Source organism: Podarcis liolepis (genome assembly GCF_965112155.1).
Source record: "Podarcis liolepis genome assembly, chromosome: 2".
NCBI lineage: Eukaryota > Metazoa > Chordata > Lepidosauria > Squamata > Lacertidae > Podarcis > Podarcis liolepis.
Window position 1 is genome coordinate 7,429,961 of NC_139555.1, and position 143,350 is coordinate 7,573,310.

The following is a 143,350-nucleotide window of genomic DNA, read 5'->3' on the forward strand; positions in this document are numbered from 1 at the left end:
CTGACCTTTAAAGCCCTAAACGGCCTCGGTCCTGTATACCTGCAGGAGCGTCTCCACTCCCATTGTTCAGCCCGGACACTGAGATCCAGCGCCGAGGGCCTTCTGGCGGTTACCTCATTGCGAGAAGTGAGGTTACAGGGAACCAGACAGAGGGCCTTCTCGGTAGTGGCGCCCGCCCTGTGGAACACCCTCCCTTCAGATGTGAAGGAAATAAGCAGCTATCCTATCTTTAAAAGACATCTGAAGGCGGCCCTGTTTAGGGAAGTTTTTAATATTTAACACTGTACTGCTTTTAACACTTGATTGGGAGCCGCCCAGAGTGGCTGGGGAAACTCAGCCAGATGGGCGGGGTATAAATAATAAATTGTTGTTGTTGTTGTTGTTGTTGTTGTTGTTTATTATAGTTCAGCAACATCTGCAGAGCCAAAAGTTCCCCACCCCTGCTGCAGGCCATGAAATGCACAGCAGCACATGTAAGGAGGTGATTCATTTACCGGTAGTTGTGGGGAGGGGAGAGACCGTTCTGATTCACATCACAAACTGTTTGCAGTTCAATCCTCCACATGTCTACTCAGAAGTAATTCTCTTTTTTTATATGAATTTTTTATTGGTTTTTCACAATTTATATAAACACAAACAATGCACAATACAGACAAACAAACACATAAACAAGCATGTATAATTTCAAATCCTTTTTTCTTAAACCTTACTTCACCGACTTCCCCGTACCTCCCCTTTCTGCATCCCAATTTCCAAATTTGTTTCAGCAAATCCTCCCCCTTGATTTTATCTAATTTTCCCTTATTCTTTTCTTTTACTTAATCTTTTACAGCTGTAGTCCCCTTTTTTCTATAACCTCAACATTTTAGCATTCATTAATTTTACAATATTTCTTAAGATAATTTTTGAATTTCTTCCAATCCTCTTCCGCCGTCTCTTTCCCCTGGTCTCGGATTCTGCCAGTCATTTCAGCCAGTCCCATATAGTCTATCACCTTCATCTGCCATTCTTCCAGAGTGGGTAGATCCTGTGTCTTCCAATACTTTGTGATGAGAATTCTTGCTGCTGTAGTAGCATACATTAAAAAAGTCCTGTCTTTCTTTGGCACCAATTGGCCGACAATGCCCAAGAGAAAGGCTTCTGGTTTCTTGGGGAAAGTACATTTAAGTACCTTTTTCATTTCATTATATATCATTTCCCAGAAAGCCTTAATCTTCGGGCACGTCCACCAAAGGTGATAAAAAGATCCTTCAATTTCTTTACATTTCCAGCACTTATTATCAGGTAAATGGTAGATTTTTGCTAGCTTGACTGGGGTCATGTACCACCTATAAATCATTTTCATAATATTCTCTCTCAAGGCATTACATGCCGTAAATTTTATACCGGTGGTCCACAACTGTTCCCAGTCAGCAAACATAATGTTATGACCAATGTCTTGTGCCCACTTAATCATAGCTGATTTAACTGTTTCATCTTGTGTATTCCATTTCAGCAACAAGTTATACATTCTTGACAGATTCTTAGTATTGGGTTCTAACAGTTCTGTTTCTAATTTTGATTTCTCCGCCTGGAAGCCAATTTTCCTGTCCTGTTTGTAAACCTCCATTATTTGGTAATAATGGAGCCAATCTTGTACTTTAAACTTCAATTTCTCATAACTCTGTAATTTCAGTTTATCCCCCTCTTGTTCCAAAATTTCCCAATATTTTGGCCATTTGGCCTCCATATTGAGCTTTTTCACGGCTTTTGCCTCCATTGGTGACAACCACCTTGGGGTTTTATTTTCCAACAAATCCTTGAATCAAATCCAAACATTATATAATGCTTTCCTGACAATATGATTTTTAAAAGCTTTATGAGCTTTAACCTTGTCATACCATATATAAGCATGCCATCCGAATACATTATTAAAACCTCCCAAGTCCAAGATATCTGTATTCTCAAGAAGTAGCCAGTCTTTCATCCAGCAGAAGGCTGCTGATTCATAGTACAGTTTTAAGTCCGGCAGGGCAAATCCCCCTCTTTCCTTTGCATCAGTTAAAATTTTAAATTTTATTCTGGGTTTTTTGCCCTGCCAGACAAACTTAGAAATATCTTTCTGCCACCTCTTGAAACAATCCATTTTATCCACAATTTGCAATGTTTGGAATAAGAACAACATTCTCGGCAATACATTCATCTTAATAACAACTCAGAAGTAATTCTCACTGGGTTTGGTGTGTGCAGAGAGGCACAGTTGCAATCACATTTGTTGTTATTGTTTAGTCATTTAGTGGTGGCAAACACCATAAACACGTAACATCAAGATATCTTTAAAAACAATAAAATATATAGCCACTAGGATGACCATGGCATCAAAGATGACATTTGTTGTTTAGTCGTTTAGTCGTGTCCGACTCTTCGTGGCCCCATGGACCAGAGCACGCCAGACACTCCTGTCTTCCACTGCCTCCCACAGTTTGGTCAAACGCATGCTGGTAGCTTCGAGAACACTGTCCAACCATCTCGTCCTCTGTCGTCCCCTTCTCCTTGTGCCCTCCATCTTTCCCAACATCAGGGTCTTTTCAAGGGAGTCTTCTCTTCTCATGAGGTGGCCAAAGTACTGGAGCCTCAGCTTCAGGATCTGTCCTTCCAGTGAGCACTCAGGGCTGATTTCCTTCAGAATGGAGAGGTTTGATTTTCTTGCAGTCCATGGGACTCTCAAGTGTCTCCTCCAGGACCATAATTCAAAAGCATCAATTCTTCGGCAATCAGCCTTCTTTATGGTCTAGCTCTCACTTCCATACATCACTACTGGGAAAACCATAGCTTTAACTATATGGACCTTTGCTGGCAAGGTAATGTCTCTGCTTTTTAAGATGCTGTCTAGGTTTGTCATGGCTTTTCTCCCAAGAAGCAGGCATCTTTTAATTTCATGGCTGCTGTCACCATCTGCAGTGATCATGGAGCCCAAGAAAGTAAAATCTCTCACTGCCTCCATTTCTTCCCCTTCTATTTGCCAGGAGCATAGATAAACACAAAAGCAGTTTAGATTATGAATTGTGGGCAGACAAATAAAATCTTTAAAAATGTGTTGTGAAATATAGAATGTACTTCAATGAAATGAGCTATTTAACCTACAGGAGAATGAAAATGTCAAGAATCAGCCACATACTGCTTTATAGGTCCTGTTTTGACAGGGCCCTTGAACACATCAGACTGAGAAGGCTTTCTCAATACTAGTGCCCAAATCATGGGATGCCCTCCCTCCTCAGGTTCAACGACTGCCAACCGTGATGGGTTTCCAGCGCCAGTTAATATTGTCCTTATTCACCCAGGCTTTAGGTTAATTGGTGGGAGGTCAACATGTCTGCCCACTCTAGACTTAACTTGTTTTTTCGTTTGCTGTTTTAAAGTTATATTGTTTTGAATTTGTATCACGTTTGTTATGATGTACCATGCTCTGTGATTATATTTAATTAAGAGCAAGTTATAAATGTCTTAAATAAATAAATAGGTGGCCACCAAGGCCCCTTTTCAGCTCAAAACTCTTATGATAGATATTCGCTAAAACAGAATTACATTTCACTATAAAGTTGTAGAGAAACGAAATTCACAAAATAACACATTGCATTTTCTCCTGCCCCAAAGGCTAGGACCCAAACCAATGGATTGAAGTTACGAGAAAGGAGATTGCGACTAAACATCAGGAAGAACTTTGTGGCAGCAAGTGCTGTTAGTGGACCAGAGAGATGGTGGACTGTACTTCATTGGAGGTTTTTTGAGCAGAGATTGGATGGCCATCTGTCATGTATGATCTAGTTGAGGTACCTGCATGACCCTTCCAACTCTACAACTCTTTGATTCTATTATTCCCTCATGCTGTAGTTATAAATCCCTGGGCACATCCGAAGCATTTTCATTAAATATTTTTACAACATTCTAAACCAGCCATCCCCAAACTCGGCCCAAACTCAGATGTTTTGGGACTACAACTCCCACCATCCCTAGCTAACAGGACCAGTGGTCAGGGATGATGGGAATTGTAGTCCCAAAATATCTGGAGGGCTGAGTTTGGGGGTGCCTGTTCTAAACTGAGCAACCATCATTACTCCCTGCTTAGGATGCAATGGGAAACTATGGTTAGTTGAACTATGGTTTCATCGCAATTCACAGAGAAGAGAAATGGGAAGGTGATGCACACAGAGGTGAAAGGATGATGCATATCTCAGCTTATTGAGTCCAATGGGCTGCATCAATAGGAGTATAGCATCTAGATCAAGGGAAGTAATAGTGCCACTGTATTCTGCTCTGGTCAGACCTCACCTGGAGTACTGTGTCCAGTTCTGGGCACCACAGTTCAAGAAGGACACTGACAAACTGGAACGTGTCCAGAGGAGGGCAACCAAAATGGTCAAAGGCCTGGAAACGATGCCTTATGAGGAACGGCTAAGGGAGCTGGGCATGTTTAGCCTGGAGAAGAGGAGGTTAAGGGGTGATATGATAGCCATGTTCAAATATATAAAAGGATGTCACATAGAGGAGGGAGAAAGGTTGTTTTCTGCTGCTCCAGAGAAGCGGACACGGAGCAATGGAGCCAAACTACAAGAAAGAAGATTCCACCTAAACATCAGGAAGAACTTCCTGACAGTAAGAGCTGTTCGACAGTGGAATTTGCTGCCAAGGAGTGTGGTGGAGTCTCCTACTTTGGAGGTCTTTAAGCAGAGGCTTGACAACCATATGTCAGGAGTGCTCTGATGGTGTTTCCTGCTTGGCAGGGGGTTGGACTCGATGGCCCTTGTGGTCTCTTCCAACTCTATGATTCTATGATTCTAAGATGGGATCACCCAAACTGACTCATTGAGTAATCATGAGAGCACCACCTTCAGAAGGGCAACTCAGCAATTCATCAAGCCAACTAAAAATAGGATTCTGAGTCACCCTTTGTTCATGTTTGTGGCTCAGCAACCTCACACTGGCAAAGGCAATGTTTGTTGCAATTTCACATTCTAAATGGGAATGCACCTCCACCTTCCAGCATTCGTTTCCTGTATATTCCAAATTTTGAGTATAGTCCCAGCCAAGAAGACAGCTAATTAAAGAACAACTGGAACCGGGAGAAAGAAAAATAGACAAAAAAGGAGAAACCACGTTGAACCTGGCTGCCAAATGCTTTGAGAATAAGAGCCAGAATGCCTCCTAAGAAAAGTATGTGATGATGGGACATCAATCCCAGGGTCATTCCTGGGAGAAAAGATGGTGGCTGCCTTCTCCACCACCACCACCTGGAATGCTCCTGGTAAGAATCCATCACCATCACGTAGTACCATTGCATGGGTCATTCTAGCTCTTGTTTTCTTTTCTATTTTTTAAAAAAGATGTTATTCACAATTTCAACATAACAAATTATCAAAACATATCATATTCATTATTTTCCCCTTTCCCCCCCCCTCAAACCCTCCCTCTCCCCCCCCAAGACTTCCCTCAGGTTCTCTCTCTGATTTCTCAGCACATATTATTTTCTGCATGTTATAAAAGTATACACATCCTAACATTATCTATCTACCATATTATCAACTAATAAATTTGTGTGTTTGTTTTAAAACCTGCCAAGGAGTCCAATTCATTTTGTTGTCTTTTTAGATAAATTGTAAAAAGCTCCCATTCTTCCTTAAAGTCACAGTTGTCCTTGTCCTTCAATTTGTATGTCAATTTAGCCAGCTGTGCATAGCTCATCAATTTTTCTTGCCACTGTTCATTCGTTGGGATTTCCTCGTTCTTCCATCCTTGTGCTATCAAGACTCTTGCCGCTGTTGTAGCATACATAAATACCATGTTTTTTGCTCTATAAGACGCACTAAACCATAAGACGCACCTAGTTTTTGGAGGAGGAAAACAAGAAAAAAAATATTCTGAATCCCAGAAGCCAGAACAGCAAGAGGGATCGCTACGCAGTGAAAGCAGCAATCCCTCTTGCTGTTCCGACTTCTGGGACAGCTGCACAGCCTGCGTTCACTCCATAAGACGCACACACATTTCCTCTTACTTTTTAGGAGGGGAAAAGTGCGTCTTATAGAGCGAAAAATACGGTAAGTTCTTTGTTTTTCTTGGCAGGTCTTGTCCTACAATCCCTAACAGAAATGTTTCTGGGGTTTTTTACAAATGTCATTTTAAACATTTTTTTCAGTTCATTATATATAATTTCCCCCCCAAAATTAACTTCTCTACATTCCCACCACATATGATAAAAAATCCCTTCTTTTTCTTTACATTTCCAACATGTATTTGACCCAGTTTTGTACATTTTTGCTATCCGTACTAGCTCTTAGTCCTTAGCCTCCCCCCCCCACCCCAAAGTACTGTGATTTTTGCAAGCCAGCAAAGATTTTAGTGTCTTTGGAGTTGGTTGCCCATCTAACCTGTAACTGTGCCATAAATTCGCCCCAGTTCCATCCAATGGCTTCTGCAAGTAGTGTTGGGAGCAGGGGCAGATTTAGGTTTGATGAGGCCCTAAGCTATTGAAGGTCATGGGGCCCTTTATATGTCCAACTGTCCTTTTCAACAACAAATTGTCACAGTTTTTTTGTGTTGAATATATGCTATATGGTAATTTATGGACCTAATAAGTATCTAAAGCCATTTGCACGTAACCAAATATGTATTTTATCAAAGTAATTGTTGAACTGAAATACAATTAAGAAGTATATTAATAGTGAAATAATTATTAAGCTCTTACTTAAAATGTAGGCACCCTATATATAAGCTAAAGGTAAAGGGGCCCCTGACCATTAGGTCCAGTCATGACTGACTCTGGGGTTGCGGTGCTCATCTGCTTTATTGGCCAAGGGAACCGGTGTACAGCTTCCAGGTTATGTGGCCAGCATGACTAAGCCGCTTCTGTCGAACCAGAGCAGCGCACGGAAACGCCGTTTACCTTCCCGCTGGAGCGGTACCTATTTATCTACTTGCACCGCATGCTTTTGAACTGCTAGGTTGGCAGGAGCTGGGACTGAACAACAGGAGCTCACCCCATCGCGGGGATTCGAACCGCCGACCTTCTGATCGGCAAGCCCTAGGCTCTGTGGTTTAACCCACAGCGCCACCCGCGTCCCTTACCCTATATATAGAAATGAAATGAGCAAACCAGTGATATTCTAGGGAGCAGGCTAGCAGGCAGGGCCCATTACTTACATCATAGGAGCCTACACAACACAAAACACTGTTGCTGTATGTAGGTTTTATTTTATTTGTTTTTTATCTTACATTTTGGAAATGTAGATCCAGGTTTTTCCCCTTTAATTTTTTGGGGGTCCCCAAGAGAGTGGGGCCCTAAGCTATAGCTTGTTTAGCTTATACATAAATCCAGCACTGGCTGGGAGCATCTTGTCTCTGGATCCCTGGAGAGCCCCTGCTAATCGGTATCCTGCAGAACCAGAAGGACCTGATGGTGTGACTGGGCGCCTTCCTGTTCTGCTGGCATAATAATAATAATAATTTATTATTTGTACCCCACCCATCTGGCTGGGTTTCCCCAGCCACTCTGGGCGGCTTCCATAGAAACCAAAAATACATTAAAATATCACAGATTAAAAACTTCCCTAAACAGGGCTGTCTTAAGATGTCTTCTGAATGTCAGGTAGTTGTTTATCGCTTTGACATCTGCTGGGAGGGCGTTCCACAGGGCGGGCACCACTACCGAGAAGGCCCTCTGCCTGGTTCCCTGTAGCTTTGCTTCTCGCAATGAGGAAACCGCCATAGAGTTAAAGGGATGGGGAAAGCTTCGCCAGTCTCATTTCCGATGGGAGCCCAAGCACTAGGGCAGCGCGGTGACAAAGCTCAGCACGGACACGACTGTGGGAGTTTCCACTGAGGTGCATAATGCAAAGGTGCCCTTCCATCCAGAGTATTGGACACTGGTTGCTCACTTGCTGTACATAGTCCACCAGGCATCCTTCAAAGCCACCACGTTCATTGCAGAGAGCCTTTTGCTCGGCGCAGCAGAGCTACTGAGAGAACAGCGGAGCTACTGAGAGAGCCAGTGTGGTGTAGTGGTTAAGAGCGGTAGACTCGTAATCTGGGGAACCGGGTTCGCATCTCCGCTCCTCCACATGCAGCTGCTGGGTGACCTTGGGCCAGTCACACTTCTCTGAAGTCTCTCAGCCCCACTCACCTCACAGAGTGTTTGTTGTGGGAGAGGAAGGGAAAGGAGAATGTTAGCCGCTTTGAGACTCCTTAAAGGGAGTGAAAGGCGGGATATCAAATCCAAAGAATTGGCTATGTTTCCACTTGGTTTGACTAAACATTCTGGAGTGTCTGCTTCCCTTTGTCCATGGAGATCTGCTTATTGAAAGATATCCACGCCTATCTGTGCTTAAACAGTCATTTCTATTACTCGATGAAAGGCTGTGTTGCCAATGGCATCAGCAAATTTGGCTTGCATGCCAAGTCCTCACGTTACCCGAGCCACCAGCACTAGTCCAGAAAAAAGACTGGTGAAATATTCTTGGAGTTGAGTGCTGATTTCATGCTGTTTATTTCAGCTCATGGTAAACAGTGAGTGAGTGCTTTTCCCCAAAACCTCTGGCTATACATGCAGTGGACACTGAGGTTGAGAACGTGATCCGTGCGGGATGCATGTTCGCAGCCCGCAGCGTTCGCAACCCACAGCGGCGCGTCTGCTTGCGCGCGGGTTGGAATTCAGTGTTTCTGCACATGCGCAAAGTGCGATTTAGCGCTTCTGCACATGCACGACCACCAAAACCCGGAAGTAACCTGTTCCGGTACTTCTGGGATTCGGCGGTCCGTAACCCAAAAAAAAGCAACATGAAGGGTCTGTAATCCAACGTATGACTGTACATTATTTACACAATGGGTCCCATGTGACTGGCTGATTCAACTCCCGTCCTGGAGCCTGATTGGACTGTTTCTGCAGGCCAATCAGGTTGCTGATTCACTTCCTCCTGGAGCCTGATTGGACTGCTCCTGCCGGCCAATCAGGTTCCTGATTCACTTCCTCCTGGAGCCGGATTGGGTGGCTCCTGCAGACCAATCAGGCTGCTGCCTTCTAGGATCCTACCTGCCTATTGTTCTAGGATCCAAATTCAGTACATAACAACAGGCATGGCTTTCTCCTTTGCAGGAATGCCTTCCTTAAAGTGGGCAGGTGTGGAACAGGTTGCTTCAACTGGCATAGCTTGCATGGCCACAGCCTACCCCTGCTGCTCTGTTACTATTAAAGGGCCAGGAGTCACTTCCACTTCCACTTCCTGCCCCCGGCCATCCCAGCACTACTATGTGGCAGTGTGTCAATATCAGCCCCACGGGCATCTGATGGGGGAAAGGATTAGGGAGTAGCAAGGTGTTAGAGTTATATGTCCCAGTTGCCCTGTCCAGTACCCTAAAAAGCCACCTGCTGCCCTTAAACATAGTGGATTCTGTCCATCTGCAGGGTTGAAGGACAAGTCCAGTGCCAGTTCCGTCACCTTCTGTGCATGGATTGGGGAGTGGCATAGCTTATCCTTCGTCTTAGCAAAAACTTGTCCTTCATGTCAGACAGCAAGATGGCTTGAGCTGGCCTTTGCACCTATGCCTTTAACAGAAGCCTGAGACGCAGAAAATGGTGGGTGAGCAGGGGGTAAGCATAAACACTGCTTGTGACTGCAGGCTGAGGGCACTTCTAGACGGCCTATTTTGCACGGGTGAGAATCAGTCACTTACCAGCACATTCAGGTTGCAGAAGTATAATTGATTGGGAAGTCTTGTGCAACAAACCTGCTTCCCTCACAGATCAGACTTTTTGCACTAAGGAAATGGGGGGGGGGTTTGCAGTGGAAAGTGTGGAATAACACTTGCTTTGGCACAACATCATCCAACCCCCCACTACAACTTGGAATATATGCTCATGAAGCAGCCATCATCATCTAATCTCCCTGAAAACCAATCAGGATACTTTAAGAACAGGTCACCTGGAAGGGCCTGGAGCTGTTGTTAAAGGCACAACAACAGGAGACAGCGCCCGTGAATAAAGGGTTGGCAACTGTAGCCAACAGTAATTAGAATTTTGCAACCTAGGAACCGCAGAAACTAAAGGAATGTAGCAGGAATGTGTTTGTTTTTTAAACTTCCTTTTAAAGAAGACATTTGGTTTGCATATGGTTGGGTTTTTTGTATCGGTTTTAATCTGCTGATTTAGAATAATGTTTCCTCCTGCTGGTTTATTTTTGTGGGGGGGGGTTGTTTGTTTGTTTTTGTTTCAATGTTTCTCTAACTAGTGTATGGGTAGGCAAACTAAGGCCCAGGGGCCGGATCCAGCCCATTCACCTTCTCAATCCGTCCCACGGACGGTCCGGGAATCAGCATGTTTTTACATGAGTAGAATGTGTCCTTTTATTTAAAATGCATCTCTGGGTTATTTGTGGGGCCTGCCTGGTGTTTTTACATGAGTAGAATTGTGCTTTTATTTAAAATGCATCTCTGGGGTATTTGTGGGGCATAGGAATTGATTTTTTCCCAAAAAATATAGTCCGGTCCCCCACAAGGTCTGAGGGACAGTGGACCGGCCCCCTGCTGAAAAAGTTTGCTGACCCCTGAACTAGTGCTTTAAAACAATTCAACATGTTGTTTGCTGCCTTGAGGTTCTTTTTTTTCAATAACGAAAGGTGGGGGGGGGGATGTTGGTATGTGTGGCGATCACACACAGGGCCCCCGGACGTTTGACGGTCTATTGACCCTGTGCCGCCCTGCGATTGCTTTTTCCGCTGCCACCACCCCGTACACACGGAGTCCAGTCAGTTGTTAACATAAACAAAGAATCAAGTTTATTTTTAAATGCAGGAACAAGCTTATGGTTTCAGTTAGTTTTTCTTGACACATAATCTTAGTTCCTAACAACTTCAAACTGATTGTTCCCAACTATCTATCTGACTCCACCTCACATTTCCTCTCACTCTCTCACAATACATCTCTACCAACCCACACCTAAATCTCCCTCTTCCTTCTTCAACTCCCAAACCTCAACTCTCTACTCAACTCAACTCACTTTCAAAACCTCCCACTCTAATTTTTACTCCCCCCTTGCATTCTCACTGGCCAATCACATCGCACCTATTTTAACCCTTTCCTTATGACCCATCCTAGGAGGCAAACGCCACAGTATGCAGAAACACCGCTTCTTATGCTAGGTTCGTGCAGAAGCTTCCTGAGATCCTAACAAACACACCGGGCATCACCCAACTCCAGTATCCCAGCTTCCCAATTGTCTTGCTCACCCCATTTAGGTTATACTTCCTTGGGAGCAGTGCTCCCATGCCAGCCACATCCTGCCTCTGTTCCAGTTGCTCTGCCAAGTGAGGGGGGTGATGGGACTGGTTGGGTAGAAGGCAGAGCGGTCAACAGTAGGTGGAGCCAGAGTCAATGACAGTCTGAGCTAACTAATTCCAGCTTTCTCCTTGTCATCCTCCCTGCTGAGTTCTGCCAGGGCAACACTGACACTGAGGAGGAAGAAGCTGACAGCCGGGGCCACACCTTGGATTGATTGATTGATTGATTGATTGATTGATTGAATGTAAGAAAGGAGGCAGGCAGGTAGGGGCTGGCTGAGGTTGGTGGGGCCCCCATTTGCCCAAATGGACCGGTTCCCGCAGCCTGCTCCCTGGCAAAACAATTCTGATGGTAGCATGTCTGGTGTTCCTTCTTCTTCTTCTTCTTCTTGATACAATTTATTAATTTTATGATAACCAAAAACAAACAACAACAAAACCCTGCAATCAAATATTTAAACCATGAGTCTTAATTGACTTCCCTCCACTCCCCACCCCCTCCTGGTTCCATTATTTTATATTTGTTTATGCACGGCCATATGATCTTATACTCTTAATAATCCAATTTTAAAACCTTGTTCCTATTGTTACAAAGACTTCTAGAAGTTCAACTAATGTAGAAACCTGTACACAAAGCTTACATAATATGCATTCAACATTTCTCCTTTAAAAAATAATAATCCATGTCCTTTTTCTTTCTTGGATTTCAAATTATTTAATATGTCCTGCATAGTTCAGTATTTTGTTTTGCCAATCTTCTTCTTCTTCTTCTTCTTTGCTGGTGACTTCTTTGTTCTGGAGAGATGGGCTGGTTTTGGCCTGGCATCCATTCTCAAATACAGGAGCCAAGTCTTTCACTCTATAGGGCCATCAAATCCTGTACCTCTCAATATCATAACTTCAATTTTTTTAAACAACAATCATTTTCCACATTCACTTCAGGTCTTTATATGTCTTTTCCCAGGCCTTTTTAATAATTTTACATTGCCACCACATACCTCTAATACTTTTTGCCCTCCCTGTTTCTTCTCTAACACAGTCAAAGCCTCCCAAATCATTTCACACGAGGTAACCTTTTTATCTGTCAAAGCCTCCCAAATCATTTCATATAAGATTCCATTTTTGTCTTGGATCACTCTTACTTTAATTCTATCAAAGGATCATGCCTTAAATGTCTACAGCTCCCATCGAGCATTAGATACAGTTGCAGTGTGGATTCACCGAAGGACCCAGTAAAATTAGCAAAGTTCCTTCGACAACAGGTGCCTGAAATCTGTTGCACCTGCAATCCAAAACACACTTCTTCTTCAAAGAAACTAAAATGGGTCACCCATCATTGGTGGAAGAAGATTGGAAGAAATTTAAAGACTATCTACAGAAATATTGTAAAATTAATGAATGTTAGAATGATGTTGGATAGAAATTAAGTGGTTTTCAGCTGTAATACTATAAGGGAATATGAAAAATGGATTATTAATAGGCAAAAATTTAACGTTACAATATTTTAAGATTAAAGACTAGGATAAACAAAGAGGGTAAGGATTTGCTGAACCAACAAACTGAACTGGAATACAAAAAAGGGAGGTGTGAGGAGGTCTGGGAAATAAGCTAATGAAAAATAAGTAATGGAAAGAATGAGTTGTTTTTAACCATTTTTATTTTGTATTTTTGTATTTTTACTTTGTAATATTTTGAAAATCTTAATAAATATCTTATAAAAAAAAAGAAATGGGTCACCCATCAGTGCTACCACTGATCTGATGTTGATAAATAAGGAGACAGGCATGGGTAGAGCTTGGTAGACGCCCTCAGGAACCAGCTTCCCTTCTATGTGTGAGTAGTGCCATTTTAAAAAATGCTGAGATTTGTCTATTTTTGACTACACAAGTACCTACACACAAACACACACACCAGAGCAAGGGCCTGTTCAGTGGTATGAATGGCCTCATGACTCTAAAAGGTCTCTCAAAACATTTATATTGCCAATCAGAAGGTCGGCAGTGCGAATCCCCATGACGGGGTGAGCTCCCGTTGCTCAGTGCCAGCTCCTGCCAACCTAGCAGTTCATCAAAGTGCAAGTAGATAAATAGGTACCGCTCCGGCAGGAAGGTAAACGTTTCTGTGCACTGCTCTGTTTCACCAGAAGCGGCTTAGTCATGCTGGCCACATGACCCAGAAGCTGTCTGCGGACAAACGCCGGCTCCTTCGGCCTATAGAGCGAGTCGCCCGTGACTGGACTTAGGTTGTTAGGTCGTGGGTTGACATAGCAGCCGGCACAGCGATTTCTTCAAGTAGCTCTTTATTATGGTAAGCTGGAATAGAACTGACTGCGAACAGCTCAGCCGGCCTGTATTTATAGGCAGCCGGCTGTCAACATTGTAACCACAACAGCCCAGAGTTCCCGCCTAAAATAACTGGCGCGGACCTGAGTGAAAACTATCTACAGACCTGAGTGAAAACTATATACAGTATCCCCCTGTTGGCCCAGGGTGAAACTACACTACATAACACCCCTCCCCACCGAGATAAGGCGTTAGTTACAATCGTAATGGTTTCCTTATATACAGCACTACGCGTAATGGTTCAATTAGGCACAAAAGCATATCGGTTACATTTCCCATACTTAGACCAACAGTGATACCTGTCCAACAACATAGTCCTTTAAATGAGTTGGGCGCTTGGAAACTCTGCCAGACCGCCGGGGACTGGTAGCCAAGTCCGGAGGGCCACACAGTTCTCGCTGAGGCTGTGGTGCGACCCTAGGTGGCGTTGGAACCAACTCCCCTGGATCCGCTGCTGTGAGTGGAGCCTCCGCAAGTGGAGTGGTCTGAGTCTGTTCTGAAACGGCTTGGTTCGGCTCCACGCTGGCAGTTTGCGAGGGAGGTGTAGGTGGGGCCTCGCCATCTGTACGTGTCTCTTCTGGAGCCGCAAGCGCAGTTGGGGGCATCTCGGTAGTGTCCAAGTCCCCAACCCTGCGCCTAAGCTGGTCTATGTGCCGTCGCCACAAGCGTCCGTCTTCGAGTGCCACCTGGTACGAGCGAGGTCCAGTGACTCCCACTACTGTGGCTGGCACCCAAGGGATGTCCCCCACATAGTTCCGGGCAAAGACCTGGTTTCCTGGGACAAATGACCGTGGTGCGTTGGCACAGCCTGGGGGTTCAGCCACGGCAAAGTCTGGGTGTAGCCGGTCGAGCGGTGACCTGAGGCGGCGGCCCATAAGTAGTTCAGCAGGACTCCTCCCTGTGGCCGCATGAGGGGTGATGTGTTGCACGAACAAGTATTCGGCGACCCGCTCATGCCAGTCTCCCCGGTCCACGCGCGCCAGTGCCTCTTTTGTCGAGCGCACCATTCTTTCCGCTTGCCCGTTGCTGGATGGATGAAAGGGTGCCGTTAGGGCATGGCGGATGCCCAGTCCCAAAAGATACCGCTCAAACGTGCCTGACGTGAACTGCGGTCCGTTGTCAGAGACAAGGACATCAGGACACCCATGCGTTGCAAACAGGCCTCGCAGCACCCGGATGACAGCTTCGGTAGTGGTGGAGGGCATCAGGGCGACCTCCAGCCATTTGGAATAGGCGTCCACCACTACCATAAAGGTCCGGCCGTGAAAGGGGCCAGCCAGATCGATGTGCACCCTCGACCAGGGTGTCTTTGGCGTCTCCCAGGTGTGTCCCTTAGCTGCCGGTGGTGCAGGCCTCGACTCCTGGCACGCTTGACAGGCGGACACCCAGGCCGTGATGGCATCGTCCATATTAGGCCACCAGACGTAACACCGAGCCAACGCCTTCATTTTGACAATTCCCGGGTGGCCAACGTGCAGAGCCTCCAGGACGCGCTGACGGAGTCCCTGGGGAATCACGACGCGGTCTCCCCACAGCAGACAGCCGCGATGAGCTGAGAGTTCATGTTGTCTGGTTGCGAAGGGCTGGAACTCCGATGCAAAGGGCCCTTGTGGCCACCCCCTCCACACCCAGTTGAGCACCCGGCTGATGGTGCGATCCTGGGCAGATGCGGAGGCCACAGTGGCAGCCGATACAGGCGCTGCCGGAAGATCCTCAATCAGAAGGAGCGATGAAGCTGGAGCCGGGTCTTCCACAAATGCTGGAAGAGGGCAACGGCTGAGGGCGTCGGCATGGCCCATCGATTTCCCCGGGCGATGGATGAGCCGGTAGTGGTAGGCAGCCAGGAAAACAGTCCATCGCAGCATGCGTGGTGAGAGGACCGGTGGAGTTGGACGATCACCGGCGAGGAGGCCCAGGAGTGGCTTGTGGTCAGTGATGAGGTCAAAAGTCCTGCCATAGAGGTATTCATGGAACCTCTTCACTCCAGCCACAAGTGCCAATGCCTCCTTGTCGAGCTGGCTGTAATTCCATTCCGTCGGAGATAGTGTCCTGGAAAAGTAGGCGAGCGGTGCTTCTCTTCCATCTGGAAAACGGTGACTAAGGACAGCACCGATGCCAAAAGGTGAGGCGTCGCAGGCAAGGACCAGCGGCCTGGATTCACTGTACTGTACCAGCACACTGTCTGAAGAAAGGAGAGCCTTGACCGCGTTGAAGGCCGCCGTCTCCCGATGACCCCAGGCCCAAGGCGTCTTAGTGCTAAGGAGTCGGTGAAGAGGCTCAGCCACTGTGGCTTTGTGGGGCAGGAACATGTTATAAAAGTTCAGCAGCCCCAGGAATGCCTGCAACTCCGTTTTGTTCTTTGGAGTGGGGGCCTGCTGGATAGCGCGGATCTTGGATGTGGTTGGATGAAGACCGGAGGCATCGATAAGATAGCCCAGGAACTCTACCTGTGGAACAGCGATCTGGCACTTCTCCCTCTTTACCTTGAGCCCGGCCTCCTGGAACCTGGTCAGCACGGCACGGAGGCGCTCGAACAGCTGCTGGTGTGAGTCTGCAGACACCAAGACGTCATCAAAATATGGTACCACGCCCGGAAGCCCTTGCAGGAGACGCTCCATAAGGCTTTGGAAGATGCCAGGAGCCACACTCACCCCGAACTGCAACCGGCGGCAACGGAATGCCCCCCGGTGGGTGACGATCGTCTGGGCTTCAGCAGTGGCATCATCGACTGGCAGTTGTTGATAGGCTTGGGCAAGGTCCAGCTTAGCGAAGACCTTACCCTCACCCAGGGAATGCAGCAGGTGTTGGACAACAGGAACCGGATAAGCGTGCTGCTGAAGTGCCTTGTTGATCGTGCACTTGTAGTCAGCGCAGATTCTCACCGACCCATCTGGCTTGACAGGCGTGACGATGGGGGTTTCCCACTTTGCGTGGTCAACCGGCTCCAAAACTCCTTGGGCGATCAGTTTGTCCAGTTGTTCGTCCACCTTAGCCTTGAGAGCAAAGGGAACCCGGCGTGGCTTTAGCTTGATGGGGGCGACTTGTGGATCAAGGCTAAAGGAGATGGGCGTACCTGTATATTGGCCCAAGGTGCCGTCAGAAACCTCGGCAAAGTCTTTGACCAGACCCTCAGTCTCTGCGTTAGAGATGCAGTTGATGCCGGTGACTTCCAGGCCGAGGGCATCAAACCAGTCTAGCCCTAGGAGGCTTGGCCGCTGACCTTCGACCACCACCAACCGGAGCAGGCCCGAAAAATCCTTGAAGGCGATCCGGAACCGGCCAACGCCTACCACGGGAATGTCGTTTCCCTGGTAGTCTCTCAGGTGTACGCGGTGAGAGTCGAGTTGCCTTTTGGACACTCTGGGTACCAGTCTTTTGATGGTGCTCCATGACACGATGGACAGGGCAGACCCGGTGTCGATCTCCATGTCACATGGAGCTCCTTCAATGAGCACCGTGACGTTCAGCTTGCGTCGCGTAGGCGAGTCGGTTTGGCCAATCGTGGTTCCAGACGGGCAGCGGCAGTTGGTGAGAGCGAAACAACTTTCCTTGGCAGACTGGAGTGAAGACTTGGACTTGCGAGTCGATGAAGGGGGGGTGTCAGACGGAGCCGATCGGCAGACCTTAGCGATGTGGCCCCTTCTGGAACACTTCCTACAGATGGCGTCTCTGAATCGACACTTGGCACGGGAATGGTTGCCTCCGCAGCCAGCACATTCCGGTTGGCCCTTGGACTTCTGTTGGAACTTCCTGCGCTCCCGCTTTGTCTGGTGCACGTCATCGTCTTCACTGGAGGATGCCTCCTCACTGCTGGCCTCTTCATGATGCACCGGAACTGGCTCCCTAGCAAGACGCGGGCTGCTGGACTTGCGGATCTCCTGGGCGGAGCGTTCAGCAGCTTCTGAGGCCACAGCCTCCTCAATGGTTTTCTGTAGCGTGAGGTCTGGCTTGGCTAGGAGACGCCGTTGCAGATGGATGTCCCGGACCCCGCAGACGATTCGATCCATCAGGGCATCGTCTAAGTCTCGGAACTCACAGTGCATTGCAGCCTGTCGCAGGGCGGTGGTGTAGTTGTTGATTGACTCCCCCTCTGCCTGGTTCCGGTGGTAGAACGCATGGCGGGCAGCAATCTTGGACGGCTTTGGTGCGTAGTGGTTGCGGAGCTTCTCTTGGATCGTGTCCCATGGTGTTGCCTGGACTGCTTCAGGCGCAACCAACGCTCGGGCCGTCTCAAACACCTCAGGCCCACAGAGGCTGAGGAATAGGCCCCGCTTCCGATCCTTTGATACTGCTGTCAGCTCGTTGGCTTGGAGGTAGCAGTCGAACCGAGCGAGGTAGGAGTCCCATGATTCAGAGGCTGGCGCAAACGGCGATAGAGGCACAAGTGAAGCCATGATTCCGATGCCGGCGTGAAGGGCGATGGATGGAACACAGTGCTCTAGCCAGAACAGTCAGCTCTGAATTGGTTCTGCCCAGTGATTTCGCTCAGTGATTTCACTCTGTGATTCAGCTCAGTGATTCAGCTCAGTTCAGAGGCTGGCCGCATCTGGCTGTGCTCTGATGTCCATCTATCCCATCCTCGTCGCCAGTGTTAGGTCGTGGGTTGACATAGCAGCCGGCACAGCGATTTCTTCAAGTAGCTCTTTATTATGGTAAGCTGGAATAGAACTGACTGCGAACAGCTCAGCCGGCCTGTATTTATAGGCAGCCAGCTGTCAACATTGTAACCACAACAGCCCAGAGTTCCCGCCTAAAATAACTGGCGCGGACCTGAGTGAAAACTATCTACAGACCTGAGTGAAAACTATATACAGTATCCCCCTGTTGGCCCAGGGTGAAACTACACTACATAACACCGGTCAGGGGTCCCTTTACCTCTACTGCTTATTTTCAAGAGGTTGCAATTGTAGGTTTCAAATCCTTGGTTCCACGTGCTCCATTTCTGCATTAAACACATAATAATAATAATAATAATAATAATAATAATAATAATAATAATAATTTATTTATATCCCGCCCTCCCCATCCAAAGCAGGGCTCAGAGCGGCTAACAACAATAAAAGTAACACAGCATTCTAAAATCAACTCATTCTAAAATTAATTCAGAAACAAATTAATGGCAACCATTGGGCTAGAGTTCTATGAGGATTACCAAAGGAGGAGGTCAGACTGTGCCTCGGCCACACCTCAAGAGGTGGGATATACGGGTAAATATTTTAGTCAGTAAACAAAAAGGATATCTTTACTTAAAACTCATGATGTGAAAACCAAAATTAAGATCAAGCCAAGCCACATAAGGCAGCAGAACCCAGCCCAGAGGGAGGAAATGGGTGGAGAATCTCTCACAAACACTGATCCTCTTCAAAGATTGTGGGCTGGGAGATTTGCCATGACAGCTGGGTCACCAGTCTAGACGGGGAACCAGTCACAAAGACGTAGAAGGAACTGGATGGTGATGGTGGGAAATGTTCTCCTTGCTTGTCTTCTCCTGCTCTGGAAGGCAGGACTCAAACCAATGGCTTCAAGCTACATGAAAGGACATTTCGACTTAACACTTGGAAAAACTTTCTGACAGCAAGAGCTGTTTGGCAGTGGAATAAGAGGTTTTGGATTCTCCTTCCTTGGTTTTTTATTATTATTATCTTTTATTTCCAAAACCGAAAAAAGAAAAATTACAAACATCAAATTCAATATCCATATTCATTTTCTAACTTAAAGCTATGACATAATTAACTACCATATTTTTCACTCTATAAGACGCACCAGACCACAAGACGCATCTAGTTTTTGGAGGAGGAAAACATGAAAAAAATATTCTGAATCTCAGAAGCCAGAACAGCAAGAGGGATCACTGTGCAGTGAAAGCAGCAATCCCTCTTGCTGTTCTGGCTTCTGGGATAGCTGCACAGCCTGCATTCGCTCCATAAGATGCACACACATTTCCCCTTACTTTTTAGGAGGGGAAAAGTGAGTCTTATAGAGCAAAAAATATGGTAAATTAAAATATACCTAATTACTCTAAATTTCTAATACAACACAGTTAGAAATTTTATATTAAAGCTTTTGTATTATAAATAATATTTCAAATTCCCCTATACCCTCCCCCGTTCCCCTTCACCCATGTGTGATCTTATTTTATTTTATTTTTACTTCTTCCGTCTTGTTGTGTTGTTATAATTTAATCATTGTTCAGCTGATTCTTTTATTATTTCATTGCTTACCCCTGCACGTTTTACACATTATCTATTAATATTCCAGTTACAGAACCATATTTTTTCATATACTGTATTCCTTCACTCCCTCCCACTCTTTAATTATTCTTTGATTTGAATGGCCTCTAATAGTTTCTCTCATTTTTGCCATTTCCACAAACTCACAGAGTTTACTTTGCCATTCTAATAATGATGTATTTTCTCCCCCTTGGGGGCTTTTAAGCAGAGGTTGGATGGACATCTGTCATGGATGCTTTAGCTGAGATTCCTGCATTGCTGGCAGTTGGACTAGATGACCCTTGGGTCCCTTCCAGCTCTATGATGCTGTTACTCTATGCTTGCAGAAGGCGCTCTATATTTTCACACTTTCCCTTCACTCCAGTAACAGCTGCTTCTTGTCTACAAACATCCACACCAGGTCCAGTACTTTTGTTGTTGTTTAGTCGTGTCCGACTCTTCGTGACCCCATGGACCAGAGCACGCCAGGCACTCCTGTCTTCCACTGCCTCCCGCAGTTTGGTCAAACTCATGCTGGTAGCTTCGAGAACACTGTCCAACCATCTCGTCCTCCGTCGTCCCCTTCTCCTTGTGCCCGCCATCTTTCCCAACATCAGGATCTTTTCCAGGGAGTCTTCTCTTCTCATGAGGTGGCCAAAGTATTGGAGCCTCAGCTTCAGGATCTATCCTTCCAGTGAGCACTCAGGGCTGATTTCCTTCAGAAGAGATAGGTTTGATCTTCTTGTAGTCCATGGGACTCTCAAGAGTCTCCTCCAGCACCAGAATTCAAAAGCATCCATTCTTCGGCGATCAGCTTTCTTTATGGTCCAGCTCTCACTTCCATACATCTCTACTGGGAAAACCATAGCTTTTACTATACGGACCTTTGATGTCTCTACTTTTAAAGATGCTGTCCAGTACTTAAAAGGTCTCTAATGCCATTCAGATTTGCACAGAAGGGGAATCTGCCATTTCAGGGCCAGGCCCATATGACTGATATATGCAAAGGTGGTTTCCCCCAACGCTTACGATTCCATATCTGATTCACAGTCAGCCGGCCTCTGCAGAGCTTTTTACAGCAACCCAACGAATTATTCTTAGACACTGAGAAGCAATAATGAGTGGCTAGGCAACCTTTTCTGTTTGGCTGCCATGGGGCTGGTGATCATCCATTCACCCTTTTCCAGAGCCAGTTTGAGCTGCCTATGGATAGGTAGCAAGATACAGAGTTGGCGTTTGTTCTGTCGTTTCCTGGTCTCACCATTTAGTGGTTCAACACAGTGCCTCACAACGTTGTGTCTGCAGCTATGCAAATCTGCGCAGACACTTCTTGAAAACTCAAAACGGTTTTTTTAAAAAAATGGTTTTGATCTGACGTTTTCAGCAGTGTACAGTTCTGAAAAGGTTGTGGTGAAGTCTAACTGGCGGCAAGCATGCTTCTCCTTTATCTCCACTGTCTCCTTTATTGGTTTTGGTTCCTCTCCCGTCTCACTGCATCACGTGGAGTGCTCACAATTTGAATCATGTGTCTGAGTAAGCTCTATTAGATCATTACAGGAACCACAAACCCTCTTGTTGGAGTTTTGAAACAAAGCAGCTTTTTTTGGGGGGGGGAGACTGTAAGCTTTCATGGATTCGGGCCCATTTCATCAGGTGTGTTATCTATCATTTGACCACGAGGTCTATCTAGTCCAGCCCCCTGGAATGCAGGAATCTTTTGCCCGACGCGGGTCTTGAACTCTGAGTCTCATGCTCTACGAGATCCCAACTAAAGAAGAATGGCAACTTAAAGAAGGTGGAATATGCACAGCTTGCAGACCTAACATACAGAACAAGAGAACAAGAAGAACATACATTTAAAGAAGACTGGAAAATGTTCATTGAATATATGGGGGTGGGAACTGTGTGCACATGAAAACGTAGGCAGCATTAAGAAAAATTCAACAGTGCAAACAAGTTTTGTAGGACGTAATAATGGAACACTGAATGGTTTCCTTTATGTAAAATATGCACGGATTTATGATATGCAAAATGAACCATGGAAAGAGAAGAAGGGAAGTCATTGACATTTTTTTGAAAAATCATTTTTATTGATTTTCCAATAAAAACAGCCAATCAACATATCCACATCATAATCCAATCAAAAACAAGAAATTAAAATTTAAAAAGACCAAATTGTAATCCAAATTGTATTTATTAATTTTTTGGGGCTCCCTATAGTCCCTAATCTTCTAAAGTGTAAAACAAAAAATTATATATATATACACAGTGCTTTTTTCCGGGGGAACACAGGGGTACGCGCACCCCTAAACATTTTGTGAATCTAAGTTTGGCCTCATTGAGGGGCAGTATTTCAACATGAGGAGGAAAATGAGAGTGCCCCTAAATATTTTTTTATATAAAGAGTCTCATGCTCTACGGATGATGGAGCCTGCTTCTTCTCAACCTCACTCAGCAATGAAGCGGGACCGAAGTGTGCCCAATGCCTGCTGCTTCCTGCCTTGCCAGGGGTTGGACTAGATGACCCCTGCGGCTCCCTCCCAACTTGGCGCTTCCGGGCGCTAGGACCCAACGTGCGAGGCGCCCGGCTGGGGGCGCGCCGGCCCTAGGACCCAGCGGCAGCGCCGCTCCGAGATACACCTGTGCCTGGGGCGGCGGAGTTTCCCGCTGGCTCGCCCGGGGTCGGCGGCAGGTGAGAAGTCCGGCGGGCGGGACCCGCCTCCTCCGGGCTCCACCTGCGCCAGAGCGGAGGCTGCCCCGCAGTCGCGGCCAGAGAGCGCGCCGACCTCCGCGCCGAGGTGGTCCCGGGCGAGGTGAGTCTCGCAGCCTCTCCGCCTTTGTGCTTCGGACTCCGGGAACCCACTTCTTCTGGGACTGGGGAGCCGCTGGGCTGGGCTCCTTCCTTGGCCAGGTGGGGGCAGGCGCGCGCGTCCCCCCCCCCCATCCTTGGTGGCTTTCCCGTTTGAGGAGGAAGCGCATTTGGGGACAGGGTCCCGTGGGGTGGATGCTGAAGGCGTGGGGGGGGGCTTCTCCCTGGAGTTGGGGTGAATTCGTGGCTATCCCCCCCAAAAAAGATTTTTTTTTTTTGCTTCAACTTGTGATACAAATAGACATTAGAAGGCTTTAATATTTTCCCTCTTTTTGCAAATCTCGTTTTAACCCCTGGCGCTCCAAATACAGAGGAGGGGCTTTATTTTTGTGTTTGTGTCCCGCTAAACTATTGCCTTGGGAAAGTTGTCGGGGGGGCGGGTATGGTTGGGTTGCGTTGGAGGCGAGTTGAGAGATGGGACCAAGCTACTTCAGATGTCCTCTTTCTGCGGCTTCTTCCTCCTGCCTGTCTTCTCCCTCCCATCCCTCCCTCCTCAAACTATCCTGAACAAATGGAAAGCGGGTTTTGCCACTGGGAGTAAATCACCTTACTATCCATTCACTTGTCAGTTCCTTCCAGCCCTTTCCACTGAAGGTCATGTGGCGTCGAATATTGCGCGCGGACTGACTTGAAGGAGGGGTGGCTTCTTATGGTGACACAGTCATCGCACTCGGGTCTCTGGTTCACAGGTCCGACAGGTTTTGAACCAATACCGAAACCTGCAAAACTTGCTTGATCGGGGCAGAGAGCGGGGATTGCTCCTGCGGATGTGGGTGCGAGTGTGCGCCACAGGAAGCGGCACTTTTCTCAAATCTCCTTCGACTCTGCCTAAAAGCAGACTCTGGTCTGCGTCTCTGATTTTGAAATGCTGCATTAACATCATTCACACGTGCACCCAAATAACCCCCTGCGAGGTTCAAATGCTCATTTAGCATTGAAAATTTAGGCATGACAGCTTTTTGGAGTGTGTCAGCTTTGGGAAGGCTTGCAAGGTGCCCTGTATGTTGCAATGATGATCCCCATTCCATTGCATGCAACTTTATAGACCAGGAGTAGCCAAAGTCGTTCATTTCCACTGTTGTTGTTGTTGTTGTTGTTGTTTAGTCGTGTCTGACTCTTTGTGACCCCATGGACCAGAGCACGCCAGGCACTCCTGTCTTCCACTGCCTCCCACAGTTTGGTCAAACTCATGCTGGTAGCTTCAAGAACACTGTCCCACCATCTCGTCCTCTGTCGTCCCCTTCTCCTTGTGCCCTCCATCTTTCCCAACATCAGGGTCTTTTCAAGGGAGTCTTCTCTTCTCATGAGGTGGCCAAAGTATCGGAGCCTCAGCTTCAGGATCTGTCCTTCCAGTGAGCGCTCAGGGCTGATTTCCTTCAGAACAGATAGGTTTGATCTTCTTGCAGTCCATGGGACTCTCAAGAGTCTCCTCCAGCACCATAATTCAAAAGCGTCAATTCTTCGGCGACCAGCCTTCTTTATGGTTGTTGGTCTCCAACTCCCATCAACCTTGGCTATTGGCCCTGCTGGCTGATGCAGCTGACTGGAATTGGAGATGCAGCAATGCTCTAAACTCCACCTGCAGTTGTTGTTGTAGTTGTTGTCAGTGGCGCAGCGTGGGGGTGCAGGGGGGGCCAGCCGCACCGGGCGCAACATCTGGGGGGGGGGCGCTCGCAGCTGTCTGCCCCTACCTCAAGTGCTAAAATCCACGGGTTAGGGGGCGCAAATTACTTGCCTTGCCCCAGGTGCTGACAACCCACGCTACGCCACTGGTTGTTGTTACTTCTATTACTAAAGAGAGAACGGGGAAAAGCAAATCTCAGAATGGACTTTCTCCAGAGGTGGTGGACTCTCCTTCCTTGGAGGTTTTCAAGCAGAGGTTTTTAAGAACTCTGTTTTGGATGCTTTAGTTGAGACTTCTGCATTGCAGGGAGTTGGACTGGTTTACTCTTGTGGTCCCTTCCAATTCTGTGGTTCTAACTGTAGTGAAAAGAGTATGTTCAACAATGTATATAGTAAGGGAGGTTGTATTATCCAGTATTGCAAGGGGGGGTGAGAGATGTTTGTTGGAGACTACCTAGTCCATGAGTAGGCAAACTGGGGCTGGATCCGGCCCAATCGCCTTCTAAATCCAGCCCACGGACGGTCCAGGAATCAGTGTGTTTTTACAGTGTGTTTGGCTGAGAGAAGCCAAGTTACAGGGAACCAGGCAGAGGGCCTTCTCAGTAGTGGCGCCTTCCCTGTGGAACACCCTCCCACCAGATGTCAAAGAGAACAACAACTACCAGGCTTTTAGAAGACATCTGAAGGCAGCCCTGTTTCGGGAAGCTTTTAATGTTTGATGTATTATAGTATTTTAATATTCTTTTGGAAGCCGCCCAGAGTGGCCGGGGAAGCCCAGCCAGATGGGCAGGGTATAAATAAATTATTATTATTATTATTATTATTATTATTATTATTATTATTATTATTATTATTATTAGAATGTGTCCTTTTATTTAAAATGCATCTCTGGGTTATTTGTGGGGTCTGCCTGCTGTTTTTACATGAGTAGAATGTGTGCTTTTATTAAAATGCATTTCTGGGTTATTTGTGGGGCATAGGAATTTGTTCATATTTATTTTTTTTCAAAATATAGTCCAGCCCCCCACAAGGTCTGAGGGACAGTGGACCAGCCCATGGCTGAAAAAGTTTGCTGACCCCTGAGAGTGGGTTGATAATGTAGGCAACAGTTTAATCAGGGACATCTGTGTCCACAGCTTAGATTTTCAGTACAGTTTAGTTGCTTTGGACAATTTAGCACAAATGTCTAGGGAAGTTATTGTATCCATTTGAAAGATTGGATTGGCAGACACCACAATCCCACCACCACCAAACAACAAAAATAAAACTACAATTAGGGAAAGATTAGTTGCTGCAGTCATGCCACTGATGTTTCTCTTTTGAGATGCGACTTGCCCAGTCAACCCAAACCCCTGTCATCAGTTGGGACCATTTGCAATCCCACTTTTTTTCCCCCTGTGAAAAGTATGCCCATGTCAAGAGAATGATTCAACATGTGCTCAGATCGTGGGTCATTTTTTGTCTGCAACGCAGGGCAGCACTCACAAGATGGCAAAAGTGACAGTGATTACACTCATCTTCTGATGAGGAAAAAAATCTCGGTTGTCCAGTTTCTCTGCCGACAACCTGACATGCAAAGTTGGCACCTATGCATGTATGCACTGAGTCTGCAATCAGATTACACCACTACATTACTGACCTTCCCCAACCTAGTGCCCTTTAGATGTTCTGCACTACAACTCCCATCAGCTTCAGCCACTGTGGACCAAAGATTAAAGATGATGGGAGTTGTAGCCCCATGACCTGTGGAGGGCCACAGCCTATACTTGACTTTCTTTTTTTAAAAAAAATGCAAACAAAAATTGCTTAGGGGGACAATGGCACCACAATATGTCTTCAGTAAGCAATGCATTGTAAAGCTGCATTGATTTTCATTTCCTCCCCCTCCCCCTTCCCCCTCCCCAACTTTGCCTAAAGGTAGGTGAGCTGCTGCCGCTCAGCTGAGCATTAGATGTTTTCCCTTCCAGCCAGCCTCATCTCAAGCATTTTTTCTGGAAACACTGAGTATCATTACCTCCATCACACTGTAAGAACCGATGGGCTTCCATCGTTCTAGCAGATTTATTTACGTGTATGCAGATGTTGGGACGCGGGTGGCGCTGTGGGTTAAGCCACAGAGCCTAGAGCTTGCCGATCAGAAGGTTGGTGGTTCGAATCCCCGCGATGGGGTGAGCTCGGTCCCTGCTCCTGCCAACCTAGCAGTTCGAAACCATGTCAAAGTGCAAGTAGATAAATAGGTACCGCTCCGGCGGGAAGGTAAACGGCGCTTTCGTGCACTGCTCTGGTTCGCCAGAAGCGGCTTAGTCATGCTGGCCACATGACCCGGAAGCTGTACGCCGGCTCCCTCGGCCAGTAAAGCAAGATGAGCGCCACAACCCCAGAGTCGGTCATGACTGGACCTAATGGTCAGGGGTCCCTTTACCTTTACCTTTATGCAGATGTTGCAGGTGGATGGGGCGGGAAGAGAAGTCTGTGGGTAATATGATGTGCAGCTACCGCAAATGAAAAGCAGTCAATCAAAACTCATTGTTACACTGTTGTCTGGAGGTCAACATAAGGTTGTGGGGCAAGACTTCAGTCATCCAGAGCCCCACTCAGTAGTATGAGCAAGAGGGCTCCAAATGTTGGAGGATTATCACAATTTGAAGTAATGCACATTGCCATCTAAGGTGTTCACCCAGCCACCCATCAACACCATTCAGTCCAGAGTCTAAAATAGCAAAACTGAATAGCATAATTGCATGTGTTACAGGGGCTTTGTGGGGGGGGGGTCAAACTTACATTTCCAGAAATGCTGCAATTCCTCAATGAGCAGATGAAATTCCAGAATTCTACACTGTACTTGGGGGAAAGATCCATTGAGTTCAATGGGACTTGCTTCTGAGTAAATGTGCATAGGATCAGGCTCCACACTGGGTTTTTTTAATGCAGCAGTGATCTTGTCGAAGGCCAGTGCACACCTTTTATACAGGTGGTGCAGTTGTTGTGAGAGTAAACCATTTTTATTTTATTTTTTAAAGGATTACCTCGTGCTCTTTTCCCTCAGATGGAGGGAAAGTGGGGGATTTAAAGTACAATCCTGTGCCCATCTGCTCTGTGGTAAATCCTGTCAGATGGAGTTTATTCTCAGGAAAGCGCCTATAAAGATTGCATCTTTAAAGTCTAGTTCAAATGAAGGGTTAACCTCTGTGCCAGCTAGACAGCCCTGCATGGAAAGGTTAGCAGCTGCTTGAAAGATAACAGCCTTTCTTGCCACAGAGTTAACTGATGCAAGACTAAACTTGCTAGATCGCTTACCTTTTCTTTAAAAAAAAAATATTGGCTGATAGTTAGCAGTAACTCAAGGAGACAGCAGTGTGAACACCAAGAAACATTTGAAAGCATCATCACCTGTGGGCTTCACCGTGGTTTTCATCTTAAATAGAAATATGTGTGATTTCAAGTGGGGACTATTAGTGGGAGGGGGGTTCCAGAATCCCCGAGACGGGCTGAGCTCCTGTTGTTCGGTCCCTGCTCCTGCCCACCTAGCAGTTTGAAAGCACGTCAAGTGCAAGTAGATAAATAGGTACCACTCCGGCGGGAAGGTAAACGGCATTTCCGTGCACTGCTCTGGTTCGCCAGAGCATGCTGGCCACATGACCCGAAAGCTGTACACCGGCTCCCTCGGCCAATAAAGCGAGATGAGCACCGCAACCCCAGAGTCATCTGCGACTGGACCTAACGGTCAGGGATCCCCTTACCTTTACCTTTACTCTTTTTTAAAACAAAGTAAAGGGGTTGAGGAGGATTAACTGCGCAGGTGCACAGAAGATCTCTCTCCAGGTGCCCCTTTTATTGCACATTCCTGAAGATTTGTGCTCATGACGGTGTCAGGGCAGTTTCACCCAATCCCACCCATTTGCAATACTATTTGCACCTGCAAAAGTTTTGAGGGCAATCCTGCTGCCTCATTTCCAATCAGTGAATGTCTGGTAACTTCCTGCTCCAGCTCCGTAAACTTTTCATACCACAAGCGTTCCAGGGTGATGGTGAAAGTGCCCTGCTTTTGTGGCACTGTAGCCTCTCTGGAAAACAATAATGTACCGGCTCTGGGGAAGCATTTCAGAACAACTTATAAGCCAGAATAAAGGTAAAGGGACCACCAGTCACGAACGACTCTGGGGTTGCAGACCTGGGTGGAGTTCTGCCAGTTGACAGTTCCTAGCTCTGAGCTAGATGGATCAACGGTCTTGCTTGGTTGAGGGCAACTTTATAGGATCATTTGTGCAGAACAGTCTGCATCATTCACTGTTATTAAGCATTAGTAAAGGTAAAGGGACCCCTGACCATTAGGTCCAGTCCTGGCCGACTCGGGGGTTGCGGTGCTCATCTTGATTTATTGGCCAAGGGAGCCGGCGTACAGCTTCCAGGTCAATTGGCCAGCATGACTAAGCCGCTTCTGGCGAACCAGAACACCACACTGAAACGCCGTTTACCTTCCCGCCAGAGTGGTACCTATTGATCTACTTGCACTTTGACGTGCTTTCAAACTGCTAGGTGGGCAGGAGCAGGGACCGAGCAACGGGAGCTCACCCCGTCGCAGGGATTTGAACTGCCGACCTTCTGATCGGCAAGCCCTAGGCTCTGTGGTTTAACCCACAGCGCCGCCCGTGTCCCTTATATGGAATAAAGCAGAATAAAGCCCCATTAACACACATACCAAGAATACATTGCAGAGAATGGCAGACAAGGAGATTTCTTTATCCTCTTCCCTTGTCATAGTAACTCTGAGGGCTGAACTGAGTTGTGGGTGGTAGTATTATATTGCTGCTCCAGATGCTCTGTTTACTGAGCACTCATCCTGATTTGCTTTTGGAAAGCTTACACAGAGATTATATCTGAACTTCATTGAGCATTCACTTTCATTCATTTGCTGGGCAATTATATGACAACGATCATTAATCTTGATTTATTTTGCATTGTGTTTACACATTGTACCCTGACAGTTCGCTCCACACTTTTAAACATGCATTTTCCCATTGCTTTCCTGATCCCAACCACAAAAAGTCTGTTTCTTCCCCACCCCCCAAGTGGATTAGTTGCCCTATGTTGACAGTGTGCTTTAATTCACTTTAATGGTGCAAACCTAAATTTCCCAGAATGCGCTTGAATTCCTCCCACAAAATACTGACAGTCTGGATGGAGGCGGAACCTGCTCCCCACCTCATCCCTTCCCACTGGAGTAAACTGGATCAATTGCCTCTTCTAGCATTCCATCAAAAAGGCTTCTTTGTCTGAGACACGGCTGTTAATGTGCTCTGTCATATTTTGCAAGGCCTATTTCACAAGTAGCAAACCTAAGCCTACAATTATATCATCTGTTAATGATGGAGTGCTTTGAAGTGAAAGTAGCTTGCAGCCAAGTGTTTCGGCCCCAGGAACAATTTTCTCCTGGCATCCCGAATGCGTTTCAAAGAGGAGCGCCTGATTACTTTATAGATTTCAGATTCCTGAAAGGCATGATTCTTGTGAGCCAGTGTGATGTAACTGGCAGTGGTTATCCAGATTTCCTATGGTCAAGGAAACTTGTTTATGTCAATTTGACCGCTGTGTTGCTGCATTTTGTAGAAGATTCTGGGATGTTCTCTGTTCACAAGAGTGCCAGGCATTCTGACCAGTGGTGGAGGAACCTTCTCCGGCACCCGGGGCGGGGTAGCCCATACGGACTGCGCATGTGTGGCAGCCCATATGGACTGCACATGTGTGGCAACCATACAGGATGCCGCACATGCGCACTCTGTATGGGCTGCCGCTTGTGCGTGGCAGCCATATGGGCTGCCGTTTGCACGGCGTCCATGCAGACTGCGCATGTGTGGCATTCCATACAGACTGCGCGCCCTCGGCCGCTCTACAGCTGGGGGGAGGCAGGGGCCATCTTGTTACCCTCCCCCTAGAGTGGCACCCAGGGCGGCCCGCCCCCTCCACCCCCCACTTCGTACGCCACTGACTGTGTCTCACTGTCAACCCAAATGCAATGAGAGAGTGCCTTAGAACGTATCAGGCATGTCACTGCAGCTGGCAATGCTTGTCTACAGTTATGGATCTTATAAGTCACAGGGGTCCTATGAATGCAGTCCTATAACAATCTGTATAGGAGTGGAGACATACCCTGCAAGTCTCCCAGAAAAAAAGGACATATTGTTTTTTATCATGAGAGAACGGCAGCCATTTTTGTTGCTCTGATATCGCGTGAATTCACAGCATGACCCCCCACACCCGAAAAGATCTTGCCCAGTGCCCAGCAATGCGAAATCATGCGAGATCATGGCAAACAAAATGGCTGCCATGCTCTGGTGAGAAAAACAAGAGGTGGCCTCCCAGATTTTGACTTCAAAGTGTTGGCAGGTCTGTGGGGAGTTTGTGCATGTTTGCTCAGAAGTAAGACCCAGTATGTTCAATGGGAATCGTTCCAGGTAAGCGTGCATATTTAGGATTGCAGGTTGAGGCAAAAGTGGGAGGAAGAAAGCCTGGAACACTTGTGATATGAAAAATTACTGGATTTTACCAGGAAGGTAGAGGCCATGCGCCTATTGCATATATCTGCCCCAAAACATTTGTAGGAGCAAATGGTAGTGAAAGCAGGAACACGTATAACTGCCCTGATAGTATCATGAGCACAAATCATGATGAATGCTTAATAGAAAGGGCAACTGGAGGAGGCTGTGCTTTTTCCCATCCTTTAATCTTTCTGCCACAAGCCACAGTTTGCAGCATGCATTCTCCTCCCAGAACCCAGTTCCCCCCGAAGAGTTGGCACATCTAGAGGGAAAGGCATCTGTAGTGCTTGCAGCCAAAGGATTACAAGTGCCCCTTGATTTCTCAAAACGATACCCTGGGTGTGCTGTATTGGAGACCTTATCTCAAAGCGGCTATCTGCTGTGCCATTGCAGAAGCATAGCGGCAGCCTCGGGTCTTGGCTGGCTATGCAGCAGGTGGATTTCTTGGTTTTTACACTGAGTTAAAATCCAGAATGCAATTGGACAGTGTTGGCTTCTGAAATTCTCAGATTTCATCTTTTAGGCAAATAAGCCCTTTTGCCTTCACGCTCGAAAGGAACTTGACAGATGTGGCTACAATTGTGCCTCTCTTCACTCCATATACACACATGGATGCCAGTCCCCAGGGCCTTTATTATTATTTTTACTCCCAGTGTTTTCTTGGTGACAGAAAGATGCTCTTGAATACCAGAGAAGGCTCATTGGAGCAGTTAATAAGGGTGTAAGTAGAGGCACAGGTGATCTGTGATCAGGAGCTACTCCCTGTTTTTTGTGTGTCTGATTAGGAGAGAGTTATTAACCCACCCTCCCCACAACCATTATAATATAATATAAATCTCACACCCTAACTCTAACTGTTCTTTGCCCCATGGCAGACATCCCTAAACTCGGCCCTCCAGCTGTTTTGGGACTTCATCCCATCATCCCTAGCTAACAGGACCAGTGGTCCAGGACGATGGGAATTGTAGTCCCTAAACAGCTGGAGGGCCGAGTTTTGGGGTGCCTGCCCCATGACAAGAAGGCTGATGGAAGCCAGCTGAGGAACCTTCAGTGCTCATTCCAGAGCATGTTGATGGCATTCCATCTTTCTCATTGTATGGAAATTTTGTGGACTTTCCTTCCTATCAATTGCTCATCCAGGAGATGCCAGCGGCTATGATTGCAAGATTAGGGCAGGAATAGAGGCAGCTTCTAGGCAGGATTCTAGGTACAGTAGTACCTCGGGTTACAGACGCTTCAGGTTACAGACTCTGCTAACCCAGAAATAGTACCTCAGGTTAAGAACTTTGCTTCAGGATGAGAACAGAAATCATGCGGCGGCAGCAGGAGGCTCTATTAGCTAAAGTGGTACCTCAGGTTAAGAACAGTTTCAGGTTAAGAACGGACCTCCAGTACTTATTAAGTTCTTAACCCGAGGTACCACTGTACCACTGTACTAAGGTGTGTGTTTTCTCTAGGACTGTTAGTGAAAGTGTGTTGAAACAGTGTGTTGAAACAGCATTGACGTGCTAGTGTATAGGAGTCCCCTTGTTCCCTAATTAAGTCTCCTACCCTCAGGGGCACTGTCTCGGGATGAGTGTTGAGGTAAGGGTCCATGGGGTCACGAAGAGTCGGACACGACTAAATGACTAAACAACAACAACAACCACTATATTGTAATCCAGGCCGTAATCCAGATTCCTATGGTTATCTCAGGTGTGGGGGAGCTGGTCTCCAACTCCTATCAGCATCAGCAAGCATCACCAATGGCCAGGGATGGTGCAAGTTTTAGTTCAGCAACTCCTGGGTTATCTCCTCGTTACTGGTGGGATATCTGAAGCCTGGCGCTCTCCCTGCATACAAATTTGCTTTGGTGGTGATGTTCTTTTCCATACAACGTGTTTGGCATAAAAATGCCAGCCAGACCCCCTCCCCGACTCGCTAGATTAGTCCTTTCCCGGGACAATCCGATAAATACATATTTTTTAACAAAACCTGTTACTGATTTCCTGTCTGCAAATTAAGCCTCCTCCTGGAAGCACCTTGAGAGAGAAGCAACTTGCCTGAGATCAGATTGTGGCTGAGCGACATTTGAACTTCCTGCTTCAGTTAAAAGCAAGCAGTTTAGTGGGTTTAATCTGTTGTGTGGCTTGGTCCCAACTTGTTTAAGCAACTGCTGCTTCCACCATCTACTTCAGCCGGTAGTATATTATGAGTGGTCACATGGTGGTGTTGCCTTGAGACTCCTCAAGTCTGTGAATCACTTTCTGTTTCCTAGAGCCTTTTGGCACCTGCAGACATGGCTGGTGCTGAATGTGAGGGAGGTGGCTGCTCTTGCACAGTTTTCTGTTTCTCAAGTAGCAGCTGCCATGATTTATAGGCTCCAGTTTAAATTATCTGTTTGCTGTAGCAACCAGTACTGTTTTACAAGTACTACGCCTGGCTTGCTTTGTATTATTTATTTATCACTTTAGTCATAAAAATGACTCACACACAGTACAGTGGTACCTCGGGTTACATACACTTCAGGTTACAGACTCTGCTAACCCAGAAATAGTGCTTCAGGTTAAGAACTTTGCTTCAGGATGAGAACAGAAATCGTGCTCCGGCGGTGCAGCGGCAGCGGGAGGCCCCATTAGCTAAAGTGGTGCTTCAGGTTAAGAACAGTTTCAGGTTAAGTACGAACCTCCGGAACGAATTAAGTACTTAACCCGAGGTACCACTGTAAAGGGAAAGGGACCCCTGACCGTTAGGACAAGTCGCGGATGACTCTGGGGTTGCGGCGCTCATCTCACTTTACTGGCCAAGGGAGCCGGCATACAGCTTCCGGGTCATGGGGCCAGCATGACTAAGCCGCTTCTGGTGAACCAGAGCAGCGCATGGAAACGCTGTTTACCTTCCCGCCAGAGCAGTACCTATTTATCTACTTGCACTTCAACGTGCTTTTGAACTGCTAGGTGGGCAGGAGCAGGAACCGAGCAACGGGAGCTCACTGTGTTGCGGGGATTCGAACCACTGACCTTTTGATCATTAAGCCCTGGGCTCTGTGGTTTTACCCACTGTGCCACCCGTGTCCCACAAACACAGTAGAAATACTAAAAACCAATATAGCAGAAATGTTAAAATACTGTTTCAAATATTTCAAAATGTATTGCTCATTGATACACACACACACACACAGAGAGAGAGAGAGAGAGGGAAGGAGGGAGAGAGAATGAGATGCACAAATCGCCAAGACCAGAGACAGAACATAAGAATCGATGCATACAAAGTTTGCTGTCATAACTGGCTAGTTATAAATACCCCCTCTCAAAATCTGTACACCATACATTAACATGGATTGTCTTCAGCCTATTTGACAAATTGGGCAGTCTTTTATGATGTGTAATAATCCATGCCAGCCAATAAAAATGAAGTTAGGTTAAGTTATTACTGATTCCCATCATTAGGAGCTCAAGAAATTGAGCTTCGGGGCTTATTTTATTGGATAAGAAGTGTGTGTGTGCACGCAGTTGATCTTCAGCTGTGACGCTGCCCCTGGCTTGCCCCTGAATGGAGAGCCTGGGAGGAGGAAGAGGAGTGGGATGTAGGAACCTCTAATTTTTGCAAGGCTGGAATGTAGCCAACTGCACAATCGTAAGAGTCATATCCGTTGCTGGGCACATTTCTGCCTCTGGCCATCCCATCACCAGCATGCAGCACCCAGAACATTGCCTGCCAGGGAATACAGTGGTGCCTCGCAAGACGAAAAGAATCCCTTCCGCGAGTCTCTTCGTCTTGCAGTTTTTTCGTCTTGCGAAGCAAGCCCATTAGCAGCTTAGCTGATTAGCGCTATTAGCGGCTTAGCGGGCTTAGCGGATCAGCTGATTAGCGGATCAGCTGTTAAGCGGCTTAGCAGATCAGCTGTTAAGCGGCTTAGCGGCTTAGGATCAGCTGATAAGCGGCTTAGCAGCTTGGGGAAAAGGGGGGGAAAGGGGGGGAAACCCGCAGGAACTCGCAAGACATTGTCGTCTTGCAAAGCAAGCCCATAGGAGATTCGTTTTGCGAAGCACCTCCAAAACGGAAAACCCTTTCGTCTAGCGGGTTTTCCGTCTTGCAAGGCATTCGTCTTGCGGGGCACCACTGTATAGCCCTTGGGCTGAAAACTCTTCTCCGCCCCTGGTTACAAATGCAACAACCCTCTAAACAGGTGCAGCCCTTAATGCTATCAGTGCGTATATGTGAGCCAAGGTGTTTTCCTTTTTCTCTTGGTTCACCTTTGTACGAAATAAAAGCAAACACACACAGAAAAACTGGTGTGGTTCCTTTCTGCTTATCCTCATATGACTTGCTTCCTCTGCTCCACTGCGGCCGGCTTCGCCAGCCTTTGCTTGAAATGATGATTCAAGGCAATACTCTATTCTTTCTTCTCTAAAGTGTAATCCTTGGATGGTCTGATAATTGGAAATATGACCTATTACTGGAAATATGACCTGATAACTGGAAATATGGCTATTTTTGGAACCTGAACGTCCAACAAGGATTCCACGGCTTCCGATTGGCTGCAGGAACTTCCCGCAGCCAATCAGAAGCAGTGCTTTGGTTTCTGAATGTTTTGGAAGTTGAACAGACTTCCGGAATGGATTCCGTTCGACTTCCAAGGTACGACTGTGCCTAAGAAGCACAGTTTGGGACTCTGCTTGGCTTGTTTTCTAAGTGGACATGTGGTCTTCACATGCAAGCAGGTTGAGAGTAATTAAAAGTAGTGAAGAGGGAACTCTCCCCCACTTGATTTGTGGGAAGGGTACCTGGTTTGGAAGAGGAGGGCTTGTTTGGCATGCAGAACATCCCAGGCTTAGTTCCTGGCATCTCAGGGGAACTAGGCAGTGTGAAAGACCTCTTTCTGCTTGGGATCTTGGAGAGCTGCTGCCGTTCAAACCATGGACATTTCTGGATGAAACGGACAGATGGTCTGAGGTAGTACAGCCTAGCTCCCTATGCAGCGCTGTGTGTATGAGCTTTGTCAGCAAGCATCAAGATCAGCCCAAAGCATTTGGCTGCCTGAGGCACCGTGGTGAAGTCCCGTACTGGGGGGGGGGAGCAGGTGGGGGCATGGATGGCATGCATCCTGGGTGGCGTGGCATGCGTCCCGGGGGCGTAGCACACCGCCTTCAGAGCCATGACGCCCAGCGCAGTGGGGATTGCACAGCACGTATCCAGGGCAGTGGCCGCGATGGTACCCCCTCCCCGTGTCGGGATTCAAGCCTGCCTTCAGGAGAAACTGGCCACTCTCCAGGCACCTGGCTTGAATCACCGGTTGACCTCCCTGTCTGCATTCCCCGGCAAGATCCAGGCAAGGTCGCGATCGGCGATCCTCCCCAACATGAGGAGAACACATCACTCTTTCCTGCCCCCCCAGGGGCAGGGGAAAGAAATAGACAGAAACGTATTTACATGCCTTTATTTCTGTCTTTGCAGCGTTACAGAGAAACACGTCTGCTCTCTTCAAACTCCAACTGCAGAGAGACAAACTCCACCTACTGTACTTCCTGTACAGCTCATATTACACTGTGAGCTAATTCCGGTGCTTCGCACTGTGAAAAGACTGTCCCTTTGTTTCCCACGGAACAGTACCCAACATTCCCATTATGTTTTGCTTCCAAGCTAGCAGCAGTTCGCGGCCGCATTGCTTCTATATCGTAACACCCCGATGGTACTGGGGGCGGTGCGCTCTCCCTGCCCCTCCCTTCCTCCGCCAGTGCTGAGGCAAAGGACAAGGAAGTGCCCCCTCCCCGCCTCCCCTTCCCTCCCCTCCCACAGATACCTGCTAGCGAGGGACAGTATCTTCCATGTCACCTGAGGGCAGCAGGCAAACTTAAGGGAGGTATGGCAAGATATATGGCGCACACACCCGGTTCTGCCATTAACTAACTAACTAACTAACTACTTAATTATAGTGGTACCTTCGTTCTCGAACTCAATCCGTTCTGGAAGTCCATTTGACTTCCAAAACATTCACAAGCCAAGGCGCGGCTTCTGATTGACTGATTGGCCCCCGAAACAATGCCGACAGCCGAAACAGACGTTCGGTTTCCAAAAAACGTTCACAAACCGGAACCCTTACTTCCGGGTTTGCGGCGTTCGAAAGCCAATTTCTTCGTCAAGTAAGCCGTTCAGGAACCAAGGTACCACTGTAATTAATTGTATATACAACTTAATACAGTGGTACCTCAGATTACAAACTTAATCCGTTCCGGGGGTCCATTCTTAACCTGAAACCGTCCTTAACCTGAGGTACCACTTTAGCCACTGCTGCTGCTACATTTCTGTTCTCATCCTGAGGTAAAGTTTTTAACCCGAGGTACTACTTCCAGGTTAGCAGAGTCTATAACCCGAAGTGTTTGTAACCTGAGGTGTTTGTAACTGTACACTGTAGTAATAAGCAGTTGTAAGTGGTTCACGTGAAAATAAAAATTTTCGTTAAAAACAGAATTACAGAAGCCACCCTGGGTTCTGATGGGATCCCAGAATGTCCCATTTTTTGTTTCGGTGCTCTGGCACAAGTCAGTGGGCTGGTGCCAGATCGTCAGGTAAAAAGACACTTGCTTTTGGTCTCATGCTGTTGTGTGAATTAGCTGGCTCACACCAGAGCACAAAGGACACTTGGTGTGGGGTTGTTTTGTTTTCTTTTTGGTTTTGTGCTCTTGCACCACTCAGCTGGCTCACTCCAGAGCTCAGGGCCAAAAAATGAGCACCCTGAATGTGATCCTTGGGATATTGGGTATGCTGCTGTAATGGGTATGAGTTACTCGTGCGTAAACTGCCGCCTCTCTAGGCTTAATTGCCTTGGTTAAACCGTTCTGACTGCACAGCCCATCTCCGTGTGGCTGTCTCAGTCGCTGGCAGAATCTGTCTGTGGGCGTTTCTTAAACCTCTTCCAGCATAGAAGCTGTCTGACTCCCAAACGCCTCCTTCTCTCATTGCGCGGGAGTCTTCTGCTCAGGGAGGGCGTGGGTAAAGGAGGACCTGTGCTCTCCTCACTGATGTCCAGAGAAGAATCCCGGAGCTCTCCCTCCGCCTCCCCCATATCCAGGTGTTGCGCTGATTTCCTTCCCCCTCTACCGAGCTGCTTCTCCCCCTGGTGCTAGGTCCTTCGCCTGCAGAATCTGGGAGCCTTCCCTTCGCCTCTCGCTCTGATGTCAGTTCCCTGACAGCTGCTCTTGTTCCTTTGTACTTCCTCCTGTTGCTTCCACTCTCCCTGGGACCCAGAGGTGCAGAGTGGGTGGCAGTGGGCTCCTACTGAATGCAGGCCTCAGCAGGTTTGTGGCGGTGATCCTCTTAAAATAAGGTTTATGTAGTGATGTAGAGCACATCTGAGATGTGATTCATCCAGGGCTTTTTCTCAGGGGAAACTCACAGGAACTCAGTTCCAGTGGCATAGCGTGGGGGGTGCAGGGGGGGCCGGCCACACCGGGCGCAACATCGGGGGGGGGGCGCTCGCACTCGCAGCTCTCTGCCCCTACCTGGCTCACTCACTCTCTCTCTCACTGCAGTGCTGGCTGTGCGAATCCGATCCGAGCCGCTGGGTCGCCGCCCACTGTGGAGGGGGTGGGTGCCAGGCGTGCGGTGCGGAGAGAGAGCGAGGGACTATCTGGGGGAGGGACAGTGCAGCGGCCGCCCAGCACAGCACTGAGCGCAGGAGAGAACCACACCAGACCAGACCAGGCAGCAGCAATAAGAAGCTGGCAGCAGGTTAGGGGTTAGGGGGCGCAAATTACTTGCCTTGCCCCGGGTGCTGACAACCCACGCTACGCCACTTCTCAGTTTCAGCACCTCTCAGGTGGGTGCCACTGCTATTCTAAGAGAACAAAGGAGATGTTCATGGTGAGTTCCGAATCCAATTTTTCTAGAAAGACATCACTGGAATCATCCATATGACATGTGTGTCTAGGCATCAAGGCATGGAAAGGGTGTGTGTGTTTTTTTTAGAGGTTGTGCCACTGAATATCCTACCTGTATGCTTAACTGGGCACTCAAGTTAGCTTAGGATAATGGACATTTAAAACTATCGCCCACAACAAAGGCCTAAATAAAAAGAGACGAGCAGCTTAAAAGCTGAAACAACTTTGAAACCACTGAGCAGATGCCTCGTAGCAGCACAGCCCTGACTTGGCATCCTCCTGATTTCTCTGATCACCTCCTTATCTCAAAGGAGCTGTGTGGTTGTCTGCTACAGGTTTGTGCGTTCGCATTTGTCCGATTTCCATGCTAGGAGCCATGGCAGCAGGAAGACAGTCTCCAGGCCAAACCAACTTAAAAGGCGGCACTTCCTTTTGTGAGGCTTTGGGGCTATTGTATTACAACCGCCTGCCCTGGCCACAGTGCTGCTCCTGCCAATTCATGTGGTCCAGGAGCAAGGGGAATGGAAAAATACGCCTTTGCTTGCTTCAGTGAGCCTGCCCAAGGTTGAAGAGCAGCATTGGAAGCCCTGTTCTTTTGTCTGCTGGTAAGACCTCTTAGATTGCTGGATGCCAAAGGCAGGGACTTTTTGACGTGGCCCCACATCTTTGGAATTCCATCCCGGGAGAAATACGTATGGCTCTGTCATTACTCTGAGTGTGTGTGTGTTTAAAAAGAACTCCAAAGACTTAAAAAAAACCAAAAACCCTTCTATCTATGTTTTGGTTGATCTGCATTTGGGGAGATATTTTAACCCAGAGCTTTCCAGACTTTTCATGGTGGTGACACACTTTTTAGATGGGCATCATTTCGCGGCACAGTAAATCAGTTTTTCTAGCAAACCAGAGGTTAAACTAGCCCCTTTCCATCCCCAGGAAGAGTGTGGGGAGCTTTCACACGACACACCTACACACTGCAGCCGACGCACTAACCTGTCGCAACACACAGTTTGGAAAGCTCTGTTTTAACTGTTGCAGTTTGTGAATTGAGGGGTGTGATGTTTTTATGATTTGTGTGTTTAAATATTTGCAAGGGCAATGTGACCTGAAAGTTGGGTTGAAATGTTTTTCAGCACATAGATGTGTAATTTGCAGGTATGGAATGTTGCTCTGTGTGAATCAGCCTGCTGTCTATTCACCATAGCACTGCCACATATGAAGAAAGCCATGCGGAATAGAGGAGGGGGAGAATTTCAATTCAGTTTGCATTTAAAGGCAAACTTACCAAATCAGAACTCTCCAAAGAAAAAGAAGAAGAAAACCCACACATGGCTGGCCTTCAAAATTCACACTTTTCTGAATTCTGCAGTGTGGCTTTTCAGCCAAGTAAGGTGTACACAAATGCAAATAATGAGATAAAGTTTGCATAAATGTGCATTTGTTAGTGAAATGAACATTCAAAGTACATTATATTAGGGAACATCGCATTGCAAAAATGTGTATACTTGTATATTTGATCACATAGATCCTCTGATAGAGGACATTAGGTGGTTCCCCACACCCCAGAGGTTCAGTTGGTCTTCCCTACGGATGAAACCTTTAGTACGGCAGCCCCTTATTTGTGGAATCCCCAGCCTGTCATTGTTCAAATGTCTCTTTAAAAATGCACTTTTTAAATAGTCTTTTACAGCATGATTATTCTTCTCTTTAACCAACTAGTAATCTATTGCTGTTTTATTGATGTTTCTAATCATGTATTACAGATATTGATTGATTGATTTTGATTGATTTTGATTGATTGATGGTATCTGAAGAAGTGTGCGTGCACATGAAAGCTTATACCCAGAATAAATTTAGTTGGTCTCTAAGGTGCTACTGGACAATTTTTTTTTATTTATTTTTTTTTATTACACTTGTGTTAGTCATCACCTTGGTGTATGGAATTGCAGGTTGTAAATATGAGGCGAAACTACATACAAACATAGGAGCGTTAAAATGCTGGTGAATTTTCACGGGGACTTTTTAAAAATAATTAAAGAAAATGCAAACTGGTGTGGAGAATGGAACTGAAGATGGGGAAAAGGAGAAACAGGGAGAAACCAAAATGGACAGATGTGTTCATCCCTCGTCTTGAAAGCTCCTAAAAATCAGAGCCGTGAACACTGTCAGACTGTCCTAACCTGGGCTGCTCTGTGTATCAAACTGCTTCTCAGACTGAGTCTCATTATTGTGCCTGCAACTTCTCTCAACAAGAGAGCAGGCTCAAAGGCGGTGTGCCATGTCAAAAGGTTCCTGCAGACAAGGGGTTGCTTGGTAAAACAAATTAGGTTGGCCCCAGCGAGAGAACTGAGCTCCGCACACATTGTACAGGCAGAAAGCCAGGGGCAGGAAAACGGACGGTGCCTTTGCTCCTTAACCTTGAACAGCTTTGATAAGGGTGGCCAGACTTCTTGGGGCACAATATAGCCATTCTTCTGCACAAGCACCACCAAATTGAATGGGAACGTCGTTCTTTCTGGTGGGTTTTTGCCTTTGTCCTTGCAATTCTGTGTGCATGGGAATTTGCAGGAACGTTTTCCAGCCTTCACACATGTGGACAAACAGCACAGAAAAACCCTTGTCATGCCAAGAGGTTTTTCTGTTCCCCTCTCCCATTAGGGCAGGCAGCCCCCAACTCAGCCCTCCAGATGTTTTGGGACTACAGCTCCCATCGTCCCTAGCTAACAGGACCAGTGGTCAGGGATGATGGGAGTTGTAGTCCCAAAACATCTGGAGGGCCGAGTTTGGGGATGCCTGCATTAGGGTCATTTGCCCACCAGGCCTATGGGGGAATTCCATTCTCCTCCTCAGCTGTGCTCTGAAGGTGTACCAAAAGATTAAATATGTGCTGGAACTTGCCTTGGGCTAACCAGGTCCACAAAGACCACAGTCCTGGGTCATCTTTAACATGCATTCTGCATGTGCCCACATCCCCTTCTGCAGAGAAGCAGGACCTGGGTCTGTTGTTTGCTGAACGGAAACAGAGAATGTCCTTCATTCTTGAAAGTCCTTGGCAGAAAGAAAGAAAGAAAGAAAGAAAGAAAGAAAGAAAGAAAGAAAGAAAGAAAGAAATCACTTGAGTCCCAGACACACCTTGAAACTGCGGGGGTTAAGTAACCAGTCATCTTGTGGCTGAGTGCTCTTTTACCTTCATCAAACAGGAAATATTTCGCTCTCTCTTTCCTACGCAGGACAATGTCTCCAGGCAGGCCCAAGATATTTCGCTGCCTGAAGGGGAGCGGCAAATGTCATCCCTTCCCAATTTGAGAAGCACAGTATCCAAGGTTGGCCAAGTTATTTTGGCCTCTCAGACACAGAGGGAAGTACCCCTCAATATAATAGTAAATTAATTGCTATAATAGTAAACTTAGACAGTAGGGTTTACTGTGCTTTCACAACATCCAGAACTCAGCTGCCTTGCTCCACCTGAGGGGTTGCCAACCTTTTTAGGACCCCTGGACCCATTTGCAAATCAGAGAAAGCGTCTCAACTGATTCTCTCTGCTACAAAAGAACTTGACCGTGGGAGATCTACAAAAAGAAAATTATTTGTGGTGGGACGCCTTCGTAAGTGGGGAAATTAGTTTGTGATGCTGCTGCTTAAATTATAGGAAACTGGTCCAGGCAGCCGGTCGACCAGGGGGTTGTCCTCTGTAAAACAGGACACGTCGCCATGCAAAGTGCTGTAATTTTTGCACAACTGTGCAAATATGTTTGTAGGGAGGGAAAGACTTCCTGGCCACAATGCAGAAGCGGTATTTGCTTTTTGTCGGTGGTGTTCCTGATTCCGCTGAAAATAGAAGTAAACTTGCAGGGTGAACATGGTGGTGATTGCTGCCTCCCAGAGTCTTAGCCAATAGTTTCAAGTACAGTGGTACCTCAGGTTACATACGCTTCAGGTTACATACGCTTCAGGTTACAGACTCTGCTAACCCAGAAGTAGTGCTTCAGGTTAAGAACTTTACCTCAGGATGAGAACAGAAATCGTGCTCTGGCGGCACAGCAGCAGGAGTCCCCATTAGCTAAAGTGGTGCTTCAGGTTAAGGACAGTTTCAGGTTAAGTACAGACCTCCAGAACGAATTAAGTACTTAACCCGAGGTACCACTGTACTGGTGGCATTTGAAGGGTGAAGACAGAGCCCTTTGTCACCCGAGTAAATTTTCTTAATTTAGAAGAACCACATGCTTGCCTGAACTATCATGCCTTTGTAATAATTTCCCAGGCTTCTGGATTTAAGAATGCTCTGGCGACATGGGTCAGTATCAGATGTTACATTTATATATTGCACACAGACACAGATATGCTGGTACAACGCTATTTAATTCAAAGGGTTTAGGAAATGGCACGAATCAATTCCAGGCTGTAAAATCTGCCTCCTCTTACCTCTTTGCCTTCAGGATGAAATCAATGACTCGAGTCTGAAAAGTGTAAGTGATGTAATTCTGTTTCAATCAGGAAGGGAAAAGTCGGCAGCCCTCTCCACAGCAGGGGCTTTTATTTTTAAAATGCAACTTACAAACCCGTGCGAGGATCATTCTTTACAGTGTATTTCCTACCCCCCCCACCACACCCCCAATCCAAGAAGAGAAAAGGACATCCTGTTTGCAGTAGGTGTGGTAGGTAATTCCAGCTTAACCCAATGTTAATGCTTGGATAAAGAGAGATTTGGTGTTGCTTAGATAAAGAGAGTTGTGTGCCAAGGAAAAAGGAAGACGGATTCCGGGTCCTCTCCCCTCTTCCCCATTTTTTGTACCTTGCTGCAACATGCAGATTCTGGGAAGTAGTCCTCCATTGTGCTCATTCAACAGCAAACAATGTTATCTGGTCTGGGAAGTATTTCCCTATACCGTATTTTTCGCTCTATAACACGCACCCAACCATAACACGCACGTAGTTTTTAGAGGAGGAAAATCCGTAGGCATGCGACCCATTGGCATTCCCTCCATAACACGCACAGACGTTACTTTCTAGGAGGAAAAAAGTGAGTGTTGTGGTGCAAAAAAATATGGTAATTCTTCTGGGCTTCTCTTAACGCTCCATCCTCCACAACAACAAAGGGATCTGTGTTGGAGGGGAATGTTCCAGATCTCATATCGCATACCCTCCAACATGGCACAGAGCAGGGTTGCCATACGTCCAGGAAAACCCAGACATGTCCTCTTTTGGGGGGTAACATACCGTATTTTTCGTTCTATAGGATGCACATTTCCCCCTCCAAAAATTAAGGGGAAATGTGTGTGCGTCCTATAGAGCGAATGCAGGCTGCGCCGCTAAGCCCAAAGCCAGAACAGGAAGACGGAGCACTGCGGAGCACTCCGTCTCGCTGCTCTAGCTTGGGGACGGCTGCGTGCCTTCACCCCGCTGTCCTGCAGAAGCTAGCAAGGCTGTTCCCAAGCCAGCCTTGGGGACGGCTGCGCGCAAACCTCTGCAGGGCAGCAGGGCGCTGCGCTCCAAAGGCTTCAGGGATCTTTGAGGCTGGCGGTGGGGGAAAGCAGCGCTTCCCCCCATCGCCAGCCCCACAAGCTCTGGTGAATGTACCTTGAGCGCACCTTGTTTTAGAGGGGGAGAACAAGAAAAAAAAAATCCTGTTCTCCCCCTCCTATGGTCCGGTGCGTCCTATGGTCCAGCGCGTCCAATGGAGCGAAAAATACGGTAATCATCCGGGCGGATTTTTACACTTTAAATAAAATGTCTGGGTTTGGGGGAGCTCGGGCTGCTCTGCATGCCATTGCCGCTGCCAGCCTGAGTTGGGGAAAGAGGGGCATGGGCGTGGTGGCAGTGGCCCTGCATGCTCGGGCTGGCAGCGGCTCGGGCTGTCCTCTTTTTTGCTCTTCAAGATATGGCAACCCTAGCAGAGGAGGCAACTCCCAGGGGCTCGCCCGGCAAAATATTTGAGGGGGCTGGGCCTCCCCAAAGTTGGTGGGCATTGCCATTCTAATGGTGAGCATGCACTGTGTCTTGTGATTGATTATCTGGGGCTGGGGTTACCCGGCCTCCCCTAATATTTAATTCAAGTTGGCACCCCTGGCACAGAGGATAATTGGTACTAGCTTCTTCATTTCTGATCCTTTACATCCTTTCTTCTAATTTAACTCTGTACAGATAATCAGGAACCAAACAAACCAAAAGTTTACACAGGGTATTTAAAAAACTGTTTACAGAGGGTATTAAAAAAAACGTTGTTCCCAACTAAAATCCCAATACAAAGTGTTGGTGCTGACCTTTAAAGCCCTAAATGGCCTTGGTCCAGTATATCTGAAGGAGCATCTCCACCCCCATCGTTCTACCCGGACACTGAGGTCCAGCACTGAGGGCCTTCTGGCAGTTCCCTCACTGCTAGAAGCCAAGTTACAGGGAACCAGGCAGAGGGCCTTCTCGGTAGTGGCGCCTTCCCTGTGGAACACCCTCCCACCAGATGTCAAAGAGAACAACAACTACCAGGCTTTTAGAAGACATCTGAAGGCAGCCCTGTTTCAGGAAGCTTTTAATGTTTGATGTATTATAGTATTTTAACATTCTTTTGGAAGCCGCTCAGAGTGGCTAGGGAAGCCCAGCCAGATGGGCGGGGTATAAATAAATTATTATTATTATTATTATTATTACTACTACTACTACTACTACTACTACTACTACTACTACTATCTTTAGTATGCCTGGATTAATTTTCGCAAAGTACTTGATGGATAATTAAGGTATTGAATATAGTATAGATGATGGTTAAGGCAATAAAGGACACAGGAAAAAGGAAAAAGAGAGAAAGGAAAAAGGAAAAAGAAAAGGGAGAACTGCAGTGAGGTAGACAGAAGATCCTGAAGACATATGGTATTGAAACTTTTTCAGTGACTATGGGTTTATTCATGATCTCTTTTTTTCACGTCTTTTGTGTATCTTGTGTTGTTTGGAAGATGAATAGAATACTTGTAATTAATGGGGGGGGGGACTCTGTACACATCTGAGTGGGAAACTTTCTCCTTTTTTTGTCTTTCTAAATTCCTGAAAGAGGAGATTCTCAAAATCCAAGCATTTCCTAGGGAATCATGCAAATCTGTTTCAAAGGTCTCACCTCTGTGATGCCAGTCCTGCTGTTGGCTTTCTTGCTTGAGGGTTTCGCCTCTTTGATTCCAGAAAGGATTCATAGTTCTAGCATAACAATCAGGAGTCATAAACTCATTTTTCTTAGAACTGTGCCTTTCTTTTTTTATATAAAAAAATATATTCACCACCCACCCATCTGGCACTGCTATGGTTTGCTGAATGTTTAAAGAATATCATGAGACTTCCTTATTTACTGTAGCTTTGTGAGTTTGTTCTTCTTGTCTATAATCTGCACGTTGGTGGATAGGGGCTAATTTTAAGAGTCAGCAAAGACCTAGTTCTGAACTCGCAGGGCTCAGTGCTAGAACAGGCTGCAACTCCCCCCATCACCCCTGACGTTTGGCTATGTTGGAGGGCACACATCGGCTGTCCTGGGCTTAAGCAGTGAAGCTGGTGCCTCTGAGCATGTTGAGAGGGCATTGAGAATGCTTGGGTTCTTGGCAAGCTTGAATCCCGCCACCTCTCTTGAAAAACTAAGCAGTTGAGCCTGGGCTAAGGGGCTGCATTAATTCCCCAGCGACTCGCACTTCCATGGGTAGGAGCATTTTTGGGGGAAACTGCACATTCCCCATCTGAATTCAGTATGAATGGCCTTCAAACCCAGTTTCTGAGAGTGACAAGGGCCCCAGTATCCCCAGAGGGCCCACTGGAGTGCCATAGCATGGGGGGGCACAGAGGCAGTTGCCTGGGGCACAAAATTTCAACACCCTCAATACAGCTGTGTGCTTCCATCATACTTCCTGTGAACCAGGAAGTGACTTCTCCAGACAACAGAATGCCTCTTCTTTTCTTACCTCTGTGGCTGCAATCTCCTGAGTGATGCGGACATAATTAGCCAGTTGAATGTGCATGCGTACCCCATTCGTTTCATTCCCACCCTGCCCTCCACACAGCCCCGGGCATTGGAAACCCATGCTACACCACTGGCCCACCATCTACATATCTGCCACTATCACTGAGAATTCTCACTCTGCATGTCTTGTCTCAGTGCCTTGCCCAGTGGGGTACTCCCTCCCCAAATCTTAGATCCAACAGCAATGCTTGTTGAAACTAAATACAGTCATACCTCGGGTTGAAGTAGCTTCGGGTTGAGCGTTTTTGGGTTGCGCTCCGCGGCAACCCGGAAGTAACAGAATGCGTTACTTCCGGGTTTCGCTGCTCGCGCATGCGCAGATGCTCAAAATGATGTCACCCGCATGCGCGGAAGCAGTGAATCATGACCCGCGCATTCACAGACGCTGGTTGCGTTCGCTTCAGGATGCGAATGGGGCTCCGGAACGGATCCCATTTGCATCCAGAGGTACCACTGTAATGTGCTTTGTACAGAGGTCGCCCGCTAGTCTGTAGGGCCTGTTGGCTGGTGGCGGCTTTTCCCAGCCCTCCAACCCAAGCTCTTTTCCATGAGAGGTTCAGGGGTCAAACCTGGAGCTGTGCAGAGCATGTACCCCATCACTGAGCTGCAGACTTGGAAGTGGGCATGTGTAGGCTGGTTAAGTTCCCAGGTGCCATATGCCCTGTTTTAAGTGGCTCTGAGATTTAGAAAGAAATAATGGGATATCATTCAAGCTCTACTGGCTTGGTGCAAAGTAAGTGCAGGCCTGGTGTCACCATGTGATAGTTATTTCTTAGTAAACCTTGGTTACTGGTAACTATGATGTTGATCCTCTCCGGCTCTGGTGGGCATCCTGGGTGGTGGAACATGAAAGGCTGAACTCCTGTAAATTAAACACCAGCATTTCCAGCAGGCTGCTCCATCAGCCCTTCATCATCTGCATGTAAATGAAAAACAGTGAATTCTGAGCTTGGAGGGAAGCATGTTCTGGGTTGCCTCTCCTCTGCCTCTTTTCACCCAGATCTATCCTCCTCCTGCAGCCTTATCCTGTGTCCGTGTTTACGCAGGAGGAGGCCTACTAGATGGAACAGGACTTTGCCCCCAATAAAGTGTGTGCAGGACTGCAGTCTCAGGAAATGAAAGTTGTAAGAGGAAACCCCAGGAGCGGTGAAGTCTGTCAGATACAGTGTTGTAATGCCGAAAAGTCACAACTCTAGAAGCACACTGTTGCTATACAGCTACGTAGAAATCCTAGATTCTTTCAGGGACATTTAAAAGTCACAAGCACAAACACAGTGTTTCCATGGCTTTGCTACAAGAAATAGGCACATTGGTTTATCTGTCTGCAGGTTAACTGTCTGAAGGCATCAGTAATAGGGCTCCCTCCCCCTACGTTTTCGTTTTCGAAACGAAAACGTTACAGGAGCCAAAACGTTTGACTCCCAAGGCATTCAGGAGCACAGGTATGACTGTAGACAGTAATCAAAAAAGTTTCTATTAGAGGAAAATGGAAAGGGATGCTATGAACAAAATACTGTAAATTTGTTGGTGATCAGTAAATGCAAAAGCTATGATGTTTAGGTAGCTTTCCACAGGAGTTCCAAACTAGAGCTAAGCTCCCATAAATGTCCCCGGCTTGCAAGCAATATCAACATATTCTACAACTCTGGGGCAGCACTGGGGTTCACCTGCAATAGAGTGTGCTTGTGTGTACAGATAGAGCACTGTCACACAGGGGCTGGTGATACTGTTCCTGAACGCTAGTGCTTTCATCTACTTAAGTACCAGGCACAGGCATGGTTTGCCATGCATGTTCATCCCTGACTTTGGCCCAAAGCTCTGGATGATCTTTCCAGCTTCTTAGGACTCGGCTACATTAATAAAAAACAGCACTTTGAACGCGTTATAAACATGCAACACTAGATGGTTCTGGAGAGCAAAAAAAAATTATCTGTGATTTTACATAGCAAATTTTCCCCTTTTGTTATAACCGTTCAATTTATGACTTATTTATAGCATTTTTTCCAGTGTGTAGATCTGCCCCTGATCTGCAGCCTCCTCTCCCCTGCTGCGGGTTATGTCTTTGTCAATGGAAGTCTTCTGCTAGTGTTAGGTGCTTGTGGGTCTGGCTCATCTTGACCCCAGGAGCCTGCCAGGTAGATAGTGGCCTTCCGCCCTCCAGCCTTTCCCCTTTCCCCTTCCCTCTTCCCTTTTTCTTTTATTTGATTTACTATTTTGAACTGTGTGGGTCAGTGGCTGTGCATGGCACAGTGAAGAGGCTGATGCCAGGGAACAATGTGGTGCAAAATATATAATGAAGCTTCTCATGGGTTGCCAACATGGTGCCTGCGGGCACACATACGCCCCCCAGGACCTTCCCTGGTGCCCAGAACGTCCCATCCCCCTTCTCCTTCCTCTGCTGAAAGAAGCCTTACTTAACCATTAGTAGACTTTTTTCTAGCCTAATTCCATGAGGGGGGTGATTACCAAGGGTGGGCAGTGGGAAGTTGCAGTGCGCATCTGGTGCCCCCAACAGTTTCTCTGGTTTGCACATGTGCCCACAAATCCAACACATGTGGTGCCCCCTGCAATATCTCCTCTTCTTTTTCTCCCCTTTGCTTAGGTGGGGTCTGGGGGTGGGACACAGAGCCATTGGCCCGAGGTTGATGGGCATCCTTGTGTGTTTCTCAGGTTTGCAAGAAGATGGTGAGACTCCACAGGTCAGCCGGAGCCTTGGAGAGCTTGTGCCTTTGACGGAGGAGAGACCGCGCTCTGCGCCATGGCCCACCTGACGCGGCTGCTCCGGCGGCACTACGGCCCACTGAAGCTGGCTTTGGTGGGCGTCGTCTTTGTCATCTTCCTCTTCATCATGCAGAGAGATGTGAGCAGCGGGGATCAAAGGGAGGAGCCCTGGCTGAAGAACATTGTGGACAGGAAGGATCAGATGATCGACATCATGATGGGGGCGGTCAACAATATCCGGGACTCCATGCCCAAGCTGCAGATCCGGGCTCCGGTTCAGCAGGAAGCCCTTGAGCAAGACAGCAAGTCCTGCCTGCCCGGCTACTACACGCCCGCAGAACTGAAGCCCTTCATGGAGCGCCCTCCGCAGGACCCCAACAGCCCGGGGGCCGATGGCAAAGCTTTCAAGAAGGACCAGTGGACGCAAGAAGAGACTAAGGAGAAAGAGCGGGGCTACGAGAAGCACTGCTTCAACGCCTATGCCAGTGACCGGATTTCTCTCCAGAGGGCTCTGGGACCAGACACTAGGCCTCCTGAGTAAGAACTTCATCTTTGTCCACTCAGTATAGAACTGGCATAGGCAACCTCTGGCCCTCCAGATGTTTTGAGACTACAATTCCCATCATCCCTAACCACTAGTCCTGTTAGCTAGGGATGATGGGAATTGTAGTTCCAAAAACATCTGGAGGGCCAGATATAGCCAGATATATGCCTGATATAGAATAATAATAGTAATAATTTATTATTTATACCCCACCCGTCTGGCTGGGTTTCCCCAGCCACTTTGGGCGGCTCCCAACAGAATATTAAAAACACGATAAAACATCAAATATTAAAATTTCCCTAAACAGGGCTGCCTTCAGATGTCTTCTAAAAGTCAGATAGTTGCTTATTTCCTTGACATCTGATGAGAGGGCGTTCCACAAGGTGGGCTCCGCTACCAAGAAGGCCCTCTGCCTGGTTCCCTGTAACTTGGCTTCTCGCAGTGAGGGAACTGCCAGAAGGCCCTCGGCGCTGGACCTCAGTGTCCAGGCTGAACGATAGGGGTGGAGACGCTCCTTCAAGTATATGGGACTGAGGCCATTTAGAGCTTTAAAGGTCAGCACCAACACTTTGAATTGTGCTCAGAAAAGTACTGGGAGCCAATGTAGGCCTTTCAAAACCAGTGTTATATGGTCTCGGCGGCCACTCCCAGTCACCAGTCTAGCTGCCACATTCTGGATTAGTTGTAGTTTCTGGGTCACCTTCAAAGGTAGCCTCACGTAGAGCACATTGCAGTAGTCCAAGCGGAAGATAACTAGAGCATGCACCACTCTGGTGAGACAGTCTGCGGGCAGGTAGGGTCTTAGCCTACCAGCTCAGGTGGAGCTGGTAGACAGCTACCCTGGACACAGAATGTGGGCAGGTAGGGTTGAGTGGATACCCTTAACTAAGTGGGTAACTGAGCATTATGGACATACAGTCTCATGGAGAGCCAGCCGTATTCAGTGGGAGTGGGAAGCCTTTGTCAGCCTCAGGGCCACTTTCCCTTCTATGCAACCTTCCAAGGGCCAAGGAAGAGCAAAAGTGGGAGGAGCAATATTTTACCTGTGTGCAATAGGCTAGTTCCTACACAAACTCTCTACTCTCCATCCAGGCAAGCAAGAGGAATTATTAGTGTTCGCAATCCAGTCAGGCAAAAACACTTGAGGCTGCAAAGCGAGACCAGTGCAGTGTGTAGCTTGGGGAGAGTTAAAAGTCCAGCAGACTTTGCATCTCTGGAAGTTGCTTGGGCTGAACGATGTTGTCTTGAAGTTGCCTGGAATTATTTGGGGACTCAAATATTAGTCCCCTGTGTCCAAATTTATCCTCTGGCCTCTTGCAGGCCATCCAACTTGGCATAGTCTTGATAAATGTCATCTAACAGAAGCATCTAGCATGTGATTGTGATGGCATAATTGATATGCAGTGGTACATTTTTTAAAAAAATTAAGGTATTTATAGGCCATCTTTTAGGGCAAAGACTCCAACAAGGCCAATAAAATACAGTAGTAAGAATCAAAATGGCAAACACCATAAACATGTAACATCAAGATATTTTTAAAAACAATAAAATATATAGCCACTAGGATGACCATGGCATCAAAGATGACATTTGTTGTTTAGTCATTTAGTCATGTCCGACTCTTCGTGGCCCCATGGACCAGAGCACGCCAGGCACTCCTGTCTTCCACTGCCTCCCGCAGTTTGGTCAAACTCATGCTGGTAGCTTCGAGAACACTGTCCAGCCATCTTGTCCTCTGTCATCCCCTTATCCTTGTGCCCTCCATCTTTCCCAACATCAGGGTCTTTTCCAGGGATTCTTCTCTTCTCATGAGGTGGCCAAAGTCTTGGAGCCTCAGCTTCAGGATCTGTCCTTCCAGTGAGCACTCAGGGCTGATTTCCTTCAGAATGGAGAGGTTGGATCTTCTTGCAGTCCATGGGACTCTCAAGAGTCTCCTCCAGCACCATAATTCAAAAGCATCAATTCTTCGGCGATCAGCCTTCTTTATGGTCCAGCTCTCACTTCCATAAGCCGAAAGATGACATTAGACCAGCTTAATACCATTAAAACTAGCTGGGCGTGTAGCTTACTTACTTCAGGGAGCACTTTCCACATTGTCTTCTTTGCCAAAGAATTCTTACGTGCACCCTATGCAACCTTTGCAAATTTGCCGTGTATGCATACCATGTTGTTTTGCTTCATCTCCACCCACTGTGAGCGAATAATGTGCTCTGTAACACACCCAATGTTGCCCTTTATCTATATGTCGCAGAGAAAGATCCATTGTGATAGGGAAAGTATATTCCAGGAAGATTGTCTCCTGTTGATGATCTTTCCATTGAGAAACTCCAAGGATCCAGGGTTCCTGAGCACAGCCTTTGACAGCCAGGTGCCCTCTGCCTGTCATGGACTACAACTCCCATCATACTTGACCATTGGCCATGCTGGCTGGGGCTGATGGGAGCTGAAGTCTAAAGTACGCATCAGGTTGGCAAAGGTTGCCTTGAAGATCATTCATTAGCATATTTTGAAGACAGTGGGAAGAATTCAACGTCAAGGTATTATGATAATTTCTGCTTGCCTGACAGAGTGGTCTCCCTTCTGCTCTCCCTGTGTGCTGTTCTGGGGTTCCTCCTGACACCACCACCCCTTAAGCCTATTAGGGAGGGAGGAGAGCGTAGAAAACCCCATTGCACTAGATGGAGTCCTTGCGCTGGCTCCCACTAGCACAACCGTTTTGTGGAATTTGGATCAATATGCAATTAATTAGTATAAAAGCATCAGTACAGTAGAATGGCTAGAACATTGAACATCTACCAGTGGTAGATGTGTTTTTAAACCCCCACTCAGCCATAAAGTTCGCTGGGTGACTTTGAGCCAGTCACACACTTTCTTAGGGTGGAAGGGGCTACAACTAAGAACATTGCTTCCAGCTCCTTGGAATATACAAGTTGTTTGCATTATTATTATTATTATTATTATTATTATTATTATTAGGGTTTTGTATTTGTAGCATATCAAAACAACTAAGAGATTCCAACATGTCTGAAGCTTTCCAATTGTGAGGATATTATTTTTTAACATCTCGTTGAAATTGTGAATGTGGAGTTCAAAATTCACATTTAGGAGTTGTTTGGTTGGTGTTTGGGTTTCGTTTTTGTTTGTTTGTGCTGAGCTTTAAGTATTTTGCAAATGTTCATTTTGGCTCTAATTGAAAGACCATTCAAAATTTGTGAACTGGTGACCACCTGGCAATACTGGCTAAACTGTCCTGGTGAAAATAACTCCATAGCTGCTACTTTGGACCATTTGGAGGTCTGTGATGGGGGGGTTGCTATCAAGAAGGTCTCCCCATATCCAGCTGCCTGCACAGATTCCTAGGCACTGTCTACTGAAGAAGTGGCAATCGGCAGGGAGCTGGGGGCAGGAGGTGCATTTCCTTCTGCCAAAATCCCCTCTGCTAAGAGCTGAAATCTTGCTGGTTCTCATCCGTGGTGAAGAGAAAGGCCCGAGGTGCGTTTCTCCCTTTTTAATTATCCACGGCTACCCCTTCTTCCCCTGCTTTCCCCTACCTTCTACGCCCCACTAGCGTCCCATTTATCAAGCAGCAAGCGTTTACAATTGCAACCCTCTCTTCTCCCCCCCCCACCAACCCAAGTTCAAAAACTTTTTTATTCCATCTGTTGCCCGCCCTTGGTTTTGTTCCGTTCCTTCCCACTTCTAACAGTTTCGGCTCCCCTTTCCATTTCTCCTTCTTCACTTTGCTTGCCAAGTGGAACAGACACGGCTTACAGTACAGCAGGGGGGCAAGGAAGGAGTCAAACGTGACCCCTTCTTCCCCCGCCTCCCCTGTGGTCTGAGGCCACTGCTGCTTCTCATAGAGGGGAGATAAGTCAGTCAAGGCCTTGCAGTGGGTGGGAAGAAGTGAACCAACAAAGGCGACCCGAATAATGGCTCCAAAAAAAAACCACTAGGCTGAAGGGGGAGCGATTGCAGACAGTCTCTCTCCTCTCCTTACCTCCCGCCCTCCCAGCGACCGATTATTTCTGCCTAGCAGGTGTAGATGTCACAATGGAAGAATACCCTGTTCTAGGCAGGGAGTTGCAAGAATGTTATTCAGTCAACCAAAGAGGCATAAACCAATTTAAATTAAAGTGCAAAGCCCTCCAAGAACCAAAACCATAAATCGGGAGAGCTGGGGAAATTGGCTCAGATGGAGGGAGCCCATGAATGAAACTTTTATTGTTGAGCACTTGGGGGGGGGGACAGGGGGAGAAGGAGAAGAAAAACCTGATCTACCATGTGGAACGTATTCCCCCTTTTGATGTGGACCAGAGGTATGCGGCATGCAAGGGACTCGTCTGCCTTCCTGCTGGAAAATTCAGAGAGAAGGGTATGGGCATTGAAATCAAAAGAGATTGATGGGAAGGGGAGCAAGTTGTAGAAATTATTTAAAGCCTTGGACTCTCTTTTCCCACCCACACCCCTCGTGTTTTCACCAAGAAATGCTTCATGTTGCATGTCCTGGAAATGTTACATATAGAATCAGAGAATCGTAGAAATGGGAGGTACTCCAAGGGTCATCTAGTCCAACCCATTGCAACGCAGGAATATCAACTAAACCATCCATGATTTATGGCCATCCAACTTCTGCTTAGAAACCTCCAAGGAAGCAGAGTCCTCAACCTCCCTTGGGAGACTGTTCTACTGTCTCTCTTCAAATATCTCAAGGGCTGTCACATGGAAGCGGAGACAAGCTTTTCTCCTCCTGCTCCGGTTTCAAGTTACAGTGGTACCTCCGCTAACCCAGAAATAGTGCCTCAAGTTCCCTTTGCTTCAGGATGAGAACAGAAATCAGGCTCCGGCGGCACGGCAGCAGCAGGAGGCCCCATTAGCTAAAGTGGTGCTTCAGGTTAAGAATAGTTTCAGGTTAAGTACCAACCTCCAGAACGAATTAAGTACTTAACCTGAGGTACCACTGTACAAGGAAGAAGATTCCAACGAAACATCAGAAAACACCTTCTGACAGTAAGAGTTGATAGACAGTGGAATGGTCTCCGTCAGGAGATTGTGGGCTTTCCTTTCCTTGGAGGTTTTTTATGATTCTGTGATCAAAAGTTCTACCTGATTAAAACTCCCATAAATAGTTATGGTCATGGCAGGGTTGGCCCAAGACATTTTGCTGCCTGAGGCAAAAGACAAGATGTGTCTCCCCAACACCATCACGTCATGTGCAGAAGCTGGGAAGACTGCCAACTGAATCCTCCTTCAAGACTGGCAGTGAGGTAGCAGCATTCACACATACAGTGGTACCTCTGGTTACGTACTTAATTCGTTCCGGAGGTCCGTTCTTAACCTGAAACTGTTCTTAACCTGAAGCACATGGGGCCTCCTGCTGCCACCGCACTGCCACGGCACAATTTCTGTTCTCATCCTGAAGCAACGTTCTTAACCCGAGGTAATATTTCTGGGTTAGCGGAGTCTGTAACCTGAAGCGTATGTAACTTGAAGCATATGTAACCTGAAGCATATGTAACCCGAGGTACCACTGTATAAGCCAAGCTCAGGGTGATCCCTCTAGCATTTGGGGGGTGATACTCAGTGGCAGTACACATTACTCTGGTCTATTCTGTGGGGGGGTGTAGCCGAATGGTTGGTTGCTGATGCCCCCCTCCCAATATCTGCTACCCAAGGCCATTGCTTCACTCTGCCTCATGGTAGAGCCGACCCTGGTTTTTAGCAGCATAGAGACCAATCTCTATCTGGTTTAAAGAGAAGCTTTTAAGATTCACTATAGGAATGGGGAAGATGTAGCTCTTTGGGTGATTCCCAAACAGTCATTCTTGACTGTTGGACCTACTGGCTGAGGCTGATGGGAGTTGTAGTCCAGCCATAACTGGAGGGTCACATGTTGCCCCATCTCTGCTCTAGTAACTAGAGGGGGAACAGAACAAGCCTTCCTTTATCTCATGCAGACCACGGATGTTCCTTTTGTAGGTGCATCGACCAAAAGTTCAAACGCTGCCCACCCCTCCCGACCACCTCCGTTGTCATCGTCTTCCATAACGAGGCCTGGTCAACCTTGCTTCGCACTGTGTTCAGCGTCCTGTACTCCTCCCCAGCTATATTGCTAAAGGAAATCATTCTTGTGGATGATGCCAGTACAGATGGTAAGTACAGTCTCTTGGGAGCTGGAGGCAGGTGGCCTTCACCCTGAAAGGCAGAATAAACCTCTTGCTTTTGCATAAGGGCTCTAGGGATGAGGGAGACATTTCATTTGATTTCATTTGATTTGATTTGAAGGTGAACCTACCTAAGTCACACTTTCTGGAACAATATGCCAACTGAAACACAGCCCTCCTCCAAAATTCACACTTCCCTGAATTTTGCAATGCAGTCATCCCACCAAGTAACACCCAGAAAAATGCATTATATTAGGGCAAAGTATGCATATATAGGGACGCGGGTGGCGCTGTGGGTTAAACCACAGAGCCCAGGACTTGCTGATCAGAAGGTTGGCGGTTCGAATCCCTGCAACAGGGTGAGCTCCTGTTGCTCGGTCCCTGCTCCTGTCAACCTAGCAGTTCGAAAGCACGTCAAAGTGCACGTAGATAAATAGGTACCGCTCCAGCGGGAAGGTAAACGGCGTTTCCCTGCGCTGCTCTTGTTCCCCAGAAGCGGCTTAGTCATGCTGGCCACATGACCCGGAAGCTGTATGCCAGCTCCCTCGGCCAGTAAAGCGAGATGAGCGCCGCAACCCCAGAGTCGTCCGTGACTGGACCTAATGGTCAGGGGTCCCTTTACCTTTACCTTTATGCATATATAAATGCATATATTAATGAAAATAACATGCAAACGTGCAGTATGGGGAAATTGCTTTGCAAAAAAGTATGAGGAAAAATTCCGAATAAAATGCTGACAAATTTTCATGAGGATTTTTTGGGTTTTAAAAAAATCACAAATTGCTGTGGAAATGTGGAGAGCTGAATATTTACCCAGTTGTTCTTTATTTTGAAATATTTATCCATTGCGACTAATGGTGCTGTTTCTGCAGCTGCTTTCATTCTTCTTTAAGAAAACCCCCTTCCAGTTTTGTGCCAGCAGAGGTGAGATTCGGAGCTCAACCTAACTAGTAGTCCTGAAAGAGAACTTACCAGAGAGGAAATATACAAGTAAATCTGGTAGTGGTCAGATCCTGGTGTAGTTGGGTTTCCCCAGGAAGTGAATAACTTTTAGGCTCTGCCTTTTGTAGCTTTCCCTTCCTGGTGCATTGCTTCTAGAATGCACCCTTCAACTGGGTTCACATTGTGGCCGGTTGTTGATGGTTTTGCTTTTGTTCTGTTTATATGGGGGGGGTTAATCCTGCTACAGTCGTACCTTGGATCTCAAACACCTTGGTTCCCAAACAAATCGGCTCCTGCACGATCGAAACCTAGAAGTGAGTGTTCCGGTTTTTGAACAATTTTCAGAAACCGAACGTCCGGCTTGGCTTCCGGGGCTTCCAATTGGCTGCTGGAGTTTCCTGCAGCCAATCAGAAGCCGGGCTTTGGTTTCCAAATGTTTTGGAAGTTGAACGGACTTCCGGAATGGATTCCATTCAACTTTCAAAGTACGACTGTACTATTTCTGCCATTTGACTGGAGACACATTTCCCCATGATCTGTAGATGTGACAGGCCATATTTAGCTCCCTTCTGGGAATAAATTGCTCTCTTGGGCAACTTTAGTAACCACAAGCTGCCATTTAGTAATCTAAATTGGTTGTGCCCGAGGTTAGGATAATGACACAGTTCAACATCAGGACTTCCCAGGGGTGGAGCAGGGAGATGAAGAGTATCTGTTGTCCTGAATCTCAGCTACTCAGGTTCTCAGAAAGCTGTTGAACTCATCAAGGAGGGTTTGTGATTTCTTTTTAACATATCAGCTAGTCTAATGTAGATAGTTATTTAATCCCTGATTTGCTTGCACAAAGCTTACACGGGGGTTAGATTCTTTCCAAACTTTATTGAACATTTGTTCTGATTTGTTTGCAGAGCAGTCATACGTCAAGTAATATTTGTTTTGTGTTCACACTGATTTGCTTGTGGGGTGTTTGATATGTTTTACCATTCATCTGTTCATCCCACACTTCTCCATGCATTCCCCATTACTTTCCTAACTGCAAAAGTCCCCTTTTGTACTGGATTTGTTGCGCTGGGGTAATGACAGAGCCCTTTAATCCACTTTAGCTTCTCAAATCTAAAGTACTAGGTTGTGCTTGAGTCCCTCCTGCAAAATAATGACAGCCTGAAGGCAGCAAATTTTTAATCTCTGTCCATCTCTTATGCTTGGAATTCTCCTCCTCTAATACCTGCTTAGCCCTTCCTTCCTTCCTTCCTTCCTTCCTTCCTTCCTTCCTTCCTTCCTCCCTTCCTTCCTTCCTTCCTTCCTTCCTTCTTTTAGAAAATGCCATCACTTCTGTTTGGGCCTTTGAGCAGGTATACAGTGTGTTCACCATCTCCAAAGCAAAAGCTCTGCTGGGAGTGTTGCTTAATTTCCATCTGAGCATGGCTTCTAGGAAGGCTTAAGAATGCATGCAAGTTTTGGCCAGCATGGTATGCCTGGGCACAGAAATGATAGGTGTTTGGCCCTAAATCTCTGTGGTCAGTGGGAAGAACTGGGGAGAAAAACTAAAGGCCTGTTCAGCATGTCATACTGTTGTTGGTGCAAGACTTCTGTTGCCTTCTGAATCTTGCGCTGCAATAAATTAGGTGACCCAGAGTATCAGAACTGTATGGTTAACACTTGCACACATCAAATAGAAACGCACTTCCTTGTGGGTTTTTGTTCTGTTCTGTTTTGGGTTTTTGCCGGTTATTCCATCCAAAACATTTGGATGCTACATCTAGTCCAGGGGTAACCAAAATTGCCCCCTCCAGATATTGTGGACTACAACTTCCATCTTCCCTGACCATTGACTATGCTGGCTGAGGCTGATGAAAGTTGTTTATTAAGTATCACCAAGTGCTTGGTGCACTTCCAGACTGTCGCTCTTTTCAGGTGAGACTCAACCACATAACTGGCCAATTCAGGTTGTGCAACTATAATTGACTTGTAGGTCTTGCACAACAAACCTGCTCCTCAAAAGATCAGCCTTTTTGTGCTCAGAAAAGTGATGGGAAAATGCAGTAGAAAACAGGTTGGGACACTTACTTTGATATAATGTCATCTAGCCTCCCTGCAAACAAAGCAAAATGAATGTTCAATAAATAGGTCATCTGGAAGCACTTTTAGATGTTGTCTGGAGGGAGGGGAGGAGTGTGTGTGTGTGTGTGTGTGAGAGAGAGAGAGAGAGAGAGAGAGAGAGAGAGAGTTACTGTAGCAGGCTCAGCTTCTCACCTTCTCACCCCTTGCCTTTTCCTGTAAGACCTATTACAGTCGTTAAGAGTCGTCAACAGGCTCATCTCAGCTATCTGCCAATCTCCCATTCCCACCACCCTTCTGAGTAATACCCCTCCCCACCTTCTCACTATATAGAAGGATCTGGCAACTTCTGTTTCAGTATATCTGAAGAAGTGTGCATGCACACAAAAGCTCATACCAAGAACTAACTTAGTTGGTCTTTAAGGTGCTACTGGAAGGAATTTTTTTATTTTGACTGTAGCAGGCTAGTACAGCTACCATCTATATGGCAGTTGCCTCCATTTCACAGCCGTTGTTTTTCTTGGTACTGAGCTGCCTGTTCCTGCGGATGCTGTTTCAAGCGGTCTCTTCCGTGCAGCTGCTTTTCAAGTTTGTCTCAAAACCCGATGCGGCAGAAGAGCCAAAGCAGGCCGTGTCTCGCCACAGTGGCTTGAACCGCTTCCTGCCATGCGCCACACCTGGCAGTGAGCTGGGTGCCCAAAGAAGGACCTAAGGCATGCCTTCTAAACAGCCCTCTCAAGGTTTACACCGGGGATAGTTAGAAACACAAAAAACTGCAAATACGTTGGAAACAAGACTTAAAACCATAGCCCTCCCCTAACACTCCATACACCCCTGTACAAAGGGCCTGCAAGACAGAGCTGTTCCCCCTGGCCTTTGGTTTGGACTCGGTCTGACCCTTATGTTTCCCTCCCCTTGTGGTCTTGATTTATCGGCTATTTTAAAATGAGGCTGCATTTTAAATTGCATTTTAACCTGTATTTTAAATTGGGGTCCCCCCTCTCTTTTCCCCCTATTATGTTTTTACTGTGATTTTATTGGTGTTAGGCACCCTGAGCCCAGCTTTGGCCAGGGAGGGTGGGGTATAAATATTATTTATTTATTTTAGAGCCAGTGTGGTGTAGTGGTTAAGAGCAGTGGACTCGTAATCTGGTGATCTGGGTTCGCTTCCCCGCTCCTCCACATGCAGCTGCTGGGTGATCTTGGGCTAGTCACGCTTCTCTGAAGTCTCTTAGCCCCACTCACCTCACAGAGTGTTTGTTGTGGGGGAGGAAGGGAAAGGAGACTGTTAGCCGCTTTGAGACTCCTTAGGGTAGTGATAAAGCGGGATATCAAATCCAAACTCCTATTAGAATTGACATCCATTGCTCCAGATGCTTTTGCCCTTGGTGCCCTGCCCCCAGAAGGAAATGTGCCCCCCAACTGCAAAAGCTTCTCCCCTCCTGCCCTCCCCATTCCCTTCCCCATCCCCTCCTTCTCTTCTCTTTGCCCTGTTTATTGCAGTCCGAATCCATGACCACTTATTAGTTTTTAATATGTTGTGAAAGTGGGGAAAGAGGATATGTTAAGCAGCTTCTTTACAAAAAGGTTTTAAAATTGTGCTCGGAACGAATCTCACCTTTTGCATCATTCCTTTTCCACGCAGTTGCCAGGCTTCTGAGCCCTGTGCCCCTCTAACACTTGATACACTCTGTTCCAGACTACTTGAAAGACGAGTTGGACAGCTATGTGAAGCAACTGCAGATAGTGAAAGTCGTCCGGCAGCTGGAAAGGAAGGGTTTGATCACTGCCCGGTTGCTGGGTGCCAGCGTTGCCACGGGAGACGTGCTCACTTTCCTAGATGCTCACTGTAAGTCGCAACTCTCTCCGTCGGTGAGCTCAGTCCTCGATGTGGGGCTTCTAGAGGCAAAATATTGCCAAGGCTGGCAACTCTGTCTTGCTTCGCAAAGCCAGCACACACAGAGTGCTGTGCACATGGTTGGATTGCTGTACCGTTGAGGCTAGTTTGCAAACTTCTGCTAACGGCAGCATTCAGTCATGAGCTGCGGCAGATCAAACATCACAGATATGAGTCTGGCCATTGCCTTGGGTGCTGTGCTTCTCAACCTGAGCTGCTTCACAAGGTCAGTTGCCGGTGATCAAGCGCAGAAGAACAACATGGTTTCTCTGTACGTGTGCATCGACGTGGTTGGCAGCTGGAAGTGTGGGCAGACTCGGCTCTGCAGGGCTGTGCGTTAGGAGATGATGTGAGGCTCAAAGGGCTCACTCACACATACATGGCATCAACTGGCTGATCCAAAGGTAGAGAAAGCAAGAGACTTACATGCATGTGTGAATGTCCTCTTTTATTGGGGGTGAAAGTGAGGAATCCTGATTTGGTAACGTTCTGCTCATGGAAGGCACAATAGGATACAGCCCCGTGCTGTGTGTTATGAAAATGGCATGTTTGGGTTCTCTCTTTCTTTCTATTCACACAAAGTGTGGCTTTCTTTGGGACGCAATTTATTTGTGCCTGCCCTGGCTATTGCATCAATAGCAGAATAGTGTATTTTTGAAGGAGGCTAAAAAGTGAAAGCCAAAAGGAAGGAGGTTTATCTTCCCCACAGCGCATAGCAGCAGAATAATAATAATAATAATAATAATAATAATAATAATAATAATAATTTATTATTTATACCCCGCCCATCTGGCTGGGTTTCCCCAGCCACTCTGGGCAGCTTCCAAAATAATATTAAAATACTGTGATACATCAAACATTAAAAGCTCCCCTAAACAGGGCTGCCTTCAGATGTCTTCTAAAAGTCTGGTAGTTGTTGTTCTCTTTGACATCTGGTGGGAGGGCGTTCCACAGGGAGGGCGCCACTACCGAGAAGGCCCTCTGCCTGGTTCCCTGTAACTTGGCTTCTCGCAGTGAGGGAACCGCCAGAAGGCCCTCGGTGCTGGACCTCAGCGTCCAGGCAGAACGATGGTGGTGGAGACGCTCCTTCAGGTATACTGGACCAAGAACTATGGTGGAACAAATGGGGGCACCCAGTGTGGGGCCTGTCATAGTTCCAGACTCTTTCTGGCTGGGTTGAATTTTGTTGAAGGAACTCAATGAAGCCTCCACGCAGATACAGCAGGATGGCCTCATGGTGTTATGTTCTCACAATGGACTACAACTCCCATCATCCCTAGCCATTGTCTTCGTTGGCTGGGGCTGGTGGGAATTGGAGTTGAACAACCTCTGGAGGGCCACATATTTAACCCAAACATGTATTTGGGGACCCATTTCTTTTTCTTTCTTTCTTTTACTATAGATTTAATGGTGATAATGATCCTGTTGAGACCCAACTTGGATCAGGGTGAAACTCAACCCGCTAGTAGAAAACTAGTGCTTTAGTGTATTGCATTGGGATGTTTTCTTGATGTTACCACCAGAGGCCAGTGTGCATTTTCACAGTGGCTCTGCACAATATTTTTGGGCCTTAAAATGGTTATTATAGAATGTAAATCAGTTCCAGGCTATGAAATTAGAAGTATGAGAAGTCAGGGAGAGCCCTGATATTAGCATCCAGTTATTTGGAGTTTTCCAGTTCTGGGCATCTATAATAGTGTGGTAGACTGCTAGGCAGCGGACATTTTAATAAAAATTGCTTCTGCATGGTAAGGTGATCAGAAGCTGCCATTTTCTCCTTGGGGGACAAGGAGAAGGTGGAAGAGAGAAGAAGTGGCTGTTACAATGTCAAGAAGATGAGGTCAAGGGAAAGGAATAGCGAAAGGATTTGCAAGGCTGAAATGACTCGGGAAAATCAAAGCTCTTGTAGAGACAACATCAGATGATGCCATCCATTTCTCCTTCTCTCTTCTTAGGTGAATGTTTTCATGGCTGGTTGGAGCCTCTCTTATCGCGCATTGCTGAGGAACCCACCGCTGTGGTCAGTCCAGATATCACCACCATTGACTTGAACACTTTTGAGTTTTCCAAGCCAATTCAGTATGGGAAGCAGCACAGCCGGGGGAACTTCGACTGGAGCCTGACATTTGGATGGGAGTCCATCCCTCAGCATGAGAAGCAGAGAAGGAAAGATGAGACTTATCCCATCAAGTAGGTCCATGATGAAAGCTCCTTTTTGATAGACCTTTTGATGCCACTCACTGATAAGTAAACCTCTGTGCGGATCACAGTGTAATCTGCTCCAAAACCCACACACTAACCACATAGACCTGATAAAATTTAGTAATGTTTGTTTGGCTTCATTTGTTGGATCAATTAAAAGGTTTCTTTAAATTTATCCAAATGCCTCAATGAGACAGGAATGCAACTGATGTTGTGGTGGTTTAAGGTAAAGGTAAAGGGACCCCTGACCATTAGGTCCAGTTGTGACCGACTCTGGGGTTGCGGCGCTCATCTCGCTTTACTGACCAAGGGAGCCGGTGTACAGCTTCCGGGTCATGTGGCCAGCATGACTAAGCCGCTTCTGGCGAACCAGAGCAGCACACGGAAATGCCGTTTACCTTCCCACTGGAGCAGTACCTATTTATCTACTTGCACTGGTGTGCTTTCGAACTGCTAGGTTGGCAGGAGCAGGGACTGAGCAATGGGAGCTCACCCTGTCACGGGGATTCGAACCACCGACCTTTTGATCGGCAAGTCCTAGGCTCTGTGGTTTAACCCACAGTGCCACCTGTGTCCCCCAGCCACCCAGGAGGCGTCATCTTAGAAGAGTCATGAAGTGGAAAGAGAGGAAAGCCTCTCCTAAAACGGCGCCTTTGCGCTTTTTGTGATGATGGGTAGAATAAGGTAACAGCATCCTTCTTGCTTCATTTTAGTTGTGTGAGAGCTAGCAACAGAGTTTTCCAGGCACCTCCTGTTTGGTGCTGTAATCCCACCAACACTCTCCCTCTCTCTCTCTCTCTCTCTCTCTCTCTCTCTCTCTCTCTCTTTCTCTTTCTCTCTCTCTCTCTCTCTCTCTCTCTCTGTCTTTCTTTCTTTCTCTTTCCACTGACCTTTTGGCTGTCCTGTAGGGCAGTGTTCCCCAACCTTGGGCCTCCAGCTGTTTTGGGACTACAATTCCCATCATCCTTGACCACTGGTCTTGCTAGCGAGGGATGATGGGAGTTGTGGTCCAAAAACAGCTGGAGGCCCAAGGTTGGGGAACACTGCTGTAGGGGATAGGGAGAGCATGGCCTGAGAACTGCTCCAGTTGTAGTGGGTTGGTTGGACCTATTCTCCCACAAAACCCCAACTACAAAATAACAGCTAAATGATACAACACTGTAGCACTGTGAGGTTTGAGGTAATAACTGAATGTCAGAATTCAAAAGTGTGTTTTTTCTTTCCTTCGGAACTAATTTTATTCGCAGGCGTTTTATTTTTCAAACAATGGTTTGGTGGTGATTTGGAAAAGCCACTTTTTTCCCCAGTTGGTTTTTCAATAAGCCAGCTACCGTGGGATAAAAAAGTTTAGGGCGATCGGCGGTGGAATTGAGCCAAAAGAAAACCAGCAGTCACAGGCAGAATCTGGAGCTTCTCAGTCCTTCCTGTCCCTCCATGTATTCCAACCTATAAGTGACCTTGCAAACAAAATAGCAAAGGAATTCTGGTATGCAGCAGTGGAGTAGCTTTGAGAACAATTCAGAACATGATAAATGGGTGTGTAAGTGAAAGGCTGGCTGAAGGAAATGTGGGGGAAACCTCTTGCACAGATACGCAGGTTTGTACCCAGTAATTCTTCTAGTGGCTGAGGCAACCTTTGGTGTAAATCACCCCTGAGATCTGGGTCAGCCGTGTTTGCACATCACTCTTAATTTTTCCAAGCACCTTATGATGAAACCTTTGTCCGGCTTGGATGCCTGCAGTTTAGTGTGGGAATAGACACCCCTGAAAATAATAATAATAATAAATTTTATTTTTATTTTATTTTAAATAAATAATAAATTTTATTTATATCCCGCCCTCCCCAACCGAAGCCGGGCTCAGGGCGGCTAACAACAATAAAACAGTACAAAAGTACAGCAATGTAGAATCATAGAATCATAGAATCATAGAGTTGGAAGAGACCACAAGGGCCATCGAGTCCAACCCCCTGCCAAGCAGGAAACACCATCAGAGCACTCCTGACATATGGTTGTCAAGCCTCTGCTTAAAGACCTCCAAAGAAGGAGACTCCACCACACTCCTTGGCAGCAAATTCCACTGTCAAACAGCTCTTACTGTCAGGAAGTTCTTCCTAATGTTTAGGTGGAATCTTCTTTCTTGTAGTTTGGATCCATTGCTCCGTGTCCGCTTCTCTGGAGCAGCAGAAAACAACCTTTCTCCCTCCTCCATGTGTTTGAGGGTATAAAGATGAAATCAGTTCTTTCTGTGTAGTGGGCCCATTCATACACACAAGTCATCCTTTGGTACTGCAGTCATCTAGAGATAACTTTGCATGTGGGTGCCAGGCCTGAGATGCTGGGATGAGGAACCCATGGACTTCATCTCCCATCATCCCTGACTATTGACCAAGCCAGCTGGAGCTGCTGGGAGATGGAGTCCAACGATATAACTTTGTGTTGCAGATCCCCACTTAGCGTACCACCACCCCCGCTAGAAAAATATAAATTAATGTGATCTACCTCCTGGCGCTTCCTTGGGATATAAGGATTATAAACCACTTGGTATACTCGGAAGTTCTTTATGAGACACAATGCCAGGACTCCCCCTCCCCTTCCCCCCTTTTGGCGGTACAAAAGCCAGGATAATGAAGGCCGTGACATGAAAGAGCCAAGGTTTATTCCTTTCTCTTTTCAAAGCCTGCCAGCCTCCTGTCTGTTTTGGCAGTGGGCAGCTGCAGAGTCATTAAGGTAACCAGTATCCCAACCTCTTAAAGCTCAAAATGACCTTGAATTCATCAAGTGGAAGACATTTAATACCGGCCCTCCGGCCCTCGCCATTGCACCAGCGAGACAAAACCCCTGTTCCTTTTGGCCTCAAGTACAGCTCCTCTTTGTGCAGAGGTCAGACGGGAGGCTGTTCTGCCCCCAATGAAAGGGGCTCAGGGACTCCTTTTTGTTGCTGCTGCATATTCTGAGAGGGAGAGAGGCTGGCAGCTTGGCTTGTCAGCGGCTCTTAATCTGCGCTGCTCGCCTTGGTAAGAACAGAGCTGTGTTTCAGGAGCTGAGGGGACCTTGTTGAAGCAAGTTTTCGACTACGATCTCCGTTTCTCTCTTTTTTGAAGAGAAAGAAAGAAATGCCTCTTGCGAAAGGAGCAGGGCGGATTGAAAAGCTTCGTCCCCAAGTGCTCTCAAATTTGGCTTGGCAATATGCATTTATCGTAATGATACCTGAGGCTGAATGAAGGGCTTGTCTGCCTCCAAAAGGCTCTGCCTTAAAGTTCCTAATGACTGAGCGCCATCCTAAGCACTGGGGCTGTTCCTGCTGCTTCTGATGTGATCAGCCAAGACCTGCCTGACGTTTTCCTCCTTAGCTCTCCCTCTCCTTCAACACATCTGGGCTTACTTGCTGCTGGTTTTCTCAAGACTAAAAAGGTAAAGGGACCCCTGACCATAAGGTCCAGTTGTGACTGACTCTGGGGTTGCGGCGCTCATCTTGCCTTATTGGCCAAGGGAGCCGGCATACAGCTTCTGGGTCATGTGGCCAGCATGACTAAGCCGCTTCTGGCGAACCAGAGCAGCGCACGGAAATGCCGCTTACCTTCCCACCGGAGTGGTACCTATTTATCTACTTGCACTTTGATGTGCTTTCGAACTGCTAAGTTGGCAGGAGCAGGGACCGAGCAATGGGAGCTCACCCCGTCGCGGGGATTCGAACCGCCGACCTTCTGATCGGCAAGTCCTAGGATCTGTGGTTTAACCCACAGCGCCACCCGCGTCCATTTCTCAAGAGTAGACTTATTGAAATGAAGGGACCTAAGCCAGCCATGTCCATTAATTGCAGTGGGTCTGCTCTGAGCATGGCTGAAATTGGATACAACGCCATGTCTTGGGCTCTATGCACTTTTGGAAGCAAAATAAGTGTATGAAAGTTTATGCTGTTCATAGTTTCAGTTTGAATGAAGAGTTTGGAATTTCTAGGGTGTGGGTGTGGGTGTGCATATGTGCGGCACACCGGTCAGCTTCTACTGTTTAAAACATTTAAATCCTCACATCTTATTTTTTAATTATTTGCATTTTCAAAAATGGGAACAGAGAGCATATTTAACCCCCTCCCCCTGTCCCACTTACAGCTTCATACCAAATACAGTGTGCATACACACAAAAGCTCATATCAATAACTAACTTAGTTGGTCTCTAAGGTGCTACTGGAAGGAATTTTATTTATTTATTTTTTTACTTATTTTTTTGTTTCAGCATATATACATATACCATATGACTTCCCTTCCACAGTTTTCCTGGTTCCTTTGCTTTTCCAGTACTCTGTGTAATCCACATCTTTTTAATCATCCAATTTGTTCTCTATTAAATACCCAGTCTATTTCAACTCTGCTAGATTTACTTGAGACCTGCTAAGCTATGTATCTGTTTATACTGGTTCTTAAAATATTCAATCAACTTGCCCATTCCTCACAACTATTTGACAGCAGGACGCCAAGTAAAATAGCACACGACAAAATAGCATACAACAAAAAGATATTATTTTTAAAAGTTTGGAAGGTAGTGGTGACTGGAAAAGTTGCACAAAAAGTGCAGGGTTTTTAAATGATTCTGCAAGGACCATGCTGGAAAATAACCCTACACACTTTGCATGCTCTCCAGCCATGATTTTGTACCCAGTAATTCCTGAAGAACATCTGGGGGCATCTGGATAGCCTGCAGTTCCTTGAGATTTGCAGCAGCAGCTGTGATGGAAGCAATGGATGGGCAATGGTGTCAACTGTCCCTTCTTCTAGGCCTTTGATGTTCTCTTAGTCCTATTGACTCTTGTTCTCGCACGTTCTTCTTGTTCTGTTTTATTTATTTAATACATGTTTATTTATTTAATACATGTTTGTTCTTCCTGTTACATAGCTTAAAACCTGGTTTTAATACTTTCGAAATACAGTTCCAAGGATCAGATCAGCGGTCTGTAAGAGCATCAGTTGTGGGAGTAGTTAGATTTTGGGAAGAATGTTAGAATGATGTTTGAATGAAGTTAAGCGGTTTCTAGCTGTAATGATATAAAAGAATATGGAAAATTGGATTTTTAAATAGGTTAAAATTTATTGTTATAATATATTAAGATCAAAGATCAGGATAATAAGGAGGGAAAGAAATTAATTAATTGAATTGGAATACAAAAAAGGGAGGTATGAGGAGGTCAGGGAAACAAGGATATGAATGTAAGATATGGAAAGGTTGATCTTTTATTTTTATTTTTATTTTTTTATCTGTGTACTTATTCTGTATTTTTCTTGTATTTTTATTTTTGTTTTTTATTCTTGTATTTTATTCTTGTATTTTTTGTTTTCATGTAATTCCTTTTTTTTTTGGGAAACTTCAATAAATATATATATCTATAAAAATAGATTTTGGGACGGCAGACTACTGGGACCTTGATATAAGCAATCATAAGCAAATGCACCTCTCAAACACATACAAAATTCATATGCATAAATTTCTTTTTTAAAAACCTAATTTAAAAACAGAACAGTAAAAAGAAGCACCAAGAGGTCACTCCTCAGAAAGCTAGCCTAAATGGAGGTCCCTTCTCTCAGAGCCTCAGGGGTATTGCAAGAAAAGCCTTGGCTCCTCGCCACAGATCTGATCTCCTGTAATGATGGTATTCTGGGGTGGGCAGAACCTGCTTGCCTGAAATTGATGCATGCAGCTCCCAGATGGTGTAAGGAACAAGTCTATATACCCTAAAGATCAAACTAGGAATTTCAGAGAGGATCTGGAGCACCGATTGATGCTGCAGTTTCCCTTTCGCTGAGTATTTCTCTTGCTGGAATTTGAATAACATACTCACAATTCTCCCTTTTTGCAGGACTCCCACATTTGCTGGCGGACTCTTTGCCATTTCCAAGTCCTATTTTGAGCACATCGGCTCTTACGATGATCAGATGGAAATCTGGGGTGGGGAAAACGTGGAGATGTCCTTTCGGGTAAGAAGGAAAGGTACAATATCCTAATTGCAGTACAGCTATGGCTGGTCTGGCATATTTTCCAACTATACCAAATTTGCAGCACAGGGTAGCATTCATTCATTCATTAATCAATCAATCAATCAATCAATCAATCAATCACCAGCTCTCCAACAAGGCAATCCGGGGAGAGGATGAGAAACAACATTCCATCATTTGCTTTGTAATATATTGCTATTAGGGTTGGTTTGTCTTGCTGCTTTAAAGGAAAAAAAATCAAAACTAAAGGATTGTGATGTGAGCAAGCCTAATCTCTCCCTGGGCTCACTTCCCTCGCCTGAGGTGTCTTTTTTCAGGTTTCAATTAACCATAATTTAACATTGCACCCAAACCCTAAACTATGGTCAGTGGCGTAGCATGGGGGGGTGCAGGGGGGGGCAGCCGCACCGGGCGCAACACCTGGGGGTTAGGGTTAGGGGGCGCAAATCCACGGGTTAGGGGGTGCAAATTACTTGCCTTGCCCCGGGTGCTGACAACCCACGCTACGCCACTGCCTATGGTTGATGATATCTGTGATTTGTTGAAACAAGCCAGCTTCATAAACCACAGTTTCAAAGTTGGCTTGTTTCAAATAAACCATAGTTAAGATTAATCGTCGTTTGTCAGACTTGGATGGCACAGGGAAGGTGTAGTTAACCAAAGCTGGAAGCAAAATCTTCCAAACTCTTCCCCCATGGAGAAAAAGGGGTGGGGAAGAGGGGGTCGTTCCTGTTGCGATAAAACATGCATCCTGCGTAAGTAGCAGTTCTAACCATGTATATACCTTCAATTTCTATTGATAAAGGATGTGTGCAAGCAGCAATGTGGTTCTGAATTTGCTCACAGCAAGTGTGACAACTACACATTATTGAAAGAGTTATGCTCCCTTAGAATTACTAGGAAAGTGTAAGAAAACCTGGGATACTGCAAACTTGGTAAAATTTACAGATTAGATATGGGTATATAAAGCAAAGGAAATAACTGAAATCCTTTTTAAGGAGGGGAAGTGTGTTTTCTTTCATTATTGCAATGAAAAGTTTGAGGGGATCACGTGGGTGCTCTTTATGGTGGTTTTACGAGCATAAATGTTAATTTTCAAAAGGGCCCTGTCTGAAAAGCAGCTTTTGAAGGCTAAAAGCTGTTTGGAGTGCCACCCTGTGGCTGCACGGAAAATCAGGAGTGGGTATAGAAGTTTCTTAGAGAGCCAGGGATCTCCTATCCAGGACTGCCAATGCACACCCACAGAAATGCCCGGTCGTGCCTTCAGTGGTATACTCAGGTCTATAATGTGCCCACAGCCAACTAGCAGAAGGGAGCAAGTAGCTGCAACATGTTCTGTTGCAGAGACATTAAGCATGGTTGCAGAGGCTTGTATCACCCTAGTGATGTTCACCCACCCCTGGTTGCTAGCTAGACAAATCTCAAAGTGGCAAAGTCCAGATTACCTTTAAGTGGGACCCCAAGGTAGGGCTTAGTTTCATCCGTACCAGAGTGGAATGCGTGCTTTTGGGGCATAAGGAATCCTTGGGTTGGTGAAGAGGCCCTTTAGCTCCTCACTGGTAACATTGGGGTCACCAGCTCTGGGTGTGGGGCCTGGGCTCCTTTGTTTGTTTGTTTTTAATAAATATTTATTAAGATTTTCAAAGATTATATATACACAAAAACAAAACACAGACAAAAAACAAGTATAGTTTCAATCCCTTATTTTCTTATGCCTTAATTCGCTAACCTCCTCCTACCTCCCCTTTCTGTATTCCAATTTCCAGTTATTTATTCAGCAAGTCCTCTCCCTTAATTTCATTTAGTTTTTGCCCTTTCTTTTCTTTTAACTTAAACATTACTGCTGAAAACCATTTGACTTTTAAGCTTCTAAATTTGTATTTTGATAACCTTATTTTCATTTAATATAAATCTTTTTTTTATATAAAAATAAAAAAAGAAAAAAAAACAAGAAAAAAGCCAACTTTACATTATCCAGACTTAAACATCAATCTTATACATCGGTTCCTATTCCTGAAACATTTTTTTTTCCTAAGGTCGACCAAAATTCCCTTCCACGGATTTCCCAATTTACATACATACCAATAACATACAAAATCAAAATGAAATATATTGTAATTATAAACCCTTTGGATTCCCAAATTCCACCCCCCCCTTTTCCGGTTTCAGCCCCCAATAGTATCCATCAGTCTTAATCTATTATCAGCCTGGAGATCTCACATCCGAGGCACTTAATTGTCTCTCAATTCCTTTCTGCCGGTCTTTTTGATAGTCCTTAATATTAACCACCAAATCTTGAAAAGGTTCCGGCCCAACATAGTCCATGTTTTTTCCAGCTAGGCCTCCATACTTAAGGATAAAGCTTATGGGGTGTTCCATTTCTTGCTCCTTTCAAATCCAAAAGTCGGGGCCTGGGCTCCTTTGAAGGGGCTGGTGGGGAAGAGGATGATCTCAGGATTTCTGCTCCTCAGACTCTGGTGCTGTTGGAGCTCTCTGACTCTTGCTGACAGGACCATTCTGTACCTGAATCGCTGCATTCATGGTCATGACACAAGCGAGCCAGGATAGATGACATGTGAAACGCATAATTTGTGTTTCAGTTTGCTAATTAGTTTTTTGTATAATTTTTATTAAGTTTTTCTATTTTGCATTTTAGAATATTCATTTGAACAACCTTAAAATATCAATGACTTACCTTCTTCTCCTTCCATTGTTAAGTTTGCATGCCATAGATCCCTGCATATTTTACATAAACTAAACCATTCAGTACAGTGGTGCCCCGCAAGACGAATGCCTCGCAAGACAGAAAACTCGCTAGATGAAAGAGTTTTCCGTTTTGGAGGTGCTTCGCAAAACGAATTTCCTATGGGCTTGCTTCGCAAGACGACAATGTCTTGCGAGTTCCTGCTGGTTTGTTCCCTCCCCCCCTTTTTCTAAGCCTCTAAGCCGCTTATCAGCTGATCCAATCAGCAGATAAGCCGCTAAAAGCCGCTAATAGCGCTAATAGCGCTAATCCGCTAATCCGTCAATGGGCTTGCTTCGCAAAACGAAAAAACATCTAGACAAAGAGAATCACAGAACGGATTCTTTTCGTCTTGCAAGGCACCACTGTATCCCATTATTACATCCATCAAAACTTATTTACACTGTTGAATGTATCTTAATGCTGCCAGCATTTTCAAATGTACACAACTTTCACTCATATATTCAGTAAACTCATATATTCAGTAAAATTTTTCCAATCTTCTTTAAATGTATATTCTTCTTGTGCTCTTATTCTGTAAGTTAAGTCTGCCAGCTGCGTGTATTCCATCAGTTTAAGTTGCCGTTCTTCTTTAGTTGGAACCTCACTCGTTTTCCAATTTAGGGCCAACAAAACATGGGCCACTGTAGTGGCACACATAAATAGTCTTTTTTGACACCTGGGAATTTCCATCTGAATTATCCCCAAGAAAAAGGATTTCTGGTTGTTGTTTTTTTTTGGGGGGGGAGTACTTTTAAACATTTTTTTTAATTCATTACAAATTATTTCCCAATACTCTTTTACCCTTTTACAAGTCCACCACATATGATAAAACAAATGATAGCTTGCTTTTTAAAGTTGTGGTGAGAAACCTGTGGACCTCCAGATATTTAACTCTGATTCCCATCACTCCTGACCATTTGGGACTCACGCAAGAGTTGGTGGACTCACCTTCTTTAGAGGATTTTAAGCAGAGGTTGGATAGCCATCTGTCATGTTGGGATTCCTTCAATGCAGGGGGTTGGACTAGATGACCCCGAGGTCTCTTCCAACTCCACAATTCAATGATTTGATGACTAGCGGGAGCTGACCAGTGTCTGGAAGGCTACTGGTTCCCCATTACAACAGCAGCTTTGGTGCCTGGACTTTCAAGCATGGTGTAGAGCGAGAGAGGCAGTGTCAAACATTTTATCCATACCACTGTTCCAAAGACAAAGCTGCTATTTCCCCACATGCACCCAAGAAAGAAGAACTGGTGCCCATGTCAGCTTCTCTCCTGTGTGTGAGTTGGAGAGGGGTGATCTTTGATAAGGGGGAAAGCATTTTTTGGGAAGATTCATAGCTCAGTGGTAGAGCATTTGCCCGGGTTCAATCAATGGGATCTCCAGGTAGGACTGGGGAGATTTCTAATCTGAAAGCCTGGGGAGCAGCTGCCAGTCAGTGTAGACAATACTAAAGTAGATGGGCCAGTGCCATATAAGGCAGCTTCCTAATGATTGTGATGCTGATTCTCTGCCTTAAAGAAGAGAGAGGCATAAAAGATAGCCACACATTTCACACCTTGGCCGAGGCAGGCTCAAATTCTTTACTTAAGGCTTTCTGTTGGCATGGGGGGCATATCTTTTCTGCAGGTTTGGCAGTGTGGGGGCCAGCTGGAGATCATCCCCTGCTCCGTGGTTGGCCACGTGTTCCGTTCCAAGAGTCCCCACACCTTCCCCAAAGGAACTCAAGTCATCTCCAGGAACCAGGTGCGTCTGGCGGAAGTCTGGATGGACGACTACAAGGAAATCTTCTACAGAAGGAACCAGCAGGCCTCCCAGATGGCTAGGGAGGTATGTAAGCCAACTTCCCCTGGAAGTTGCTCTGAAGGATCAGGAGTGCCCGTCCCTTGTTTTCAAGCATGTATTTAGAGCAGCCTTCCTCGGTTTTTGGAGTCCATGCTCCATCAGCCGCAGCTAGCAGAGTCTATGATCAGGGTTGGTGGGAGTTGCAGTCCAAACATCTTGAGGACAACATTTTGGGGAGGTCTGATTCAGAGTTGTCGCATAGCGTCTTCTCATTTCTGTTTGTAGAGCTGATTCAGCTGTAGTGAAGAGGGTTCTCAAACATAGTTGCAGGGAGCCTCACCAAGGCAGGAAAAAGCCCTGCACAGTGGACGCTCGGGTCGCGAACGTGATCCGTGCAGGAAGCACATTCGCAACCCACAGCACCGCATCCGCACACGCGCTTGTTGCGATTCAGCACTTCTGCACATGTGCAAAGTGCGATTTAGCACATATGCAAGCGCTGAAACCCGGAACTAACCCGTTCTGGTACTTCCGGGTTCGGCGTGGTGCACAACCCGAAATCGTGCAACCTGAAGCGTCTGTAACCCGAGGTATGACTGTATGGGCATTTCATAGAAGCATAGAATTGTAGAGGTGGAAGGGACCCCAGGGGTCATCTAGTCCAGCCCCCTGCAATACAGGAACCTCAGCTAAAGCATCCATGACAGATGGCCATCCAACCTTTGCTTAAAAAACCTGCAAGGAAGGAGAGTCCAACCTCTCAAGGAAGACCGTTCCACTGTTTCAGTGGTTGGATGACTGAGAGTTGCCCCTCTCTGACCCCTGAAGTGCCAAGCATAGGCTGGGGAGCAGGGAGAGATCTGCTGGGGCCTTGCCAGGTGGTGGCAGTTGGGGGCAACTTACCCTCAAGAACCTCCAGAAGTCTAGAAAGGAGAGCAGTGCGGAGCTCTTCTGAGCCTCTGCAGACTCCTCATGCCTGGATGCAACTCCCAGGGCTAAGGCCTACCTTGGATTAGGGGCTCGCATCCAGGGTCGTCTTACCCATAGGCACTAGGGGTCCAGGGCACCCAGGCACCGGGCTCTCAAGGGCACCAGGCCGAGAGTCCAGGGGCCGAGAGTTGAGTCCAGGGAAGAGCCTGCCCATCGGTCAGAGCTCCGCGGTGGGCTCTTCTCCTGCGGCCAGCTCTGCGCTGCGAGTTCGGAGGAGACCGAGCCAGCGAGACGCTGAAGCAGCCAGCCAGCTCCGCCTCCTGCGTGCCTGGGACTGGGCAACTGGGGGGGCACTGGGCAGATCTTTCCACCCCAGCGCCGCATATGCTTAAGACAGCCCTTCTCACATCTTAAGCCATGGGTAGGCAAGCTAAGGACCAGGGGCCAGATGCGGCCCATTCGCCTTCTAAATCCATCCCATGGACGGTCTGGGAATCAGCGTGTTTTTACATGAGTAGAATGTGTCCTTTTATTTAAAATGCATCTCTGGGTTATTTGTGGGGGATAGGAATTCGTTCATTTCCCCCCAAAAAATATAGTCCGGCCCCCCACAAGGTCCGAAGGACAGTGGACCGGCCCCCTGCTGAAAAAGTTTGCTGACCGCTGTCTTAAGCAAATAAAAAAATAAAGTAAGGAATTGTTTGTTTTCATAATTCATTTAGAGATTTGGTGGGTTCTGCTGTGGGTTAAACCACAGAGTCTAGGACTTGCTGATCAGAAGGTCGGTGGTTCGAGCCCTGCGACGGGGTGAGCTCCCGTTGCTCGGTCCCTGCTCCTGCCAACCTAGCAGTTCGAAAGCACGTCAAAGTGCAAGCAGATAAATAGGTACCACTTCCGCGGGAAGGTAAACGGCATTTCTGTGTGCTGCTCTGGTTCGCCAGAAGCGGCTTAGTCATGCTGGCCACATGTACTCTGGCTCCCTCGGCCAATAAAGCGAGATGAGCACCGCAACCCCAGAGTCGGTCACAACTGGACCTAATGGTCAGGGGTCCCTTTACCTTATACAGGAAGGAGGGTGGGCAGTGATAGTGTCTCCTTTTTATGAACTGATACTTTTAAAACAAACAAACCATGCTGTGCCTTGTCAGAAAACGTATGGAGACCTCGCTGAGAGGCTTGAGCTGAAGGAGCGGTTACATTGCAAGAACTTCACCTGGTACCTACAAACCATTTATCCCGAGATCTTCATCCCAGACCTTACGCCGGCGTTTTATGGAGCTGTAAGTGCGGGTTTGGCGGGTTCATTGCCTGAGAGAGTTCTTTCTGGGCCACAGCAAAGGAGCATCTGGCCTTGCCTTCTATATCCAGCCGTGTTCCGCCAGATGCCTCAGAAACACCCCAAATTTTCCACTTGGCCCTTTCTTGGTTCATAATATATATTCTGCTGTTGAGGACATGACTCAGAATGCCAGTATCTGGTCCAGATGGTAGGCCTGTAAAACCTACATGTATAAACATTTAAAATTGCTTGTGTATTTCCAATCTTCCATCCCACTCCAATGCGACTAAGAGAGAAATTCTGGGAATAGGTTTGATTCTCCACCAAGTGAAAATGGTGCACGTCTTCACACATCGACTCATATCTTTTGTCCTGTGCTTTCCAAGCACAACACCATGCTTTAAAGCTGAAGCACAACAAAGGGCACTTCAGGTTTCCCCCAGACTGCCATTCAGCAGGTTTTGGGGGGTAAGCGCCAAGCCAGGAGGGGGGACCACTTGGACACAGAGCTTTAAAGCAGGGATCTATGCAGCAGAAAGGGAAATCTGGATGCGTCTTATTCGCTGCCCTTTGGCTTTGCTACATAAAGCAAACCCTTCATTAACCAGCCTTCAAAAGCTTTAATTTTTGCTTTGTCAATCTGTACTTCTCAGCTTAAGGGACGCAGGTGGCGCTGTGGGTTAAACCACAGAGCCTAGGACTTGCCAATCAAAAGGTCAGCGGTTTGAATCCCCGCGACGGGGTGAGCTCCTGTTGCTTGGCCCCTGCTCCTGCTGACCTACCAGTTTGAAAGCCCGTCAAAGTGCAAATAGATAAATAGGTACCACTCCAGCAGGAAGGTAAACGGCATTTCCGTGCGCTGCTCTGGTTCACTAGAAGCGGCTTAGTCATGCTGGCCACATGACCCAGAAGCTGTACACCGGCTCCCTTGGCCAATAAAGCGAGATGAGCACCGCAACCCCAGAGTCGGCCACGACTGGACCTAATGGTCAGGGGTCCCTTTACCTTTACCTTTACTTCTCAGCTTATGAACTCTTGACTCCTTCCTTCCCTCCAGTAGCGGAGCATATGCCTGCGCTGGCCAGAGCGGGCGTGCTCCCGAGGGGGGTGTGGTGCAGTGTGTGCCCTCCCAGGCACAGAATAGCCGTTCAGGGGCCCTGCAGCTGGGGATGGAGCGAGCCGCCCATGGCGAACATTCGGCACGCCACCTGCCTGCGACTCCCAAGCCTTCCCCAAGCTGTCAAAATGAAGGGGGAAGGGGGGAATGGCGCCGGCAAAGCGGTGCAGCTCCCCCTCTTACCTCGATGGCTCGGGGTAAGCTTGGGAGTCACGGGCAGGTGGCGTGCCAAATGTCACCCCCCTCAGTGAGGGCACCTGGGGCGGTCCGCCCCCACCGCCTCCCTTCCTAAGCCCCTGCTTTTCTCCCTCCCTCCCTCCGTCATTTCTGCTAAGGAACCAGTCTAATGGCCACTGTCTCCAGAACTTAGAATATTCTGATTTTAAACCTAGTGGGAGAGTTTTTGAAAATGTTGCAAAGGAGTGGTACAGTTTTTGTTTCTTGAGCAGGAACTAGGTATGCTAGTAGCTAGAAATGGAAGATAGATATAGTTGCTTTGAGAGAGGTAGGAGGTTAGTTGAGCTGAAGGGGGGGAATTCAGGACTGCACACTGCTTACAGAAAGGGTGCAGAGTGAACGGGGCTGTGTCTCTGAGTCTTTAGGCAAATTTGCACCTAGGTACTGCTTCTGGCTGTAGATGGACCCCTGACAGTGTTGGGTTGTTTTCAGATTAGAAATGAGGGTGCCAAACGCTGCCTGGATGTTGGAGAGAACAACCATGGAGGGAAGCCGCTCATCATGTACCCCTGCCATGGGATGGGAGGCAATCAGGTATGGAATTCATGAGAAAAGTCCAGTCTTATGGTGGAATCCAGCAAAACACTCCCATTTGTGCAACGAAACTTCCCTTCCTTCTCCTCTCATGCGCTTTCCCACACCCTTCTGGGGAACTGGAAAAAACCTCAGAACAGATTTAGTGGGTACACAGGGAAAGATGGAGATGGAGGGGATGTTCTACTGCGCAGCCAAAAGTCCTTGTGCAAATGGAACTGCTTCGTTGGACAGCATCCCATGTCTCTTCTCATGTCTGAACACACACCACAGGGCTGTGCTTTCAGGGACTGCAGTCTGGCAGTTTTGTGCTGCTCTATGATTTCAGGCAAACAGGTGCTTCTGTAGAGATAGTTTTGCACTGTCTGAATTACTTCCCTAGTATAAAGGGATGCAGGTGGCGCTGTGGTCTAAACCACAGAGCCTAGGGCTTGCCGATCAGAAGGTCGGCAGTTCAAATCCCCACGACGGGGTGAGCTCCCATTGCTCGGTCCCTGCTCCTGCCAACCTAGCAGTTCGAAAGCACGTCAAAGTGCAAGTAGATAAATAGGTACCGCTCTGGCGGGAAGGCAAACACCGTTTCCATGTGCTGCTCTGGTTCGCCAGGAGCGTCTTAGTCATGCTGGCACATGACCTGGAAACTGTATGCCGGCTCCCTCGGCCAGTAAAGCAAGATGAGTGCCGCAACCCCAGAGTCGTTCACGACTGGACCTAACGGTCAGGGGTCCCTTTACCTTTACCTTCCTAGTGTAAGAGCTTACCCACATTTTTTCCCTAGGTTTCCATTTTAAAACAGAAAAAAGAACACTGCATTAATCAAAATACACCTTCTACAGTCATACCTTGGATCTCAAACGGCTTAGTAGCTGAACAAATCGCCTCCTGAACACCACGAACCCAGAAGCAGGTGTTCTGGTTTGCAAACCTTTTTCGGAAGCCAAATTTCTGACGCGGCTTCTGCGGCTTTTGATTGAGTGCAGGAAGTTCCTTCAGCCAATTGGAAGCCGCACCTTGGTTTTCAAACGGTTCCGGGAGTCGAACGGATAAAGTTCGACAACCAAGGTACAACTGTATAGACTTGTTCCCCAAAACAGTTGAGAACAGTTTTACAAAACTAGAAAGGGATTGCCTACCACTTTGTTTTGCATCCACGTTTTCTTGACGTGTAAAAATAAACCGCTCTACCCCAGAACAAAGCAAAAGCCTGACTCCTCTCAATTGCTTTCTGATGAGGAAGGCATCTTAGCAACTCCCCGGTGGCTGTTCTTTTGTGTTTTGTCGTTCTCAGTACTTTGAATACACATCCCAGCGAGACCTGCGGCACAACATCGGCAAGCAGCTCTGCCTCCGTTCCAAGATGGGACCCGTGGAACTGGGAGACTGCCACTATACAGGGAAGCACTCCCGGGTGCCGGAAAATGAAGAATGGGAACTGACTCATGTGAGTGCTTTAAGTTATAGACATATGTAGATTTCAGAGCGGCGGGCTTTTCTCTTGCTCTCGGAACCCCCGTTTTTGCCCCCCCCCCCATCAGTCATCCACTGCTTGCCAGACAGACATTCCTTGCTGCTATGGCTACAGCCTGGCCTGGCCTGGCCAAAGCACATAATGGGCAGTTCTAGTCTGCCATTTTTTTCTGGAGAGCAGGGAGTTCCTTCTGAGAGCAGCCACTGAATGTGGGCTTGGGGTGTGCTGTAATGAGAAGTTGCAGCAGCCACCACAAAGGAGGCTCTGACGAGCCCTCTTGGCATTCTGGGAGCCGCTCGCCCCCACTACTTTGAAGGGGAAATGGGGAAGAGAGAGAACTCCATTTTCACAATGCTATTTGTTTGCTGGGTTGTTCCATGTTTCTCTAGCACAGGCATAGGCAAACCTGGCCCTCCAGTTGTTTTGGGACTACAATTCCCATCATCCCTGACCACTGGTCCTGTTAGCTAGGGATGATGGGAGTCCCAAAACATCTGGAGGGCCGAGTTTGCCTATGCCTGCTCTAGCACCTGGTGTTGTGATGGTCTCCAAAAAAAAAAGTCATTCTAAAAATTCATGGAGGGGCGAGTCTCTCAATGACTAACTAGTATTTATTAATTTATTCCATTTATATCCTGTCCTTCCTCCCCAGGGAGCCCACTAGAGCCAAATGAGCTTAGCTAAATAAGCATGGATGCTTAATAACGTGTCTGAAAATGGTTGATGCCAAAGACAGGGTTTTAATCTCTCTTTAAACAATAGGGCTGTGATGAAAAACACTGGAATTAAAATGTTTCTGGCTCTTGTTTTTTGGAGGAGGCAAGTGAGACTGCAGGACTCCAGGATGATTTTATTTGTGGGGTGGCCATATTCACAGTATTTTGGCAACGGCGAGTTATGCTGACCAAGGTGCTAAGGATAAGGAGAGACTTTTCAAAAAATAAAAAATAAACTTTCAGAATTGGGGGAAATGCCAAATGAGCCACAATTCTTCCCCACGAACATGCTTCTGGGATATTCTGGTCTTCAGGGGAGTGCAGGAAGCTGTAGCCACTCTCTGACCACCCAAAGAACTCCTGTCTTGTCCCTTGGCTGCTGCTGTCCATGGTAGCAGCAACAAGAGTTAACATATTCCTTGTTAATGGTTGTTTGCCACAAACAACAACAAAAACCTGACTTGAGTGGTGGATATTTTCCCCACATTCAGTCAAGAGGGGAGAGGATGCTTTTGCAATGGTAAGTGTACCCCCCCTTACTTCAGAAAGACTGCAAATATTTCCCCTCCACCACCCCCAAAACCAATGAACTTTGTCCCCAGCAAATACCAGGCAAATTTCAAGAGGGGCTGCCCCCAAAGAATTGCATATTCCTAGAGTGCTGGACTTCCTTGGAAGCCTTGTGAGCTATAGGTAAAAAAGTAAAGGGACCTCTAACCATTAGGTCCAGTCGTGACCGACTCTGGGGTTGCGGCACTCATCTCGCCTTATTGGCCGAGGGAGCCGGCATACAGCTTCTGGGTCATGTGGCCAGCATGACTAAGCCGCTTCTGGCAAACCAGAGCAGCGCACGGAAACGCCGTTTACCTTTCCGCTGGAGTGGTACCTATTTATCTACTTGCACTGCATGCTTTCGAACTGCTAGGTTGGCAGGAGCTGGGACTGAACAACAGGAGCTCACCCCGTCGTGGGGATTCGAACCGCCGACCTTCTGATTGGCAAGCCCTAGGCTGTGTGGTTTAACCCACAGTGCCACCCACATCCTTGAGCTATATGTACAGAAGTATAATATCCATATATCCCACTCTGTGAAGATACAGGGAAAATCTATCAGCTTTGTGTTCTCCTTTTCTAATTGCTCATAGGAATCTCTCCTACTTCTCTTAGGGATAGAATACTCGGCTTGGATGGACTTTGGAGTGATCTAAGGCAATGCTCTTCTTTTTTTAGGATCACCTTCTTAAAAATGTGGCATCTAACAAATGTCTGTCTGCAAGGGGAGAGCATCCTTCCATGGCTTCCTGCAACTCTGCAGACCCCCATCAGCTTTGGTACTTCAGCTAAGCAATCCTGGCCAAGACCACGTAGCCTGTTGCCAACGTCCTCTTGTGAAAGTTTCTGGACTCTTAACTCCACTATCAAGAAGACAGAGGACAAGTTCAGAGAAAGGAGGGAACCCAGTCAAATATGCTGCGTAATCACACTTGACTTACAAAACACTTTTGTGCCTTTGTGGGATGGGATGGTCAAAGAGGACACAGCAAACTGTTGGTGTATCTTTAGTACTTCTTAATTAAGTAAAATTCCAAGCTGGTGAGTTTGCCCTTTAGAGTACCATAAGTATTGTTAATCAAAGCTCCATATTGTGAGACGGACAACAACGGTGGTTTTATTTTGCAGTAGATTTAAAGGGGGGGCATTGATAGGATGTAAAATATTTTTTCCTCTTAACTTTTGTATGCTGTGAGCAGCGTAGAAAGTAGCAGCTTGCGGAGGTGCAGAGCCTGTCCTAAGAAATAGTTTACCTGTGGGGTAGTTTAGAAAATAACTGATGCCAAAGATAAGAATGACTTTAAACTCTGTTACATAGGAAAAGCATCTTCTGACCACACAGAGACTGTGGAAGGAGAAACTGCATTGTAAAGACTTTGGGGGGACATTTCTAATAGTTTATCATCTGTGTTTCCCCCCCAAAAAAAAAGATCTTGCACACAGATGCAGTGCAGAAACTGTTGTCCCCCCCAAGTTTCAGTAGGTCAGGACTGCATTTTACAATATTGGAACACTGGAGTGTGGTATTGTTTTGTGGCTGAAATCTTCACCTTTTTGCACAGCCCGTTGCCAGTGCCTTACCTCGTCAGGCCTCTCACCATCGTGCTGCAAATAAGTCCCTTTCTCTCTTTTCCTCAAGGCAGCTTAATCCCTTTACCAAAGAGGGGAGATGTACTCCCTGGACCTCAAACAAAGGAATGGTGGAAGGGTAGCATTTTTGCTAGTCCCTTCCTTACGACTCCCAGTGTCAGGGACCTGGTCTGCCTTTCTGATCGCTGCAATCCAGACCTCCAGAGGCCTTTGACATGAACTTGACCCCCTCCCCACCTGTTTGTGTAGTCTGCACGGTTTGACAACTTCCTGATCCTCTCATTACCTTGATTGTACACTGCGATGCCTTAGAGCGAGGAAAGCTGCTAATGTGCCTATATTTTTTAAGACCAGGTGGAGAAGCTACTTGCTTTGAGGGAATGGATGCTGCAGAAACCTGCAGAATCACCTTCATGGATGGGATTGTTGAGACTACCCAACAGGGAATGAGTGTGTGTGTGCCTGTCTTTACAAAAACACCTGCTGAAGTAAATTAGTACATGATATACTGCTAGTTGCAGTTGCCTGATGGAGCAAAACCCTGTTTTCCTCATTTGTTTTGTATGCTGTTAAGAAAAATAGCTTATTTGTTTTTGGGATGTCACTGGAGGTGGGGATTTTTATTTTTATTTTCCAATGCAAGCCCGAGATGCTATTCAGCCACAAAGCAGCAGCTTCGTCGTGACTTCACAATGAGCCTCTTCTTACCCATAGCTTGATTAGCTATTGCACTGTCCATTTAATGCAAAGTGTAGAGATGAATTTGAAGGAAAATGTACCTCCAGAACATCCTAAGAATTGGGTGTTTTTGAGCACACTACACTTTAAAAGCCGTTTGTTTGTGGGGGTTTTTGAAGAAAGACCAAAGGTGCTGACTGTTTCTCTAGATTTTGAATGCAGAAGGTGACATTGGTTTTCCCGTTGTGTTCATTTCCAGGAAGGCTTTAGCTGAAAGGCAAAGACCTGCCTTGGTAAATTACAACTGGAAATAATAAAACTTAAAATTCTATTTTACAAGAGAATCTTGTGTGACTTTGCTTCCTTTCAAATTGCTCTTGAACAGTGTGTGTGTGTGTGTGTGTGTGTGTGTGTGTGTGTGCTCTTGAACAGTGTGTGTGTGTGTGTGTGTGAGAGAGAGAGAGAGAGAGAGAGAGAGAGAGAGAGAGAGAGAGAGAGAAATAGCAGGCTAATGTTGGAAGCTGCTTTTGAGAAAAATATTAGCTTCAGGTCTTTCCTTTGATCAGTCATGGACTCCAAAATACAATAAAATACATTATTTTGTATGGGTATATCAGACCCCATGGAAGTAGGGTGTTGCTCCCTTACTGCCACACAACGAACTTCTTAATTGCTTCTGAGTATTTCATATCTTGAGTCAAACATTGGAGGATATTTATACATAAGCCATTGGGGTCTGTGGAGAGATTCCAAACTGGCAACCATTTTCCTGCCCTTTTATCTCCAGAACCATTAATTTTCATGCGGTTGTCAGTGACCACAACATTTATCAGCAAAAGGGCACAGGACAATATATGTGTGGGACGTATTTTCATACATCCAAATAAGAACAGCAGCAATGATGTTGCAGAGGAAGTGTTGTTCTGGAAATATTGCCCAGTCACATAATTTTGCACCACTAAGCAAGAGAGTTCACACAATGTCTGGGATCCAAAAAGCTGGTTTAGGCACACCCAAGAGTTTGGGCAGGCCCTGGAGTTTTCAAATTTGTTTTTTTATTTATTGGAACAGCAAGCTGCAATGCTTCTGAAAGATCTGCTTTCTGAAGCTTCTTCGTTTCCAAAACCAATTAGCCATATGGTGTGTCTTTTTGAACTGCCCATGGGGGATTGGGTAGCAAGTAGGATCAGATTAGTGATGTATGGAAGTGAGAGCTGGACCATAAAGAATCGCCGAAGAATTGATGCTTTTGAATTCTGGTGCTGGAGGAGACTCTGGAGAGTCCCATGGACTGCAAGAAGATCAAACCTCTCCATTCTCAAGGAAATCAGCCCTGACTGCTCACTGGAAGGACATACAGTGGTACCTCGGGTTAAGTACTTAATTCATTCCAGAGGTCCGTTCTTAACCTGAAACTGTTCTTAACATGAAGCACCACTTTAGCTAATGGGGCCTCCTGCTGCCGCCGCGCCGCCGGACCACGATTTCTGTTCTTATCCTGAAGCAAAGTTCTTAACCTGAAGCACTATTTCTGGGTTAGCGGAGTCTGTAACCTGAAGCGTATGTAACCTGAAGCGTATGTAACCCGAGGTACCACTGTATCGTGAACCTGAGGCTCCAATACTTTGGCCACCTCATGAGAAGAGAAGACTCCCTGGAAAAGACCCTGATGTTGGGAAAGATGGAGGGCACAAGGAGAAGGGGACAACAGAGGACGAGATGGTTGGACAGTGTTCTCGAAACTACTAACATGAGTTTGACCAAACTGCAGGAGGCAGTGGAAGACAGGAGTGTCTGGCGTGCTCAGGGGTCACAAAGAGTCAGACACGACTAAACAAAAACAAGGATCAGTTTGCATAGGTCTAGGTAGACATATTGCTCAGACAACAGCCCCATGCAGAACATTAGAAGAACCTTCTAGAGCAGTCTAGGCCGCAGTGTTTCCCAAACTTTTTTGGGCAACGGCACACCTGTTTACTGAAAAAAAATCTCGCGGCACACCACCATTAAAGCCCCGCCCCGTGACGTCAGCGCGCAGCGTCACGCCGGGAGGGACGCACGAAAGTGAAAGTTTTTTCCCTCCCCCTTGCCGGGGAACCTCCAAGCTTTGGGGGTGGGAGGAGGCAGCAGAGCGAGGGACTGAGGGACGGCGGCAACTGAGGCGGCGGCGGCTGTTGTGGTGGTGGCGGCGATAGCGGGCGGAGGAGGGGGCGGCGGCGGGGCTTGAGGAGCCGTCGCCGGGAGTTGCTGCTGCTGTTGTTGCTGCTGCTGCCCGGACATGCCGGCCTCCTCCTGCCCAACAATAATCCCTGTTACATCTCTGGCAGGGGGAGGACCCAGAGTTAGAGGTGCTTCTACTATAGCTCCTACAACGTACCAAGGCCTGGTTTCGAGACTGCGCCTCTGGCCAATCTTAGCTCAAACTTTAGAATGTGCTCACTAGTCCCCCCTAATGCCCCAGCTAAGGTGGTTGCTGTTGTACAATAAATCCAAAGTCACAACAATTGGCTATGAATGAAGGTGGGCTGAAACTGATGGATTCTAACCTACCCAAAAGCTTGCCTGAAGAAAGCAACAAGAGGAAGGACTTGTAAGGCTGGGGGCAAGAGATGTGAGGACTCCTAGAGCCCAACTGCCTCCTTCCCAAAGCTGCTGCCCCCGACCCAGGAGCACCTGTCCACTGGCTGGGAGAAACTGGGGGGGGGGCGGGCCTCCAGGATCACATCAGAAGCTTGCTGTTTCATTTTGCTTTGTCACGAAGAGCCTCTGCACTACAAACTTTGCTAAGTTTAACTGCCATGGTTTACCACCCCCAAGTAACTGTTATGACTTGTCTTTTTTATTTAAAAAAATATATATTCAGTTTTACAATATACATTAGAATTTAAACAATAATCATTAACATATATAGGATTCCCCCCCTCCATGGTTTGCATTGTCAAATGTTTCTACTGCATTTTATAATTGCTCCATTTTTCTTAAAAATCCTTTTTGCAATGGTTTGCATTGTCAAATGTTTCTACTGCATTTTATAATTGCTCCATTTTTCTTAAAAATCCTTTTTTACCTGAGTTTTTCATACATTACAAGTGTTGCTATAATCCTGCCAAAATTTTTAGTTGTTTTCAGCGTTCTCTTAGATAACTTATAATTTTTTCCCATTTCTTGTTAAAGTTTCTATCTTCTTAGTTTCTGATTTTCCTGGTCATTTTCACCATTTTAGCTTAGTCCATGATTATCAGCATCATCATCATGATTTGTCTTTTTTTATAATAAAAAAAAGGTGCCCAGCATTCTTCACAAAATGCAGATATTCTAGTGGCAATCTATCAATTTATGTGAGGAGGAGGTAAGGATCTTGAGCCCCTGAATACAACCCACAGGTCAAGGTGTGGACTACCATAAAACACAAAGACTCTCCTCCCTGGAAGAGAGGGGAGTGGTTGTGGGCGGGAGCCCAAGCACCGCTCCTAGCAGGGGGCATTAGCCCCCTGTCTCCTCCTCTCACCTGGCTGGGGCCCACGCCCCCTCGGCAGGCATCCAACCAGGTGCCTTCGAGGGGGCGTGTTCAGCAGCCTTTTGCGGCAGGTGCCAGCCTCTCCTCGGCCTCATTCTTCTCCGTCCTCTCGTCGCGAGTCTCGTCGCGATGCCTGCTTGGCGGGAGGCCATGGCACGACCCCCGGTGACATCAGGGGAGAGCCTATAGTTGGATTAGCATCAACAGGCTCCACCTACTGGTGAATAAACCCCCTTGTTTTAGACATCCAATGCCTAAGCCAATACCTTTTCACTGCTGTAATCAATAAAGTTGTGGCCTTTTCTTGCCCATTAACCTTATATCACGTGTCCTTGTGTATTTATTTCACATCGCGGGGGTCGGGTCCTCGAACCACAACTTTCATCTGCAGAGATGCTCAACTTGTTTCCTGCTGTACAGCTCAAGTCTTTGTCTGCTCCCACAACTACAGTTCCCTTTACCTCAACCCTGGATGTTGGTGGGTTGTTGGTCTTTGGCTTCTTCTTCTTCTTCTTCTTCTTCTTCTTCTTCTTCTTCTTCTTCTTCTTCTTCTTCTTTTAATAGCGTTTGACTTCATAAGAATCCCCCCCCCCTGTAAGTTCTTCTTTCAGGTAACTTCCTCAAACCAAACAAGACTAAATTTGTACCGGAGGTTAATGCCATTTCCCAGCAAGTTCCGATGGTGGAAAACTGCAGCCCCACGGAAAAAGAAAACTGTATATTGGACTACTTTGTTCCTTCTTTATTTTGTAGAACAGTGGTACCTCGGGTAAAGAACTTAGTTCGTTCTGGAGGTCTGTTCTTAACCTGAAACTGTTCTTAACCTGAAGCACCACTTTAGCTAATGGGGCCTCCCGCTGCCGCCATGCTGCCACCATGCGATTTCTGTTCTCACCCTGAAGCAAAGTTCTTAACCCGAGGTACTATTTCTGGGTTAGCGGAGTCTGTAACCTGAAGCGTTTGTAACCTGAGGTACCACTGTAGTTGATTCTATACAGCAGTTGATTGTACATAGACTCTAAAATCAAAATATCAATAATATAGGGAAATTGCAAAATGGCCATATCTGAACAAGTCATCTGTTTTGGGGGTGGTACCTAGAGCTGTCTATGCATGAGTGGAACAGACTTCTGCTTGCACAGTGGGACTTCACCTTCCTTTCCCTGCAGCACCCCCAAACCAGCAAAATCTTTTCCAAAGAGTTAGGAGGAACCCTCCTCTAGAGTACATTTGGGGGGCAAGGCAGGGGGGAGGGGGAAAAGGTGAAGTCCCATTGCATGAGCAGAAGCCTGCTTGTGAAATGTTGGGTTCTACCCAATATGGTTTGTCTTGCAATTCCCCCTCCCTACATACTGGAAGTTTCTGAGCAACCTTATTATCGGTAATCTCTTTCATTACAATACACACAAAGCAAAAAGCACACAAAATATGCAAAGCTATTTCCCAACCCAAATTCATAAAGGCATCAAAATTATATTGATGCATATGTGTGTATTATATGCATTAATCTAATTTTGACGCCTTTATGAATTTTGACTGATTTTTAAAAATACTATAAAATTCCAAGAACAATTTTTGTGGGTTTGCTTAACATCTTTATTCCATTCCTCCTTCAAAGGGCTCCCCTAATTTATCCTCACAACAACCCTGTGAGAAAGGTTTGGGCCTTGGGTAGGCAAACTAAGGCCGAGGGACCAGATCCGGCCCAATCGCCTTCTAAATCTGTCCCGTGGACGGTCCGGGAATCAGCATGTTTTTACATGAGTAGAATGTGTCCTTTTATTTAAAATGCATCTCTGGGTTATTTGTGGGGCATAGGAATTTGTTCATTTTTTTCTTAAAAATATAGTCCAGCCCACCAGATGGTCTGAGGGACAGTGAACTGGCCCCCTGCTGAAAATGTTTGCTGACCCCTGGTTTAGGCTGTGAGGTTGTGATTGACCCAGGTTACACAATGAGCTTCCTGGCTGAGTGGGAATTTGAACAGAGTCTCACCATTCCTACTCCAACGCATTCTAACCACTAATTTACCCTGGCTCTATTGTTCAAATATTCAACATTCTGACTCTCTTCTCCCTACATTTTAGAAATGAGTTTATTAAAATAACTACAGTGGTGCCTCGCAAGACGAAAAGAATCTGTTCTGTGAGTCTCTTCGTCTAGCGGTTTTTTCGTCTTGCGAAGCAAGCCCATTGACGGATTAGCGGATTAGCGCTATTAGCGCTATTAGCGGCTTATCTGCTGATCGGATCAGCTGATAAGCTGCTTAGCGGCTTAGAAAAAGGGGGGAACCCGCAGGAACTCGCAAGGCATTGTCGTCTTGCGAAGCAAGCCCATAGGAAATTTGTTTTGCGAAGCACCTCCAAAACGGAAAACCCTTTCGTCTAGCGGGTTTTCCGTCTTGTGAGGCATTCGTCTTGCGCGGCACCACTGTATATGGCCAGTGTCCTCCCAAAATTGAGCAATTAAGATTCTATTGGCTATTAACAACTCACTCTGCTGCTTTGTGCCAAGAAAGGTGAAATAATTCCTGTTTCTGCTGCTCCTAATATTTGGCTCCAAACATCCAGGTTGAACATAAACAAGTACACAAACGATATCTGATTTCTGTCAACATCAGTACAGCTGCTACTAAAAACTTTCCTTTTTAAGAGAGCTTTCCCCCTGAAGGGTGAGTTGCCCATTTTCTACTGTACACTACATGGAATTTAGGTTCCTTCTGATAATCTATTTATTGAGCATTCATCCGGATTTGCATGCACAAATCTTATACAGGCATTAGGTTATAGATGCTCTTTACTAAACTTTTGCTCTGACCTGTTACATGAAAAGGAGCTGTTATGTACTGAGTTGAATAGGATCCAAAATGTAGCAGTCTGATTGGTCCTAGAACAATGCAGCAGTATGATCGGTCTGCAGGAGCCACCCAATCCGGCTCCAGATAGAAGTCAATCCACAACCTGATTGGCCTATTCCGGAATTAGCCAATCACGTGCAGCCCATTGTGTAAATAATGTATATAAAGCAGATACTTTGAGGGGACTTTCATTCATTCCTCCTCACCACTATGAGCTGAATAAAGAGCATGAAATCCACTCTCGACTCTGAGTATATATTTCAGGAGCCTTCATCCTATATTCCTCCAGATCTGTTTGCTTGGTGTTTTATACATCTTCCCATTAATCGTTTGTTCATTCCACACTTTCCAGTGTTCTGAGCCCATTAATCCACTTTAATTGTGCAAACTTAAATTTCCCAGGATGCGCTTGGATCTCTTCCACAGAATGCTGACAATCTAGAGGCACCCTTGATATAATTTGATGTTGTTTAGAACATTATTTTTTTAGATAGTTGTGTATACATTCTTGCTACTATGAACATAAAAAAATTATTATGTGTTTGTTTTTTTGTGTGTGAGAGAGAGAGAGAAAGAGAGAGAGAGAGATCTGTCCTATACCACTTTTGAAACATTTTTGGAAATAAATAAATAAAGCAAGCAAGCACTGAGAGACATTTCTAGACACAAAGCCCTATCCAGAATTTGACCTTTTTGGCCTGATCTAGCGAGTCATTTCTCTTCCACCTTATTTTCCAGCATTTAAACCCAGGGTCTTCACTGCAAGGCCACAAGGCAGATTGCAACATATCGCACAATAATAAAACGTGTTTCAATCAGCACTTCATCCATTTCAAAATACTTCACATATCCGAGAGTAAAACAGCCATTAGAACGCTTGCTTTGCAGAAGAAGAGGATGTGAGTGTACCTCACGGTCTCAGAATTGCACAATAACTTTGAAACGGATGAAATGCCGATTTTAACAAGTTGCTGCTGTTCTGTTCCTGTGAAGAAAGCCTCACTTACCCAGCATTCAGCTGAGGAGGCACACACGCCCCAAAACTGATGGTTAAACGGATGCCAAGGCTGGTGACAGCTGACACCCCTTTCTTAAACTTCCTTCCACGGAAGTTAAAAAAAGAAGAAGAAGAAAGAATTAAACCACAACTGGATGCTGAAAAAAGAAACTGCACAACTAGACGCAGCCATGGCAGAGGGCAAGACTGGAGGCGCTGGGTTGTTTGCGAAGCGGGTCCAAAAGCAATTCAGCCGAGCCCAAGAGAAGGTACCGTGACAGAGAGGTTTCTTTTACTTTAGTAACGCTTTGGGAGGGGCGCATAGATGGCCTGCTCTTTCACTTCTCCAAAAATGTATCTCAGAAAGCAGAGATTAGACAAAATTGGGAGGAGGGGAAGGGGGGCTCCTTGCCTCTTGTCCAGATTGTTTCAGTCAAGTTTTGAATGTCATACATCAGGGTGGGGTACCTGTGTGGCCATTCAGATGTTGCCAGACTCCAACTCCCATCATTCCAGATCACTGGCCAAGCGGGCTGTGAGTTTGTTTCAGACATTGTTGGGCTCCCTACAATGTTCTCCACCCCTGCCTTATATGTTGGTCTGTGTTGCAATAAGGTACGCAAAACTGTTTTAATGTAAATTAGGTGTCTTCACACACACATATACAGTGGTACCTCAGGTTACATACGCTTCAGGTTACAAACACTTCAGGTTACAGACTCCGCTAACCCAGAAATAGTGCTTCACGTTAAGAACTTTGCTTCAGGATGAGAACAGAAATCACGCAGCGGCAGCGGGAGGCCCCATTAGCTAAAGTGGTGCTTCAGGTTAAGAACAGTTTCAGGTTAAGTATGGACCTCCGGAACGAATTAAGTACTTAACCTGAGGTACCACTGTACTTTAACTCAGGGGTCAGCAAGGTTTACCTCACCTGAGCCTGTTCACTCCAGTGGAGTTCCCTCTGTGGGCCAGATCACGCGCCTCTGAGATTTCCTGTGTCTGTGCAGACACGATTTCCAGCGCCGTGGAAGCGAGTCCCCATGCTGCGCTGCGCCAGTTTAGCGCAGCACGCAGGGACTCGCCGAGCAGGCGGCTCGGTTCAGGGGTGGCTCGAGGGCCGGTTAAACAACCCCATGGGCCACTGTTGTCTTAGGTTGCCAACCCCTGCTTTAACCAGTCTTTTGTCCCCTCTTTCAAAAGGATATAAACAGTGCTTTTTCTTAAAAAAATGTTTTGGGATACTCTCATTTCCCTACTCATATGGAAATACTGCCCTTCAATGAGACTAAACTTCGATTCACAAAATGTTTAGGGGTATGCGTACCCCCTGCATCCCCCCAGAAAAAAGCACTGGATATAAATATCTGATAAAGATGGGTTTTTCCTCCAGTCATTCATTGTACGAATAACTGTATGAAATGGTGAGTCCAATGTAATGGTTTGTCATTTTGCTTGAACCACCATTCCTATGTTATATAGTCGCCGTTACAAACATTAGACTCTTTCGTATAGTTATAGCTGAGCAGCTGTTGCCTCAATTCTGTGAGAAGGGACAGAATTCTGTCGTGTGTTGGCTTGCCATAAGTCAGGACAATTCCTAACATGTCCTGGTGTTCGGGTGTAAAAATGGTGTCATGGGGGAATTTTGCTGAATGTCCCAGATGCATGGCAACGCGATGGAGAAAGCAGGGGAAACAGCTGCGTTTTGCATTTCCTAAATAAATAAACAGCTCAACTATTTTGGGGGATTTTACTTTTTGAAACATAGCAACCCTAGTTGTGTGCCCAATAACTTTAGGTATGAGGCAGGTCAAGTGTTTGCTCATTGGCACAAACATTGGACAGGGAGAAATCTTAGGGGAGGGGTGTTGAGTCGCTTACAGAAAGTCATATTTTCAAAGAAAGAACCTTTGTGTTAAGCGTGGCTCTCTTCCTTTACAAAGGCCTCAAAACATGTAACACATAATGTTGGGGTTCCCCTCCTATACACCCCGGGTTCGATTTTATCTGACACCTGCCAGCCATGCCAAATTTCATCAAGCACAGTAGTGTGTTCTACTCAGAAGGACATTTCTTACGTAGGACATTTTCTACATAGCTTTCTCCTTTGTCTGCTTTCTCACCTAACTTGCCTTCTGCCTGTGGTGTCTAGGAGACGGTGGCTGAGTAGTCAGAACAGCCATTATTTGGTTTAAATGACCTGGTCATGTCATTACTAAGGTTTAACCTGAATCCAAGAGACATGAGATTACACGAAAGATTAAATTTAGATCCTGAATCTCTAATACCAAACTGAACCTAAAAGCTCATCCCCCAAGTGTAGATCCTTATTAGGAATGGGGTAGAAAAATCGGTTTGGTTTGGATTTTAGTGTGAGTGTACCTAATTCTCACTTTCCAGAACAATTTGCAGACTGAAACACAGCTGCTCTTCAAAGTTCGCAGTTCTCCAGCATTTGTAATGCAGTTCTCTAACCAAATAATGCATATTACCAAAATGTGTGGATATAGAATGCATTATATTAGGGGACGTTGCTTTCAAAAATGTGTCTATCAGGCTAAAATGCACATATGGGGGGATTTCACTAACTGCACAAACTAATGCAGAAATGCAGAGAATTCAATTTGAGACTGGAACAAGAAAAACGTAGAGGAACCAAAATACACAGATTTTCCCACCCCGGATCATAATGTAGGCAAGGCGGCACCATCTCTGCACAGGAGAGAGGCGGCAGTAGGCTCAGGTTTGCAGAAGTACAAATGTTCTGGAAAAACCCTCAAGGGGAAGGGCGAACCCTCAAAACAGCCCAATGAAAACTGAGTATGTTGAGTAAGCACAGAATGCTGGCTGACTGTTGAGAAGGAGCAATCAGAAACTGGGTGGGCTTGGAAGGGAGTTATCTGGGAAAGGGATTTGGCTGGCGAAATTCAGGTCAGGAGCACTCTCTGCACTGCAGCATTTTGTTGCAGGTCTCACTTGCAGGATGCACTAATCAATCTTTATTACGGTTCAGAGACCCAACAAATTGTTATAAAGCAATGCACAATTCATACAGCCTACCTCCAGGTTAAACAAGCATTTTGTTCAAAAGATAGGGATCATTGGTTCTTGCAACCACCGATAAAAACTTTGCCACTGCTAATGTTCTAGCATTTGTCCGGTCTTCCAATAGGAACCTGACGTAGTGAGCCTCTGATTTTCCCGGGAAAGGTACCAGCAAGGATAATATCAGTTCAGCCCTGGCTTGCTCGTATTTTGCACAGTGCAGCAAAATATGTTTTATGGAATCGATGTCTTGAGGACACGAGCAAAGTCTGTCCTGGTAGGGAACTCCTCTCAACACTGCAGAAGGAAAGACATTTAGTCTGGCTTTGGTGAAAAGCCTTCGATAGTTTGGTACTGTCAGGTTTTTAATGTAAGATGTTAACTTAAAGACATACCCATATTGAACTCCTACTGCCAGCAGTCTACAGACTGCGTGTGATCGAGATCGCAAGTCTCTGTGTGCATTATCCCATAATCGTTGCTTTAACGTCTTTAGGGCGCCTTCATAACCCAGGTAATAAAGTTGGGGGGGGTGACAGAACAATAGAGGTGGCTTTTCTAGCCATGGTTTTCTGCCATTTGCTGACAAACTCCTCATTGGTCAGGTGCAGGGGCGCCGACTTATAAAAAATATTGGGGGGGCCCATACCGGGGTCCATACTGGCGGCAGGATGGCAGTGGTGCTTTTGCATGCAAGAACCGGCCTGCCCCCCCCAGGCTTCGCGCCGGGAGGCGGCCACCCCCTCCTACCAACATCACCTTAGCCGAACCCAGGAAAAAAGCCCCGCTCCGGCGGCGGGAACTCCCGTCCCCTCCATTCTCCCCTCACCCCGGTCCCTCGCCGGCGACGAATACGCCGTTCCTCGGCCCCGCGGCTCCATTCCTTTCTAAAGTCCCGCCGCTGGGGGTCTTCCTCTGACTGACCGACCTGCCCGCCCCTTCTCAGGAGCTTCCGGTCACTTTGGGAGGCGCGCGCCGGAGTCCCCTGCGTGGTTTTTGGCAAGGTACCTAATAATTTTCTTAAATTATTGGGGGGGCAGAGCCCCCCCAAACGAATTTTTGAGGGGGCTCGGGCCCCCTCAGGCCCCATGGAGTCGGCGCCTATGGTCAGGTGTTGGTACAAACCCTTCCCTAGATCAAGCACTGAAATCCTGAGCCAATGTTTTAGGGCAGCCCACCACACTTTAGTTGAAATTGGGCATTCACCAGCTTCTAACAGAAGTATGGAGCTGGGGACACAGTTGGGTATTCACAATTAATTCTCAGGCTGTGTTCCAGACTTGGAAATTTAAGTGACAGGCATGCACATCGTAGCTGGCTTAGCTGCACCTTGCCCTCCCCCTGGGAGGCTTCACACTGACTGACTGCTTTTTAAATATTATTTTTAGAAGTGCAGCATTGAACATTCGTGTTTTTCTCCATGTATTAGTCATGTGCCAGACCAGTGGAGTTCCCTAGAGCCCTGTCCTCTCGTCTGTTTACCTACTGCCACTTAATGGATCCAAGAAGAAATGCTGTGCTAGGGTTCAACCAGAAATAGAACCTCCCAAAATCTGCCTTCCGAGTTGTAGAGTGGTTACCTGGGTTTGCCCTTAAATCTAGCCTTGCCTCCCCGTCGTCCCCATCGTTGCACTATTTAAAAAAGGGAGGTTCCTTTCAAAAATGAACAAGATGATTTGGCCATTTGGCATTTGATCATAATGCCCTGCCATCCTGCGAGAAGACAAGTTATGACTAAATTGCGGGGGAACTGGTCTTTCCCTCTCCCCGGGGCCACGAGGGGAGCTAAGAACAAAATTACAGTCAGAAGAGATCTTAGAGGTCATTCTGATTCAATCTGATTTGAATTTGAATTCAATTCAATTTGAATTGATTTTATAATGAAATGATTTTAGAATGTTGTATCTTTTTAATGTTGTTAGCCGCTCTGAGCCCGGCTTCGGCTGCGGAGGGCAGGATATAAATAAATTATTATTATTATTATTATTATTATTATTATTATTATTATTATTCAGCCCAGCCCCCTGCTCAGTGCAGAATATGCAATGCAATATGCAACTACTATGCTACAGGTGGCCACCCAACCTGAGCATAATCATCTCCAGCAAAGAGGGGAGGGCCAGCCACCTCCAGTGGCAATCTGTTCCATTGTCAAATGGATCATATCATTAGGAAGTTTCTCCTAAAGTTAAAGCCTCTCCAAAGCTACTGTAGAGTCCTTTGGAGGAAGCCATGAGAGTCATGTGCCCAAACGGCATAGCCTGCAAGTGCAACAAAGTTTGCTACTTAGACTGGGAAACAAATAACCATGGATCTCATAACCGTTGGCAGACATTTCATTGGCTGCCTGTGGGATTTGTTGCTTTCTCAGCCGGTGTGATTCTAGCATTGTTCTACACCTACAGGGTTGTGGGAAACAGCAGATAAGCTACATGTTTTGTTCTCAGCCACAAAACCAGGTGACAGTTCTGTTAGCGTGCTAAAAAGTATTGGCTGCCCTACTGAGCATTCGCAGATTAGGTTTGTCAGGTTGCAACCCGGAGACCCACGCTGTCATTATAATTTCCGCTAAAGCATATGCAGCAGCTTCTCTGAATTCTATCCCTGGTACTTCTGAGCATGCCTTACTTCTGCTATTATGAGACATACCTGGAACTCCACTTGGGACGGCTGGTGGGAAAGAGGCAGGCCAAAGGATGGCGGAGCCAACTCAGCCGGCAAACTGTGGGTGCCCTGCATGCGCACTCCATGCCACACCATCATGACATCACATCATGATGTCATGATGGCACAGCAATGGGTGTGTATGTTCCCATGCTGCTGTGCCACCAAGGCCTGCACCTCTGCCACCGGGCCTCTGTTGGGGCCTGCTGTGGCCACAGACACAACAGGAAACCTCATGCCTTGTGAGCATGCAGAAACACATGTCCGGCCACTGCTGGAAACAGAATTCTATACCTGTTGTGTTGTTGTTTAGTCGTTTAGTCGTGTCCGACTCTTCATGACCCCCTGGACCAGAGCATGCCAGGCACTCCTGTCTTCCACTGCCTCCCGCAGTTTGGTTAGACTCATGTTTGTAGCTTCGAGAACACTGTCCAACCATCTCGTCCTCTGTCGTCCCCTTCTCCTTGTGCCCTCAATCTTTCCCGACATACCTAATGGGACCTTTTTCAGCTCCAGAAAGTCAGTTCCTGTGTTCTTTTGGGGCTAACCTGCTATATCTATATACCTGCCAAGTCCAAAGAGAACCCTAGTGAACTGACCTAGACCCTGTGATCATTATCTGAGACCCTTCCTCTCTACCAGACAACCGGAAGGTGGCAACAAGAGAATGGGCCATTTCAGTGGTGGCTCCTCATTAGGGGAATGCTCTCCCCAGGGAGGCTTACCTGCTACCATTGTTACATATCTTCAGGAGCCAGGCAAAAACATTCCTTTTTAACCAGGTGTCAGGGAACTGACATCGGAGCGAGAGGCGAAGGGGAGGCAGATGGGGGAATTGGAGAGAGGGCTCCAGGACTCTTCACTGGACATCAGTGAGGAGAGCCCAGGTCCTCCGCTACCCACGCCTTCCCTGCGCAGAAGACTCCCGCGCAGCGAGAGGAGGAGGAGACTGGGTGTCAAACAACTTTTATGTTGGAAGAGGTTCAAGAAACGCCCACTGACGGATTCTGCCAGTGACTGAGGCAGCCACGATGAGAAGGGACTGTGCAGTCAGAAAGGTTTAACAAGGCAAATTAACCGAGAAAGGCACCAGTTTACGCACGAGCAACTCATACCCATTACACCAGGCATTTGGCTTTTAATTATGGCCTTTTAGAGTGGGTGGGGAGTTTTAATGTGTCCCCCCCCCCATTTTTAGTAAGTCGTTTTGAGTTGCTATGGCAAAAAGAAGGCTAATAATAATAATTTTTAAAAATACATTTTGTGTGGGTGGGGCTAAACCGGTTGGTTTCCTTTGACCCTCCCAGTAACCAGTCTGTTGGTCCTGATAAATGCTGAAGGAAATCCTCATAGGAAGATGAGTGCATGTGTGTGTTTTTGTTTGGTTTCTGTGTAATCATAATTGAAAATACCAGATGGAAGCAGGGAGGGGAAGGAAACCGCAAAAAAGGGGATGTTTCTGAAGGCAGTCACATTCTAGCCCTGGGTGCCTGGAGAGGCTGTTGTTGACATGGTGGGAGAAAGCACTGTTAAGTCGTGGGTTGACATAGCAGCCGGCACAAGCACGTTCCTTCTTTGATATAGTAACTTTAACTGATGACAGTGTCAGGCCCACGCCCCCACCCCCAGCAACATTCACTCCTGCAAAAAGGAAGTGCTAGCTAAGCCAGCAAATGCATTGTGGGGTTGTTACGGCTTGCACAATTATTTTAAGCTGGGAGATTCGTAGGAACATCATCTCAGTACTGTCAGGGGAGTGGAACTGGGTGTGCAAAAATTAGCTTCCTTTCCTCACACACGTACACTTCACAATAGCTGCAGGAATGGGGACAGTCTGCTCGTTCCCTGGTCTCCGAACACAGCTTGTCTGTGGAAATGCACAGCGGCTCCACAGCTATACAATCTATTCCGTTACACCAACTGCAGACCCAAGAGCAGAAGACGAGCCTGATGGATCAAGCCAGTCCGGCATCCTGTTCTCACTGTGACTGACCAGATGCCTTTGAAAAACCCACAAGCAGAAGCCGAGCACAATAGCACTGCCCATACCTCTGTCTTCAGAAACACACTGCCTCTGACTGTAACCGTAGCATGACTCTGGCTAATAAACACTGACAGCCTTCTGAAAATCCACGCACTCTCCCAGGCGATCTCTCTCTGAGGTTTCCTGCAGGCATAGGAGACACAATTGAACCCTGCAGGACCCCATAGACCATGGGTCGGCAATCAGACCCAATTGCCTTCTCAATCTGGCCCGCGGATGATCCGGGAATTGCCGCGTGGATCTCCAGCGTGTGGATCACCAGCATGCACATTCTCTCTCTTTTTTTTTAATAAAATGTTTATTGAGATTTTACACAAAAGAAAAACAGTGTAATAAAAAATACAAAAAAACCCAGACATTTAAAAAAGTAGAAAAAGAAGGGGGGGAAGGAAAAGAAAAAAATATATATTAAAAAAGAAATAATCCATTTTTCAATATCTTTAGGTTCATTTGCTTATTTCCTTGACCTCCTCACACCTCCCCTTTTTGTATTCCCGTTTACAAAGTCCTTTCAGCAAATCCTTACCCTCTTTCATTTATCTTTACTCTATATTCTTAACCTATTATAACTATAAATTTTCATCCATATAACTATCTATATTTACATATTCTTATTTAGCCTTAATACCAAAACCACTTATTTTCAGTCCAACATCATTTTAACATTCATTAATTTTACAGTATTTCTGCAGATAGTCTTTAAATTTTTTCCAGTCTTCTTCCACCATTTCTTCTCCCTGGTCTCGGATTCTGCCAGTCATTTCTGCCAATTCCATATAATCCATCATCTTCATTTGCCATTCTTCCAGAGTGGGTAAATCTTGTGTCTTCCAACGCCAGCATGCACATTCTCTCCCTCTCCCTCACATGGTGGCGGTGGTGCCTCCTCCCTCCTCCTGGCTTCTCCCTGCCCTGCCTAGCGGAGGAAGGGGCTGGGCTTTGTTGTTGCCAGCCCCTTTCTGGAGCCCTTTCGCACACCACTCATCGTCCCTCCTCCGCCGCCACCAGTAGCCCCTGTCGCTTGCAAGACACAGGAGCCACAGTTGGCTGAGCGTCCCTCTCAAGCAGCCACCATTTAAAGCAGCCCCTCTCCGGAGCCCTTTTGCTCATCGTCCCTCGTTCATTTTTTTCCTTCAAAATATAGCCCAGCCCCCCCAAGGTCTGAGGGACAGTGGTCCGGCCCCCTGCTGAAGAAGTTTGAGGACCCCTGCCATAGACCAAAGGGATGAGCACAAGCGCTACCTTCTGAGGCCTCACTGCAACTTGAAAACTTGAGCCATTGCAAAACAACCCCCATCATAGCAAGGACGCCCAGAAGGATACTACACTAGTGGCCAAAATTGTGGAAACCTTTTGGGGAAAGTGTATTTCTGAGGTTGGATGGCTCATATCACCTGATTGGCTCTCTAAACACTCATGTTCATTGGCTACATTCAAATGAAGACAAGCTCGGCATATCAACCTTAGCAAGTTGCGCTTCCTTTTTCTGGTTATTTGGCTATAACTTTTGATAGAATACAGATACAGTGGTGCCCCGCAAGACAAATGCCTCGCAAGATGAAAAACTCGCTAGACGAAAGGGTTTTTCGGTTTTGCGTTGCTTCACTAGACGAATTTCCCTATGGGCTTGCTTCGCAAGACGAAAACGTCTTGCGCTTTTTTTTAAAGCCGCTTGAAGAGGCGCAGTTGCGACGGACCGTGCTTCGCAAGACGAAAAACATCGCAAGACGAAAAGACTCGCGGAACGAATTATTTTCGTCTTGCGAGGCACCACTGTAATTGAACAAACTTAGTTGCATTACATTCTTCATTAAATTATATTTCATAGATAGATATTTTTTTTGTATTACTCCAAATAAAGGTGGTGTTATGAGCCATCAAACCTCAGAAATACACTTTCCCCAAAAGGTTTCCACAATTTTGACCACTAGTGTATGGCCGAGGGTATTAAAAGTCGCTGAGAAGGTGAAGGCCTACTTCCAGGCCGCAGCTTCGCCAAAGAACATTTGTCCTGCAGTGCTTTAAGAAGAAGAAGAAGAGTTTGGATTTGATACCCCGCTTTATCACTACCCTAAGGAGTCTCAAAGCGGCTAACATTCTCCTTTCCCTTCCTCTCCCACAACAAACACTCTGTGAGGTGAGTGAGGCTGAGAGACTTCAGAGAAGTTTGACTAGCCCAAGGTCACCCAGCAGCTGTGTGTGGAGGAGCGGGGAAGCGAACCCGGTTCCCCAGATTACAAGTCTACCACTCTTAACCACTACACCACACTGGCTCTTGGTGCTTGATAAGGTCCCTCAAGAAAGTGGTATGCAGGAAAATGGGTTGCTGATGGGCACATTTGCAAAATAGTCATGGCCACCACACACATGACCTGCGGCCTATTCTGTTGGTTACAGTGGTGTTTTTTTAAAGATTTAATTTCAGCAGTGGGAGGGACTGACCCTCCAGGTGCTGGGGACAGCCTCTGGGGATACAGGTGAGCTCACAGGTACCATGTTGGCACCACCTGAAGCAGGAAGAACATGCAAAAAGCAGCCTCAGGTGACTGATCCTTCTAATTCAGTAGTGCTGACAACCAACAAGCAGCAGCTCTGCAAGGTTTCAGGAAGGGGGGGTGGTCTTCCTCTACCTGTAACTGCCAGCGTTTGAATCTGGGACCGTCTGTGTAGAAAGCATGTGCCCCCCCCCCTGAAAGGTTTTGCACAGGTGTCTTTGTTTTGCATGATGTCACCAACACGGATGGTCCCAGCAGTTGACGGCCTACCATTTGGAACAAGCAACTATTAGCACAGCTCCTCGCCCACCCTCGCTGAAAATAAAGTGGTACCTCGGGTTACATACGCTTCGGGTTACAGACTCCGCAAACCCAGAAATATTACCTCAGGTTAAGAACTTTGCTTCAGGATGAGAACAGAAATCGTGCAGCAGCGGCGCAGCAGCAGCAGGAGGCCCCATTAGCTAAAGTGGTGCTTCAGGTTAAGAACAGTTTCAGGTTAAGAACAGACCTCTGGAACGAATTAAGTACTTAACCCGAGGTACCACTGTAGTTTCTTTTCATTTTACCCAGACAGAAGCCTTACTGAGCAACACTCCTTAATATAACCCACAGGCTATTTATTTTATTAAGCATATTTTAAAATCTTGCCCTTTATTTTGCTTTATGAGATCCTAACCATTGGGAGAGATGACTGACTGAAGATCACCACCGTGGGAAACAGAACATCCATGGAGCATTTATTTAAAAATCAGTCTTGCGCCTTAACTGCTCAAGTAAAGTTACATGCTTTGCGCTGTAATGCTGTACAATCTTTCTTTATTTCCCTGTCACTGTAGGTTTTGCAGAAACTGGGGAAAACGGTGGAAACAAAAGATGAGCAGTTTGAACAGGGCGCATACAATTTCCAACAGCAACAGGTTGTATTGCACACGAGAGAGTGAGCTGTTCCCTGCTTTCTGGAAACTTTGGGGGTAGTGGGGAATGTAATATTTTTAGGATTGTTCCATGTTCTCGCAGTGTTTCTCAACCCTGGGTCTCCAGTGCTGTTGGACTACAACTCCCACCATCCCTGGCCACTGGTCCTGCTATCTAGGGATGATGGGAGTTGTAGTCCAACACAAGCTGGAGACTCAAGGTTGAGAAACACTGTAAGACCAAGCATCTCTACTGCGCCCTCTGGTTATAGGCCCTCTGGTTAGGCAAGCCATGAAAGATTCTGGCAAGCCTCAGTCTACAGACTTGTTTGGCCCTAAATTTGCTGTCATAAAGCATACTCTGCTTAGGCCACTTCTCCACATTCCCGTGGGTTCCTGGGTGGAAACAGAGAATAAGGAAAAAGAATGGATTACAGTGGTGCCTTGGTTCTGAAACGGCTTGGTTCTCAAACAACTTGGAACCCAAACACTGAAAACCCAGAAGTAAGTGTTCCGGTTTGTGAACTTTTTCAGAAGCCAAACATGCTCCGTTTTGAGTGTTACACTTCTGATTTGATTGTTATGCTGAGGTCTGTCTGTTTTCGCTATTTACCTTGCATTTTTGTTTTTGTGGCTCTTTTTTGTTTTGTTTTTGTGACTGTGTGGAACCCAGTTCAGCTACTGACTGATTGATTGTGTGACTGCAGTACAGTTTATTGCTTTCATTTTATGCATCAGTGGTCTCGTTAGATAGTAAAATTCATGTTAAATGGCTGTTTTAGGGGGTGTTTTTAAAAGTCTGGAACGGATTAATCCATTTTGCATTACTTTCTATTGGAAAGTGCACCTTGGTTTTGGAACGCTTTGGTTTTGGAACAGCCTTCCAGAACGGATTAAGTTTGAGAATCAAGGTACCACTGTACTGAAATATATAGGGCACAGTCTCCTGAAGATTGGTGTCTATAGATGGAGGATAAAGCTAGTTATGAAGTTTTGGGTTTCTTAAAAGATACTCAAGAAGGGGAATTAAGCGTTATATTGAAAAAGAACCCTTGTGAGGAGACACACACATACACAGACCCACAGTCAATCTTGCCCCAACAGTAGGTGTGATGTTTATGAAGACCCTGAAGGCGATGGAGCGCTTTGGTAATTTTGGACAGTGGACTTACTAGGGTTACAGGATTCCACTGTTTAGATGGCAATATGTGTTACTACTGGTGCAATTGGGTGGTTTTCAGACTCTGGGCGTAACACTGTTATGGCGGTGGTGGTCGGCTGTCTTTCGATGGTGTTCCTTCGCCTACTTAAAAATGTGATAAAGTAACCCTGCTGCCTTTGGAGACCCTTCTGTCCATTTTGCTGAATGAGGGCTCTGGACTCAGGCCCTGAAGTCCTGCCTTTATGGTACCGCTCCCATAAATCCACAGGCTTCTGCCTTTAGTTACCGTATTTTTTGCTCTATAAGACTCACTTTTTCCCTCCTAAAAAGTAAGGGGAAATGTGTGTGCGTCTTATGGAGCGAATGCAGGCTGTGCAGCTATCCCAGAAGCCAGAACAGCAAGAGGGATTGCTGCTTTCACTGCGCGGCGATCCCTCTTGCTGTTCTGCCTTCTGAGATTCAGAATATTTTTTTTCTTGTTTTCCTCCTCCAAAAACTAGGTGCATCTTGTGGTCTGGTGCGTCTTATAGAGCGAAAAATATGGTGTTTTTTTCCCTCCCCCTCCTTGTGTTTTGTTGTTGTTTAACTGTTTAGTCGTGTCTGACTCTTCAATGAACTAATAGGAGCAGCATGCAGAAATGTACAGATAAAACATCTGACGCAATGACTTCTTCCCTTTTCACTTTGTTTTTGTGCCCCCAGGCTGAAGGTCACAAACTCTACAAGGACCTTAAGGTTTTCCTCAGTGCTGTGCAAGGTACAGAAAGCCAAGTCTTAATACCTGTAACGTTTTCAGCCCTCGGCAGCCACCCCTTAAGGCAGTTCCTTCGTGGTGCAACTGCTTCACAGGATGTTGCCTCTCTGGTGAAAGGTCATCAGTTTTGCCATCTTGAGAGAGCGAGATTGTCTGACAAGATACTTTTTTTCAAGCAGATGCTCCACTTACTGTTGGCTCCTCTCCAAACCTATCCATTTTTCCAAAACTGGAAAATTATCCCACCCTTCCGTCAAGTGGCTCCTGGCAACATCTCTTGGGCCTTTATCCTTGCACAACAGCCCTGAGAAGTAGATTAGACTGGGAGGTTATGACTGGTAATGCCTAAAACCCTGAAGAGATGTTAGTCAGTGTCTACAGCAGTGGTTTCCAGCCAGGGTGCCGTGGCACCCTGGGGTGCCTTGAATGATGGTCAACGCTGGCCTCTGTCCCTTTCCCCTTCCCTCCCTCCTCTGATGCCCTCTTGTGTCTCTGCCTCCCAAAGGCTTTCACGGCTGTTTGTTGCAGCAGCCCTGGCTACAAGCTCCCCAGGCGAATGGTGCTTCTGGGGCTGGCCAGAGGGTGCTGGTTGCCAGGAGCTGAGGTGGCCTTGGAGTAAGCAGACAAGTGGGTGAGGGAGCCCAGCCAGCCAGTCCACCAGTCCTTGCTGTTGGGAATGATGGACAGACAACTCCCAGGTGCCTGTGGGGTGGTGTGAGGAGGCACCTCTCTTTGGGGCAAAGGGGGCAGCTCAGAGACCGGGCCGGCGGCAGCGGCTGCCCAGAGAACTCCCAAGGAGAGGGGAGAGGAGGCTGAGGGAACACTCCACAAGGGAGGGTGTTCAAAAAAGGGTGAGAGGCTGCCAGCTCTGCAGGCAAGGGGGGACCTAACTGGGCTCCTGAACCCCCCAGGGGTGCCACAGAAAGGATGTAGGAGGGAGCCATAGACTCAAAAAGGTTGAAACCTCTACAGTATTAAACTAGATACATCAATGCTCTGACTCATGATAAGACTACTTCCTATAACCATTCTACTACAGATCTGGTGGGGCTACCTTTGAAGGTGACTCGGAAACTACAACTAATCCAGAATGCGGCAGCTAGACTGGTGACTGGGGGCGGCCGCCGAGACCATATAACACCGGTCTTGAAAGACCTACATTGGCTCCCAGTACGTTTCCGAGCACAATTCAAAGTGTTGGTGCTGACCTTTAAAGCCCTAAACGGCCTCGGTCCAGTATACCTGAAGGAGCGTCTCCACCCCCATCATTCTGCCCGGACGCTGAGGTCCAGCGCCGAGGGCCTTCTGGCGGTTCCCTCATTGCGAGAAGCAAAGCTACAGGGAACCAGGCAGAGGGCCTTCTCGGTAGTGGCACCCGCCCTGTGGAACGCCCTTCCAGCAGATGTCAAAGCGATAAACAACTACCTGACATTCAGAAGACATCTTAAGGCAGCCCTGTTCAGGGAAGTTTTTAACGTGTGATATTTTACTGTATTTTTGGTTTTTATGGAAGCCGCCCAGAGTGGCTGGGGAGGCCCAGCCAGATGGGCGGGGTATAAATAATAAATTATTATTATTATTATTATTATTATTATTATTATTATTATTATTATTATTATTATCTCATTTTTAAAAAAGTTTTTTTATTAACAATTTCAACATAACAAAATGGGGGTTTGGGGGGGTGCGCCGAGCCCTGGCAATCACCCCCAAGACTCTATTGCCTGGACGACACGGAGCTCACCATCATTAACCTCCGCAGTGAACCGGAAGTACCTGGTCAACTCCTGATAGAGTTCCTCTCCCACAATTTATGCTCATCTTTGCCAGATTATTTTTTTTTAAGCTGTGAGGTTTTAACCTATGAGGTTGAGAAACACCACCATGCCTTTGTGAAGCCCTTGCCATTCCCTCTCTTTATCACAGCTAGCGGATATTATTTTCACTGTACAAAGCTGTCCGAAAGGAGAGAGGGGTTAGGTGGGTCCAGTAACCTGATTTTAAAACAACCACATGGGGACCTGGAAGAACTGAGCACACAAACAATGTGTGCCGTTGAAGAGCTGTCATGCTTGAAGACTGAATATTTTAAGTAATTCCCGTCAGCAGTGGGGATGTTGACTTGGCCAGGGGTTGATAATGACGACTGAGAGGTAGTCATCAATCTTGCTGTTTGCCCTTTGCAGTGATGCACGAAAGCTCTAAGAAAGTGTCTGAAACTCTGCAGGAAATTTACAGCGAGGAGTGGGATGGGTATGAAAAACTGCAAGCCATTGTGCAGGTGAGTGCGGCACATTTGTTAGTCCCAGTTATCGAGGACATATTTTACTTCATAATAAAAATGAGCGTTCCTACAACGTTACATAAGTGTTGGAATTAATCTTACAACCTTCCTGGAAGACAGAACAGTATTATCATAGAATTGCAGAGTTGGAAGGGACAAGGGTCATCTAGTCCAACCCCCTGCAATGAAGAATCTTTTACCCCACGTGGAACTCAAACCCATGACCCTGAGATTAAGAGGCTCATGCACTACCTTCCATGTCCAGATGATTGCTGAGACAACAACAACTCCTCCAAGGCCACCTAGTGAGCTCATAGCTCATAGCATAGTTTGAGCCAGGGCTTTCTCCAGCTCACAGCCTACAAGACACCAGACTCGAGCCTGATCTTCTTAAAATGTCCACCCTTGTTGCAAATGGCAAAGATTGCAGGTATAGCTTCAGATTTAAACTAGTTTATCAATCATTCTCTCTTCCCTGGGAACCATAGTTCCGTAAAGCAGAGTTAGGTAGGGATTCTAAGAGAGGAATATCTGACTATAGTTCCTGAGATTCTTTGTGGGAGACTAACTAAGAGTGGTTTAGCCCAATATAAGGGCCAAAACAGATGTGATAATCCCACAATTGTTGCTTTGCCTAGGCAGGAAGTAGAGGTGAGAATCATTGCTGTTTCCTTTTCACTAGGGCTAGACCATGGGTAGGCAAACTAAGGCCAAATCGCCTTCTAAATCCGGCCTGCGGACGGTCCAGGAATCAGCATGTTTTTACATGAGTAGAATGTGTGCTTTTATTTACAATGCACCTCTGGGTTATTTGTGGGACATAGAAATTCGTTCATTATTTTTTTCAAAATATAGTCTGGCCCACCACATGGTCTGAGGGACGGTGGACCGGCCCCCTGCTGAAAAAGTTTGCTGACCCCTGGGCTGGACAGATCTCAGCTTCTTTTTTGTGGATCCAGGAGAAACTTTAGAAATATCTGCTGGACTAGTCTTAGGTCTGTACATGACACAATTGCTTAGGACAGCAACAGTTGGCAAGCAAGATCTTAAAAAGAGGTTATCTGCTCTTGTGTGAGAGAGGCAGAGGGAGTGCTTGTTGTCACAGGCTATAACAGCAGAGAGTATGCTCTTTTAAAAAAGAGAGAGTTTTTATCTCATGTTTTTATCTCATTTTATCTCATATCTGCAGATATCTGCAGACTTAATCACTAATTGACTAACACAGTGTTTCCCAACCTTTTTTGGGCAAAGGCACACTTGTTTCATGAAAAAAATCTCGAGGCACACCACCATGCCAGATGGGGAAAGGTCACTTTTTACTTATGTAAAAAAAATAAAAAAATAGTAACAGCATAGAAGGTAATGGTTAGGCTAGCATCCCTCTTCCAAATATGCTAGGTTTTTATTTGCAGGGACTGTTCTACATGGGAAAGCATTCAGCACTGTCATTCTCCCATCTGCCATCTGAATTGGTACTATTCTGGGTCAACTTACTCTGCTGCATGTGTAGATGAAAATGGCACCAAGTGTGGGGGAGGGGGCAGAACAGGTTTCAGATACAGGATATTAAGCATACACGTACTTCAGATTGAACTGGTTGCTTGCTTTGCAAGTTTTCATTTCCCAAATGACTGCCTTGGCAAGCGCAATACCTACCAGGCTCAACGCCGGTCTCGCGCTGCCGCTTCCCGCGCTTTCAAGGACCCGGGAGGAGGAAGGCGTGAAGGGAATCCCGAAGGCGCGAAAACCTCGCGCATGCGCAGGCCTTCCGCCTGCGACAGCCCAGTAGGCCGGCCGAAGCGAGCGGCGATGGGATGTGAGAGGGAGGGAGCTCGCCGCCCCGCGTGTGCCTATGTGGGGCACGTTACAGCCCCATGACGTCAGCGCCACGCAGGCAGCCAGGCAGGCAGACGACGAGAGCCCCGCGCTGGGCGGCCTCTCCTCACCGCCGCCGCCCCGCCTCTCGCCGCCCGCCTCGCCCGCCTCCCTCCCACGGCACACCAGGCAACGTCTCGCGGCACACTAGTGTGCCGCGGAACACCGGTTGGGAAACACTGGACTAACATACAGTCAATCAACTAATTATACAAATAGAGAGGACCTCTTCAAACTTCTGGCAGTCCTACTTTAAAGGAACAATTTTGACACAGATCTTCAACATGATGCCTGGCGCCTCTGACTGTTATCATGCCTTCTTCTGAATTTAACTGTTTCACACATGCAACTCACCCTTTGATTTCACAGTCACTGAGTAACGAAGCATATATATGTAGAGACAAAGCTTTGGTTTCCCTCTCCTGAAATAAGTAAAAGAAAGGCAACAGCGGACCAGCAAACAGATTCACCTAATCCATATAGTCACCTTTTATTTAGAATTTCCCATAATTCCTGCTCACACCAGTAAGGCAAGTTTACGTCAAACCTCTTGAAGTTTATTGGTCTGACGTGACCCCCGCTAATTGATTTGCGATCCTCAATTAGTGATTTATGGCCGCCCGGCACACTTTCGCTCCGCAGCTCTCAGTCACGCCTCAGCAGAGTTTAACACAGCGGTGGAAAACTGTCACGTAGCTTGGCTTAGCTTCCAGACAAACACACACAGTACAGGTTTGTCTATTTACAGTCGTTTATTCCAACAAATCTCCGGAAAAACCAGGACTGCTTGCAGCCATGACAAAGCTGCTTCTTTTCCCTCACAGCATAGAGTGAGAATAGCAAACTCCTCCCAAACTCCTCCCAGCTTCGAAAGCTGACGTCAGAATGGTGTGGCATCATGGGAACAACTTAACCTGTTAAGTTCCAAACTCAACACCCCCCCTTGCCGCACATTCTGACAAGACCCTTTTGAGTTCAACACCTTCCCCTTTGCCTTGTGCCCTTTCCCGGCATCTTTCCCAGGCACCTGTTGAACCCCTTCAACACTCCCAGAATCACACTGTGTGAATCTTGCCCACGCACTTGTTGCCTGGTATCTTTCAGGTGGAACGCCCTTTGTTGTGCGACTAGACCTTCTGGGCACAAACTCAGATGTTACCTCTGACTCACTGCCACCAGGAGATGTGTCCTCAGCATCACGGGATTCCCCCTCTGACTTAAAGCGTTTTCGAATCCTCTCCATTACACTCACAGGAGAACTGGGCTCGCTTTTGGGTGTTCTCTTAACATCTTGTGGAGAAACTACCGATACCTCCTCCTGTTCCTGACTTTGGTCAGTTACCTGATCGTCATCATCGGATTCTGAATCCTGATCTTGGACCTGGCCCTCATCACCGGGATCAGCCTCTGCCTCCCTTTCCTCCTCAGAATCAGATAGACATTCTGAGAGCACATCACGCATGACAGCAGTTTTTGACCTTTTATCCTGCTCATAGAACTCAGCGTGTTTACTGATCAGCACCTTACTCTGATCACCTGATGGAAATGCAAACCTCCATGCACGTGCTTCTGGCTCATACCCGCAGAAGATCATTTTCCGGAACTTGGATCCATCTGGCCCCTGCAAAGCCGTAGGTACCGGCACAGATGCACCTGACCCAAACATACGCAAAAAATGAATCTGGGGTTTCCTGCCATGCAACAACCTAAAGGGTGTGTCACCTACCAGTGAGTTGTAGGTACGATTCCAGGTGAAGCCCACATACTTGATTGCCTCCAGCCAAAACCTTGGAGGTAACCCAGAATCTGCCAGCATCACCTGTGCAGCCTTAACCAGAGCCTGACGTCTCAGCTCTGCCACCCCCCCCCCTGATTGGGTGAAGTCACTGAGTGACGTATCCCTTTCTTGCGAAAGAACTTCTGCAAAGCAGAACCTGTAAACTGGGCTCCTCTGTCACTTGTGACAGCTTGCACTCTGGTGGAAAACCTTTGTTCCACCTCCTCAATCCATCCTTTGATCAGCTGTGCTGCATCATCCTTGGATTTGAGACCGTGGGTCCAGGAATTCTGCGTAAAATTATCCTGCATCGTCAGCAGAAACCTGGCCCCTCCCAGACTTGGTTCCTTTACAGGACCCCACAAATCTATGTGGACCAGTTCGAAAGGTCTTGTGGTTACCCTCTCCACTTTTGGATAACTGCATCCTTTTACCTTTGCCAGTTTGCAAGTTTCACATTTCACTGCATATCCACATTCTGAAATTTGACAACCTTTGGAAACCTCAGGCAGCACCTGTAGTTCTTCTAAAGAACCATGAGCTGTTCGTGCATGCCAAGCATGGACACATGACACATGGCTTTTGATTTCAGCACGTAGAGCCTGTGCTTTCCCAACCTTTCCCTCACCCTCCAGAGGTGATTTAAGAATAAAGAGATCATTCTGCCCCTTTTTAACCTTGGCAAATATCCTCCCTCCTTTGGAGATTGTGCAAACAGCATCTTCGAAACAAACCTTAAACCCCTTTTTCAGCAAATAAGGCACAGATAAAAGACAGTGGTGCATCCCAGGAACGGTACAACACTCCAACGTCTCCTGTAAAACAGACACATGCACATGTACAGAATTAGTTACATTCTTTTTCTGCCCATTTGCAAAGAGAACAGTTTTCCCAGCCGGAATTGCCTTGCAATTCCACATCTCGACAGCAGGGGTCTCTGGAATCAAATTGCAGTTCGCTGCAGAGTCTAAAACAAAACAAAGCTCTGAGCCTGTCCCACAGCCTTGCTCAAACAAAGCAAGACTGGCCGTGAGTTGATACGTCTCTTCCTGGCATCTGGCACGTCCACCAGCCTCAGTCCCACGCCTGGTTGTTTTTCCAGACCGGTTGCCATGGAAACCCGACTGGTTCCCATGAGAGTTGACCTTGACAACATCCTGCCTTGCCTCTCTGCTCCGGTGGAGGCAATCTCGACGCAGATGTCCCGTTGCATTACACACGTAGCAAAGACGAACTCCAGTGGAAAAACACTGCCCGGGGCTCTTTTCAGCTGGCTTGGCCCTCCTTCTTCCGTTAAAGCACTCCTTGCCAGATCCGCCCCCTCTGAACTCCACTCCAGCACGCACAGTGGAAAACTTTTCAAACTTGCCTTTGGAATATTCCGCCCCCCCGACTTGCTCACTAGCACTCCTTGAGGCTAAATCATCAGGAACATGGGCTCCAGCCATCTCTAGGCTTTCAGCTTCCATCTGCCCTTGGCCCCCTGCTGAGTCTTCACACAGATGTTTTAGCACTCGCCAGGCCTCATACGCAGATTCAATGCTTTTCAGGTGATGTTGCAAATTAGCATGAACACCTGCTCTTAACATGCAGACCTCAGCTCTCATAGCTTTCTCCCTCTGCATTTTCTCCTCCAGAGAAACAGATTGCAGCGTCTCTGCATCTTTGTCATCTCTGTTCACCAGTTCCACTGGTTCTCTCTGGGAAATGTCCCAAACTTCCGTGGCTAAAAACCACGCTCTCACCCTTCTTGCCCAGGTATTCCACGCTTGGGCGGTGAGTTCCTCAAGCTGTCCAAATGGAGCTTGAAACACCTCCTGGCCATCTGCCATGTTCTCCCGTTCTCCCCAGACGCCCCAAGCTGTACTCACAAAATCACCAGCTCCTCTGGCGTGGAGAAACGATTCCTGCTGCTCTCAGCTCCGCAGCAACACAGGCAAACCTCTGCGTCTTTCAGCTAGCCGCTTGCCTCAGATTCCGGCCTCCGCCTCCTGCCGTGCTTCTCTGCTCTACACCGCAGATCAAAGCTTTTGGCAGCCTCCAGTGACAGCTTTACGATCGGTGATTAAGGTTACCCATAACCTCTTGAAGTTTATTGGTCTGACGTGACCCCCGCTAATTGATTTGCGATCCTCAATTAGCGATTTATGGCCGCCCGGCACACTTTCGCTCCGCAGCTCTCAGTCACGCCTCAGCAGAGTTTAACACAGCGGTGGAAAACTGTCACGTAGCTTGGCTTAGCTTCCAGACAAACACACACAGTACAGGTTTGTCTATTTACAGTCGTTTATTCCAACAAATCTCCGGAAAAACCAGGACTGCTTGCAGCCATGACAAAGCTGCTTCTTTTCCCTCACAGCATAGAGTGAGAATAGCAAACTCCTCCCAAACTCCTCCCAGCTTCGAAAGCTGACGTCAGAATGGTGTGGCATCATGGGAACAACTTAACCTGTTAAGTTCCAAACTCAACAAAACCTACTTATCCAATAACAGACAGCATAAGCTGCATCTGAAGAAACAAGAAGAGCAATACAGAGAAATCCACCAGCAGTTGTTTATCTCCAGCCTCTAAAGAAGGGATGGCACACCTTGAGAATAAGCCCTTAAAACTTGAGAAAGAAGTTGCTTCAGAGAGGCAGGGGTTGCACAGAACATTCCACCCAGCACCATTTTTTTAATGTCTGTTTCTCCATTTACCTGCAGAGCAATGACCTTCTGTGGGAGGATTATGAGAAGAAACTGGCAGATCAGGCAGTCAGGACTATGGAGAATTACTTGACGCAGTTCAGTGAAATTAAGGTGTGTATTTCAGGGCTGATTTTGCAGTATCCAGTACCCAGAACTGAAAGTTCAACTTTCCATTTTTAGATGTTTATAGTCCTCAAGGAAACAATGCTACTGGGAGGAAATTTTCTTCCTCCTGATCATCATATAAAATATGTTCACAAGTCAATCTTTTTACACGTGTGTGTGTGTGTGTGTGTATGTGTGTGTGTGTGTGTGTTGGCCTTTCCCAGGCACCCCCAACCTGCAGCCCTCCAGATGTTTTGGCCTACAACTCCCATGATCCCTAGCTAACAGGACCAGTGGTCAGTGATGATGGGAATTGTAGTCCCAAAACATCTGGAGGGCCAAAGGTTGGGGGGTGCCTGGCCTTTCCTATCATTCTTTTAAGCTAGGCATGGACAAACATGGCCCTCCAGATGTTTTGGGACTACAATTCCCATCATCCCTGACAACTGGTCCTCTTAGCTAGGGATCATGGGAGTTGTAGGCCAAAACATCTGGAGGACCGCAGGTTGGAGATGCCTGCACTAAGCCATAGTATTTGTGGAAGATGTCACAGTATATGATGAGTATTTGGGGTGTGCAGTCAGAAGAAGGTCTTCCAGGGAGATTTGAATCTTGATCTTTGCGGTCCAAAACTCGAACTGCCCTTATCATCAGTAAAACAAAATTGTAAAAATGCCTAAAATAGGCTAGGAACTCTACACAACTGAACATACGTTGGTCCCTGCCTGAAGATTTACAGCAGTGGCGTAGCGTGGGTTGTCAGCACCCGGGGCAAGGCAAGTAATTTGCGCCCCCTAACCCATGCATTTTAGCAGGGGGCAGAGAGCTGCAAGTATGGGCGCCCCCCCCCCATGTTGCACCCGGTGCGGCCAGCCCCCCCTGCACCCCCCACGCTACGCCACTGATTTACAGTACTAAATACTTTGCAAAAAAAATACAGGCTATAAATTATAATTACTAGCATTCCTGAGAGAAAAAACACAGTGTGAAGATTAATAAGCTCAAAACTGTTGCCCACTCTGTAGGCAGGAAATTTTGCAGCCTTCTGTTGGAAGTGTATTCCATAACACAGAGGCCAGAACCAAAAAGGCCCTGCTTCATTCTTTACCTCACAAGTAGAAGGAATCTTCAGCAAGGACTGTTCAGCTGATCTTCAGCTGGAAGCTATGCAAGGAAGCTATCTTAAGCTGTGCAAACGGGTCCTCACCTCGCTCCCCTACTGAATTCTGAATACTGTCCTTGATGGTTTATCGGCCTCCAGATCAGAGAGGCAGATTTGGTTGAATTGTTCTTGTTATGGCAATAGAAAAAGAAAGTGAGCATTGACTCTAAAAAATGATTTTTCATTTCAAAGGAGCGAATTGCTAAGCGGGGAAGAAAACTAGTGGATTATGACAGCAGCAGGCATCACTTGGAAGCCCTGCAGAATGCCAAGAAGAAAGATGAAGCTAAAATTGCAAAGGTATAAGGCTGTCTTGAGAGCCCATCCAAACACTGGCCAAGAAGGAGTTTCTTACAACCAGGAATGTCATTCCCATTGTGTCTCTGATTCTTGAATTCTTGCTTTTTGGCAAATCATGCTTTCCTCTACAATACAGGCTGTTGGATCCTTTTCATATCCCATTCAGTCTGCTTACAGCACTCTCGTCTTTCTACCCCTCTCACAATGAACAGAACACACCATTTAGTAAGTTTAAATGCTTTGCTTACCAACTCCAAAGATTGTATCCATGGTTGTTCCATGCAGCAGCAAGAACACAGGTAGAAAATTCTTGGGTTACAAGAAATACAGAAAAATACTTCCGAGTATGCAGTCTGGGCTTGAAGTGATCAAGCCCAGATGTGCTGCCTAATCGGCTTCACACGCTGGAAGAAAACTTAACTTTCCTTCCAGGTGAGGGGTGTTACCTAGCTGAGTCTAGGAATACAATTCTGTGTTCTTAACCCCTTCATGCATTAACTTCATGCTTGCTAGTTATTGTTGTAGTTGTTTAGTCATTTAGTCATGTCTGAATCTTCGTAACCCCGAGAACACTGTCCAACCATCTCGTCCTCTGTCGTCCCCTTCTCCTTGTGCCCTCAATCGTTCCCAACATCAGGGTCTTTTCCAGGGAGTCTTCTCTTCTCATGAGGTGGCCAAAGTATTGGAGCCTCTGATTTCCTTCAGAATCGATAGGTTTGATCTTCTTGCAGTCCATGGGACTCTCAAGAGTCTCCTCCAGCACCATAAATCAAAAGCATCAATTCTTCAGCGATCAGCCTTCTTTATGGTCCAGCTCTCACTTCCATACATCACTACTGGGAAAACCATAACTTTAACTATACGGACCTTTGTCGGCAAGGTGATGTCTCTGCTTTTTAAGATGCTGTCTAGGTTTGCCATTGCCTTTCCCCCAAGGAGCAGGCGTCTTTTAATTTCGTGGCTGCAGTCACCATCTGCAGTGATCATGGAGCCCAAGAAAGTAAAATCTCTCACTGCCTCCATTTCCCCCCTTCTATTTGCCAGGAGGTGATGGGACCAGTGGCCATGATCTTCGTTTTTTTGATGTTGAGCTTCAGACCATATTTTGCACTCTCCTTTTTCACCTTCATTAAAAGGTTCTTTAATTCCTCCTCACTTTCGGCCATCAAGGTTGTGTCATCTGCATATCTGAGGTTGTTGATATTTCTTCCGGTGATCTTAATTCCGGCTAGGGATTTATCCAGCCCAGCCTTTCGCATGATGAATTCTGCATATAAGTTAAATAAGCAGGGAGACAATATACAGCCTTGTCGTACTCCTTTCCCAATTTTGAACCAATCAGTTGTTCTATATCCAGTTCTAACTGTAGCTTCTTGTCCCATATAGAGATTTCTCAGGAGACAGATGAGGTGATCAGGCACTCCCATTTCTTTAAGAACTTGCCATAGTTTGCTGTGGTCGACACAGTCAAAGGCTTTTGCATAGTCAATGAAGCAGAAGTAGATGTCTTTCTGGAACTCTCTAGCTTTCTCCATAATCCAGCACATGTTTGCAATTTGGTCTCTGGTACCTCTGCCTCTTCGAAATCCAGCTTGCACTTCTGGGAGTTCTCGGTCCACATACTGCTTGAGCCTTCCTTGTAGAATTTTAAGCATAACCTTGCTAGCGTGTGAAATGAGTGCAATTGTGTGGTAGTTGGAGCATTCTTTGGCACTGCCCTTCTTTGGGATTGATCTTCTCCAATCCTCTGGCCACTGCTGAGTTTTCCAAACTTGCTGGCATATTGAGTGTAGCACCTTAACAGTATCATCTTTTATAATTTTAAATAGTTCAGCTGGAATATCATCACTTCCACTGGCCTTGTTATTAGCAGTGCTTTCTAAGGCCCATTTGACTTCACTCTCCAGGATGTCTGGCTCAAGGTCAGCAACCACACTACCTGGGGTATACAAGACATCCATATCTTTCTGGTATAGTTCCTCTGTGTGTTCTTGCCACCTCTTCTTGATGTCTTCTGCTTTTTTTAGGTCCTTACCACTTTTGTCCTTTATTATGGTAATCTCTGTATGAAATGTTCCTTTCATAACTCCAATTTTCTTGAACAGATCTCTGGTTTTTCCCATTCTATTGTTTTCCTCTATTTCTTTGCTTTGCTCGTTTAAGAAGGCCCTCTTCTCTCTCCTTGCCATTTTTTGGAAATCTGCATTCAGTTTCCTGTATCTTTCGCTATCTCCCTCGCATTTTGCTTGCCTTCTCTCCCCCGCTATTTGTAAGGCCTCGTTGGACAGCCACTTTGCTTTCTTGCATTTTCTTTTCATTGGGATGGTTTCCGTTGCTGCCTCCTGTATAATGTTATGAACCCCCATCCATAGTTCTTCAGGCACTCTGTCCACCAAATCTAATCCTTAAACCTGCTCCTCACTTCCACTGTGTATTCATAAGGGATTTGATTTAGATTGTATCTTACTGGTCCAGTGGTTTTTCCCACTTTCTTCAATTACCCACACGTTGCTCAGTAGTTAGAGGAGGAGTACATCACTTACCAGAAGTACATAATATATAGGGAGCAAAGATCCTAACCCCTGTTCCTCTGCTTCCTATATACCTATCACACTTTATTTCTTCCTCCCAACCACTGTGATGTCTGTGAAAAATAGCCACATGTAAGCCATGATCTGCCTATGAGAAAACTAGAATGCTGTTCTTGGGGACAAGCAGAAAAGAAGCGGAGGGGACTGTGGAACTGCCAGCTAATTTTCTCCATCCATTGTCCATCTATGATTGTCTTATCTCTTCTTTAGAGGCTGTTTTCCCATGTGTGATGGGTGGTGCTGATGCTGGGACAATTAGTTGCTCAATGGTAGATGAGCACAGATGAATGACAGGTGGGGTAAGAGGTTCTACAATCCCTCCCTTTTCTCTCTCCTTGTCTTCAGGATCCTTGGTAGTCAGAGCCTGGTTTACATGTGGCTAACATTTCACATGGGGGGAGGGTTGTAAGCGGGATGTGAGTCCTCAGTCCACTGGCATGTCTACACTGTTAATGCTCTCAATTTCCTGTGCCTCTAATAAACTCTTGGATCCTGCAGGCCGAAGAAGAGTTCTACAAAGCCCAAGCTGTGTTTGAAGAGCTCAACAAGGAACTAAGAGAAGAGCTGCCGGACCTTTACAACAGGTTAGGCATGGGAACAAAGATCAGGGTGCAAATGGCAGAGAATCTCAAAGCAGAATGTTGAATCTAAGAAGTGTGGTTGTGCTGGTGACTAGGAAATACATGTAGAGTTGATACTTCTTTCATTGCTGAACTCTGGGACTAAGCTTGCTGACGATGAACCCAGGCTGGAAGGTAAAAATGGGGTGAAAGGATATATTAACACCGAGCATAAAATGCAATTTATAAATTGTTTCCACGCAAGTCCAAGGTAAGTTAGAATCATAGAACTGTAGAGTTGGAAGGGACCTTGAGGGTCATGTACTCAAATCCCCTGCAATGCAGGGATCTCAGCTGAAACATCCATGGGAGATGGCCCTCCAATTTCTGCTCAAAACCTCCAGCAGAGAAGAGTCCACAACCTCCCCAGGGGAAACAGTCTTAACAGCTCTTACACTCAGAAAGGCCTTCCTGGTGTTTAGTCGGAAGCTCCTGTCTTCTACCTTGAATCCACTGGAAGTTCTGGGTGGGTCTTGACTATCAACGGGCAAATAACAAACAATTGCTTCCCCACAGTTCAGCAGATACCAAGGTATTGGGAATTACTGTGTTCACATGGGTGTTTGCACAATAAAGCTCTCTTCAGGTGCTGTAGGGGTAAAACAAACACGGGGAAGGGGCAGTGGGGACAAATGATGATGATGATAATAATAATAATAATAATAATAATAATAATAATAATAATAATAATAATAATAATTTATTATTTGTACCCCGCCCATCTGGCTGGGTTTCCCCAGCCACTCTGGGCGGCTTCCATAGAAACAAAAAATACAGTAAAATATCACAGATTAAAAACTTCCCTGAACAGGGCTGCCTTAAGATGTCTTCTAAATGTCAGGTAGTTATTTATCGCTTTGACATCTGATGGGAGGGCGTTCCACAGGGCAGGCGCCACTACCGAGAAGGCCCTCTGCCTGGTTCCCTGTAGCTTTGCTTCTCGCAGTGAGGGAACCGCCAGAAGGCCCTCGATGATTATGATGATGATGATAAATTTATTATTTATACCTTGCCCATCTGGCAGGGCCTCCCCAGCCACTCTGGGTGGCTCCCAACAGAATATTAAAAACATGATAAAACATCAAACATTTAAAACTTCCATAAACAGGGCTGCATTCAGATGTCTTTTAAAAGTCTGATAGTTGTTTATTTCCTTGACATCTGATGGGAGGGTGTTCCACAGGGCGGGCACCACTACCGAGAAGGCCTTCGGTGAGGGAACTACCAGAAGGCCCTCGGAGCTGGACCTCAGTGTCCGGGCAGAATGATGCTGGTGGAAATGCTCCTTCAGGTACACTGGGCTGAGGACGTTTAGGGCTTTGAAGGTCAACACCAAGACTTTTTCTTCCTTTGTTGCTGTTTAAATTGCATTACAAGTAGCGGAAGTCAAAGGTCTAACGTGGGAGAGCCTTCTGTGCTTCTGGAGATTCCAGCCCCTGTGCATTCTAGAACCCGCGGAAATCAGGGTTCCGAACAATGCAGGGAGTCTCCATCCATGAGGACAGGAGACTCCTTGCTTCAGACTCTCCTCTTCCACAAGTTGAAGGGTGATAGAAGGGGAGTAGAGCCAGCACATTTCTTCCTACTGCCCCCACCCATGTGTGTATTTTCAGCTAATAGGTTTATGTGTTGTGTGATTTCTGCAGTCAGGGATAGGAACTAGCTCTAGCAGTGTGTCTCTTTGGGGAAAATGTGGAGTATCACTTTCATCGAGCTGTTGATTTAGAAAACCTGCTGATCTTGTTGGTACATCTCCTTTGACTGAGCAACTGTTTCTCAGACGACTTGCTGCTTAGTCCGTGCATCCAAACTCTTCCCTCGTCTCTGGCTGCAGTTCCTTAGCCCTACGGCCTGTTGACAACACATCGCATAAAGTGCAGTCCGAATACCAAGAGGACAAAGACAAAGGATTAGCCACCTGAAATATCTTGTGGGCTAGCGATGAGACAAGCTGCTTCTCAATCAGAGTTCAGAAAAGTTTGGTGACCACAGGATGGCAGCAAAATCCACAGAATTGAATTTTAGCTTTTGTGAAAAAATGATTGTTTAGGATAGGACTAGATGTGTCACCATTAGACCACAGGTTTGTTGCCAAAAATGACAACCCTTCATCCAGTTTCCCCCTCTTGTCCCTGAGACATTGAGATCCTGTAAGGCATGGTATCATCTTACTGTGTGCTTTGGTGGCCCTTCCCAGTAGAAACCTACATAATGGCTTGTCTGTCTAACGTCTCACATTCTGAGAGGACAGTGTGGTGTAGTTTTTTAAGCATCAGGCATAAATCAGGGAGATAAAGGTTCAAATCTCCACTTAGCCACAAAGCTAGCTAGGTGACTATGGACCCAGTCATGAACATTTCGCCTAGTCAATCCCCATGGGGTTGTTAATGGAGGTGTGACTTTACAGATAGAGTGAGAGCAGAGAAACACGTGGTAATAGAATGGCCCATCAAGCCATTCATTGGCTAAACACTACAGGATGAAGAGAGGGAACAGACACAATGGCATTTCAGCATTTAGTGTCATCTCTACTAAGGGATGCGGGTGGCGCTGTGGGTTAAACCACAGAGCCTAGGGCTTGCGAATCAGAAGGTTGGCGGTTCGAATCCCCGGGACAGGGTGAGCTCCCGTTGTTCGGTCCCTGCTCCTGCCAACCTAGCAGTTTGAAAGCACGTCAAAGTACAAGTAGATAAATAGGTACCTCTCCGGCGGGAAGGTAAACGGCGTTTCCGTGTGCTGCACTGGTTCGCCAGAAGCGGCTTAGTCATGCTGGCCACATGACCCGGAAGCTATACGCTGGCTCCCTCGGCCAATAAAGCGAGATGAGCGCTGCAACCCCAGAGTCGGTCATGACTGGACCTAATGGTCAGGGGTCCCTTTACCTTTACCTTTACCTTTACCTAAGTCTGCTGTTAGGCTGTATCTACACCAGTTTTCTTGTCACATTTCATTATATTTCACTTTATTTCATTTTCCTGTGCTGCCCTGGGAGTAATTTTTAAAAAACAAAATTTTTAATTTGCAAAAAATAAATGCAACCAAAAAAATAACAAATGAATTGCAATTACTGTATATTATAGACCTGGGAGTGATTTTCAAGCATTTCCCCTGCATGCCTCTGTGTAGGCAAACCAAAATTGTGCACAACAGTCTTAGAGATAGAGGTGAGGTCCTCCTGTGGATCAGGAACTGGATAAGAAACAGGAAGCATAGGAATAAATAGGCCATTCTGTCAATGGAGAGATGTAGAAAGTGGAGCCCTCCCCCCAAGCACCCATAAGGGGACCTGTGCTTTTAAACTTGTTCATTTTGCTGTCTAACTTTCTTTATAGAGGTCCAATCGGCTTGCCTTTTTAATGGAAGGCCTACTGCTGGGAGTGAGGGGAAGAAGATGAACTAGAAATCGCTCAGAGTTCTACCCCAAAATGAATTTAATTCACATTTAGTTCACCCAACACTTATGGGAACTACTTTCAGGTGTGCAGAGATTTTTGAACTAGTTCAGTGAACCCCACATGGCTGAACTACTTCATTCTGCTCTTCCCGGGTCCCAGAAAACTCAGCACTTGCCATAATACTCTTCTTTATTGTGCGGCCCCAACCCAGTTAACATTTGGGCTTAGTTTTTTATCTTTTTGCTTCTCCAGCCGAATTGGGTGCTATGTGACAATATTCCAGAATATTTCCAACTTGCGAGATGTCTTCTACAAGGAAATGAGCAAGGTAAATGAGCAACTGTGTCATACATGTGGGGCCCTTTGGACAAATGGGCGCGCTGCATCACTGGCTTCTACCCACCCTCAGCCGGCCTGTTTTTGTACCAATCCTGGGAATGGCCCCTAGTCTCAGCATCGCCCTTGTAGGATGGCGTCAAAACTGCCTTCTACCCCAGCAGTCCCAATGGAAACCAACCAGCAATGCACAGAAGTCAGGATGTGAAAGTGGTGCACATAATTCCTACTTCATTGTAATAGCCAGCTGAGTTCCATTCTCTCTCCCGCTCTCTCCCACACAAACACACACACACACAACTTGTGTGCATTCAGCTTTACAAACTTGGCAAAAAAAAAAAATGGAAGGGGACAGAAAAGACTTTGACAAACCCACCCGCCATGGCATCCAATGTGTTTTGACTATACACAGTTTTGTCTTTAGGAGCAATCCCTGAAATGTGATCCCTGCTTAAGTTGAGGCTTACTGTATTATTATTATTATTATTATTATTATTATTATTATTATTACCACTACTACTGTCACGGGAATTGGGGTTGCTTGTGTGTAAACCTCTAGTTGTTCCAAACTGCTTAGGGGCGGTTGTGTCTTTCCCTGACTGAGCAGCTTGGGTGCTGCTGCTCAGTCGCTCGACGAATCCGTGAGTGGGCGTCTCCTAAATTTCCTCCAGCATAAGAATTCCTTGACGGACAACCTCCGCCTCGCCTCTCTGCGCGTAACCCTTCTGCGCAGAGTGGGCGTGCCTAGTGGTGCTCCTCCACCCTCCTCACTGCCTTCACTGCCAGAGTCTCGGAGCCTCTCCTCCGAGATGCTTTTTCCCTCTCCCTTCTTCCTGGTGTCACCTGGACATTCTTCCCCAGATGACGTTCTCTCTCTACCCCTACTCATTCCCTCTCCTGCAGATTCTGGAAGCTTCGCCTCCCCCCTCTGCTCCAATGTCAGTTCCCTGACATCCACCTCCCTCCCAGGGCCCTCCCCTCCCCCCGTCCTTCCCTCTGACGGTGATGGGGGAAACCCTCGGAAAGAACTCTCCTCTCCATCTGACGACTCGAACACCCCTCTCCATTTGCTGCTGTCTCTCCCTTCTTCCCAATCTTCCCAGTCGGATTCTTCTCCAGGCCAATCCCCTCCCTCCTCTTCGGAGGCGGGAAAACCCGCAAACTCTTCTTCCTCATCTGTGGTGCCAAATTGCTCCCCCCAGAATCTCTCTGGTGGTTTGGGCTTTCTCGGGTACCTGCTGTGAAACTCCTCCTGCAGATACTCATCCCTCATCTCTTCTGCTGGGACCCATGCGTTTTCCTCTGCTGGCTCCCCCTCCCATGCCACCAAATACTCCACCCTCCCTCCTTTCCACCTGGAATCGAGAATTTCTGCTGCATGGCCACTGAGTTCCCTTTCCTCCATCTGTGGATGCCAGGGTGTTTCACTTTGCTGACCCAGAGATTCCCTCCCTTCCCTGAACGGTGGGAGTAAGGACCTGTGAAACACGGGGTGCAGTTTCATGTGAGATGGCAATTTGAGCCTAAAGGCCACCGGATTAACTTGCTGGGCTACTTCGAAAGGTCCCAGTCTCTTTGGCCGTAGCTTCTTGCACCCTCCTTTGAACGGTAACCCTTTGGTGGACAACCACACCTGGTCCCCCACACTTATGTTTCCTCCCTCCCTCCGGTGCCTCTCTGCCTGCTTCTTGTACTCTTCTTTGGCTCTCTCCAGGTTTAACGTAAGCTGCTGGTGTAAAGCCTCCATCTCTTCAACAAACTTTTCCGCTGCGGGCACACTCCAACTTCCCTCCCCTTCCCCTGGGAAAGCCCTGGGGTGACACCCGTAATTTGCCATAAACGGACTCATCCCTGTGGACACATGTTCTGCGTTATTGTATACAAACTCAGCCAGCGCTAATTTGTCCACCCAATCCTTCTCCCTCTCGTTGACGTAGCAGCATAGATATTGTTGCAGCACGCTGTTCGCTCTCTCTGCCTGTCCGTTGGTCTCTGGATGCCGGGCCGTTGAGAAAACCACCTCCACGTCCAGCAGACTCATAAGCTTCCTCCAGAATCTGGACGTGAATTGCCGGCCTCTGTCGGATAAAATCCTCAAGGGGGTGCCATGCAACCTGAAAACATGCTCTACAAACAACTTGGCCGTTTCTTCGGCAGTCACAGCATGCGAGCACGCAATAAAATGGCACATTTTGGTCATCAAATCAACTACCACCATTACTGCCGTTTTCCCCCTGGCTTTGGGTAAATCCGTCATAAAGTCAATTGATACCACCTCCCATGGCCTCTCTGGTGTTGGTAAGGGCTCCAGTAACCCCGCTGGTGCTGACCTCTCCCCCTTCGCTCTCTGGCAGCACTGGCACCCTCGTACATACTGCTTCACATCCTCCCTCACTCGCGGCCACCAAAACTGCCTGGTGACCAGTAGCATAGTTTTATGTTGGCCAAAATGTCCTGCCGTGGGGTTGTCATGCATCTGTTTGAGTATTCTGCTTCTCAAATCCCCCTCAGGTATGTACAATGCCCCCTTATAGCACAGTCCTCCGTTCTTGACTTCAAACCCCCCCTGAGTTTCCCCAGTAATACCAATTTCTCGGATTTTGGTTTGTGCATATTGATCATCCCTCGTCAGCCCGGCCAGCTCTTGCCTCCCTACGAACACTCCCCCACACACCCATTTGTCCTCGGGTATGACATGACGTGCTTCTGGCCCTTCCTCGTATTCGGGCTTGCGGGAGAGGGCGTCTGCTCTGACATTTTCCTTCCCCGGCACGTACCTAATTTCAAAATTAAACCTGGAAAACTCCTGCACCCATCGCACCTGTCGTTGGTTAAGCACTCTTGCCGTTCTCCAATATTCCAGGTTCTTGTGGTCAGTACACACCTGGACCTTGTGCGCCTATGAGAAAATGTCTCCACCGTCGAAAAGCCTCGTGAATTGCCAGCAGCTCTCGATCGTACACTGTGTAGTTTTGCTCTGACTTGTTAAGCTTCCTGGAAAAGAAGGCACACGGTTTCCACTCCCCATCTGCCTGCTGGAGCAATATCCTCCCTACAGCTCTGTCTGATGCGTCCGTCTCTAGCCTCATCGGCTTCCGCAGATCCACGTGGAGGAGCTGCTCTTCCAACGCGAACGCCTTCTTAAGCTTTTCAAAGAAACGCTGGGCCTCCTCCCTCCATACGAACTTCTTCTTGCTGCTGAGACAATCCGTTATGGGTGCTGTTAGATGGGCAAAGTTCTTGATGAACTTCCTGTAAAAATTTGCAAACCCCAAGAACCTCTGCACGTCCTTCCGGTTCTTGGGAGGCTGCCATTCTAGCACGGCCTGCACCTTGCCTGGGTCCATTGCCAGACCTTTGTCTGACAATCTGTAGCCCAGGAACTCCACCTCTCGTGCATGGAATTGGCATTTCTCCAGTTTGACCCACAGCTGATGCTCCTGCAGCCTTTTCAGCACTTCTCTGACATCTTTCACATGCTGCTCCTCATTCTCTGAGTAGATGAGTACGTCGTCCAGGAAAGCCACACAATTCTTGTACAGCAAGGACCCCAGCACGTGGTGCATGAAAGCTTGAAAAGTGCTGGATCCCGATTGTAATCCGAAGGGCATAACTAAGTACTCAAAGGCTCCCAGAGGGGTGAACATGGTGGTTTTCCATTCATCCCCCTCCCTCATCCTTATCAAGTTGTACGCCCCCCGCAGGTCCAGCTTGGTAAAAATCTTCCCCTTCCTTACCCTGGCCAAAATGTCATCAATTCTGGGCATTGGGAAGGTCACTGGTTCCGACACCCTGTTCAACCCGCGAAAGTCCACTACGAGTCTGGGCTCCGGGGAGTCTCGCTTGTCCACAAAGAACACTGGACTACCCCCCACCGCCCTCGATTCCCTTATGAACCCTCGCTTCAGGTTCTTGTCAATAAACTTCCGCAATTCCTGCATCTCCCTATCTGACATGGCGTACAGCTTACCCACTGGCAGCTGAGCGTCTGGGAGCAAGTTGATCTGGCAATCAAAGGGTCTGTGGGGGGGGTAACTGATCCGCCTCCTTCTCGCTGAAGACTTCTTCCAAGTCCGCATACTGAGGTGGTACCTTCCCTCTTTCCCCTGCTGCCACCCCTGCCACCCTGGCTACTGCCATCCTCGGGCTTTCTCCTCCATGGCAGTGCTCTACGCAGTGGGCCGACCCAAAGGTGACTGTTCGCTGGTGCCACCCTACTACTGGGTCGTGCAGTGACAGCCAACTCATTCCCAGTATGATGGGTGGTCCTGCTAAGGTGGCTACGTGAAAGGCAATTGTCTCTGTGTGTCTAGAAACTGTCATCTTCATAGGAGGGGTCTGGTGGGTCACTTCCCCTCCCAAAAGTTCTCTCCCATCAATCGTGGTTACTTGCAGGGGATGTTCTAGAGGCACCACCTGTAGCTGGTGTTCTAGCGCAAAATCCTTGCTAAAGAAGTTGCAAGAGCTGCCTGAATCCAGCAGCGCCTTCACTTTGATGGGGTGTCCGTTTGGGAGTTCTAGCACCACCTCTATGGCGATGGCTGCTCGGGGAGGGTCTGGTTTGGGCACTTCTACTGGTTGCTCGCCTGGCTGCTGTGCCCGCCTTCCTGCAGCCAAGCCTTGCCGTTTCCTGGCGCCTCCTTCTTTTCCTCCTCACTTCCCACTGCCCCCACCATTCCTTGCCACGCCTTCTTCTGAGGGCATGCTCTGGCAAAATGTCCCGGCTGCTGGCATAGGAAACACCTCTTACTGGTTTTCCCCTCTTTCTTACGCACCTCACTGGAGTTTGAAAATCCGCGCGTGCTCGCTCCTCCAATCTCCATTGGCTCCTCAGTCAGCACAGTAGACGCTGGCATGTCTGGAATGCGGTTGTCATGCCAACGCTCTGCTCTCCCTTCCCGCCTTTCCAGAGCGCGCGTCTCTTGACGGACTCCCACAGAGAGCGCCAACTTGGTCAGCTGGTCCATCGATTGCGGGCGGGGTGAGCGGGAAAGTTCGTCTCTCACCCAAGGGGATAAGCCCTCCTCAAATAACATTTGTACTGGTTCCGAACTCAGATCCCACCCAAGTTTATGGATCAGCATAGCAAATCTCGACCAGTACTCTCTCACTGACTGATTTCCTTGATTGCACCCCATCACTTCTTTGCGCGTCACACTCAATTCTACATCGCTCGAGAACATGTGATCCATCGCGGAAAAGAACTTTCTCAGGTCCTTCAAGGCAGCGTTCTCTGCCGCCATTAGGGGTCGAACCCAATCTCTGGCCCTCCCCTGCAGGTGCCCCACCACGAAAGCGACTCTTCCCCCATCATCGGCAAAGTCATCATGCTGCAGATCCAGCGCATACTGCACTTCTGTCTTAAAAGCGTTATAGTCTCTGGGGTTGCCCCCAAACGACTGCACAAGTCCCGGTACCTTTCTTGCGATGGGGGTAATCTTCCCCTGGGCGTCATGTGTCCTCCTTTCATCCAGCTGCGCCGCTAGTAGAGCCAGTTGCTGCTCCAAGTCTCGGTTTCTCTCCTCTAGACTCTGTCCGCCTTTGGCTCCCTCTCCTGCACCTGCTCCTCCGGTTTGACTCATGACTGTTTCCCCGTCCTCTTGCACACAAGCAACGTAAGAGACTCACGGATTGCTGTCACGGGAATTGGGGTTGCTTGTGTGTAAACCTCTAGCTGTTCCAAACTGCTTAGGGGCGGTTGTGTCTTTCCCTGACTGAGCAGCTTGGGTGCTGCTGCTCAGTCGCTCGACGAATCCGTGAGTGGGCGTCTCCTAAATTTCCTCCAGCATAAGAATTCCTTGACGGACAACCTCCGCCTCGCCTCTCTGCGCGTAACCCTTCTGCCTAGTGGTGCTCCTCCACCCTCCTCACTGCCTTCACTGCCAGAGTCTCGGAGCCTCTCCTCCGAGATGCTTTTTCCCTCTCCCTTCTTCCTGGTGTCACCTGGACATTCTTCCCCAGATGACATTCTCTCTCTACCCCTACTCGTTCCCTCTCCTGCAGATTCTGGAAGCTTCGCCTCCCCCCTCTGCTCCGATGTCAGTTCCCTGACAACTACTATTTATTAAATTTGTATACTACCCTTTATCCATAGATACCCTATTTATTAAATTTGTATACTACCCTTTATCCATAGATCTCGAGGCAGTTCACAACATAAAATACAGTGGTACCTTGGGTTAAGTACTTAATTAGTTCCGGAGGTCCGTTCTTAACCTGAAACTGTTCTTAACCTAAAGCACCACTTTAGCTAATGGGGCCTCCGGCTGCCGCCACCGCACGATTTCTGATCTCATCCTGAAGCAAAGTTCTTAACCCAAGGTACTATTTCTGGGTTAGCGGAGTCTGTAACCTGAAGCGTATGTAACCTGAAGCGTATGTAACCCGAGGTACCACTGTACAAGATAAAAAACAGACAAAATACATAATAATAACAAGAATAACTCCCCCCCACACACACATTTTATTATTACTATTTACCCATCCGAGACGTATTTTGGTATTATCCAGGAATCAATTCAGTCCGAGTAAGTCTGCAGAACGGGACTTGAGTGCCAGGACTATTGGTATTAGAAAGGAAGAATGATGATTGGAACAGATATCATTCTTCCTTTCTAATATTGTTAAAGTGCCTCTAGGGAACTGCTGTTTATTTTTAAATCTCAAAAATATATGAAAGGGCAGCTGTCAGCTGATGTACCCCGAGGAAAGTTCCAAGAGGAAGGGGATATAAAGCAGGCAGTGACAACATTAAGTCCTACACAGCTTGGGGCCAGGATACCTAAGAGAATGACTCCTCCTGTATAGATTTGTCTGGTTGTTGAAATCTGGCAAGGGGGCTCTCCTGGGTCTGCCACCTCTATCAGAAGCTCCAGAGCCTTCTTGGTGGTGGCATCCCAGCGGTCCATTTCCCTCCCCTCTGAGATATGGCTGGGGACTACCTGTCTGCGTTTCCAGCTGAAAAAGTGTATCTCCACCCAGGCCTTTGCTGGATATTCATGTCATTTTATTTTATTTTGTCTGGTTGCTGTATATCTGCCATGTTTTATGAGTGGCTGTAATAGGAGATGGGTTTCTGTTTTAATTACAGCCCGCTCTGGAACTGCATTGCAGTGAAAAGTGTCTGAGAAACATTTTAAATAAACCAGTAAGCTTGAAACACTCATTGACTTGAAGCAGTCAGTCAGGATTAATTATTTTACGTGAGTAAGTGAATAGCAGTAATTTCTTAATTACTGGGTAATGATATTTGCTTTTCTTGTTGCTGCTGCTTGTAGCTAAACCATGACCTGTATGATGTGATGAGCACATTGGAAAAGCAGCACTCCAATAAAGTCTTCATTATTAAAGGGGTGTCAAGGTAAGTGATTTCCTCTTTCCTGTGGGCATGGAGGAGTCTGGGAAGCAGCAGCCATGTGAGCAACTAGTAACTCCTCTCCACTTTGGATCCCAGGAGATCTGGTTTGTTTGTCAGTCAGTTAATTAAAAGATTTATAACCCATCTTTTAATAACAGGGCTTCTCAAGGCAGGGAGCTGTTTTAGAACAAAAATACCGCATTTTTCGCTCTATAGGACGCACCCGACCATAGGATGCACCTTGTTTTAGAGGGGGAGAACAAGGGAAAAAATTCTCCCCCTCTCTGCACAGCGCCCCTTCAGCGAAGCAGCAGGAGAAATAGAAGCTGTGCGTTCAAGGTGCGTTCTGTGCGTTCAAGGTGCATTCACCCGAAGCCTCCGAGGCTTCAGGCTGCTACCTTGGAAGCCTGGAGAGCGAAAGGGGTCGCTGCGCACTGACCCCTCTCGCTCTCCAGGCTTCAGTGAAGGCAACCCAAAGCCTCAGGAGCGCGGCGGGAGTTCCCGCTGGGCTCTGGAGGCTTTGGGTTCCTTTCGACCTGCTCTTTGGGGCTGGCGGGTGGAAGCCTTCCCGCTGCCCCCTGAGCTTGTGGGGCTGGCGGTGGGAGGAAGTGCTGCTTGCCCCCACCGCCAGCCTCAAAGATCCCTGAAGACCTCGGAGCACAGCGCGAGTTCCCGCTGCGCTCCAAAGGCTTCAGGTTCCTTTTGCTGAACCCGAAGCCTGCAGAGCACAGCGGGAACTCGTGCTGCGCTCCAAAGGCTTCAGGCGGCAATCCCTGAAGCCTGGAGAGCGAGAGGGGTCAGTGCGCACCGACCCCTCTCACTCTCCAGGCTTCAGCGAAAGCAACACAAAGCCTCCGGAGCACGGAGGAAGTGCTCCCTTTGCGCTTCGGAGGCTTCGCGTTGCTATCGCTGAAGCCAAGGAGCCTGCATTTGCTCCAAAGGATGCACACACATTTCCCCTTAATTTTTGGAGGGGGAAAAGTGTGTCCTATAGAGCGAAAAATACGGTACATGTGGAAACTTTGAAAGGGGAAATGTGAACAGCCACTAAATAGCAGTCAGAGTAGAAACAAAAAACCTTTCCAGAGGAGCATGTTAGCTTCAGAAAGACTGACCGAGCAGCCACATCACTTACAGTTCATTTAAATGGGCCAAGATTACAACACTGGATCTCAGCAGCCACCTGATTCCATAGCTTTGGGACTGCCACAGAAAAGTGCCATCTTGACTAACGGAGGGTAGAATAACCAGTGGGTTTTATATACTGAATCTTAAGAGCAGAGAGGCACTTATAGGAGAAGATGCTCTCTCAGTTCAATCCATGACGGCCTCTGATTTGTAATCATTTGTCAAGTCTTGGCTAAGGTCAGAGACGGATTGCAGTTGGGGGGTCATAAGCAGATCAAGGTCTAAAGCATGGGTAGGCAAACTAAGGCCTGGGGGCCGGATGTGGCCCAACTGCCTTCTAAATCTGGCCCGTAGACGGTCCAGGAATCAGCATGTTTTTACATTAAAAAATTCCTTCCAGTAGCACCTTAAAGACCAACTAAGTTAGTTCTTGGTATGAGCTTTCGTGTGCATGCACACTTCTTCAGATACACTGAAACAGAAGTTGCCAGATCCTTCTATATAGTGAGAAGGTGGGGAGGGGTATTACTCAGAAGGGTGGTGGGAATGGGAGATTGGCAGAGAAGTGTGCATGCACACGAAAGCTCATACCAGGAACTAACTTAGTTGGTCTTTAAGGTGCTACTGGAAGGAATTTTTTTATTTTGACTATGGCAGACCAACACGGCTACCTATCTGTAACTGGAACCATGTTTTTACATGAGTAGAATGTGTCCTTTTATTTAAAATGCATCTCTGGGTTATTTATGGGGCATAGGAATTCATTCATTATTATTATTATTTTCAAAATATAGTCCAGCCCCCCACAAGGTCTGAGGGATAGTGGACCGGCCCCCTGCTGAAAAAGGTTGCTGACCCCTGAAAGGGCCTGAGGCAGATTACATGCTCCAAGATGGGCCAGTGGTCAGTTTCTGGAGCAAGCAGACAAGGGGAGGTGGTGCTAAGGGAAGCCATGGGAGGCTTGTGCCTTAAGATTGGGTTTTCTGTGAAATCTGGAAGTTGCTGAACATTTTTGGGCAATGCCAGAAGTGTAGGTTTTGGAGAAATTCCTTTAAAATACAGTGGTACCTTGGGTTAAGTACTTAATTCATTCCGGAGGTCCGTTCTTAACCTGAAACTGTTCTTAACCTGAAGCACCACTTTAGCTAATGGGGCCTCCTTCTGCCGCCACGCCACCGGAGCACGATTTCTGTTCTCATCCTGAAGCAAAGTTCTTAACCCAAGGTACTATTTCTGGGTTAGCGGAGTCTGTAACCTGAAGCGTATGTAACCCGAGGTACCACTGTAGCTCAAATACATGGAGAGGTCTACTTTCACTATAGAGGCTGAATAAAGCTGCGTGTTCAAGCCTTGTAACACAACTTATGTTTCTCGTTATGCAGTAACAGAGCATCGTTGGTCATCTCGTCTCCAGTAAGTCCAACCAGCCCCTCTGCCATACCTACAAGGAACAGCATAAGTGAGATGCCCACGTCTCCTCCTGCCATTTCCTCAAATCACGAAAGAGAATCTGCTTCGGCAACCAAAGCAGCATCTGCGCCTGGTGGGGCCAGCAAGGCAGAGGAAGAGACACCTGCATCTTTGGCTACAGATGCGGCCAAGCCAGACTCTTCAACTGCTAGTGAAGCCAAAGACGACAGCCAAACAGTAGAGACAACCCCCAGCATTCCCATAGGCACCCCCTGGGAAGTTGAGGAGGCTGCAAATGATATAGCAGCAGGAATTTTATCAGAGGCAGTGCTGGAGGCTGCTGGCAAAAGCCCAAATGTTCCCAAAGACTCTGGAGAGACCTCCCAGCCTCCTTTGAGGAGTAACTTTGAAGCCAGTGATACTTGTGAGAAAGATGAGGGTTCCTCGTTGCAGCCAAGGGTTGAGGTCTTGTCTCTACCTCCCCAAAACCCTCAGGATGAAGCTCAGACTGGGGGGACAGACCATCAGGAGAACAAGGTGCCACTCAGGGAGAGTTCAGTTCGTCCTGAAGACAATCCTCAAGATCCTTCATCTGAAGCTGAAGAAGCCCAAGAAGGTGAACCAAGTACCACCAATGACTGCCTTTCCCCTGCTTTACCAAAAGAAGGGGCCGCTCAACAGCAGCCAGAGGAACTCAGGGATGCTGAAGATGACGTCAACAGTGAAGGAAGCATTGAAGAAATAGATGTTTCCCCAAAGGCCACCAATGCTCAGGTAAAAGGCATGAGAGGGTTCTGCTCAACCAAACCCACTAGATAACTGCACGCTGTGTAGATAGCATTAAGGGAGCTTTAGTCTGACTTGCCGATCAGAAGGACTTGCCGATCAGAAGGTCGGCAGTTCGAATCCCCGCGACGGGGTGAGCTCCCGCTACTCGGTCCCTGCTCCTGCCAACCTAGCAGTTCAAAAGCACGTCAAAGTGCAAGTAGATAAATAGGTACCACTCCAGCAAAAAGGTAAACGGCGTTTCCGTGCGCTGCTCTGGTTCGCCAGAAGCGGCTTAGTCCTGCTGGCCACATGACCCAGAAGCTGTACGCCGGCTCCCTCAGCCAATAAAGCGAGATGAGCGCCACAACCCCAGAGTCGGTCACGACTGGACCTAATGGTCAGGGGTCCCTTTACCTTTACCTTAGTCTTCTCATTAAGGAGCAAAATGATGGGCAAGTGCCTCTTTTGTGGCTTTGTATGTTAGCATGAAAAATTCAGTGTGTGGGAAGGCATGTTGAGATGGACACAGAGGAAATGGAGGGAAACTCAGCTCAGTAGGAAGTCTGGGTTGTTGTGGTTGTTGATGGCATCTGTCTGTCTTGGGAGACAATGAAGGAGTACACCTTTGGGGTTGAGGTCAAGCTGTTGGAAGGTTGCAGCGCCTGCTGTGGCTGTAGAGACCAATGCAGGAGAGGCATGTTTTGTTACAGCTGGGGCAGATGAAGGCATCCGGTTGTGCTACTGCAGATGCCCCATGGTGTTTCTTCTCTTTGTGCTCCTCCCAGTGGTCATTTCTCCTCTGGTCACTGCTGTGGATACATGACTTGACTGCCTGTCACCAGGCACTGTGTTGTGATTATTTTAGAAGTAGCTTTTGTCATTATTATTCATTGTTATTTAGCACAAATTTGGAGAGAAATAAATAAAAGCAAAAGGATCCTGCAATCAGAATTACCGTATTTTTCGCTCTATAGGACACACTTTTTCCCCTTCAAAAATGAAGGGGAAATGTGTGTGCGTCCTATGGAGCGAAGACGCCATAGCCCCGCGACCCTCTCCCGGCTGGAGAGGTGACGCGCGGCTATGGCAGGAACCTCTACAGCCCCGTGTCACCTCTCCAGCCGGGAGAGCGCGCGCGCGGGGCTAAAGAAGCCATAGCCCCGCGACCCTCTCCCGGCTGGAGAGGTGATGCACGGCTATGGCAGGAGCCTCTCCGCTGCGCCTTTCCGCTGCTCCCTGACCTGCTCTTTGGGGCTGGTGGTGGGCTTCCCCCGCCAGCCCCAAATAGCAGGTCGAAAGGAACCTGAAGCCTGGAGAGCGAGATGGGTCAGTGCACACCGACCCCTCTCGCTCTCCAGGCTTCCAAGGTAGCCGCCTGAACGCACCTTAAACGGCACCTTGTTTTAGAGTGGGAAAACAAGAGGGGGAAAGTTCTCCCCCTCTCTGTGCAGCGCCTCCTGCCGCTTCACTGAAGGGGCGCTGGGCAGAGAGGGGGAGAATTTTTTTTTCTTGTTCTCCCCCCTCTAAAACAAAGTGCGTCCTATTGTCCGGTGCGTCCTATGGTGCGAAAAATACGGTACCTTGTGTTATTTCTCAGAATGAGAACATTGTGAGATGAGAACGCCTACACTTTCCAGGCTACAAAAGAATGAGATGGGGAGGTGGGAGAATTGCTCCAAGCTGTACCTTCCAAGATAGCTTTGCATAGTTCAAATCTACCTTATGCATCATTCTCTGAGAGCTAACAATGTGAGGAATAGCTTGCTATAATACGATTGTGTGTCTACCTGGTTGCTCTTGTAATATGTCTTCCTAATTGTTGGTAGAGGCATACATTATGAAATCAATACTGAAACCAACAAGAGAGGTGTGCAATTTAGCAACAGAAACAGTGGGGAGGAAGACGGTGATTGTATGCAGGGCAGTATAACAACCGTACTGTTAGATCAATCTCAAGGCCAACAGACAGTCCAGACGTTTCTGGGATCTTATTATGAGCAGGCAATGAAGGAAACAGCCCGGCACTCTAACAGAGATTTGCCTTTCCCACTTATTTGGTTATTTCTCCCTTAGAGCAAGGCCCTTCTTCCAGTGCAAAATTGCCTCAGCAGCTACAAAAGCTACTCAGCTGCAAAAGTTTTCCCAAAAAACAGAGCCTCTCACTTGGGAGATTTAATTGGGGAGGCATCACACATGCCAGACATGAAGAGTACCAATCCTGTCTGACAGGAAAAACCAGTGCAGACTCCAAAAACCAGCACCATTTTAGGGCTGCTAATTCACTGTTTGGAAACCTCTGTGTGAGGTGTTCCCAGAGATTGTTGACTGAAGGCAGATTTGTGCCTTTGTCCTGTGACAAAGTAGCAGCAACAACAAGAAGAAGAAGAGGACGAAGACGAAGACGAAGAAGAAGAAGAAGAAGAGGAGGAGGAGGAGGAGGAGTTGTTTGGATTTGATATCCCATTTTATCACTACCCTAAGGAGTCTCAAAGTGGTTCACAATCTCCTTTCTCTTCTTCCCCCACAACAAACACTCTGTGAGGTGCGTGGGGCTGAGAGACTTCAGAGAAGTGTGACTAGCCCAAGGTCACCCAGCAGCTGCATGTGGAGGAGCGGGGAAGCGAACCCAGTTCACCAGATTACGAGTCCACCGCTCTTAACCACTACACCACACTGGCTCTCTACAGTTCTACAGTGTTCCCCACCCCCTGCCAATGTTCAAAAATGCTTTACGTATGTTAGTAACCCTCAGGACACGGACCTGTGGGCTAAGTCAGTCTCTTCCTCCCATGTTGCCGATGGAGAGATGGGGACTGAGAGTACAGTGACTGTGCTTCATGCAACTTTGGTGACTGGGCATAAGTGGCAGCATATTGCAGAAACTGCCCTGGGACAATGCAATTTCCTTTAAGGAGGTCATGTGCATGTTGGTAATCCCTGCAAATCCATCGCTGAAGGAAACGATGCTCCGAAAGGGCTCTTAATTGGCTTCTAACATGCCTGAAAACTCCCCAAGGGACTCTCAAGCAAGGCATTGATGAATGAATTTAAGATTTAAAACATTAATATCCTGCACTCAGGGCAGGTGACAAATAAGTAAAGCAACTGCAATAAAACTGTGGGGTGTGAAACACAGAGCAGTCAAATACAACATTCCTAGAGTGGACATGTTTAGACATGAAGAGGGATGTTTGTCCAGCCAGTAGATAAACTTCCTGTTTCCTCTACATGTGACCAGAGGTGGGCGTGACCTCACCTGTGCAGGTAAGAAAAGCACAGGGCTGGCCGCCACATCTCTCTCTTCTCCATTTTGCTTTCGTCGAAGAAGGAATAGAATAGGTGCTGATGGTTGAGTCTGTAGGCCCTGCTGCGTAGCTTGTGTGGCTGGTGCGCAGGGTGGGCAGGTGAGCACACTCTGGGGTGGCGCATGTTCCCAGGGGGTGGGGCCGCACTACACCCCTGCCCACCCTCGGCGGGCACAACACTCCCAAAGAACACACTCACGCTGCCCTGCTAGCCTTGTGCTGCTTTGCAATGCAGCAGGGCTGTGTACAGAGGACGCAACAGCGTGTGGGGTTGGCAGGGTTGAGGAGCAAAGTGCACCCCCCAAAAAAACAAAAAAAAATGCCCCTCTGGGCCTCCCCATGCGATGCCACTGTGTAGGCCACCATATGTGTGTGTTTTAATGATTTGGCCTCAGGGGCTGTATGCAACAAAAGTTGTCTGGAATAAAAAATATAATACTGAAAAGTACTTGTACTTCAGGGAGTAGCCATAAGAAAGGAATTCCATACTGTGTGTATTCAAACACACTTGCAGCATCCTCCAGACACCTATTGGTCAAATTTCAAATCTGGTGCTGTGATTCTGTTCAATAAGTGAAAGCCCCTTTTTTGTTTCAGATCATCTCCAGCTTCTTCTCAGATGATAAGAAAAAGAATTATGGCAAGTTGCCCTCGGGCTTCCTTTTCAAGGTATGGAAAAAGCATTCGCTTACCTGATCTACAGGGACACGGGTGGCGCTGTGGGTTAAACAACAGAGCCTAGGACTTGCCGATCAGAAGGTCGGCGGTTCAAATCCCCGCGACAGGGTGAGCTCCCGTTGCTCGGTCCCTGCTCCTGCCAACCTAGCAGTTAGAAAGCACATCAAAGTGCAAGTACAGTGGTACCTCGCAAGACGAAAAGAATCCGTTCTGTGATTCTCTTCGTCTAGCAGTTTTTTCGTCTTGCGAAGCAAGCCCATTGACGGATTAGCGGATTAGCGCTATTAGCGGCTTTTAGCGGCTTAGCGGATCAGCTGATAAGCGGCTTAGCGGCTTAGAAAAGGGGGGAGGGGGAAAAACCCGCAGGAACTCACAAGACATTTTCGTCTTGCGAAGCAAGCCCATAGGAGATTCGTTTTGCGAAGCACCTCCAAAATGGAAAACCCTTTCGTCTAGCGAGTTTTCCGTCTTGCGAGGCATTCGTCTTGCGGGGCACCACTGTAGATAAATAAGTACCGCTCCGGCGGGAAGGTAAACGGCGTTTCTGTGCGCTGCTCTGGTTCGCCAGAAGCGGCTTAGTCATGCTGGCCATATGACCTGGAAGCTGTACACCGGCTCCCTCGGCCAATAAAGCGAGATGAGCGCCGCAACCCCAGAGTCAGTCACGACTGGACCTAACGACCAGGGGTCCCTTTACCCTTTACCTGATCTACAGGCAGAACCTTTGGCTCTTGTGTAAATGAGTCACAAAAAGTAGGCCTGAGTTAAGGGGGAATAGCATGACTCTTGAGGCTTATAGACACACACACACGTGTGACCTGCAAGTTGCCCAGTCTAGAAATGAATTGCTTCATTGGTATCATGTTTCCTTTTCCAGGCTCAGGCAGTCCAAGCTCACGCTTCCAAGGATGAGAAGCACCTTCAGTTTGGAGAAGGGGAAATCATGCTAGTGCTGTCAGATAAAGAGGCTGAGGTAAAATCAGGGCACTTATTTGGCACTGTTGTTCGAAATGCTAATGGGTGACAATACTTGGCACTGATGTGATACAGGGTGCCCTAGGAACCAGAGAGGGCCAACTGTGGCCCCAAAGCTTACATGTGCAAAGCCAATGCTCTTCTCGTGAAGCTCCTCAATAGGAGAGGAGAGGATTAAGCAGACCTCAGGCTTGTAGGATCTGCTTCTCCTTCTTTTACTAAAACCCTGAGATCAACAAATCGGAACCTGGAGCAAGAGATATAGAATTAAAGAATGCTGAGCTCAAGCTGTTTTTCAGGCATCCCCAACCTGCAGCCCCCCAGATGTTTTGGCCTACAACTCCCATGATCCCTAGCTAACAGGACCAGTGGTCAGGGATGATGGGAATTGTAGTCCAAAACATCTGGAGGGCCAAAGGTTGGGGGTGCCTGCTCTTGTTTTTGAGCAGCAGAATGGAGTGGAAGTCCCAAAAATCCACTCCTTGTTAACTCCTTCCCCCACCCAATTAAGAAAATCCTTCATTTCAGTACAATCTTCTTGGGGGGTGGGAGTATTATTTTCTTGTTGTCATTGTTCAACCATTGGGAGTCTTAAACCATTACCAATTTCCATCAAATTTAGCTACCAGTAGATCCTGATCTACTTTCTGCCCAGTAGTCCATTAAATAATGGCACTATCCATTTTTTAAGTTGTCTTGTCTGGAAAAAGCAACCCATTTATTTTTGAGAGAGAGCACCCTTATAGATGCTCCCCCACACATGTGCCCACGGGATTCCCTAGGGCCTTGCCCATGACCAACCACATCCTGCCTGGGCTTCCCCCCACTGACTTGCCAAGTACATCCAGGGTGCAGACTCTGACCCTCCAGTTTGGGACAACTTCCATGCCTAGTCCATGGACCTGCATCTTAGGTCCATGAAGGAAGCCAGGATTTTTTAAATCAAAGGTTGGCAACCAATTATTATTATTGTTGTTGTTGTTGTTGTTTAGTCGTTTAGTCGTGTCCGACTCTTCGTGACCCCATGGACCAGAGCACGCCAGGCACTCCTGTCTTCCACTGCCTCCCGCAGTTTGGTCAGACTCATGTTTGTAGCTTCGAGAACACTGTCCAACCATCTCATCCTCTGTTGTCCCCTTCTCCTTGTGCCCTCAATCTTTCCCAAAATCAGGGTCTTTTCCAGGGAGTTTTCTCTTCTCATGAGGTGGCCAAAGTATTGGAGCCTCAGCTTCACGATCTGTCCTTCCAGTGAGCACTCAGGGCTGATTTCCTTCAGAATGGATAGGTTTGATCTTCTTGCAGTCCATGGGACTCTCAAGAGTCTCCTCCAGCACCATAATTCAAAAGCATCAATTCTTCGGCGATCAGCCTTCCTTATGGTCCAGCTCTCACTTCCATACATCACTACTGGGAAAACCATGGCTTTAACTATACGGACCTTTGTTGGTAAGGTGATGTCTCTGCTTTTTAAGATGCTGTCTAGGTTTGCCATTGCCTTTCTCCCAAGGAGCAGGCGTCTTTTAATTTCATGACTGCTGTCACCATCTGCAGTGATCATGGAGCCCAAGAAAGTAAAATCTCTCACTGCCTCCATTTCTTCCCCTTCTATTTGCCAGGAGGTGATGGGACCAGTGGCCATGATCTTCGTTTTTTTGATGTTGAGCTTCAGACCATATTTTGCGCTCTCCTCTTTCACCCTCATTAAAAGGTTCTTTAATTCCTCCTCACTTTCGGCCATCAAGGTTGTGTCATCTGCATATCTAACGTTGTTGATATTTCTTCCAGCGATCTTAATTCCGGCTTGGGATTCATCCAGCCCAGCCTTTCACATGATGAATTCTGCATATAAGTTAAATAAGCAGGGAGACAATATACAGCCTTGCCGTACTCCTTTCCCAATTTTGAACCAATCAGTAGTTCCATATCCAGTTCTAACTGTAGCTTCTTGTCCCATATAGAGATTTCTCAAGAGACAGATGAGGTGATCAGGCACTCCCATTTCTTTAAGAACTTGCCATTGTTTGCTGTGGTCGACACAGTCAAAGGCTTTTGCATAGTCAATGAAGCAGAAGTAGATGTCTTTCTGGAACTCTCTAGCTTTCTCCATAATCCAGCGCATGTTTGCAATTTGGTCTCTGGTTCCACTGCCCCTTCGAAATCCAGCTTGCACTTCAGGGAGTTCTCGGTCCACATACTACTTAAGCCTGTGTTGTTGTTGTTGTTGTTATTTACCACTTATACCCGACCCATCTGGCTGGGCCTCTCCAGCCACTCTGGGCGGCTACCAACAGAATATTAAAATACAATAACCTATTAAACATTAAAAGCTTCCCTAAACAGGGCTGCCTTCAGATGTCTTCTCAAAGTCTGGTAGTTGTTTTTCTCTTTGACATCTGGTGGGAGGGTGTTCCACAGGGCGGGTGCCATTACTGAGAAGGCCCTCTGTCTGGTTCCCTGTAGCCTCACTTCTCGCAATGAGGGAACCACCAGAAGGCCCTCAGCACTGGACCTCAGTGTCCGGGCAGAACAATGGGGGTGGAGACGCTCCTTCAGGTATACTGGACTGAGGCCATTCCGTTTCACTGCCTGTTTCTCCCCCGCCCTGCAACCTTGCTTAAAGGGGCCGTGCCATGGCAACTTCTAGTGAGATCTCTCTGGAAGCAGCCGCTGCAGCCACACAAGCCCAGCGATGGCAGGGGCAGGTGGGCACTTGTGGGCCCTGCAGAATTCCATCACCCAAGGGATGACCTTGTCTATAATTTATCAAAAGTCGTAGCTCAACACAGTGTCTAGGAAGCAACTGGATTATTGTCTCCCAGAGGCAAAGAAAGAGGTGTTGTGGGGTCAGACACACCTTAGTGTGGAACTAAGGAACTGTGGCTCTTTGTCCCATGCAAGGCTTTGCACATTTGGGGGCGGGGGGATGGAGGAAAGATACCAGCCCCACAGCCCTGCAGAATACACATGTGCACACTCTGTGTTCATAATTTACATAGTTTATAATGGGCTCCATAACCCAGTTTTCCGTGGTGCAGAATTTGGGTTCCATTGGCGTAGAAATGTTGGCGCTGATTATTTTTTTAGTGCCAGTCATGATGAGTGGAGCATATTTTGGATTTTTGTGTGTGTAAACAATAGAACCTCGTTGGGTTTCTGATAGCTATGGGGCATGACCCCGTTGTTTCATAGAAAGCACAGTCTGACCTTGTTGCATTCTCTGCTCTCTGCGTGGAACAGGAACTGCAGGCAGAGCTGCTGCTGCCGTGTGTTAAGTCTATTTACATGTGTGTTCCCATACCCACTGTCTTCTATCAATTATTAACTCTCCTTCACACCCTTCTCTCCACACTCTCATTTGCTTCCTACAAAGGCAGAACATTTAAAGGCAAATCGGCATGCTATGCATTGCAACTTTAACCGTTTGAAAATCCTTTTATACAGAAGCCATTGAATGTGTACAGTGGTACCTCGGGTTACATACGCTTCAGGTTACAGACTCCCCTAACCCAGAAATATTACCTCGGGTTAAGAACTTTGCTTCAGGATGAGAACAGAAATCGTGCTCCGGCAGCGCGACAGCAGCAGGAGGCCCCATTAGCTAAAGTAGGGCTTCAGGTTAAGAACGGACCTCCGGAACGAATTAAGTACTTAACCCAAGGTACCACTGTATTTATTTCCTTTTTCTGCTAGTGTAATATAGCAGCTAAAGGGGCAGCTATGAATCAGGAAGTACAGCATTCAAATCTGGCATCAACCCCATAGGTGGCCTTAGGCAAGCCACCAGCTCTTAGTCTTATCTCAGCTAGCAGTTCGAAAGCACATCAAAGTACAAATAGATAAATAGGTACCGCTCTGGCGGGAAGGTAAACGGCGTTTCTGTGCACTGCTCTGGTTCGCCATGCTGGCCACATGACCCGGAAGCTGTACGCCAGCTCCCTCGGCCAGTAAAGTGAGATGAGCGTGCAACCCCAGAGTTGTCCACGACTGGACCTAATGGTCAGGGGTCCCTTTACCTTTACCTTACAGTATGATCAAGTTCAGTGGTAAAATCGCAAACCATCACAACAGAATAAAGAAAATGCCAAACATAGACAAAGGATTGTATTCAATATTCAGAGCAAACCCACTGAAATTACCTAAGGTGGCCTATTAATTTCAATGGGTTTACTCTGAGTAGGGCAACACTGGATTTAGTTAATATCATCTGCTACCCGACCCTTTCTAACTGAAGATGCCAGGGATTGACTCTGGACCTTTCTGCCTAAATAGCACGTACTCTATCCCTGAGCTATATTGAAGCTGTAAATAAATAAAGCTGTGGTCCCTCCCTTTTGTTCTTGATTGTGTACATCTCTACTGGTGTTTTAACTACTGTCAGGAATAAATTTTTCAGATATCATAAAATGTAGCGGGGGTGGGGGACAGGACAACCTTTTCACTTCAGTTTTAAACCTGCTCTCAAAAGTGTGTTTAATATCTGAAATTTAGGCTCCTAGAGAACTCAAACTGTCACTTCACATTTTCCTAAATCAAAGCCAATCAGGAACTTAATCTTGCATTTGATGCAAAACATTTCCATCTGCAAGATGCTTTCACACAGCTCTGTGGGTTTTTTTTACCGTGGAGATGAAATGGAAATTTGCTTCTATATGCTGCCTGTTCAAAATACAAAACTGTGGTTTTAAAATGCTTAAAATTTAAGAATATGGTGGTTTTGAGTTTCACAAGCCATTTTGGGGGGAAGCTAAAAATGAAGTTTGGTCAACCAACTTCTGAGATATTGTGTGTTTGTGTGCAAATTTATGCATCCTAGGGGCTGGTGCCCCTGTTTGCTTCAATCACCAACCCCACAACCCCTCCTCAAAGCTCCCTCTCTTTCCCTTTGTTGTTGTTGTTTAGCCATTAAGTCGTGTCCGACTCTTCGTGACCCCCTGGACCAGAGCACGCCAGGCACTTCTGTCTTCCACTGCCTCCCGCAGTTTGGTCAAACTCATGCTGGTAGCTTCGAGAACACTATCCAACCATCTCGTCCTCTGTCGTCCCCTTCTCCTTGTGCCCTCCATCTTTCCCAACATCAGGGTCTTTTCCAGGGAGTCTTCTCTTCTCATGAGGTGGCCAAAGTCTTGGAGCCTCAGCTTCAGGATCTGTCCTTCCAGTGAGCACTCAGGGCTGATTTCCTTCAGAATGGAGAGGTTTGATCTTCTTGCAGTCCATGGGACTCTCAAGAGTCTGCTCCAGCACCATAATTCAAAAACATCAATTCTTCGGCGATCAGCCTTCTTTATGGTCCAGCTCTCACTTCCATACATCACTACTGGGAAAACCATGGCTTTTACTATATGGACCTTTGTTGGCAAGGTGATGTCTCTACTTTTTAAGATGCTGTCTAGGTTTGCCATTGCTTTTCTCCCAAGAAGCAGGCGTCTTTTAGTTTCGTGGCTGCTGTCACCATCTGCAGTGATCATGGAGCCCAAGAAAGTAAAATCTCTCACTGCCTTCATTTCTTCCCCTTCTATATACCAGGAGGTGATGGGCCCAGTGGCCATTGTTACGCCTCACCAAAGCCCCTTTGCTCTTTGCTGAAGCCCCTTTCTCCTAAGCCCATTCCCTTATTCTTCACCCAATCTCTTCTGCCTGCCTCCACCACCAGGCTCCCCGACTTCCTCAGTCCACTCACTGCTTCAAGGCAAATTCACTCACCTGCTTCCACCCCCACCAAAGCCCAGTTTGCTTGCTTGCCTGCCTGCTACTTGCTTTCCCTGCTGCCACAAACCCAGTTCACTCATCTTCTGCCCCACGCACTTGCCCTACTGCCTGCCTGTCTCAAATGCTTCCCTCATCCTGGAGCTTGCACAACCGGTCACCAACAAGACAACAGACTAGTGCAAATATAGTGTGTGTTTGTGTAGAGAGAGATGTAATACGCTTCAAAAACAAATCTATGCATTCAGAAATATTAGATTTTGAAATCCAAATTTGGAGTTTTTATGTGAAGTTCTGAGGCTGGGGGGGGAAGTATGCTACTTTTTGCTGTTGTGAATTATCAACATCATCATCATTAAGATGGTGAGCCTTGAATTCTGCTCTGAAAACTACATTGTGTGATTTGCTGAATGATTTGTAGCCATGCGATGAGCACACCTGCACATGGTGTCTTCCATGTGGGAGCAATTTAATAAACTTACTGGCTTTTAAGCACATTGCCTATGCTGAGAAGACTCTCTGGGCTGTAGTGATGGGAAAGGTCTTGTTAACCTGACTTAAGAGTGGGGGATTTTTCTTTCTTTTTTCTAGGAAAAAGGATTCCTGATGGGTATAAAGGAGAAAGACTGGAAAGAGAACCAGAATATGCTACTGAAAGGAATTTTCCCACAACATCTCATTAAATCTATCCCTTTGGAATAAACTCAGGTCTGGAGCAGAAACAGGGTGAAGAGAGAACTCAATGAAGAGAAAGCCCTTCTGTTCAAATGCTGATTTGCCAAAACTCCATGTTACTTGTTCTTTCACCCACGTAGCACCTTGTCAATGTGATAAAAATGTAGATTGCATTCTTTCTTGAATCTGTCCTCCTCCCCATGCAGCCAAATCCATCCCTCTGAGGGTCACTCTTTGGCCCTTCCAGTCCTTTTCAGAAGTGAAAGAGTGAGTTGGAGTTGTGATAACAGTGATGGCTGGCGGGCCATTTTGAGGGGTGGGAACTGAGAGTCTTTGCCTCTGACCCCATATAGTTTTCTCAAAGGAGTCCCCTCCCAAAGCTACATGCTGAAATGTGAATGTTGCCAGATAATGCATTGGCACTGGCATTCAGCTCAAGAGCTTATTACGAATTATTATAATGGGCCCACAACAAATGGGCTGATTCTGCTTGGTAGTAGACACAGAATAGGGATTTACCACATGTCCACTGGATAAATTGACACACAACATCTGTGTACATTCATGTATTTGCTTTGTGCGTACACATGGTAGGAAGTTGCGATTGGCCGTACCTGCTTGGTGTATAACTGTGCACTTGCCCATATGTACAACAAAATATAACTGTGTATGTGATTTCACATATGGCCTTCTGTTTACAGGCTCCAAGTTAATTCCTTCACTGAAGCGTTTTTTGTGCAGGGGTTTTGTAGCCTAGGAATCAGCCTCACAGCTTGTTTCAAAGCTTCCTGGAAGTAACTCTCTGGAATGTAATGCTGACCCAAACTAGCTAACTCTCAGAGGACCATATAAATTATATTTGCTTGCTTTGACCCTCTCCCTTCTTTTTAATTTGTAAAACC

The 143,350-nt window shown here is 46.9% G+C and overlaps 2 protein-coding genes across 4 annotated transcripts in view; both read left to right on the forward strand.

Moving 5' to 3' along the window:
- Positions 1–19,031: 19,031 nt before the first annotated feature.
- On the forward strand, positions 19,032–83,208 carry GALNT6 (polypeptide N-acetylgalactosaminyltransferase 6). 3 transcript variants are annotated; one of them, XM_083484578.1, is made up of 11 exons: positions 19,032–19,142; positions 49,393–49,980; positions 55,964–56,136; positions 60,848–60,997; positions 63,001–63,235; positions 69,098–69,215; positions 73,608–73,808; positions 75,842–75,973; positions 77,759–77,860; positions 79,149–79,301; positions 81,275–83,208. In XM_083484578.1, the coding sequence occupies exons 2-11, from the start codon at positions 49,481–49,483 to the stop codon at positions 81,386–81,388; spliced, it is 1,878 nt and encodes a 625-aa protein (XP_083340704.1). In that variant the 5' UTR covers positions 19,032–19,142; positions 49,393–49,480; the 3' UTR covers positions 81,389–83,208. The 3 variants fall into 3 exon arrangements, with proteins under 3 accessions (XP_083340704.1, XP_083340703.1, XP_083340705.1); XM_083484577.1 differs by lacking the exon at positions 19,032–19,142 and adding an exon at positions 22,441–22,664; XM_083484579.1 differs by lacking the exon at positions 19,032–19,142 and adding an exon at positions 22,544–22,649.
- Positions 83,209–90,108: 6,900 nt separating this feature from the next.
- The window catches only part of BIN2 (bridging integrator 2), a 53,273-nt gene continuing 31 nt past the window's right edge, over positions 90,109–143,350 (forward strand). Inside the window, exons 1-13 of the mRNA XM_083484652.1 lie at positions 90,109–90,504; positions 101,323–101,403; positions 103,265–103,319; positions 105,503–105,597; positions 111,956–112,051; positions 113,400–113,507; positions 116,597–116,682; positions 120,366–120,441; positions 127,727–127,809; positions 130,317–131,118; positions 135,015–135,086; positions 135,973–136,068; positions 142,365–143,350. The exon at positions 142,365–143,350 is cut by the window's right edge and continues 31 nt beyond it. Coding sequence (XP_083340778.1) covers positions 90,391–90,504; positions 101,323–101,403; positions 103,265–103,319; positions 105,503–105,597; positions 111,956–112,051; positions 113,400–113,507; positions 116,597–116,682; positions 120,366–120,441; positions 127,727–127,809; positions 130,317–131,118; positions 135,015–135,086; positions 135,973–136,068; positions 142,365–142,475 — 1,875 coding nt within the window. The 5' untranslated portion in view covers positions 90,109–90,390 and the 3' untranslated portion in view covers positions 142,476–143,350. The remainder of the gene's footprint in view (positions 90,505–101,322; positions 101,404–103,264; positions 103,320–105,502; positions 105,598–111,955; positions 112,052–113,399; positions 113,508–116,596; positions 116,683–120,365; positions 120,442–127,726; positions 127,810–130,316; positions 131,119–135,014; positions 135,087–135,972; positions 136,069–142,364) is intronic.

Excerpts from the sequence above, each read along its gene's own strand:
- GALNT6 (XM_083484578.1), top strand. The coding sequence starts at position 49,481 with ATGGCCCACCTGACGCGGCTGCTCCGGCGGCACTACGGCCCACTGAAG. Across the intron at positions 56,137-60,847 it reads GGATGATGCCAGTACAGATG|ACTACTTGAAAGACGAGTTG; the intron begins GTAAGTACAGTC and ends ACTCTGTTCCAG. Across the intron at positions 63,236-69,097 it reads GATGAGACTTATCCCATCAA|GACTCCCACATTTGCTGGCG; the intron begins GTAGGTCCATGA and ends CCCTTTTTGCAG.